The sequence below is a fragment of the Triturus cristatus genome, chromosome 4_2 (genome assembly GCF_964204655.1).
Source record: "Triturus cristatus chromosome 4_2, aTriCri1.1, whole genome shotgun sequence".
Taxonomy (NCBI): Eukaryota; Metazoa; Chordata; class Amphibia; order Caudata; family Salamandridae; genus Triturus; species Triturus cristatus.
In genome coordinates, this window is record NC_140586.1 from 219,203,880 (window position 1) to 219,348,058 (window position 144,179).

Below are 144,179 nucleotides of genomic sequence, written 5' to 3' on the forward strand. Positions count from 1 at the left end.
AATTGATGCCAGTGAACAGGTGCTAAAGCTTGCTACCCCCCCCCCCCCCCCAATTGATTTCCAGGGTTCCTGGAGCCTCCAAGGACTTTTAGAGAAGGCTTTTGTAAACTTCTAACTTGATTTTGTGCCATTTCCCTGTATATTGGAGTCCTGTCTGTTAGGATACCAAAGTACTAGTGTATTATATGTTTTAGGTTTAACAGTTTTTATTGAATATTTTTGGCCAGCACACATACTATCGCTTACATCCAGAGAGCCGGCAAAGAGGAATAGTCAAAGAATAGCCCTATATAAAGACCTGAAAAAGAACAATTATCCCAACATTCCCACTACCCTCCCCCGCCACCCCACCCAGTCAATGTGTAGTGATCCAATGTCTGGGAGTTGTGAAGCAAGTCTGTGCAGTTGCCTGGATTAAGCTGGAGTCTGCGGGCTCTGTGTGGAAAGGAGTCGGGATACATTTTCTGGGATGAGCCGTATCATCACTTTTAGGTACTATGGGATGTGAGTTTCCAAACATCTTGGGACAATATTTGTATAAAGGCGTCCCATATTACCTCATAGGAAGCAAGGTTATGCTTATTCGCCATTGCTTTGCATTCCATTGGTAGGTTCTCCCAGGGGTGGGATGTCCAATCAAGAAATGTGGGACCATTATTCTTTGCCCACAACCTCAGCACACTTTAAAGTGCTGCGACTATGGCAATGGCCACTAGTTTCCCTCTAACAGATTTTGGGGATTGCTGGAAGGCATATGGTCTGCCTACCAGAAATACTGCAGGGTCTCTCAGGATGCTAATTTCAAAGACATTGTATATTTCATGAAGTACCCCCATCTGTGTCAATTTGTAGCCTGGATCCCTTGCCCATCGTTGCTGACCTGGAGTTTTGACGCAGTTAGGGGAGTCCATGAGAAATTGGTGGATATCAGGGCTGTGCTATGAGGGCCGTCATGAAGTCATTTTCTCATCCATGTAAACAGCATTGCCTCTCCCTCTAGCATCGTGGAATAGAGAACCCAGTGTTGGAGTTGGATGTATGCAAATCATTCATTCTCTAGAACGCTAAAGCACTGTTTAATGTCTTCAAAGGGGAATATTTGTTGATTTGAGGATGGAGATCTCACCGTAAGACATTTGTGCTCTCTCCATGTTTTAAACGATTTCTGTGCCATGGTAAAGTCTGAGTTAAAGGAGATGGGCGTATACGGTGATGGGAAGGATGTTGAAGCCCAGTTTCTACGTTTCCTTGTCCCAAACAGACAGTGCGGCTCTAGTCACCGACGGGTAGTACAGTCCCCACTTCTTTGGGATTTCTTCCTCCACGGGACGTGCCAAAGGGGTAGTCCCATGATGAGTTGGTCTATGAAGGACCATTATGTTGTCTGGGCCTTGTTACTTCATTCCACCACAAACAGGAGCTGCGCAGCCTGGTAGCATGATGTAACATGGGAAAGCAGTTTGCGATATGCAGAGACTTATTCCAACATATACAGGAGCTTATGACTAGGTTTTAGAGTCACTTAAGGCTAGTTGGTGGGATTGGTAGGGGTATGGTCTGAATCAGATAGAGAATCTGTTGTAAGATTTTCATTTTGACTACCGCAATTTGCCTTATCCAAGAGAACGTTTTCGATTGCCAGTGTAGAAAATCCTGTTGCATACCCTCAATTAGTTGTTTGTAGTTTAGTGTGGTTACCGGAGTCAGGTACGACCTAAATGACTTTACAGGTATTTTATGTGATCTACCACCCAGGATATGGGCATGAGATGTTCCAGTTTTTTCATCTGTCCCGGGAGAGGGTGAAGCAAGAGGGCTTCTGATTTAGTACTGTTGATTTTAAAATTGAAAACAGTTTGGAACTCTTGAAGTTCCTTCAAGACCAAAGGTACTGACTGCTCAGGGTCTCTTAATGATAGCATTATGTCATCTGTGAACATAGTTAATTTGAAAATGTCATTGCCAATTTTGAATTCCTGATAGTGTTAGCGAAGGGCTCTAATATAAGGACAATGGTGAGCGAGGAAAGCGGGCAGCCTTGCTTGGTGCCCCATTCAATTATAATGGTCAGTGACAGTGTGCCATTCACGCATACTCTGGCAGTGGGTCTCTGATAATTAGCGGTAGCCCAGCGAAGGAATTGAAGGCACATACCCCGTTTTTCTAATACCCGTTTCATATACAACCAGTCAACTCTGTTAACTGCCTTTTCCGTGGTGTGAGACATGTTCAGTCTTTCTCTGGGCATTTTCCAGAATGTAAAAGAGTTTTTTGGTGCTTCTACTAAGAATAAATTCTGATTGGTCTGAGTGAATTATGATAGGCAGCGTAGGGACCCGTCTACCGTCTAATATTTCCATTAATATCTTCACGTCACTATTTAGCATTGAAATGCGTATGTATGATCAGAGGGTTTTTTAGAAGCTCGCAGGGTATTTTTTTTATTTTTTTATTTTGAAAAAACCTTTATTAGTCGCATATGAGGTTATCCACAGCAGAATGCCTACATCCCTGAAAGGGCCGGCATAGCGAATCAATATTCGAAGAATAGTTTCCGGCTGGAGGGGAGGACACAGTAAGCCGCCTACAACCACTACGGAACGACTGCGTTAGTTGGAACAGGGAGTCTTGGAGGATCTCGTATGTCTCTGTCAACTTGTGATTTAGGACAACATCTTATGAACAGTAACATTTCCACTCTCATGTTGTGTGTATTGGAGAACACATTGTGTGCAAGAGAACATAATCTCTGTATGGGGACATGGAGGATTGCGCCCAAGTGACCCAGCGTCTCCTATGTGGGGTGTGTCGCGCGCTGGACGGGGGACCTTTTCCTTGTAAATTGCTTCACCGAAATGGGCCATCGTTGGGGGGAGTAGTGGTGTCGGTATCAGTAGTGTGTTCCAGTAGATACGTTTGCATGGGTGCCCAAATATCCCGTGGACGGGATGAAGGGGGAAGGAGTTCTGCATATGTGTGTAGTTGTTCCTGGCAGTAGACAAGGTCCTGAAGCCAGTCCTTAAATTTTGGCGCTCTCCCTCTTCCCCATCTGCAAGCGACCCTCCCTTTAGCTAGTAGCAGTGCGAGGGATGTGTATCTACAGATTTTAGCATCTAGGGGTTCGGTGTAGCCTAAGAGCGCAGTTAGGGGATCATCGGGAATGTGGAGCCCCGTCATTTGGTCTAATGCGGCAAGTACTTCCCTTCAATAGTGACGGATGGGTGGGCAATCCCAGGCTGTTAGTTGAAAATCGGCACCCTCACTGCCGCATCAAGCACATTTGTCATTGTCCTGGAATGCAGGCGGTGTAAGTGCGCTAGTGTACAGTATAGACGGTGAACAAATTTGTAATGGATAATGCAGAATTTGCTACTGGCCGAGATATCACCCGTCTATCTACAACATCAGGACCATTGTTCCTCAGTCAAGGGATGTCCCAGTTCTATTTCCCATTTGGCCTTTGCTAAGGGGGCTCGTATTCTCTGTTTTTCTGTACTGTGCTATATAGTAGTGAGATTACATGGGTGGGGGAAGATTATTGTAGGAGGGCGTGCAAGGGGGGCATGATGGGGGGCTCATGGGGGAAGCAAGGAGTGAGGACCTTCACATCTTGGCGCAGTCTAATGTAGTAGAAGCGCTCTAGGGGGGAAGGGGCCACAGACCCAAAGAATTTGTCACTTGTGCAAAATGTGTTCTTGTCGTACAATTGCCCCCAGATTTGCATGGACAGCTTACGAAGGAGTTTACGGCATCCTCCCTCCTGCATGACCGGGATGTCCAGTCTGTTGGCCAAGGGCAGGAGGGGGGGGGGGGAGTACAGCAGGGAGCTTTGTGTAAGATTTGCTAAGTCTCGCCAAGCGCTGGTGGTGCATTGGACTGTAGTGGAGGCGAGGCGCCGCGGGACTGCGAGGGTGCTCAGGTAGGCAGTGCTTGGGATAGGGTTCATGTATCCGTCTTCTATTGCTAGGTGTGGGATATAGGGAGGGGGGTTCATCCAATAGGAGACGTAGTGGGCCTGGGCGCACCTAAAATATAATTCTAGGTCTGGTATTTCGAATCCGCCCTCACTGAAAGGCCGCGTCTGGGTGTCTCAGCGTAGCCTAGCCTGCTTTCCTCCCCAAGTAAGTCGAATGAGTTGGCTTTTGACGGCCGAGAAGACATGTCTGCTGGGGGCATAGGCAGGGCCGGACTGGGAACTGAAAGCAGCCCTGGCAAAATTTGCCAGACCAGCCCCCGTCTGGCGCGTAGTGAGCGAGCGCAGCGAGCGCGCACGACTGTTACTAGGGGGGTTTGGGGGGGTTCTACCCCCAAGAAAATTTTGGAAAACAAACGACCAAAATGGTGAATTTTACAGCACATTTTTCATTACATATTCAATTGTATCAACTTTCAAAGCACAGTAAATAGTAGATGATGACCTTCAAGAGCACCAGGTTACCCACCCAGTCATATGTACCCATAGACATTCTTTCAGAGAGCACCAAAAATAGGTACAAGTAGTAAATCAGAGAGAAGTAAAAGTGAGACCAGCCCCTACATGGTGTGTAGCGAGCAAGCACAGTGAGCAACCACTACTAGGGGGAGTTTGGAGGGTTGAACTTGTCCCCCCCCCCCAAGAAATTTGGGAGACAGAAAAAGCCAAAAGATAAAGAATTTTTCAACACATTTTTCATTATATATTAGATTGTATTAACTTTTAAAGCATAGTAAATGATTACCTTAAGGAGCACCAAGATACATAGTCATAAATCACAGACATTCCTACAGAGAACACTAAAAAATGAAATGTCGAGCACGAAACATGAATTTAAATATAACCAATTTATTCTTCATATAAAATAGCATAAAGACATTTAAAAACGCACTTAACTTCAAACAATTGTGCAAAGGTTCAGAGTAAATAGTGTACAAGAAAATGTGCAAACATTAAATGATTTTTCTATCCTGAGTTTTGTAAACAGTGCTCAAATAAAGCATCTTATGTAAAGTGCAACACTGCACAACATTATGATTGTGTGCATATTGACATTGTAAACAGTTAACATGACCTGCCTGTAGTAGCAAATCCTTAATATGAAACACTGTAAAAACATAATAACGTACTTCTTCTCAAACAAGTGATTTATTCAATTGCACTTTGTATTAATTTGTGTCAAGAGGATGTTTCACAGATGAGATGTGGGAGCAAGACCCCAAGCAACCACCCATGGGTTTTGATGTTACCTACTAACAAAGGTAGACCTAGATTTAAGACAAGCATAGGATTTTGTAGTGGATGTATATTGAAACATCTAACCTAATTGAGGAAACCATGCGGACTACACTGCAACAACAACAACCACCCTGATGTAAGGATTGAACGCGGCCCAACCAGGCTGACTGCCACGTGTTGGCAGTATGTTCTGTTAAACTCGGTAATCCACATCGCTCGGACTCCATCCCAAAAATCAGACTTCATGTTCAGGACAAAGCCTTTGTCCTGAACATGAGCTAAAAAAGGCCCCTCACGTTAGGCTAAGCGGGGCAAGTGCCAGAGCCCAGTGGCAACACCAGGCAGTGGCCAGTGGAAAACAAAACAAAAAGGACTCAGTCGTGTTAAAAAAATAAAAATAAAAACACTAGAAAGCCCTGTTGTCTGCTTCAAATATATTTTTCCGCACAAGCCCCAAGTTGGGGCTTGTGCTGAAAAATAAATTTTAAGCAGACTTGCTGACCCCAACCTTCACCCCAGTTACAGCCCCCCAAGAGTCAAGCAGCACAACAGCGCCACCAAAGGGAGCACAGTCACACGTATCCACAGTGCTGCACTAGCATAGCCAGACTCTCGCAGGCACAGGCAGGCAGGGCAGGCAGCCACCCACCCACCACCACCTCGCTCCGGCAGCAGTGGACTCTGCCGGTGGAAGGAGAAACCAAAGGGTTGCCTGCAAAAGGGAGGTGTAGGTAGCAGGCCCGGCTCCAGGAGTTTTTGTTTGGGTGGGCCAAAGGTACATTCGGGTGGGCCACTGCTGGCCTGATTTATCGCTTATATATCTAGCCAGGCCTGCTTCAGGGCCCTCCTTTTATCTCTCCTTAGTCTTACAAGGTACAGTAAAACACACTCTTTTCCAAGTCTCTTTCTAAATGTTATCACTCTCAAAAAGTGCTTTTCTTCCATGTAATGTCCCTTTGATGGGAAGAGGAGGTTTCTAAGGTGGGAGTATCTAGCAAGTGCCTCTACTCGGGCTCCCTCTGTGCGAGCCTTCAGGGAGAAACCCTCTTCATTACTACCTCCACCTGACCCATGACTGTGCAGACTTGATTATCGACTTTTCTACCACCCCTCTGCATTGCACCTTATCTCACAGCTGACCTTGGGACCCAGCCCCATATCAGGCACCATCGGGCTCCACTTTCATTATTCCCAGTAAAAAACAAAAGTAAAATCACCTTCAAACTTGAAACATTGAATATAGCAGTAAATGTAATCAGCATGCATGTTAAAGTATGCTCAACAGTTGTACTAATCACCTGACTGTTAATTAAATGAACACAAACAGAAAGGCCCTGACAGGGCCGGCTTTAGTGCTGGTACAAAAGTCTTTTTAACCTCTTTTTTGACCTCTTTCTCTGTAGATAACTTACCAACCACCCTCCAACAGTGCTCTTCATCTCTCTGTAGCCACTCTCCCTCATGGCCTCTTCCTCACAACCTAACTACCACCCTCCACCAGTACCTCTCATCTCTCTGTAGCTCCCACACCCCATGACCTCCTCCTAAGATTCCCTCACTGCTCCCTCCACCAGCGCCCCTCATCTGTCTGTAGTTCCCCCCCACGCCCCACCGCATGACCTCCTCCTCGGTTTACCTCACTGACACCCTCCACCAGTGCCCCTCATCTCTCTGTAGTTTCCCCCCCACCCCGTGACCTCCTCCTCGGATTCCCTCACTGCTCCCTCCACCAGCGCCCCTCATCTCTCTGTATTTTCCCCCCCACCCCGTGACCACCTCCTCGGATTCCCTCACTGCCACCCTCCACCAGTGCCCCTCATCTCTCTGTAGTTCCCCTCCAGCCTGTGACCCACCTCCTCCTCAGATTCCCTCACTGGCACCCTCCGCTAGTGCCCCTCATCTCTCTGTAGTTCCCCCACCTCATGACCTCCTCCTCTGACTCCCTCACTGCCACCCGCACCCTTCATCACCCCGTAAATCAATTTATCCATTCTGGTGGGTAATATATTTTATGGGGGTTTGGTCGGGAGAAGCACAAACTCAGGATTTAAAGAGTACTCCAGTGGTCAGGGTTGGCTTTACTAATAAAAATGTATAATTGCCCAAACTCTTTTTAGTAACATTAGAATAATGAAAGAAAGGAGAAGTTATAACTTCATCACAACACAAAAAAGCGAAGTTTGCACGCAGTTCTTTGATGACCGTTCATAGGTCACTGTCTTATGTTATGATAGCAACTTCTGAACTGCAAGTAACACAAGGATATCTGTGACAAAGGCGTAACCTACTGAGCTATTCCCATACAATTCAGTTTATCTGCATTTAAAAACTACCAACAACAGACAAATGGTTGCTCTGCAGCAGCCAGCAGGATCGTTAAGACAAAACAAGAACCGTCCTGGTAGGTAGTCAGGGGCCGCCCAGGGCACTAGTGCGCTGCTGCTGCGCAGAACCGGCCGGGCCGGGGGAAAGGCCTATACCCTTTGTTAATCCCGGCGGGATTAACAAAGGGTATAGGCCTTTCCCCCGGCCCGGCCGGTTCTGCGCAGCGATTCCTTCCCGGCCCCTCGGCCCGGCCCACAGAAGTGACAATTTTGCATGTTTGGTGATAATAAATAATTCAATTGCCTAAAGAGTGACACACTGACTCACCTCTGCGTGCGGCGGCCGGCGGGCGACGAGTCGACGACGGATGGACAGTCCCGGACTCTTGGTACTAGAAATAAATTATGGGGTGCCCGTACGTTCCCTGTCTTTTTAGTGGCTCAGCTGGCTGTTGTTCTGGAATGCTCCGTCTCCACGGTCGGAGTCACGAGTCAAGCGCACCTTTTGTTGGAACCCCAATGCGCATGTCACCACAAGGTAGGTGAACTGAGACCGCGCACACGCGGGGCTGGCGCCGACGGAGATTTCTGCGACTGCGCAAAGCGCGCGAGCGCGACCCGACCCAACGACCCACCCCCCAATATTAATGCAGGTGATTAATAAATGATTGAATTTGCAGGCGAATGCGGCGGCGCTGCCCAGGCAGTGTAGAGAGCCTGAGAGTGTGTGTGAACAGTGATGTGTGCGACAAACGCCGTCGTCGCGTCTGTGCGTCGGATCTAAAAATCGGCCCCCTACCAAAAAACCGGCCCCCACCCCTGGCAGCCTACCGGGGGATTGCCCGGTGCCCGACATTGCCAGTCCGGGCCTGGGCATAGGGGATGTTTACGTACAAATATAAAAGTTTGGGCAGTATTACCATTTTGATGAGGGCAGCTCTGCCTGCCATGGACAGCGGTAGCGCAATCCATCACGTGATTTTATCTGTCAGTGAGTTCAGTGCACTTCCATAATTAGCTCTCATGAGGTCCTCTTGGTTGCGCTATATCACTATGCCCAAATAAGGAAGTGTGTCTTCACACCATTTTTGGGGAAAGTCCGGTGCAAATTTGGGAGTAGTCAGTGAGGGGGTCAATTTGTGATTTCCCCCAATTAATATTTACTCCAGATAATCGTCCAAAAAGGATGAATAATCTTAGGATGGGATTCAGGCTCTCCTCTGGGTTTCGTAAATACAGGGTGAGGTCAAGCTCGCAGGGTATTCATTCAGGCCCGGCACCTTCCCAGGTTTTATCTTAGCAATGGCAGTGATTAATTTGTTGACAAATTGGCTTCTTCAGGGTACGTTGCCATACGTGTGGTAGAGACTATTGAAGGTGGGCTGCAAGCTAATGGAGGACTGTCTCCAATTTTGAAGTGTCCTTGGTGTAGAGGATTTAGTAAAAATCTCCAAAGGCATCATCAAAAGCAGAGTATTCTGGGCGGCTTCTTTTGAGGGGAAAACAGTTAATTTATCCCAATCTTTATTGATTTGGGCACGCAACTGTGCAGTCAGAAATCAGTCCGCTTTATTGGCCTGGGTGTAGTACTTCTGTTTGGTGTGAGCTAGGGTATACTCCATCTTGTCCCAGTCAAATGCCCTCAACTGTGTCCCAAGTGTTGTCACTTTGAAACAGTTCCTGCTTGAAGGGGCAGGCTTATTTGTGAGTTCAGCCTGTCTCCGAGCCTTTTCTAGTTTCTGAGGTTTCTCAAGTAGCATTTTTTTGTCTTGCTGCCAAATAGATCAATATAACCCTCAGATAGGCTTTGAGAGCGTCCCCTAATAGGTAGACATATCGGGGGAGCCATTGGGGTATACAAATGTCTCTACTTTTTCTATGATTTCTTTTCTGGTGTCTGTTTCTCAGGAAAAAATCTTTCATTTTGTGAGGTCCCGATGGTGTGAAGATGGTAAGGGAAACGGGGGCATGGTCAGAGAGCATTATGTGCCCAATATCTGCAGACTCTAAAGAGCCCACTAGGCAGTCAACCAGTAAGAAATGGTCTAAGTGGGCAGAGGACTTGTGAGTCATGGAATAGAATGTATAGTCTATATAATTTTTTTTAAAAACCCCTCCACCCATCCCGCAGTCACATCTCCGCAAGCCAACTCCTGAACAAATCTGTGGCGGTGCCTGTGTGTTCTATCGATCGTGTTGTCCATAACTAAGTTTAAATCTCCTCATGTGTATTGTAGTGTCAAGGAGATAGCCTTCTTCAAGAACGCCTCCTGCTGTGTATTAGGTGCATATACGTTCATTATTAGGCCTGGGCTAAATTTCCGTTCCGCTCGCGGAAATTGCGATAATTTGACATTTTCGCGTTCCGCGGAGAGCGCGAAAATGTCAAAATTTCCGCATTCCGCAGCTTAGCGATAATTTGTTTCTTGCTCGCGCTGTAAAATAATACATTCTCGCGCGCGATCGCCTTACCTGAATCCCCGCGTTCGCCGACAAGTTTTCCCGATCCGGTCGCGTTCTCCACGAGATGTTGGATTGTTGGTAGCGAAAGTTCACGCCCACAGTAACGTTATGCGTCGCGCGATCACGTCTTTCTTCTCGCGATCATGCACCGCGAGAAGAGTGAAAACAAGATGGCCGCGCCCGTGAGCAACCGCATGGGTAAGTTGGCGAGCCGCGACCACGCAGAAAATACCGCGAACGGGCGGGAAAAAAACTTCCGCATCTTCGCGATATTTCCGCGTGTTTGCGGAGATTTTTAACATTTTTGCGATAATTTGCGAAAGTCGCTTTCGCAAATTCCGCCCACCCCTATTCATTATCGTAAGAATGTGCGAGCCCAGTGTTATCACCATTCCTAGGGATCTGACAAATGTTTCTGGATGTTCTTCTAAAACCTCCTCCTTGAACGACGTGATGCATTCCAGGGCCACCCCAGCTTTCTTCGTAGTGCTTGATGCAAAGTATTGGTGTGGGGAAATCCTATTGTGCATCAGAGAGGTGTCTTTCTATAGATGTGTCCCCTGCAAGAGAAAGATGTTGGCTTCCATGTGCTTCAGAAAGTAGATGATGGCCAATCTCTTAGCTGCAGAGTTAAGGACCAGAACATGGAGAGTGACTATTTTAATCATATGCTAACTGATTGAAGAAACAGGCCTGGATATGCTGAAGTTGGTTGGCAGCCATCTGTCCTTGATGAGCTACCTTCCAGACCAACCTCTGCTACATTTTGTGTGCATACCCCGGGTGTCCCTCCCAAGTCCTTGCCACCCCCCCCCCCCCCCCAACGAGCAACAAGTGAGAAAAAATAAGGAAAAACATCAATAGCATTACTGTCCGTGGTCATTTTAGATCGGGAGAGTAGGCCAGTGTATCTCTCTCCTAACCCCAATCCAAGATAGTCTGTCTCCCGGGGCTAGTCTTCCGCCCACAGCCCCATCACTATCCTCGGCCCACTGCTACTACTCTGCATCCCTTTTGACTGCGGTGTTCTTGGACCTCATTTTCTCAGCTTCTCCAAGGGCTGCTTTTTTGAAAGCTCACGTTCTCCCTGTTGCGGGGAGATAGTTTTCCTGTGTCTTTTAATGGAGGTCCATTTATGGGAATTTGCTAGGTAGAGGAGTGCAGAGAGCCAGCTTCTGTTGAAGGTTCATTGGCCGGGAGATCCAAGAGTTGGCAGGCCTCCGACACAGAGTAAACCATATGTTTTTGGCCCACCCATATGAAGATACGGTGAAATGGATGATCCCATTTGTATCGGCTATCGTGTAAGCATAGAAAATCAATGATCTGATTCATACCGCGGTGAGGGTCGATCTGTGGCCCCCGAAAGAACCAAGGGTGTAGATTGAACTTTGGTCATGATGTCTTCTTTCTCATAATAAAAGTGCACCCTTGTGAGGATGTCTGATGGGGCTTCTCTGTGTCGGCCCCTGGGGTTGGATTTATGTGTATTATCAAAGCCTTCTCAGGGGTTCTTCAGGGCAATTGCATATGTAGTGGAGCAGGCGCTGTATGTAAGGTTGTATGTCTGTACCTTCCGCCCATGTAGATTCTAATGTTGCGTGTGACTGGTTTTCCAGGTCCTCCTGTTTCAACTCCAGATCAACATAGCATTCCTCCAACGCGGCCAGGTCTTGACCTGTCATGAACCTCATCCGTCTGGTCGTCTACCATCTGCTCAAAGTGCCTCATTTGGTTGCCCAATTCTTTTGCATCTTTATGAATGCCACTTAGGTAATCCTTTTGATCTGCTCGGATTGTTCCAATTTTGTCCTTTATTTCTTTAAGGTATAACTGCAGGAAGCTTTCGGAGATGGCGGTTCTAGATTGAGCTGAAGGGTCATCCACTGTGGGTGGGCTAGGCTCGGTTTGATGTTTATCTGGTCTTTTATTTTTAGCAGCTGGCATGTCTCTGATGGATGTGTCTTGCGAAGCCTGCCTAAAACCTCGTTGCAGTTCAAGGCCTTTCCACAGCCAAGAAGCTAATTGAAGATGGGGACTCGCACAGTGCCAAGTTGTGTGCCAAAGCTCCCAGGGCGGCAGCAGTGGCAGTCATTAATTCCCTAGGTAGGCAGACCCCAGCAGGAGCGCTTCCTCCTAGTTTGCAGTAAGACATTTGGCTGGAGCCTAGGATGCGCCCCAGGCAACGGAAAAGTCCAATGAGCTTACATAGGGGACCAGCTCCCTTTCACCCCCAACTTCGCAGCTGCGCCCCCTCCGCTGAAGCGAACAATATGCGCTTGACCCCCCCCCCCCCCCCCCCCCCCCCATCAAAGTCAATCCAGTGCCCCTGCGCAGTTGTTCATGGGGCCCGGTGTCTCTCAAGGAGGGACCGTGCCCACCACCTCACATCAGTCCCTTATGAAGAGGGGCTCCTGGTTATCTCTCGCCCGTCAGGGACCCTAGGAAAGCCGCAAAGGTGGGGCTGGGTGTTTCTGCAGACCTACTGCTGGCTGCTTCAGCCAGGCGATAGGACGCGCGATGTGGAGGCCTCAATGTGGCTGGCCGTGCGCAGGAGCACCCGTGGGTGACAAGGTCTGTCCCACCTGCCGTTTGTTGTCCTCCTGCTGCACGTAAGGGGGCTACAGACAACACAGTGGTGCTGACACCGCCCATTGAAGCTGGCCCTGCGTCGGATGTAAATTGCAGGCTCCGCTTCCGCTGCATTCACGCCGCCACTGCCGGGGAGCACGTGAGATAGGAGATGGTGTCACGGTGACGCTGTTTCACTGGGGATGGAGCGGCCCAACCCGGACTTGCGTCTACTCCATTCCCCCTGCTGGCCGCACCAATATTATAGCTTTCAAGATAATAGTGGACACTGGGAATCATGCATTAATAATAAAAACACACCAAAGCATTTAGCTTGGATGCAGATTCTATTTTGGGTGCCTGACCTTAGGCTTCTGAATGTGGATGAGCGGCGAGTAGCAGGGATTTAACAGACGCCCGTGAGTATAATTATTGATCTGGATATGATAGGAAATACTTCTGCCAGATTAACTATAAGATTTCAAATAATGGTTCAAGCATACAGAAAATATTTGTGATGTTTTTATAAGGAATTGAATATAATCAAATGAAGGCGATTGTCCAGTTGCATAATTTGGGTATTTTCACATGTTGGGTAATTTCATTTGATTATCTGTGCATTTTTGTGTGCATATGCTGGGAATACACGTGCACAGATTTTAGTCAGGCCATTGTGTGTTATTTGGAAATTTGTATTTGTCTACTTTTCATGTGGCGATGCTTGCCAATTCTGATAAATGCTTCTAACCGCAGATTCCTCACCTTTAGACTATCCATAGGTTCCAGACTAGATCCGGAAGACTTTTCAGCTTATCCCGTGTGCCAATATTTGGCATTGTACAGCTATGCATCGTCTCCGCTCAACCTCGAAAGTGACTGAAGCCACATATAGGTGGTGCCCAAGCTGATATCAGTTGCTTTCTTTTCACTCCTTCATACATGGAACTGGAGTGAGCTCCTACTTTTTTCTTGTCAGCTTTCCTAATGCACCTGAAGGTGATGTGGGACCCCATAGCCAGGCTGTACGTTATCGAGCACCGAAGGAAGTCATGAAAAGGCCACTACCGCTCGAAGTCAAGCATACGGACCCATTTCTGCTCATGGGGCTGGTCACAGAACAGGTTGTCACAGTCCAAGTCTTCAGGTAAGTCAAACTCTAAAAAAGACTCACAAGAAGGTTAAGCAGGCCTTGTCTCAGCCTCGCCATTCTCAACCTGAGAATTTGAGAATGTCAAAGTGTCCCATGGTATCGCTCCTGGTCCCCAATCGTGGAGCCCATTCCACAGATGATTCTGATTCAGCCTGAATATCCAGATCCATCTGTGATGTCCCAATAGATTGAGGTCTTTAAGGAGGCCATGCTCTGCATCTTCAGCGCCCCACTGGCTTCCTTTGGTGTGCGTTTGGGCCCCTTTGAACTGTGGAGGCCTCCAGTCAAGTTACTGCCGGCAAGGCCGTCTGTGCCTCCTAAACCTACTACAGGTCCAGCTCCTACTTCAGAGCCTCCTCCATGTCCAGCACCAGGAACCATGCTGGTTCCTGCCACTTCAGTGCTAGCATTTACATCCCCGATGCCGGAGGAGGATGTGAAGCCCGTAGTTCTCAGACACTGAGCTGAATCCATCTGGACCATGCCCAAAGCTATGCTCGAGTTCAGTCTGAACATGTCAGCCTCCTTACATTCAGAGTTTGATAAGATGGAGTCGTTGTCTAGAATCTGCCCTCCAGTGCTCCAACAACTATTCAGATCGAAGAGCCAACCAGTTTTTGATGATGATGGAGACAAATTCTCCCCATACTATGACAATGACAATTTTTATTTTGACTTGCAAGGGGCCTAAGGACAGCACACTTACCCTGAAATGGGACTAGGTTCTCCACCGGCCCTTTCACAGAGACTCAACTTCCTTTGCCATGGTCATTTTATGGGAGGACTAAGTCTTAGATCTAATGATGCCTTCTGTGAGTGCATTGGTTTTTTACCTGAATGAAAGTGATACAGACCGGACAATTCTCATCTGAACCCCTACTGCTATTCTAGGAGGTTCTAACTGACACTCTTTTAGGCACTTGGACCAAACCCCGCTCTTGTCCATCCATAAAAAGACAGGTGACGTGTCGCAACAGACCCACTCTGGGTGACCCTGCCTTCCTGATGCAGCACCCTATTCCGGATACTGGCCTTCACTGGTAGGATTAACCCCAGTCATTTTCCCACTACCCTTCCGGAGAAAGAGTCAATAAGAAGGGAGGCTTTTGGGAAGAAGATGTTTTCTTTCTCTAGCTTCTCCCTGAGGTCAGTCAATGCCAGCTGTTTGCTGGGCAATTTCTGCCATGCAGTATGGTACTCGGTTGCCGAAATTTTGCCCGCAGTCTCAGGGGAAGTTTGTGCTCATTTGGCACAGACTATTCAAAATGGCCTGGATGTAGCAAAATATGTCATCCAAGTGCATCATCCAGTCAGGCCTGGACACGGCAGACTGGTACTGGTGTGGTGCTCCAGCGCCACGTGTGGATGAGATCCTCTGGCTTCTCGAATGATGTTGAGGCGTCACTCATCAGTATATTTTTTGAAGGCTCTCGCTTCTTTGGTGAGAAGGCGGACTCCTCCCTCAGGCTTTTTAAAAAGAGTAGAGCAACTGCGTTCTCCCTCGGCTGATCTACACCCACACTGCCGTAGCCCAAACAATTTTGCCCCTTTTGAGGCATCGCTTCAGGCTTCATCTTTCAGATGGTGTCTAGGCCACCACCCTAACAACAGGCACCTTAGTCTTTTCGGGATCAGGTTATGGAGCTGGCAAACAATGTTCAGACCAGCAAGGGCAGTGAGCTTTCCAGTCCCCAGACCTTCTTGCAGCAGCCTACAACAGGCCTATGCCCTGATATTCCTTTTTGCCTCCAGCATATTCCACCTACGTAATAACAGCTTTCCAAAGACAATTTTGCAGCAGGGTGTTCAGGCTCTTTTGGAGCAGCCTCAAAGATCGGAACTGGGTTGGAACTAGAATCAAAAACATGTGGCAGCGTACAACATATTTTAGATCTTCAACCCCTCAATTTCTTCCAGCAGAAGGACAAATTCAACATTCTCACACTGGCCCAGGTTCTATCTGCCATGGATCCAGAAGACTAGATGGTGGCATTGGAATTTTCATGATGCCTATTTTCATATCCCTATCCAGCAGGCCCACAGGCACTACCTACGGTTTAAGGTGGGCCACAATCATTTTCAGTTTGTCATGCTCCCTTTTGTTCTCACCTGTGCCTCTCAGGTGTTCACAAAGTTGATGTGGGAGGTAGGAGCATATCTTCGGAGGCCTACCAGTCTTCCCTTGCCTCGATGACTGGCTGTTGAACATTGGCTCACCGCCTTCCTTCAAGGACCACCTTAAGACAGTGGCAAACCTCCTTACGTCATTGAGGTTCACGATTAACGTATCAAAGTCATACCCGACTCCATCGCAGAGTCTCCTTTTCATCAGAGCCATCCTGGATACAGTGCACTTTCAGGACTTCCCTCTGGAATTACAAGTCCAGGATATTTGGGATATGATCTTGATGTTTCAGCATTTCTCCTTGATTTCAGTATGGTTCTGAGGCTTACTGGCTCCCTGTATGCTGCTGGCAACCTCACCAGGTGGCATATGTGGGCTCTGCAGTGGAATCAAAAGTTTCAGTGGGGACAGTACCAAGGCAACCTGTTGGACTCTATCCAGGTTTCAGAGGGGACTGCACAAGATCTGCAGTGATCACTTTTCAACATCAACTGGTCCAGCGGCAGATCCCTCTCCCTACCCCACCCTGAGCGGACAGTGGTGGCAGATGTGTCCTGCTTGGGATGTCGAATGCGACAGGTGATCAGGAGAATGGTTTCTGGTAGAGACTCACCACCACATCAACCTACTAGAGTTGAAGGTCATTCACTTGGTTTTGAATGCCTTCCTGTGTGCATGAGGGGAGACTGGTTCAAGTCCTCACAGACAACACCACTGCCATATGGTATTGTAACAAACAGGGCGGTGTGGAGTATTGTGTTTTGTGGCACGAGGCCCTGCACCTCAGGATCTCCCGGCAAGATGGCCGCTGGGCTGGAGCTCTGTGCAGTAGCTCCTGGGCTAGGGATCACTTTTCTGTGAAAATCCCAGTGAATGCCCGCACGCCCACCCGAATGCTCGACACCGCCATAGAGAGGACTGTCTACGCTTTGCGGCGATCTGGCACTCTGTCCAGTAGCTGACGACGATGACGAAATTCCCCCTATACTGATGCTGACCAGGGAGTGGACAGTCACATCGTCACAACGAGGCTTATGGACGTGTGTGTGCTGCCGCTTTCCCTGCAACGGACCCGGATGCCCGTAAAAGACGCTGATGATCCCCGGGGACTAAGTCGGTCCTGTGAGCAGATTGGATACGACCGAATCCGGGCACCGATACTGGTTAGTCCGGTGGGTGCATTTAAGCAGTCTAGGCTCCCCGAGACTGATTGCACCCGGGTCACTGGAAACCGACCCTCCTCTAACTCCTGAGCTGTGCTGCGTCCTTGGAATCTCAACCCGCAGCAGCTGGGTGAGTCGGATTCCCGCAGCGCACCCGGGCTTTGACTGCTACAGAGGGCTCCCAGGATGTTCTCTTCCCCCCCCGCCACCACCTGCTCCGTGATCGAGATGGGAGACTGGTCATTAATATGCGGGCCGCCTCCGAAGCGCACCACATGGTGGTTTGTAACTGATCACAGAGTCCATGCAGACACCTGAAGAACCCATGACCTCCATCTTGGGTTTGCTTTCTGTCCTCTCAGATCTTGCCCAATTTGTTCATGGACATAAAAAAGAGACTACTGTCCCTGAGGCCCTCTACAACAGAAATAGAAAAAGGACTACCGGATCTCAAGCTCTCCTTCATTTGCATCTACCGAGGCGGGGGCCATCTTGGACAGCGTAACCCTCAGTTTTAGAAGACCCAGTGATACCCAGATGGTACTTTCATTGGATCTGGGCTCGGATGGAAATCCTCTGCCTCTAACCAACCACAGTGAAAGATGGAAGACATACAGGTATACACTGTTCTGCTAAAGCCTTTTTCAGCCCCTTACATTGGTTAGTCAATCACTTAACCTGTGTTGTGACACTGTGCAACTCAAACTGAATTTGGCTTCTGATCTAGCTTTTATATTGAGACTTTTGAAAAGCTCTCCTGTGAACCTGCACGGAAGGCAGTACCACTAAGCATTGAACCGATACAACATTAAAGGATGCTCAAAGAGTAAGGCAAAGATAAACAATTCTCAACCAAGTTACACAAAGCTATACGTGATAAAGCCACCTTCTTGCCCCCTACTCATACATCTGCCAGTAAAACATCTCTCAAAGAAGCTACTTGAAGTCAATTGGGATAGAGAGAATTTATCTTGTTTAACTGAACACCTTTGTTATTGATCAGATCAAGACCAAGTCCATCCCCCGAGTCACATAGAACCGGAACTTTCTACCGCTAACCATGTGCCCGCTAAACCCCCCCTTAACTCGGCACTCAGGCGTTACGGACCCAACTCTTGGTCCATAATCTACCCAGAACATATCTCCATTTATGCTAAAAAGAACTTCAAACACAGAACCATAAAACATCACCCGGAAATACTCATTGTAGACAACTACCACACCACAACTAACGGCAAGACGAAAACGGACTTCGTCTTCTACACCAACAGTCCGACAAAGTGGAAAAACACCCTACATCTGCACTTCCGAGTCACGAAGTCTGTTAATATTCCCTATGGCCAAAAAATCTCCACGTTCATCCCCCCCACCTTTAAAGGGCAACTCACCATTTCCATCTTCAGAACAGGAAACATTCTCATACATGCCACGGACCCACACCTCACTACATTTGATCATCACTTCCCGACACTACTCTCCTCTTTAACACAACAGAACCATCAAACCCATCCTCCCCTACCACCCTCCACCCCGACAAATGTCCCAGAACAATTCCTGCTGCCCTCCCCTGCCAATCCACTCTACAACTCACGGACCTCCACCCTGACAAAAGTCCCAGAACACAGCCAAACACCGACTCACTCTATGACTCATGAACATCCACCATCACTCATTACAACTTCACTACCCCCATTATCACACCACGCCGACAAACACCCACTATCACAACATCCACTAACCCCACCAGGACCAGCAAACACACTGCTAACAAACACCGCAAGGCTGTTCTCAAACCAGACAGATCGGACACAAACTGCATTCTCCCCACTACGGGACTCGATACAGCCACACCCATCCTGACCTCAGTAGATTCGGCTCTACCCTCATGACCTACCCCCAACTCCAACACTGACCCTACTCGATCTGCCATTAACATCCCCAGGTCCAACAGCACCAACAATCCCTCAGACGCTGACCTCCCCCAAAGCATTGCTCACTCTCCACCTGCCATTAACATGCCCAGGTCTAACGGCACCGACAATCCCTCGGACGCGGACCTCCCCCTAATCATTGCTCACTCTACTTCCTCCGACCCAAGACCACATGCCCAACCCACCCCCACCACCAATATCACTGCCAATTCCCTGGACTCTGACCCCCGCCAGACCTTTGCTCACCCGCCTCCCTTTGGCCATAGTCCAACAACACCTCCTCCTTACACCAAGTCTGGAAACATCAATGACCCAACTCAACACGCTCAACCTATCCCTACGCCTACCCCCATTGTTTCCGTTCATTCCCAGACCCAGCACTCTCTCCTTCTACAGACCCTAGTCATACGTTAGCCCTCCGAAGACTAGTAACTCTTTTAACTCCCTTACCCAACAACTGACCAGAAAGGAGCAAAAAAAAATAAAAAATAAATAAAAAAATCGAAGCCCTAGCTGCCGACATCTTCCATCTACACCGGCCCAACTTATTCAAGCCACCTTGCTCATGCTATGCGGGTAGTAACACTGCTCCTCCCCACACAACCGCTTCCATGGCCCCGCCCAACCCCCCATGGCCCACCATTCCTTTGGGGAGGCAGACTCATCAACCTAATCTAGCTCTCCGCACCCTTTCTATAATGGAAACAGAGGAGATCAACAACTTCCACCCCGCAACAAATCAGAATACAGCTCCCGTCCCAATCCCAGTCATTGTTGGCACAAGCAGAACGCCTAGAACAGTCCACTCGCCCAGACCCCCAGCGCAATACACCTCTATCCTTACAGCACACCCCGACATTATAACGTCCTGCCCTTTATCTTGCCTGCTTCTCAACTTCAGATCAGCAGTACAACACATCACAGACATTGCCGAAGTTATACTGAGGGAAGAATTAGATATTGCATTTCTCACAGAAACCTTGCTCAATGATCAATCCAACCCCATTCTTGACCTACTCTCTCCTCCAGGTTACAACATCATTAGACAGGACAGACCGCTTAAATTAGGTGGAGGGCTAGCAATTGTCCACAAAGAAGGTATTCTGATCACCACATTAAAACCTGCGGAATACCTGACTCTGGAGTACCTTGGCATCGAACTTGCAGTCAAAGGCAACTCCCCCATCAAATTTCACACCATCTACCACCCCCCTGGGAAGCGCACCCTCTTCGCCGAAGAACTAAACGACCTATTAACATGCTTCTCCCTAACAGACACGAAAGACATGTTCCTGGGTGACTTCAATATCCACTGGAACAACACTGAAGATACCATTGTCCATAACCTCTCCAACCTGCTTGAAATAACCAACCTTAAACAACTCTGCAATGATCCAACTCACATCAAAGGAGCAACTCTAGACGCGATCATCACCAGTAATGAACTAGTCTCTCTGAGGTCAATCTCACCCATTGACTGGTCTTACCACCACCTCATTTTGTTTAATATCAACTCACCTGTCAGACACCAACCAATACAATCTGACAAACCCAAGCACTGGATCAGGAACATCAATGAAGTCCCTATCTCTGAACTTAAATCCAAGATACATGCCCATCTACAGTCCCAGCCTACCACTATATCGGCCGATGACCTTACAGCTCACTTTAACTCTACAATGATGAGGTATTAGATGAAGTAGAGCCCCTCAAACTTAAACAATTGAGATCTATCAAATCTAAATCATGGTTCAATGTGGATCTCAATACCGAAAGACGACAACTCAGACTGGCCGAAAGGACTTGGGAGACAAGACCCATCAACAAGACACCTAGCACTCCTCAGGTCTGCTCGGTCAGAATATAAAAAGCACATCTTCAGAGAAAAGGGCTCATTCTTTCGCAACCAACTAGACCAGGCTAAGAATAGACCTAGAGAACTGTTCAATACTGTCGAAAGGCAAATGAACCGCGAATCCCTGCCCGAAAATATAGCAACCAACGATCAATGCGAAGAAATTGCCAGCTTCTTCACAGACAAGATCACAAAAATTGAGCAATCCTTCATCCAAACCTCCAATTCATCTTCAATCTCAACCTGCCCCCCACTACTTGCCCTCCACCAAGCAGATCTAATTCATACCAAGGACAACCAGGTATGCTACCAACTGAAAACTTATGCGAATTGGTCGGACTTCGAACTTGTGTCGGAAAAAAAGGTCTTCAATATAATTGCGAGCTTAAAGCCCACCTCCCACACTATGGACCCCCTCCCAGCCACTATTGTACAAAAACTCAACCACATCATTACTCCTTTCTGGACTAAGATCATCAACTCCTCTCTCACATCAGACTGTGTACCAGACTCACTTCAATTAGGACACATTACACCCATACTCAAAAAACCAGGAGCTGACCCTACTGATCTCAACAATCTCAGACCTATCCTAGTCAAAACCTTGGAGAAGTGCGTTCTCCAACAACTTAAACATATTGATGACTTCGACCTCCTCGACACCTTTCAATCAGGATTCAGTTACGGGTGTAGCACGGAAACAGCCATGCCTAATATTTCGGACGATATACACAAAGCCTTAGACGAAGGTGAAGCCTGTCTTCTCATCCTTATTGACCTATCTGCGGCTTTTGACACAATTAATCACCTAGCTTTACTTGAGACTCTGAAGGGCTGCTCTGGCATTGATGGCATGGCACTAAAATGGTTCGCTTCCTACCTCCAGCACCGGTCTCAACAAATTAAAATCAACTCCTGTCTCTCTAAGCCAACACGAGTCACACTCGGGGTCCCTCAAGGCTCAAACCTCTTCAATATCTTCATGGAACCCCTTACAATCATTCTGAAAGAAGCAGGAGTTAAATATCACCTATATGCAGATGACACTCAACTCTACTACAAAATCAAATCACCCAGCGACATTCAACACCTCAATGTCACACTAATCAAAACCCAAACCTGGTTTAACGCAAACCACTTAAAGTTGAACCCAGACAAAACGGAATTAATACTGCTCGCTACAAAAAGTAACCACCTTCCTATCCATGACTGGTTCAATAACCTGGATGCCCTAAACTGCTTCCTCACTATAACCGACTCGGTTAAGTCACTAGGCATTACCTTGGACAAGAACTTATTGATGAAGGACCACGTCAAAAACTCTGCAAAAAGTGCGCTGTACTCTTTAAAACAGCTAAAGAAAATTAAACCTTCATTCCCCAAGACTATTTCAAGATTGTTGTTCAATCCCTAGTTCTATCCAAACTGGACTACAGGAACGCCATCCTTACAGGGACACCAAAAGTCCTTAACATGGCTGCTAGACTCATAACGGGGGTTAGAAGGTTTGATCACATCACACCATCCCTCCACTCCAACTGGCTACCCATTGAAGACAGATGTATCTACAAATTGGCCTGCATCACACACAAAACCCTCCACTCACATTCCCCTAACTACCTTAACAGCAAACTGGTCAAAGCTGGAAGATCCAGATCCCTGAGAAGTTCCAACCCCCTTCTTCTCATCCCTCCGAAATTCAAAAAGACAACCACTCAGTCCCGATCCTTTTCTGGTACCGTACAAAGGATATGGAATTCATTTCCGATCGACCTCAGATGCAACCCCTCCTTCCCGTGCTTCAAAAGGGACCTGAAACTCATTCTCCTCAAGAAATACCTTACCGACCTAGTCAACGAATCAAGACTCCAATAACCTAGTTGACACCCTGCTTATTTGTTCATCATGGATAAGTAGAGATTGGACTGTTCTCAACCTTGTGAGCTCCCCCTCTATCCTTCACTGCATGCCAAATTATAATGTGTTGCTTATATTCTCATACACCGCGATGTCCTGCTAAGCAATGTACGACTACTTATAATGTTTGGCTTTTTATCTGTATGCATCCCTTTGTCATGCTATGTTAGGCACCTATGTATGTAAAGTGCTCTGATACCCCTGGGTCTAGCTAGCGCTATATAAAACTTATAAAATAAAAAAATAAAAAAGGATCTGGTTGAATCGTCAGGCCATCTCCCTGATTGGACACCGTCTTGAATAATCTTTAAACATCAGGATGGACTAACTTCTGGGCATGAGGATTTATCCTCAAATCAGGTTGCTCCTTTGGGAGGATCTGGTGTCTCAGCAGCAGGTCAGGGTCTTGCACCTGGCCTGCACAATCTACAACTCCCTGTGTGGAGTTGCACAGCTGTAGTTTGCTTTTGCGCTCCCTCTCAAAGCAGTGGGCCATCCAGGTGGCAGTGCGTCATCCTATCAAATCTGCTTATGCCGGACACTGGGATTCATTTGTAGCTTAGTGTGGCACCTGTAACTCAGACCCGTTGAGTTCTAAACTGTCTGATGTGTTACTCTTTGTTCCGTCTTTGGCCCAGCAAATACCTGCAGTCGGCACTGAATGGTTATTTTGTCAGCAAAGATAGTATCAAGGAGCACACTAATATCTAAAGCAATTCAAATGTCAAGTACAATATAATCTTCTGAATCATGGCATTAATGAAACATATGTAGACCGGAGTCTTGCTAGTTCTTGAATTCAGTAATGTTTTATTTTCACTATTATAAGAATGAATACATGCATCAGCCCAGCCAACGCGTTTCGTCCGTAAAAGGACTTCTTCAGGATTAAAATATGACGTGGTATCAATACCAATGGAGCAGGCCTTCAGATGGAGAATAGTTAGATTTTGTGTTCTGAATCCCCTGTAGCGTGCCATCAATCACCCAAATTAAAGGCTTGGTTCTTCGGTTGGGATAAGAATTTACAAGAATGGAGTGATTCTTTACTGATAAATAGATGCAGTTGAATCTTACCAGAAAAAAATCCTCAATCTTCTTGCCAGTCGTCTATCTGTGACTCACAGATAGACGACTGGCAAGAAGACTGAAGATATTTGATCAGGAGAACTTACCTTCTTAACGCTACGGGGAATCCCAGCGATTATATATTCATCAAGAAGGATTTTTTCTGATAAGATTCAACTGCATCTATTTATCCATGTATTCATTCTTCTAATTGTGAAAATAAAAGCAACATAACTGAATTCAAGAACTATCAAGACTCCCACCTACATATGATTCATTAATGCCATGATTCAAAAGATTATATTGTACTGGACATTTGAATTGCTTTAGACATTAGTGTGCTCCTTGATACTATCTTTGGTATTAGAAGAGAAATTCGTTTTCTCTGAAATTTGACCGCTCAATAGTGGGGTCAACTCCAGTGTGAGCACCTTTGTGCAACATCAGATTTTGAAGACTTATCTACTGGTGCAGCCCATATAGCCCACACTACTGTTCCATTTACCTTTTGGTTATTTTGTCAGCCCTTTCGGCCTTTTAGCACTCAATGGACCAACCGTTCTTATTCAAATCACCTGTTGTGAGGCGTTTTCTCAAAGGCTGTGTCCTTATGTATCCTCCTAAACTTTTGCAATTCCACAGTGGGAACTTAATTTGCCCCTTATTTGTACTTCGTTTGAGCCATTACACAGCTGTTCCCAGTGTCTACTGACCCTTGAGACAGTCTCTCATTGTAATATCCTCTGCTCATCGTGTGAGTGAGCTTAAAGCTCTGTCAGTCCAGGCTTCAGCCACCCTACACCACCTTCTTTTAGGATAAACTGGTGCCGAGGACTAGAGCGGGCTTTTTTCTGAAAGTTGTGACTTCCTTTCACATTGGGCAATCGATTACTCTTCTGATGTTGTTTGCCCCAATTCACCCCTTGAAAGAGGAGGGGAGAATCCTTTGTTTGGACCCCAAAAGCTTTTACATTGATATTACCAAAGACCACTGGGTGGACGATCAGCTCTTTGTGGGGTTCTCCTGGGCAAAGAAAGGCAAAGTGGTGCAGAAACAGATGCTTTCCAGAGGAATAGTCCTCTGTACTAAGATCTGCTATGCAGTGGGAAAAACAGCAGTATCCAGAAGGGTTGAAGGACCATTCCACCAGGACCAAGGGTGCTACCACTGCATTAGCATGCAGAGTGCTTGTCGTGGATATTTGTGGGTATTAGTGCACACATTCACAAAGCACTACTACCTTGACAGCCGGGTTCAACGGGTAGGACATCATCCTGCAGGACTTTTTGGTCCAAGTCATTCCACAGACCCATCACCAAAGAGGTATGCTTACATATCTATTCTAAAGTAGAGGAATCTGCGGTTAGAAATAGCCATCAGAATAAAAAGTTACTTACCTCTGGTAACACTTTCTGATGGATACTTATCTAACAGTAGATGCTTCACCACTTATACAACTCCCTTTTCTGTGAAATAGACTCTTTTTCATTTAAAAAGGTCCTAAATTGGAGGCCTGTAGATTGGCATGAACAACTCGTTTTTGGGCTCTGCATGCAGAAAGAAGCTGATATCAGCACGCTTGAATGGTTCCAGGAGTCACTTCCTGGGCAGAAAAGAGTCGCTATGAAGCCACATGATGCCACACATTGGCGCACAGGGTCAATTCCGAAATGTATTCTGGATCCAGTCTAGTGCTTGGGGATATTCTAAAGGTAAGGAATCTGTGGTTAAATAGAGCATCCACGAAAAAAGGTGTAAACAATAGTAAGTACCTTGTTCTTTTCTTTCACATTTTGGATAAGTATCTGTTAGAAATTGGGGTATTAGTTGAGAGAGGTAGTTACCCACCTTGGGTAATAACTATAATCCTTGATTGGATGAATCACAAAAGTAACTAAATTAACTTGAGGTCAACCCACTGATAGTTATAGCAGAGAAGCTTAATTTATATGCAATCTGAAAATTATTTATGCAGTACTATAACAGTAAAAAAAATCAACATTCATAACAACAACAATCCCATAACATATTAGAAAACTACAGTAAAACGTATTAAACAAATTACACCAAATTTCCGATAAGGGGAATCGCAGATATAAAGTTTTAAGTAAAACGAACACCAAGAAGCACAAAGTGCCAATGGTCGCAGTAGAACAGGATCTAGATGCAGTTTGACACTGAACGCGATGGAGTGCAAGTCGGAAACACCAACCAGGTTCTTCTGGGGCAAAAGATTTTACCTTCTGGCTTTAGTCATTTAAGTCCCAACCAACCAGAGGAATACACTCCCCAGGACCAAAGGAGAGGCACTTAAAGACTCACAGGGTGTCAGGTAGAGTTCAGTCCAGGTGCCACTGATCAGCTGGACAGTTGCAGAAAAAGCCTCTTTAGCAGGCTGTAACCCTGTAGCTTGAACAGGAGATCACCCTTATGACCCTTGGAGTCCATTTTTTTGTCCTGAGTGCAGGAGAGAACAGGTCCAGTCCTCCAGTGTTCTTTTTGAGTTGCAGGCAGTAGGTTCAGTCTTCTTCTGATTTTCATAAGGTCCAGCAGTGTTCTGAAGAGGGTGCCTAGAGATGCAAAATGTATGCCGGACACAAGATAGTAGGTGGGAATGAGGCCTGGGCATGCCCTAACCAATGGGATAAAGGTTCCTGGGCTAAGCCTACCCACTTTGGGCATTTTCAAAATGGGATGGCAAAAGTCTTTGACCACATTAAACTTAGGCTCTGATGGCCGGGTGTGTGTGTGTGTGGGGGGGGGGGCTGTATTATGGTAATCATTGTATCCTCCTACATCTAACACTAAACTCCAGCTTAAGGCAAACCCTAAACTCATACAGACTTCTTATAGAACAAAAAGCTGAGTTTTCCAGCAACCAGACAGTAGATACAAAAAAATTGTTTTGGCATCCTGTTCTTGCCCGCTAAAGTGTGCCTCACGTGTTATATGTAAAACCACAGCACACCTGCCAATCAGCTTTAGACACTCCAGTTGGATTCAACACAAATGTGAAAAAGAATCCCACTGTGAATGGAGCCTGCATGGTGGCGGGGGGGGAGGGGACAAAAGAAGGGGGCAGGCCTGGGTGTTTGCTACATCTGCTTGTGACAGAGTAGCCCTCGTTGAAGTTAATCAAGTTCTTGGGCCCAGCCCACAGGCCATCCTGCCAAGGGAGCAAAACAATTCCCCACACCCGAGGCCATTTGTCTGTGTTCTAGGAGACACCTCATGCTTCATCAAAGGGGCTACTTAGCTGCCAGGTGACAGTTGGAGATCATGAGTCCTGAGATCAAGAGTCTCCTGAGGCTTTAGGCAGGGAAAAGGTAACTTTCTAAAAGTACTTTTTCCCTATTAGTTAGACAAATTTTGATTTGATTTTACCATTAAATTGGATTCTGGATAACTATTTGAAATATGTTTCTAGCTGCTTTCAAACTAAATTAGCATTAATACATGTAATGTAACCCTGTGTTTTCCTATGGAACAGCCAGCCTTGCTACAGTTAAAATAGCCTGTTGGGGCTTTTTGACTGTAAAGACATATTGAACATTAAATTCCTACATGTTCTACTTTTAAATACCAGGCACCCTGCTTTAAGGGCAATAAGGCCTACTTAGGGGTAATATAAATATTTAAAAGGAAGGTTTTGACCTGTCAAAAGGAGTTATTTTGATGCATCGAAATTGCAGTTTTAAAATTGCAACAACTAGGCCACACAAGCTAAGCCTGCAGTCATGTTTGCATGGTCACTGGAATGGATGGCAAAATGGGTGCTGCCGCCCTCAAGTGACATTTATCTTACAGGGCCCTGGGTACACTTTATGCCAGGGACTTCTAGGTACGTTTGATACATCAATTAGGCACATACTAATTTGATCATATTGAACTGATAGGGGAGTCAAATATGTCAATCAGAGGTATACTAATTTCATCAAATTGAAATGAGGATTACAGGCACTCTACCCCTGGTTAGCAGGGCTAAATTGCACAGAGTTTGAAGTGCCCCAGATGTGTTACTGAGGGGGCAGCTTTTTTTTCATATGGTTTGGTCCTGCTCAGAGATTCACTCCTACTGGGACATGGTGACAATACATTGCTATAGCCACTGGGTGGCACATTCTGAAAAACCTGACCTATTTCTGCCTGGGCCTTTTTCCTCGACCTGAGACTGATAACAACTAAATTCAGAGACCTGGTCACTTATTTCTTTCTTCTCCTTTACCTCGCCCACCCCAGCAGGTTGTTCAGTTTCACTTGGGTTTCTTTTTTTGTTGTTCTTTATTGATTTTGATCATTGCTTTTCTTGCGCTGGTGGGTAAACCCCATATACTGATCCACCTCTGTATGTATATACCTTAGGAGACTCAACTGCTCAACTTGTGTCTCCCTATATTGGACCCTTATCACATGCATCCTGAGACCACTGTACAGCCTATTCGGTTTGATTTATGTGGCACTGGGCAGGAAAACTGAGAGAGCTGTGACTGTATTGTACATTATCCTACGTGCAAGGTAACTAATAAAATATGTTGTCTTTTTTTTAAAAAAAAAGTGCAGGCTAAACTTCCAGCAGTATGCTTTTATTTTTGCATTCCCATGTGCAGACTTTGGTCTAACACGTATAAATATTTTGGCACATTTTATTTTACATTTTCATCTCAAATAAGTCTTAAACAAAGTTATTAGTATGTTTTAGATAACAATGTGGCTTTTTGTGCCAGGATTGTGAGCATGGTTTTGTATTATGATGTGCATATTTTGAGTAATATAGCAACATCTTCGGTATTCTTGTACACTAATTTGAGTATTTTAAGATCAAATGCTGCCCATTTTTCTGAGCGTATTTTAGCTACTTTGATTTACACGTTTGTTATTTTATAGGCATAAATGGAGCATTTCCTGTAAATATGCAGGCACACTTGTGTGCATAAATTATGCATTTTCCCATACATATCCTGATAATTCTCATAAGCATATTATTGGCATTCTGCTTTGCATATTTTTCACGTGTTTTAACATGAACATTTTGTAAACTCTGCTATTACAAAAAGAGGTAGCAGTGGAAAAAAGCACGTATTTATTTATAGCATTGGTATAATGCACTGGTTACTGATAATATAATAGTTGTTGGAGTTTTGACATCAAACAGAAAATATTCACAATCCTGCTATGTTGCTATTCATCCACAAGATGTAATTGATTTAAATGAAACCAGCACAGCCAACACGTGTTTCGTCTGAAAAGACTTTCTCAGGGTTGCTGTCCTGTAGCACCATAGGGCTGCTAACACAATATATACAGGATAATGTATGTATGTAGCACCAAAAAGTAAAGTTGCTGATGTGGCGTTATGTTTCAAAAGTCTGAAGCAATGAATATCGCTGATGTGAACAATTTATGACTTGTATACAGACATCCCCCTTGATGAGGGATGTCCTCATGCCAAGTCCGTTAATCGTCTTTGTGGACCCCTAGGGGACCTGGACCACAGGTCAAGAAACAAATGTTCTAATATACATATGTTTGGCATTTTGGCGTCCATATTGTTGTGTGATGTCATATGCATACTGTATGAACATGACCATCTCAGGAATTTAGACTGTCTTTTCGGATTTCTGTTAATATTTTCTGACAATGTCTTGTGTCCATAGTTTGTAAACTTTTATGTGTCATTTGTGGTCATAATTCATGGGATACTATGAATACGTGTTTATGAGGAGAATGTGGATTTATCTTGTTTAAGAACAATTGTGTATTTATGTATTGCATTTGTACTTTATGTCTTCCAATGATTATTTTTTGCATTCTAATAGAGAAATTGTGAACGTTTTGGGTTGCTTATTTTGTCATTTTCAAGTACAGTCTGCCATACTTTTTGATGTTCATTTTTTAAAAGATGGTCCTTTGGGGCTATTTGACATCCTCTTTTTAGTATTTCGTGTCTATTGTCAGTTTCGATGGAATTATCTGGTGTAATTTATGCAGAATATGCCATTTTAAAAATATTTTTACATTCATATTTTTCAGGTTTGCGGTGTATATGCTGGATATTTCTACATTTATGCTTGTTGAGACCATTTCAAAAGCCAATTTTGATTATGTCCGCATACATTTTGGGGCACTCAGTGTACTCATGTACATATTTTATGTACTGTGATTTGCGTATTTTATTATTATGTTCATGTCTTTAGGATTCTTAAATGCCAGTTCCGAACATTTTTAAATGTATATTATGGGCCTTGTGAGATGTATATTTGTATACATATCTTTTTTTTGATAATCAACTTTATTTTATTTTGAGCACAACAATAAATCGGTAGCAAATCAAACACATCATCAGGATATAGTACGATCACAGTGAGCTGACAGAGACTCCCCCAACACAGATAAAGTAAGTTAGACCTTTGTTTACCAAGATGTAGTCCACCGACAAACCCAGACCCCCTCAAGCGGGCTTGTATACATATCTAGGCATTTGTTTATATATTTTATTTTAAAAGTGGATGCTTTTAGTAGGTCTATGGACATATTTGACAATATTTGCTGCAGTCTGTTGCGCATTATTTTTATATTACAGTGAAACTATATTATGCACCATCATTAGACTATTCATACCAATTTTGTTAATTTTAAAAGTCCATTTTGGGCATTTTCATGTCTATATTTGACATTTTTAATCTCCAGATTTGGATATTTTCTGGAGTCTAGCTCAAGGAAATTGATATACACTTTTTGAGTTTTTTATGTACACATTTAGATTTTTTGAATCTACATATATAAAACATTTTCAAAAGCATAGTTAGGAGATTGCAATATACATGATGTGCATCTTTTCCACATTTTCATGTGTACGTTTATGTACTAGCCAGTCTGGTTTGCATATGTGGGTATTTGTAAATGCATTTTTGTTTTTGAACAGTATATTGTGCCAGTATTCATTCAATTCCACTGCTTCTACATTTTTTTAAATTTAGACCGAATATTGGGCATTTTTAGGACTCGTCTTGTATGTGTATTTTGCTATTTTTAAAATAATTTTTAGTCTCGCTTGTGGAATATGTGGGCTTGTAAGTCAGATTTTGGAATACCACAAGCACCTATCTTGCAACTGTTTTGTGAATTTGTATACACTCGTTTGGGGCTTTCCAAAATACATGCATATTTTGACCAATTGTACGCACATATTTAAAGATTCAATGTTTATTGGAGTATTTTTCAGTGTATAGTGTTCATATTTCGCACATCATCCTTCAAATGGTTTAGAACATTTTCATGTGCCTAATTTGGGCATGTCGCGTGCCTTATTTGGGATTTCCCATATATAACTTTTGTACATTCTCATTTGAGCCTTTCTTATACATGTTTTTTTTGATTTTATATTAATATTTAAAGGTTTACCCATCAAACATTTCAGGGTTTCTTATGTCCATGCTGTGGCCTTTATCGTGGGCTTACTCATGCGCATACCATTGCCATTCACCTGAATGGGCAGGCATTCTTGCTTACACATTACAGGCCTTTTAGTGTGCATGTTCTAGCTTTCTTTTCTCATTAAGATATCCAGGGCTGAAAACCGGTGCCAAGATTCCTTTTCAAGTGCACCACCCCTCGGGAGTGACTGAAAATGCCAAGAGACTGCATCACAGTTGTCAGAGGCACCCCATCATGGGCTAACGTGTGCCACAGGAGACCCGTCTCATGCAATATAATTGATAGTTCGGCTGTCTGAGGTCACAGCCTGTTGTTGCTGTTCAAGCCATGAGGTGACTCAGCTGTCTGAACAACTGAGGTCTGTATCGCCTGGATGCTAGCTGCTTTATGCCGCCTGGTCCTGTCACTTCTCTGTGTAACTGGAAGGGGAGCTCGGCTCTCTCTGCCAGCAAGTTCTGTAATAGGAGGCATAGGTTTGCAGTTTGTTCCTATAATGACTGGGCAATTCAGTGGATAGATCTGCTGTCTCACACTGCAAGACATTTTAACCTGAGGCATAGCTCTGCTATCAGTCTTTGTCCGTGTCACCTGACAGAAGGTTGTATTTGACCTCAGCTAGAAGCGCGCGTGTCAAAACGGGGAAAGCTCTGTTGTGGGACCCTGCACCTTGAGGATCTGTGTCACCTCATGGTAGCCCTGATGTCTGACTTTACAAAATCTGTTAACCAAGAGAGTCTTGAAGGAACCATGAGGCTTTAAGATGTTTTAAGTCATGAGAGATTGTTCTACTATGGGAAGGCTCAGCTTATAGGATCGGTGTAACATGTGTAACACTGCTGTCTGATCCCTTAAGATCTGTGTGGCCTGCCCTGCTATCTGAGGTCTGAGCTTGTAAAATGAGGAATGTGTGGGGCAGCTCTGCCGTCTGGGGTCGCTTTGAAAAAGAATTACACCAAACGTCTAGGTTTTATATATTTATATCTTTTTTATTAATTTATATCCTTCTCCCTGATTTCCCTTTCAGGGTATAAGTAAATGTGCAATCATTTACAATAACAATAATCTGTAACATTTACATCTCGATTATCCGTACAAAAATCTCTCTTTAAATTAATTACATAATGTATTTGGGATACAGTGAGGAAAGGTAGGAGCAGGGGGCTTTGGCTGAAGCCATAAAGCCTAGAATTACCCCCTGGCCCAACATCCTGTGTGCTAACCCACAAACAAGATTAACAAAAAGTATTCCAGTTTTACGTCGAAAAAAAAAGGAAGGACATAATTCCAAGGACCTTTTCCCTCAGCATTTCTTGATGTCTTTCCTTTCCACCCTCGCCCTATGCATTTCCCTCAGTAATGTATGCTCTCCCCAAATTCCTTCATTCAAAAATTCTTGCTTTTCCATCTCGGTCCTCGTCAGTTCATGGCCGCCCTCCTTTCCTCTCTCCCCACAAAAGCTTTTTTTCACGCCTTGCGCACAGTTTGCTCCCTCTCTTGTTTTGTAGTTAATGCTCTCTTCGCAAAGGCTTCTTCTGTCCCTGCTTTTCCCTCCTACCCTCAAAATCCCTGAGTCTACAAGCTTTCCTGCTGGGACTCCTGCAACTGCCCCACCCTCCTTTCGCCAACACGCCTTTAGTATCTGCCTTAGCTTATTTTTTGCTGTCTTTTCTCCCTTTAGCCTTTCATGCTCTTTGTCCGGATGAGTTAGTTCTTGCGTTCGTGTCCACCTTTTCATGTTATTCTATACTTTCCTGCTGTCTCCGATTTGTTTCCAGTTCTCAGGGGTCCCCACTTTCGACGTTTCATCTTCCCTTAGCAGTTCAGGCTTTCGCCTCTCCCTCCTCGGCAGTTCATGCTCGCTCTGCTTTTCCTTTTCTCTCGGTCCCTTCTCTTTCCTTCTTCCTCTTTCCCCCCACAGTAGTTAACACTGTCATTCTTTCCTCTATTCTAGCTCTCGTCCAACCCCCTTCTCTTCCCTGCTCCCATTAGCAGGCCGTTCTTTCACTTCTCCCCTTAGCCTCTCTTCCCAGAATCCCCTGCTTTTCTCCTATCCATTTACCAGTTAATTCACCCCTTTCACTATTTTTTCTCTACCCTCAGCAGTCCCTGCTTTGCAGTTCCCTCTCTGGTTCTTAGGACAGGATTTACTGTGTCGTGCAAGGAGGTCCTTTGAGTTTCTCCAAGCCAATTTCTTACTTCCTTAAAAAAACACACAGAAGAACGAAATTGGAGGATCTACAATTTTGAACGCTCTGAATTCATCCTCTCCACCAATCAGGCACAAGTCAATGCATTCTGGGATTCTGGCTATAAATGGTGCAAAACATTTGTTGGGGGGTTAACGTTACCCATTTCTTCCAGTGACAACCAATCCAGTGGCAACCATTGCACTGCAAAGTATATTACTTTGACCTACCTGGGTCAAGGGAATTACTAAAATTAGTTGTTATCCTGACAATTAGGGATGACTTACGATTTGCCTGTTTTTTGCAGTAGTTGCAGCACTTTATACCTTTACAGTTCAATATAATGTTATTCTTTAAACATGCATATCCCATTGAGACATGAAGTAGGCCCTAGTGAGGCATCTAACTCCCAGAGAAAATCTTTCCATGACAAGATTGCCATTGTATTGTCAACGTGATCGACAGTAGGCCCGAGTCAGCCATCCTAAGGTCATTGCAGTTTCTCTAATCACTAGATGGCCCCGCATGTGAACCATCTAGGTAGCAAAGGGTTGTAAACCTCCATAAAGCTTCTCATTGAAATCAGTCCAAATCCTCCTTTTCAAGATGGACACCACAATTCTAACATGGTAAATATTTTGGATCAGGGATACATTTCTATCCCATCCCAAGATGGTGACTTCATTTTCAACACAACAGATTAGGCCACGTTGAGGTTTTCAATTGAAGGAAGTGCAAATCTCTCATTCCAAAATGACAGCCCTCGTTCCTTCTCCAAATGCCTCCGTTTCCAGAGTGGGTGTCCTACTGTTTCTCTTAAGTGGCAAAATAAAGAGTGACTGACAGATTCAGTCTGCGGACTTGAGATTAAGCTGGCCAAAATATTGAAGTTTACCATTTGATTTTGACGACACACTCAGAGGGGCAATCATCTTAGAGTAAAAATTATTTACAACATGTAACAATAGTCTTTTTAGCATTAAGATATACAACTTTCAGCAAACCAGATTCGAAATAGGAACAGGTTATGACAGTGTTGCATAGCATTGCAGTTTTTCTTGTTACTGCAAACGTCACAGAAAGCTGGCCACCGACATACAGTGAGATGACTAGCAGGGGACTAAAGCCATCCTGATATAGGACTAATTCAAAGTGGCCCCCATTGTCATTGACCAGAGATGGCAGTGTCATTGGTCAACAGAATAAAGTAAGCTTGGTTAGTGCAATCAATCCAAAATGAGTTCCAGCGCCTGGATATTGACTCAAGATTGCCGACGTGGTGCAGTGAGCAATAAAACCCGAATGGAAACTTGATAAAAGAAGCCAATCCATAATGGCTGGCCACATGCAGGTATTGGCTCACGATTACCATTTTAACCCAGTGTCACTGATAACCCAAAAAACGTATTGGGAGCGCTACTCACTCTTAAATGGAGACAACTCAAAAAAATTTAGAACAGAAATGTAATATTTAGATTGCTGGATTTCACAGGTTAGTTTAAATGTTTGCTTTGCTTAGAGTGGATGAAGGGGCAGGAATAGCCCTTCTTTCAGAACTGTTCAACTGAAATTGACCCGCATTGCACACAAATGTTAACTTTGCCCCATGTATGCTTTCTTCATTTAAATGATTCATAACCAAGGCAGATAAGCCCTTGAGAAGTAGGAGACTACATGCATTTATCATTGATGAAGATGCTAAAAATCACAGCTGGGCGACAAGACAAAGTATAACTCAGGCACGTGAATCTAAGATACCAGTGCTGGAGAGCTGGAGTTACTCTTAAAAAAAAAGTCTACACCCATCCACAGAATGCATTGACAACATTAAAATTAAAGTCCTTTCACTCCCCACCAAATAAATTACAATATTGACGCCTTCAATTGTCAGAGCAAAAAATGCCTTGAGCCGCTGCAGCCTGTCCTGTTCTAGGGACGAGGGGGGACAGTGGTTTCCCTTATTAAGGTAATATTTTGTTTTTGCGGTGGTAAGTTTTCCCAACATCTCCAGTGTGCGAGTCACAGCTGCCATCAAAAAGGCCAGAAACTAGCTTTTTTTTTTTTTTTTTTTTTACTGACCAAGGCATTTAGAATACTTCCAACCTTGCTCTGCCCACGCCCAACACAAGGAATTTAAGGCAAAGTTTTTTTCTCTTGTTTCCAGCCCACACGTTATGCGCCCATCTCAAATAAGTCTTTCGACCTAGTTCTGAAACACGTTGGCAGCTTTGCATCTTGTTTTCCCCTCTTCAAGTCCACCCTAGTTTCAAAACTACACATATTCAGTGCAAATCACGCCACTGATGGGAGCGAGGACGCGCTCTCCCCCAGCAAACACGGTGGCGCCCCGATCTCCCCCGCCCCAAATCCACCGACATAAGACAAAGCAACAATTATTTTTCCCATTTTTAGCAGTTCCCTGTTGATGCGACTTCTCCCTCAGTCGATGGTTGTCCGTTTCCACAAACCTCCAACTGGAGCCTTATTAATGGACGTACAGTATACTTTGCACAAATAAAGTAGAAAACTTCAGAAACAAACCATTGAGGCGAATCCATAGTCTCATAAAAAAAAAAAAGGCAAACAAAAGCATTAAGTTAGAAAAGAATGACATGTTGTCCTTTCATGAAAAAGGCGTTGGAGACCGAATAAGGGCGATGTGGGAGAGTAACATGTTTGACATCTCTCTCGAACAGCACCCCCTGTAGCAGCAGCATTCGCACAACGTCCTGTGGCCTTCCGGAAGTGACGATAAATAATGCGCAATGGACCGAAGGAGCAATCTCCAGTGGTTAGAACAGGGAACTGTTGGACAGAGCTGGGAACAGGAACACACTGTGCAAACAGCACCCTACCAGCATTGTGAAAGGGCTAGGCCTGGGTACAATACAGCAGAATAAATTATACATAAATACGTCGTTGATTCCATCTTGGAGAGTGTCGGCCACCCATTACTTTGCAAGATCACCAAATGCCACAGTGAGCAATGTTCCCCTCGGCTTCTTACATATGATTGAGGTGGAAGGGCCTTCTTCAAACTACACGCACACTCTCTGTCCCTTCCCATTTTCTCCCCTATTTCTGACAGGAGTGGGGGTCTCAGATTCAATGCTCATTCACTTCTAGTTTTTCTCTCCCTGTGGACGGTGCATACCAGTACTGTTGTTTCACAAATTTGAGCAGCTTCCTCTGGATTCCACAAAACAGTGCCTCACAAATTCTCTATTGCACAAAATGAAGGGGGATTTTTTTTTTTTTGGGGGGGGGGGGGGGGGGGGAGGAGGCATAAGCGAGGATAATGCCGCCTCTCCACGATCAAAACGAGTACGTATCTGGTGCTTTGTAGAGTGGCTTTTTTGATCTAACTATTCTGTGCAGTAGCTGTTTGAGAGAGCTAGAAATGTGTAGATTTTAGTGGTTCCCTTTTTTATGTGAGCTGTAGCTAGCAGGAACAATATGATAAGCTATTTTGAAGGGGAGTCTTTCAAAGCGGGTGAAAATACACAATTTTCCCCCATGGCGCTCAAACTATTGCCCCGTAGCTCATTACAGAGGGAAGAGAGTGATCTGGATGGTCATGTAAGGAGAGAGAGGGAAGCTACTAAGTTGCAGTTGTACCTACTGTCCCTGCCAGCCTCATGCGTCACATAAGAGGAATAAGGTGCTGATACTCCAAATGTTGCCCCGATTTGGATTTGACCAGTTCTGCTACCAGATGGCAAGTTTAAGCATGGATCCCTTTGATTTTAAATGGTTACATTTTTGGGGACAAATGTTGCCCGTATCCGTGTAATACACAGTTATAAAGCTCCCTGTCGGAGGATCAAATGCGGTGACTCCCTCCGTGGGGGTGAGACCCTCGAGTTCTTTGTGATGGTGAAGTGACCAGGCTTCCTGTGTATACTCAGGGTCCCTATGCGAGGGGGAGGTGCTCAGTCGACCTGTGGGTAAGGAGGACATGTTGAGAGTCCCTTGCATGTGTAGGCTGCTTGCGCTCCCTGTCTTGAGTGTGGCAAGTGTGGTCTTGATTCGTTTGTGCTCTCTGTGGGAGGGTGAGACACTCGGGCTTGTAGGAGGTTAGTCTGATTGTGCTCCCAAGGCAGCCAGCCTGTCCACATTTTTTAGAGCTTCTCCCATGTGGCAGTGCAGGTGGCATAATTGGAACTTTAGCCCTCTAAACAGCAACCAAATCCTCTTGCAGAGCACCTGTCCCTTGATTTTTTTTTACACACTAGAAGAGGACAATCTAGTTGCACTGGTGTCACAAGAAGAGAGCAAAAGGGCGAGAACCCGGGCTACAGGGTTCAACTGCGACAAAGTCACAGCGCCAAATAAATTGGATGAGCTTGCTCAACTTCGAAATTGTACTTTTTAATGTTTTTGTCAGAAGGGCAATCTTTGTGAAGGGGGCGTGGGGTGGGCACATTATGTTGTTTGTGACCTCCTATAATCCTGGGACTCCAGTACCCTCCCTCCCTCCCTTTAGGGGAGGATGGAGTGAGTGTGAGAGCCTCGCCTGTGCAAACATGTGCCCCATTTCTCGATCTTTTTTCCATCCCTCCCCCTAGTCTAGCTCTCCTCTACCGACCTAAATCTAGAGCAGGTCTGATCATGCCTGTGCCAGAACTTCCTCAAAAAGGGACAAGACAGACAGGTCAAGCATCTCTCATTGGGTGCGAGTCCCACACTTTGGAACGCAGTCTCAACCATGGTCCCTTTCAATAGGCCTGTTAATTTCCAGGTGTCTCATACCTGGGGAGCTATCTTAATCAATACAGTTTGGTCTAAAGACCGTGTATTTTGGTCATGTTGGCTCTTGACAATTGAGAAATGGGAGGACTAGAGAAAGTGAGAGGGCGAAGAGAAGAGCTGCTACAGGCCAGGACCGATCACACCACCTTTCAATGGCTTCTGCTTAACCTTGTGCAGCAGTGTCAAGATTAGTGCTGCATAAGTGACAGGGATATCTCCATAGAGTTCCACCTGCACACCTCAGCTTTAACCTGCAGCACCTCCTATTCCAGCTCTGAATGCCCAGACAGATGTGTCAATGCACCTCAATTACAACCTTTAACACCTACCCACTATTCCAAGCCTGGGATCTACACGCAGCTCCGCCAGTGCACCTCATTCCAGACATGCAGTACCAATCTGCTGATGCTCCTTCATCCTCACCCACACTCCTTGCCATCCATCACTGAGACGCGGACAAGGCTCTTCTAGTGCACATTAGTCCTGACCTGCAGAACCCACGCTATTTCAGTACAAGGATCTCCAGATAGCTCTGACAAGGCAGCTACCCCGTGCTGTTCCAGTACTGCGTCCCACTCACAGCTTGGCCAGGGGACCCGAGACCTCGTCAATGGCCTCGCTATTTCAGTACCAGGGGCCACACTCAGCTCTGCCAATTTTATCTCCATCCCGATTCACAACCCCTGCTGCTTTTGAGATCTGCACATGCACCTTAGACCTGACCAGCAGTACGCCTTCAAATCTAGTACTGGGACACACACTGCCATTACACCTCCATCCATCCAGACTTTTCATATTGAATCAGTTGCAAATTTAACTTAACACATGTGATGCAGCTTCCAGGATAATTGGGGTTTCGGTCAGCATCCCCTAACTTAACCCTATGGTGGATTCCACCATGCCTTCTCCAGTTAGACCGGCAACCACTGACAGACCATTCCCTTCTTTCACCGTCGGTGTGCACCACCTGAAGTTTTGTTGCGATGGACGGAATGGACCAAAAAGAACAGCCCAACACCCCTTAATCCATGAACCCACTGGTGGTTCCCTGCAACTCCTCCCACCTTCCTGTGCACCAGGCACTGGTCACCCTCCAGGCTCTGCTTTCTCATAAGGGTTCTCCAGCAGGTAGCGGAAGCGTTCAAAGTTGGCGAGAAGATACTTGGGTGCAAACATGTGCTCTTTGGGGTCAGCTGGGGGATACTCCTGGGCGGTACCATCAAACCAGCCTCCAGTGCGGATGAGCTCACGGATGTAGCCAAGATCCCGCTTGTCAGCATAGTCCCCCCAACGTGGGAAATCACCATTTTGGGCCGAGATCAGCTTGAAGTAGATGCCCTCTGGTGTGAAGCACCAGGAACAGTGCCAGCCAGCAAAGTGCAAAGCGCTACCCAGGGACCACTGAACTAGGATGTGGCCGGTACGGTTTTCGTATTGCCGGAAGCCTGGCATGGTATAATACTCTCGGCGTCGAAGCCTGATTCCATCAGTGGCATAGACCTCTCGCAACATAGCCACCGTGCAGCCAGACACCACCTCCAGGGTACCTGGCTGCTTCCAGAAGAAGCCATAGAGAGATTTGCGCATGTGGAAGGCAAACGGTTCTGTCCAGCCATCGTAGAGCTTCAGAAAGAGCACACCATCTCGTGCTGGAATCTCATCAGCATCGTCAATGATGAAAATGTCGTCATCACGCAGATTGAGCAACCGGCTCATTCCATTGCGTGTCAAGAACGTACGCAAGTAGTCATCGGCAATCCAGCCATCCTGGCGGCCCCCGTCTGGAAAGTGGTCCAAAAAAATATAGACCACCTTGCGACGCACATAGTCAAAGGAACCATTCAGTAGCATCTCACGGAAACGCAAAGGCCTGGGTTCACCATAGGCAGTAAAGTTGGACTCACACACCAGGAAGGCATCCACAACATCAACCAGCTCATGGAAGCGGGCAGCTAGTAGGTCGAACTCGTGGTTTACATTGATGGCATTAATAACGCGGCGTGGGTGAGCCCGTGGCGTCAAACGGTCCTTGGTGGGCAGATTGGAGTATTGCACCACCGTGGGCACACCACAGCTGGGTCCGTGCCACCCTGGCAAGCAGGGGCACTCCACATGAGTCTTCCGCTTGGACCGGGCACCACTAAGCTGCTTGCGGGTAGGTTGGCGGCCAGATGGGCGTTCATTACGATCCTCACCATGCACCCCAGCAGGTAGGCGATCGAGCGTTTGAGTGCCTGGCTTGAAGCAGAGGCCCCCAGCCTTGGTACGCACAAAGTACTCAGTGGTATCCTCTGCAAGGTAAAGATGTGCCTTATGCAGGTCCGAGAAGGCATCAGGATGGAGAGGCTGCAGGAGTGGGGGGTTTGGGTACAGAGGTGTTCGCAAGAACTCTATCCCCACAGGGGGTGGGTCTGGATCTGCTTGAGACGTGACTGGAGCGGTCATCCATAGGAATCCAAGGTTGGGGCTGAAGACCGTGAGGTCACGGGGCAGGCGGACGTAGGAGAGAGCCTTAAGGAAGTGCAGGAAGGAGATGAGGCTGAGACCTGCCATGCAGAGGACGAGGAACCACTTATGCCGACGCATCTTCATCCTGTGGAAGAAGAACACAAAAAGTCACGGTCAGAGAAATAATAGTCTCTCTACACAGACAAGCACGAAGCCCTCTGAGCATTAACGTTTGCAAATTGCACTCACGAATAATACATAAGAATAACATTATGACTAGGGCTCCCGGTTTGTATTTATCCATATTTATTGGCATTTATCCATATTTATTTTGTACTTTGAGAATAAATAGAGTCATAAAATGGTATAGATCCACATTTATTTACCTGATAAACAAGCATTCATACTTTGATGCCAGTCGCGTTTTTGTAAATTAAGCAGCCAAATCGAGCAAAACATGACACCCCGGGCAAATATCAGCATTATACTACAAATATATGCTAACATATACCTATATTTAGGGAACCCACTACCTGTGTTATAAGACCACATTCTGCCTATCTGCTCACCTTTTGTCCAGGAATTCACAAAAGACAACATGGTGAGTCACTCACAAGAAGCATCATTTTCAGTATTTTTCGGCTTTTAAAAATAAATAGACGGGCAAAAAAAAAATTGTGTCTGTATTTATCTGTAGAAATCAGTAAGAACAAAGAACTAGGAGCCTTAATTGTGACTTAAGAGATGTGAAGAAGGGGTGTAGTAAGCCTAGCAGCCATTGATATTGCAAGTTCTATAACCTCTTCTCGAAGCATGACATTTATATGGACCCACCTAGGTTGCACTGACCTCAAAAAAGGCCATAGTAACAGTTAGGAGCCGAGAAAGGGGCAGTATAATACCACTGAGATACAACCCCTAACCCTTCACGGAGGGCTTTTTGTGTCACACCAATTGAGGCCACTCTCTCTCAGATGCATTTAAATAGTGTTATAGCGCCACTCATATCAGTATAGGGTGTCAGAGCACTTTACATCTCACACACACAATACACTGAGACAGTCAATGATAGGTGTGTAAATCAGTATATAGGTAATGTTACATAACACAGGACTACAAGGTGTAAAAGTCATATGTCATCCATACTGGTAGGCAGTATAGTTTAAGAGTGTTTAGTCTGGAGAAGTACAAACTTAGGTTTTAAAATGTAACACCATGGTTGGAGGTTCTCTTTGATAATAAGAATTGATTTCTACCCAAATTAACCATTTTTGTGACATTAGGATGATGAAAGATGGGGAAAAAATCATGCTCTAATCTATATCATGCAGTTTGCATGTAGCTCTTTGATGACAGTTAATAGCTCACTTTATGTTATGATTGTAACTTATTAACTGCAAGTAACAAAAGGATCTCTGTCAAAAGCAGTAACCCACATATCTATATACGTTATATGCTCTTTGTGATCCTCATGGTACACGTTCTTTGCAGCAGGCATATTAACCCTCTGTGCTACCTTACCAGGAGTCCAAACGTCTACTAGACAACACTTCGATCTCTCTCCTGCAAGAACATTAATCACTGTAGTTATCTTGACATTTGTAATGTTGCCTGAAAATTGATAGACGCAAGGAATATACCAGCAGGTGCTTAAAACCATAATAAACTTGCAAACAGGGCGATCCCACTGAAGTCAGCACCCGGTGCGGTGGCCCAGGTCGCACGCACCGACAGAGTCTTGGGTGAGTCAGAATTACTGGGGACAAAAAAATTTAACCAATACAAGCCGGTAATTCCTCCCCTCATCGCCCAATTGGGAGTTATTCTGCCTGGAATGAGGTATAATATCTGCACCCAGTTTTACCGGGTAAAATTCAACATGTGGACTCCCCTTTCTGTGCAGATTAACAGCTCTTTTCCACATGCTTAGAGCATGTTGTAAAAAAGAACGAGGGGACAGCTGCATGTAGGGGGCAGCAGCAGGGAATGACATCTGGGGTAAGGAAAGCTGGTACCAGACAGGGGGGCCTTCAAAGCTCCCTTTGTAACGTGGGAGGGGGTTGGGAGTGGGGATGGGCGGGGCTTGTGCACGGAGCCCCTGCGCATGAAGCCCTTTCGCACGTGCGCTGCACCCCATTTTACCCGCTGTCTTCCCCAGCTAATGAAACTGGACCCGGGGTTTCTGCAGCAGTGGGGATGGCCTAGTTTTCAGCAAGGGGTCTGGCTAGTGGCCTCAACCTGCAAAATATAGTGGGTGGTCGAAAAATTCCTGTTGTACTTAATACAGCAGGGTATGGTAGCATTCGAGCAATACCCTTCTAACCCAATTTCATGTGAGCCTCCCAAAGACATTTTTTCGTAAATATGGCCCCTGGAAGTGCAGTTTGACACACACATTCCAGATTTTATATATGGCCTCATAGGGACCTTATGAATGAACCTAATGCTTTTGAATGTAGAACTCTACCCTGATGTGTCAGCCCTATGTAGCTCAAACAAGCATCTAATACCTACTGTGACCAGGTACAATTATCAATTACCTACCAAAATATTTGTGTGTAAAACATGCAATCTTGCTCAGCCTGAAACATTGGGCTAGAGCGTCAGTAATGTCCATCACAAATGTAATGCCCAGATAAAGCGGCTATCAGAAGTCCTGTGCTGCAAAAACTCCGGAAGTAGAACGGCTAACTCAGCTGCTGTGTTCCAAGACTTCAATGCCACAAAGCAGTTCTTTGCAGAGGAAAATGCCCATCAGAATATTTCGTTTTATGAAATTCTGCGACTTCAGAAGGGGAACAGGGCGGTAAAATCAACAATTAATAGTTAAATCCATGAAAATATAGTGAGAAATCCCTGGAAAGGGAGGGCGTTAACTACAGGTGATCATTGCACTTTATTTAAACTTTTACGTAGCAGAATACCACGCTATAGAAGACTGTTTCTTACGATATCGGACCTAGATCATGTCCACAGGTGTGTTGGTCATAGAATTTGGCACATATGGAATCAGAATAATGCATGGTAATCACAAGCAGATAATTTTGTGATTGTTTTGTATCTTAATTCTCAAGTGATAATCCTGGTTACTTGATGGTATATAATTAAAACTCGCATAGTCTGTGAAATTATTTTTTAAAGTTATTTAGAAGCTGCTTGTTTTTTGATACATAGAGATCAAATTCCCATTTTCGGCTCAGTATATATCGTGCTTTTGTTAGTTTTGCTAAAAAAGAATACTACTTTGGGCCACTAGAATTATAATAGTGTGACAGCGGCTTTTTTCTCATAAATATTGATTTGCCACATAATCCATGATCTCCTGTATAATCTGTAGATATTAACCCAAATAAATTGTTCTAGCTCAAATGGTTCAAAAGTTACTAAAAACGCAGCAATGAGTGCTGCCGCACAGCGGAAGGCCCAATGCAAAGGTTGACTGGTCACATTTCTACTACTTACTGCTATATTTGGGAGTTAAACTGGTACAAATGAGGTGCAGCAATTCCCAGGCAGTATTAACAAGTATAAAAATGTCAAAATAATGAAGTAATGCTATCACAAAATTGTGCCACATTGCGCCATAGAACTTGCCTTTTCTTGCCGCATAATAATTTACTCCGCCCTGCTGCATAATTGAGCCCTCCACTGCTGCATAATTCCAGCGACCCTGATTTTTTGAAAATTCTTTTCATTGGCATTTATAGTAAACAGAGTGCGGATATTTGCACAAACAGATTTACAGTAAACATGTGCCCTTGGAGCACCGTGTGCAGCGGATCTCACAAGCTTAGAGTGTCAGGGTCCCCGCCCTATCCTATGTCTAGGCCCATCCCACTGACGAACGCTGTGGATGCCGCATTACATGAGGGCTGCTATGAATATCCATATCCCCTGAGTGCGTTGTCCCTCCGGTCGGTGAAGCACGGCCAATTAAGTACTATAAACGAACTGGGGACGTGTAAACTGGGGAGTGCACCATATCTGGAATTATAGTCAGTGTGTGGCTAACGTCGGGGAGCAGTTTCCTTGCCTGTTGCAGCGCTAGGTTTTCTCAGACCAGCGGCCCTGATAATGCTATAACTTTAGTCATATTAAAACACCGAGTCACTAATTGCTCTGCTCTTGACAATACCCAGACTCCCTCCAAAAGCCCTAATACTCGCAAACTTATGTCTCATAAAATTCCGAGGGTCATGAAAATTAACTTTTTGATAACGCTTCGAGTACCTCGGAACTCTGTTATTGACAATTCATAGGCTGATTAAGAGCTCCTTCAAAATAAACATACTTTTGGTATTGTATGGTATGAAATTGTCCATTGCTGGAAGATGTAATCTGTCGTGTACGCTGTATGTCGGATAAGGTGCGCGAGGTTAAAATACATGCTTCGAACATTGGGTTGGGTTGGGTTTGCGGTTGTGCATAAACATGAGATGCTGCAGAGAGTGCAAGAACAGGCTTATTTGCGCATGCCTACTTTCCAATCTACATATTGAAATTATATGTGGGAGGAGCAATGGTTTCTTTTAGTGTTCTCTGGAATTCAGAGAGATTGATAATTCCTGTTATATGTGCAGGAATTAGTTTCCAGAGCTTGTTCACGTGGACGAAGAAAGAGAATCCATCTGCTTGCAACTGTGACGGGTGGTGTGAGGTCTCGAACTACCCAGAGATGGCATGACTTAAGGTGGTCACCGTAAAAGCGGAGTAAGGCTGTCTGTAAATGCCAGGTTATATAGTGAGGATCTGGATGTCAGGTTAAATGCGCATGTGTAAGTCGGAAATGGGGACCATTCTAGGGCTGTCTAGTCCTCCATCCATTTGGTGCAAAAGGGCTTTTCTGTGGACAATAGCTAGACCTCCCCCAGTTATTGTATATTAGGTTTTAATTGCTTGATGTATTTTATGCCTTGGAGAGATGGCTTAATGAACACAAGGTTGTGCACCGCCTCACAGTCCTTTATCCTTGCTGGATTAACAGCTGGTCAGGGCTAGGGAGATATATTTGTCTGGCTGTTGACATACTTTCCAATTCGTTTGCTATTGTAAAGTGGTTTTTAGTAGTGGAGCACCAAGAGCTGGTCTATCAGGGATGACTTGCTTTAGTGGGTTGGTGTGGGACATCTGGAATCAGCCCCCAGATTAAACTTGTATTGTTATAAAGTGTTATATATCTGGAAGAGTAGAAACTAGATCAGAGACCCCGTGCGTTGCAGGGTAGTTATATGGCAAATAACTTCAGCTCCCAGATTACACTTGTATGGTTATAAAGTGTTGTTCTATGTTTGGAACATCTTGGGCCATTAGCGTCAGACTTTTAATAAGCAACTGATTGTTAAGTAAGGTATGGTTCAAGATTCTGCCACACAGATCCAGGAAAGCTTTAGAATAAAACAGGAGTACCACAGCTGAAAATATGGTAAAATAACATAGCACTAGAGCCACCAATTGTGTCAAAATCCACTTGTGGGTCTGTGTATGTGTCACTATCAACTGAACGCACAGTTCTGAAAACAGAGTGGTGCCAGCCTTGTTCACATCACATGAAGTGAAATAAATGTCACATGTTTGCTTTTTCACTCCACCCGAAACATTCATTCGGTCACACTCCAGCATTAAGGCGAATGTGGGTCAGCCAAATGCCTATAAAGAGGGACATGCTTCATAAAAGCACAGTGTTTGCAGCAGACAGTCATATCCTGATTTAATTACACAACTTTTGATACACTTTGAGCAGACCAAAGGCTTAAGAAGCAGACCAATGCCTGAGGGCAAAAATAGTTTAAGGAACTTCACTATTGCCCAATATTTTGTGGAAATCTATCAAGTTTATCTGGGGTTCTGCAGCACCTGCCACACCCCTACTTCCAACACCCCTGTCCTAGAGCCCCAATATGTTGGTGCAGAACACCAGACCTCTTGTGATCAAGCAGAGCGATATGTCACCAGGGCATGAATCCTGTTCCTCCAGTCTTAGAATCGAGCCCTAAAAACAAGTTTTCTTCATGAAGAGCGTTTCAACTTCAGAGGACCTGATGCAGGGAATTCTGCCAACCATCCATTGTTATTTTAAAGTCCCTGTCCCCAAGAATTAGGACATACTTGATATTTTTAGTCACAGTCTGGCCCCCGCTTGCCAGTGGCACCAGACCTGATCGAGATGGCGTTTGCTCACAGGAGACCTCTGAACCGGGGACAGCCAGACTGGGCTAGGATACAGAAATCGGAGGAGCTGAACTCCAAACCATCAACTGAGAGGTTCCTCGGATATAGCATTCACTAGAAACCCAAGGTGCCTAGTACTCAAAGAGATGGGGGAGCAACTGCGCCCAACGCCTGCGGACAGTAGGCTATGGGTTTTTGTCTGAGAGGCGGGGTGGCAGGGTGAGTAGAGATGGGAGGATGCAGTTCCTCACTCTAGTGCAGGAAGTGCATGAGCCTCCATGCCTCTAGTATCTGTATTCAGGTCTAGCCCCAACACTATTTCTCTTAAGCGCTCTTGCATGCACAGAGAAAGTACTCTATCTAAATAATGTTGGGCTTATTTAGAGATTGGCCATGGGACTTTTCATATACCAAAGAGATGGTCTACCAAGCTAGCATTAGTAAATCTTCCATGGTTTCCATTATTAGGGTTTGTTACCAGGGTACAAGAGATTTCTCCATCTAAATAGGGGTATTTACAATGGGAGGGACTACTTTGGGGAGAAAACCTCTGGTGGAAATCCTATCAATGACCATCAGTTCTGACGGAATTTCTGTCACCAAATGTTGCACTGGAAACTCACACACTATGGGCCTTATTACGAGTTTGGTGTTCCTCCGGTCAGCCCGCCGCTGCTGCACTGACAGGAGGACCGCCAAGCCAGTAGTGAGCCCGTCCGCCAGACTACGAGTGTAAGCCATGGCAGCTGGGCAGTACTGCAGCAGTGGGCTGTTAGGCTCATAGGAGAGCCTTAACAGCAGAGGGCCAGGGCCTGCAGCACGTTCCTGCATGGTGCGGCATGCATGCCACACCTTGCAGGAACGGGGGTGCAATTCTAGGGGGGGGTACAGCATGTGACCCCCCTGCATGCCAACCAGGCTCAGAAGCAGCAGGGCCCCCCTTACTCCCATGCTTGCCACCCTTTTCATGGCGGGCTCACCGCCATAAAACGAGTGGTGGAAATGAAAGTCGAAATATGCTAGAGCACCGCCAGCATTTTCCTGCCCGTTTCCATACTGCCGGCGCAGCAGGATCCTTGATCCCAGTGTAGGCTGCGGTCTTGTGGCGGTCCGTTCGCCAAACTCATAATATGGCGGGTGGACCGCCACCACAAGTACGGCGGTCCAGTGGAACGCCGTACTTGTAATAAGGCCCTAAATGGGGTGCATCGTCAGTGGCCTTAGACCTTGTCTACCTAACATGCTGCAGGTTTAATTACCTAAAGGCTAGGGGCACTTGCTCATGATTTTTGGGCAGATTCTCTTTAGCACCGCCCTGTCAATTAAGCCTTTTATTTTTATCCACATCACAGTGCACATAGATACCCTCCCCTAGATCCCATGGAAAGGTCTTCCCACCCTACCAGGCCACCACCGGATTACAGCAGCCCGTCTCCCTCAGTCTACTAACCGTCTAAAACGGATTGGAGGAACACCCCTCCATTTACAAGGTTCAAGCTTCCGGATGTCCCCCCTTTCCTTCAGTACAGTTCATGCTCGATGACTGACAGCCGAAAAACGCTTTCTGCACACTGCCTGCGGCTGTGCGATAATCTAAAGTAATCCCAGGCACACCCTCTGCTGCAATGACCTATATATGCCCTTCACACTCCCCCAGCAGTCCTGCAAGTGCCCTGCAGCAGCTGAAAAGCAGTATTGGAGCCTACAAACGACAGTTATGCAACATGACCGAATAATGCAAACTAAGAATACAAAAAGAATTTTAAAAAACAACATAAAACAGTAAAGGTCCAGTTACTGCCAAATTAAGCTTCATTCTCTTCAACTACCACACCCACATAAAACACGAACACAAATTATTATTATTAAAAACTCACCCATTGCTATTAAATATACCCATTTAGAACACTTAATTGCGCCTTAAACCCTTCATAAAAAATTACAGTAAAAAACATGGTCGCCCTGCCCGCCTCTAAAACTTATAGTTTTGTTTATCAACGCTGCTGCAGGAAATACCACGCCATGGTTCCACATTCCTAATTTCCAGCCTACAATTTCCGCATCAAGCATGCAAGGTTTTTCCGGCCACGAATTTACTGGCAGCTGTCGACAGAAAGCGTTGGTTGAACGACACAACGCGGCCATAACAAGAGGCGATAACATTCGTTTCCTGTTCTAGGCTTTTCTGTCACATTTCTATCTGGTGGTTCAGTGTAAGCGAACAAAGACGACAAATGCTGGTTGTAGGAGACTGCGAAATGTTTGTGTCTACACTACAGAAGTCATTATCAGGAAAAAGGTGCGATTTTAGAACAAGAAATAAAACAATTGGAGTGAGTGCATTATGTAGCGTTTTTGGTTTGGATTTTTTGTTTGAAAAAGTCGAGTTTGACGCCACTGTTGCTTGAGGAATATTCTAGGCCTTCATAAATTATGGATTCTACTCCAGTCCTGGAATATTTGTGATGAGATGTTTTTCACAGATACTTGATAAGTTATTAATGTTGTGAGTATTTGTAAAATGTATAATCGTTTTTTTGGACATTTAAACCAAAAAGGTACAGGTTTGAGACAAGGAAAGTCTGTATTCCAGGCAAACACAACAACGTTATACATTTTCTTGTTTACAAAAATAGATATAATGTATTTCTGATTTATTGTCAGATGCATTCTAACGCTTGGATGTCAAAGGTAAAGATAGGAACACTGGAATTGTGCGACAGGGAGCGCCAAATTATGCGGCGGGGTGGACTAAATTATGCTGCATGAAAACGCAAATTAAGCGACATAGTGCAACATTTTTTGACAGTATTCATTATTTTCTATTTTTTTTCCACATGATAATACTGTAAAGAGTAATAGTGCAAAGAGTCCACTTACCAAATACAGAACTAAGGAACTGAAAGAGGACCAATTAACCTTTGCCCAAGAGCCTTCCGCTGCACGCAAATATGGCCCACCTTTGAAAAAAAAAACTTTTGATCCATCTGGGCTGAAATTTTTTTTTGTCAAAATCTGCAGATTGTGCAGCAGATGATGGATTGTGTGACTAATGAGGCGAACCGCAGAATCACACAATTCCAGTGGTCCTGGTTTATGGTATGGTCCATGTACGAAATATCTTTCTAGACTGAGAGTAGAAATGATCTATATTCTGGGATTAAAAAGTAGCATTATTAACTGTAGCATGGTAGCCGGAAAGTTTTAAAATGCTTCACTGCAAGAAGAAAAAGAGAGAACAAGCGAGATAACAGAGCAGTGAAAGGTATGTGCTAGATCAAACAGAGGACAGAACCCAGTTGGTCTGACCTTTGAGACCTACTGTTGTGTAACCATGCTGCACCCCATCCCTCATGCTTCGCAGCATGGCTAAAGTAAAAACAAGCATTGAAAATGCAATAGGTCTCGCCTTTGATTAAGTTAAAGCCATTTGCTTTGATAATGGTATTGTATAGCGAAGCAAATGGCTTTAACTTAATAAAAGGCGAGACCTATTGCATTTTCAATGCTTGTTATCTATAGGTATCTCCCACCAAAAGTATCTATTCAGCCATGAAAGGTGGTAGTTGACCATTATCAACTTGCCTTCGAAAATATTAGCTGTTTAATGCAAGGCAAGTGCTTTTGAGCTCTGTCGTGACCGCTTTAGTTGCAAAACGACATGTAAAAAAGACAGAGTAGAATTTGGGTCAGCCCCCTTTAACAATTTATTGCTTTGGGTCTGCACTTTCAACCAATCCTGTTGTTCAGTGGGTCAGTCACACTCCATAGGAGTATTTCTGTCTCACCATTGGAAGAAAGTGAATTATTAGTTGGGGTGGGTGGTAGTCAAGTACAAGTAATAGTCACAAACCTGTTAGGTCCAGACAAAGGTTTCAGTAATTTAGACCTGAACTCAACCACTGTTAGCTATGGCGCAGAGCATGCATGCTTAATTAACTTAGGAAAAGGTGTAATGCATTTAGGACTACAAAAACTGTTGAAAACCTAATGCAGTAAAAATCTCGTTACAATCTATAAAAATGAAGAAAAATGTAATAAACAAAGTAACACTCAAGCGACAAAAATCCAATAAGGGCAATTGAAGATATGAATATTTGAAGAATTAAGTGAAATACAACGCCAAAAAGCATAAAGAGCCAATGATAGTCTATCTGAACGGTAGACAGAGAGCTTGATGCGATTTGAGGATGACAAAGGTGGAGTCCTGATTGGATACACCAAGTGGCTATGTTTCATTGAAAGCCTGGAATTCAAAAAGTTCAGAAAAGTTTTCTAATACTGAATAGGGCTGTGTCAATTTTAAGAATAATAATCCTCCCCACGCAGGTCGTTGCTGAAACTATAGCTGCCTCTGTGGAACCAAAGGACTTATACCTTAAGCAGGCTGGTCCCACTGGCGCTCTGGAGCTTTGAAGATTTCTCGCTAAATATTTTTAAAGTCCCAGTGCAGAATGGGACTTGGTCGTTTTTCAGAGGTGTGGGAATCTGAGCAGGATGAAGTTGAAATCCAGTCGGATGCTGTGTGATTGTTGGTCAGATATTTTTTCTTGTGTGTCCTGCTGAATCTTTGGCACTCTGGAGAAAACGTTTTCAAATTTTCTTCTGGTACCCAACCAACCTCAGAGTAAACTTATACAGTCCAGAGGACCTCGGGGGAGGAAATTAGAGACTCACAGGGTGTCAGGCAAAGGCCAACAGTAGGGTCTAGTCCATTTTCAGTTGCTGCTGGGCACATTGGGTAAAATGGCCTCTTGCAACTTGTTGTGTCCCTTAGCCATGGAGGTCAGCCAACAGGCCCTTGGAGACACCACTTTGTCATGGATTCCATTAGTCTCCTCACAGGTCTCAAACAGCAGGTGCATCTATTCAACACTGTTCAGAAATTGTTCTGAGGATGGTGCCGCCTTGGGGTGCCACATCTATGCCTTGCACCAACTAGTGGGTTGAAGGAGGTCTCTGGGCCCTTCCCTAACCAATGGGATAAAAATTCCCAGGGTAAACCCTAACCATTTTTCAGCAGTTCCAGATTGCCCTACTGTAAACAATCCCACAGTGTACCTTGTTCCTAAAATCCAAGGTTGGGAAGTCCATCTCCTTCTATGCAGAGTCTGTATGGCCACCCAAAGGTGTCGCCATGTTAATGAGAAGTTCCCTCCTTTGATATTCAAAACACGTTCTTGAGGTAGATGTGTTCCCACTGGGTTTGGTGCCAGCCTGACTATGTGAACAAAGGCTGGACCTTTGCAGGTGTCACCTGACATTTACGGGAGACAGGCAGGCCCATTTGAAGCTAATTAAGTCCTTGATCTCCATGCCAGGGGAAGAAAACCCCTCCCCCTCCTATGCCAATGTCCCTGTACTGGGAGCAGTTTTCACGCGTCATTAAGATCAGGCACGTTGACAGTTGCTGAAGAGCGAATATAATTTGTTTCCTAGGACAGTCCACTCACCCCATGCGTAGACACTACAAGTCAGCAAGCAAAAGTGCGTATTTCCTGAGTCAAAGCTCAGACTTACAGATAAAAATTGGTGTCAAAACATGCAAGCGTGCAGAAACATTCATACCTTGCTTCTTGGGTACTTACATTATTCAGGCATATTCATTTGGCTCACGGTCAAGATAGGGGGCACCACCCCTGTTGTCACACACTGGTTATTCCAAGGCATTGTATTTTCATAATGGTACCAACAAGAGCAAATCGCTTAAGCTCACCAGTAGCAATGTGTAACAATAAGCTGCGGTTTCTTTCGTGTTTCTGTCAAGGGAAACTGGGTTATCTTTGGAGTTCCCAATTGAAAGTGGTCATAACCATTGCCTTCTTGCGGTAGCGCTGATGCGGTTAGGTAAAGGCCAGTAATAGTGATCTCCTCACAGCGCCTGGTATGGATCTACTTTATCACCCAAGCAATGCGTATATCACGAATGGCTGCTGTCATGAAAGAACCCAACTAATGTCTTGTATCAAATGGCACATCAGGCAGAAGAGCGAAGCTGAAAAATAAACTGCATGCAAATGGACAGAGACAACACATGAATTGGTCATTACACCATCAAGATAGTGCTAAATGCAGAAGCCAATTACAGCAACACATTCTACATGATGAACACTAACTTTAAACATAATCAGAATAAGTACGCTTATGTACTGTAATACTTGGCTGGTGTTTGTTTAAAAAAATGTTTGTGTGAAGAAACGTTCAAAATACAGGTTTTTGTTTAAAAAAAAATCCATTGTTGATAACCATTTTAGTAGATCATACAGTACTTCAAGTAAGCATTTGTTTTATGTGAGAGTAGTATTGGTTTCAGCATAGAAAGCCTCGCTTGGAAGATGGATTTCGTGTTTCCTTGGATATCCAGCCAAGATCTTTTATCATACACAGTGAGGGTTTAAGTCAGCCCCCTCCAGGCATTGCTTTACGTGCTTAACCCCCTTTTAGTAGTATACGTTTAAGCAAGTTACTCCTGTGGGAGGGCCAGGAAATAATGTTGAGGCCTTAAAACCTTGATGTCGACTGTTTGCATTTCTTTATGGAAATGGTAGCGTTTTGCAAACCTTTTGTGGGGTGACTTATGTGCCTCAACTAAGTCATATTTTGTTTCTGTGGCTCTGACAATACCCTTCAGCCATGTGCTCAGTACACTCTAAGATTTCACTTGTTCCCTCTTTTAAATCTTATTCTACCAGGTCTGTGCATCCTCCTGTGCTCCCTTTTCTTCTACCTCACCATCTTCTGTTGCTGCGAGGGCATGCTATGTTATGTGAGCAACATTTGTGTAGTTTGCTTTTGTGTAATTAAGCGAAATGATGGGAAAATTACTTGTAATGCCAATCTCTCTTTTTCGCTACATTTTAAAATAAAGCTTGTCCTCTCGTCAATTTTTGGCATGAAGACTCATTTAAGCAAAAGCACCATGAACAGCTTGCATTCTGTTATTCCTGTGCATTTGCGTTAACATTTTTTACATTTTGCCCAGGCCTTTATAGTAATGCTCACTTTTTGTGTGCCCAGTGACTGACATCTAGTTCTCCATTTCACCTTCTCTTGTGCCTGTGACTATTTCCATTCCATACTGCTCTGGGGCGTCCTTTTTCTTGTGCAGGAACTCTTCCACCAGCAAGACTTCGGAGAGAAACACCCTATCTCTAAACGTAACCCCCGAGGAGCAACGTAGAACACCGAATCTTCGCAAGGCTGGTAGGTGGACTTTGGTGAATGGGTCTCGTTGCAACATTTAAAAAAACATGCTCTGATTGATATTCAAAGTTTGGGTTGCTCGTCGAAAATCAGTAAACACTGTTTATTCTTGATACGTGTTATAGAGAGGTTAACGTAAATGTCATTCAGATGAGTCAGGCAGCCTTTTACAACATCTGGAGTTGTTTGCCAACTTTTCACTTTTGGATAGCGCTCATCTTGGATAATAGGCTTTACTCCGACTTTAATCTTTCATCTCAACGTGATATACATTCTGTGTTTTATTTTATATATTTCCCACCACTGTCTATTACTTTAATTCCTATTTAGGCAAGAACAAAATCATTTTTTTTTTGTTGCCTCCATAAAGTATGAAGGATGTTGGTCTAATTGCAGCACTGGAACCCTGCTAAACTTCTATTTTCGCTGGATTTCTTCCTCAAAGTAACATATTAATTCATATTCCAAAACGACATCAGTGTGTATCCCACAGGCCCAATGAAGAACTGGGGTCTTAACATCCGACATCAGGCAGCAGTGGACGCCATATTGCTCAACAAGCGCTCGCCATGACATTTCCGTTTGGCTTTTTCTGCCGTCCCACTTGGACGGCCTCGCCTGCTAAAAGGTTTCTTATCTTTATGGGGCCATGTGTTTGGCCCCATAAAGATAAGAAACCTTTTGCGACGCACGGAAAGCAGATGAGCCCGTCCAAATGGGACGGCTCAAAAAGCCGAACGAAAACTTTACTACCAGCTCTTTTCCAATGGCTGGCCACCGTTTAGCATAAACGGTGACGCCGGCCAATGGAAAAGAGGGACGGGGCTTAAAGCCCGTTACTGAAAATACCCCAAAACGTTAAATCTCGCGAACGAGACTGCGCATGTGCGCAGCCTATGCCAGCGAGACCTAATAAATTTAAAAAGCTGATTGAAGTCATGGAGACAGGAGGAGCAGGGAAGTTACCATGGGTGGTGTATATTAAGAACACATGTGAGGGCCTGGGTAAGGGAAATTTGTGGAGCAAAGTAGAAGAAACCTCCCAAACGACCCCCAGAAAGGCCCTTTTGTAGAGCTATAGAGACCATAAACTCGCTCAGCTTGAGAGGAGGCCTACACTGGGCCGACTGACTGCTGAGTTTCTGGAAGTAAAAATCAGATATAGCCTAGAATTGGTGTTGGACGACATCCAGCCGCTCCTCGCCAAGAAATTTGATTTACAATTTAGACACGGGGTCCTTCCGCTGAGCTCATTTACAAAAAAATGGGAGGGCTCTGCCAATGGGGAGTGCCCAGCGTGCAATAATGCAGACGAGACGGAACTCCATGTGCTATTTTCTGCCAGGGCTATAGGAGGGCAAGGTATCGTTGGTTACTTCCAACTTTGCAGGAACCTGATGTCTAGACATTGCAGCGATGTGTACAGGCTACTAAAATTTGACACTTGCATGCCCTTTGTGTTCTCCATTTCATGCTTTGTATTTACTATGTGGTGCACCTGTCGAGCTATTTTAAATTAGATTGATAATAGGAATGGCAATAACTGATGATCACCTCCTGCTTAAATCCTTTTTAATGTTAAATTCCGCATACATTATTTTTACCTTTGTTATTTAATGATCAACTTTCGTCCACACCAAATGGTGCACATATGTTGGCTCCACACGGTTCTTGCTCTAGATAACTGATGTGCCTTTAAGTGGGGGCTAATACGATGGTTGAGTAAATGTTGCTCTTTTAAAATGTTTTAACTTGTGGCCTGCAGAGCTCTGTACCCATTTTATTTAAAATAGGACTAGTAGTTCAGAAGGATTAAATAAGAGGACTATTATGACTAATTCTTGCTCAGGTATTGCTCATGTGTTTAATCGATATTATTTTACGTATACAGTATTTTTAAATGTATTATACAGTGGAGCAAAGATGACTCTCTGAATGAGCCATTTCTTGCATACTGCACAAGCACTTTAAGCCTCTTTTATTATCATGGTGGACGTCTGGAAAAGCTGCTCTAGAATAGGAACATTGATCTTTTCTGAATTGTACATAATCTATTGTATTTTAATTGTTATTTTAACTGTGTGTTTATGGCCATGTGTGCCGAAATAAAGTTTTATGAATTGGAAATAAAAAAGTGACAGCCTGAGACACACCTACAAAATGACGCAGCCACTTTTTTTGTTTTTAGTTACCGATCGGAGTTGGGTCTTTAACTGAAACTATACAAAACAAGCAAAAACATTGTTTAGGTGTCTGCTAGAGAGTGCATGCGCTGTCTTGCAGAGACATGTGTTCAATCTGTGGGCTTCAGCCTGCCCATAGGCTTACCATTTGCTCGCTCCATCAGTGCCCTCATATCCTTTGTCCCCATTTGTCCATGGCATGCGTGCGTCATGCTTCTTGCTTTTAGCCCTCCCCCAGAGCATAGACCAAGTACTGTTTGAGCACTCCAGGCGAGTGCTTGTGTTTTTACAAGCTACTTGTTCTTCTCCCACTCAGGCTTGATTTCGATATAGATTGTTAAACTGCGCTAACTGCAAAGAGCAAACTTGATCCCTAGGTATCGGAGCACTTTACATGATTACCAGTTGCATTACAGATGGACATATATTAATTTTTAGGCACAAGGAGATTAAAGTGATTTGGCCAGCATCACAGGATGCTGAGCCTCCCGCCGAAACGTGAACCCGGTTACCCAGTTTCAAAGTCAGACGCTCTAGTTTTATTTATTGACTTTACTCTGCTCTGATGGTCATCTGGTCTGTCAGGAGCTCAGCGTTTAATTGTATCCCTAGCCAGTCACCACTGATAAACTTGGGATTGAGCTATTCCATTCTTTCTCCCATGCAGTTTTACGTGCACAGTACAACCTTCTCGCTCTGCTCAAATTCAAAAGGAGAAGGGCGGACAGTGAGCCTGCAATACAAGGTCCTCAGGGTTTCATATGTTTTGCTCTTCTGTCGTCATAATACTGCAAATCACCCATGAAACTCTAGGTTGGGACCCTCATACACATGAAAAGGTTCATGCTTTCCAGGCGACGCTTTTCCCCAAGGTTAATTATTTTGTCTTGCCAGGCTTGGTTCATCACCCACTCGGTAATGTGCCACCACTAATTTTAAAGGGGCACCTTTGCTTGACATGCCAAAGTTAACTAATTTAGTTTAAAGTGTATAACCTTGGGACAGTTTATAAGGTTGGCGTGTAAAATTGCTGATGTAGTACCAAGCTAGTGTGACCAGATTTTAAACCTAAAAAAACGCAACATTTCACAAACAGAAAACTAGGACTATAATTTCACATCCACCGAATTACTTAAAAGACAGGGCTCAGCAGCATAGAAAACTCAGAGAAGGCACTAAGGTAAAAACACACATAAAAGCAACTGTTACACAGAGTGCCATGTGTGCTAATTAAACGGATTTATTAAAAGGCTGTTAACTAATCCTGCAGTGTAACACGCAAAAGATCTGCTCCCTGTGTGCAATTGGGCATGTTCTTTAATATAATTTGCCAGGACAGATGATGACAACACAGGACTTTTCTCTTAAATCTTGGATGCCTTGTCACCCTTTAACAGGAAAAACTTAGGATCTCATTGATGAGGCCCCTTGAGCCACCGGAACGTAACTTTTTGCGACGGTCCCTGGCGCAGAAGCCTGCGTGATATTTATCAGGTAGCACCAAGCCACTTTTTTTGGGCTTATTGCGGTTTGATAAATCTTGTTCTCTTGAACGCAGTTTTCTGCGTTAAAGGAGCGCGCAATGGGTGTTGCTGGGGGAGTTCACAGCAACATCCATGGCTTTTTGACACAGCCCCAGATTTACAAGAAATCGTAAATCTGAGGCAGCGCCAAAAACGTCCGCCTCCCCAGAGGAGGCGTAAGCGAGGCACAACGAGGAGAAACCTCTTTATTTCTTCTTGTTTTTCCTTTTGCAGCACACAGAGGAAAAAGCCTCGTGATTATTTTTGTACAGGAAGGATTCCCTTTCTGTACAAAAAAAATTCATCCCCGCAACGCAGGCACCCTTGGTGCAAAGATGCCTGCGTTGGCGCACAGCAGCCCAATGTGCGCCAGCGCAGGGGAAAAGGACAGGAATGCACCGTATCTGATAGATACCCTTTTCTTCTGCCATAGTGCAGCAGGAAGGCCTGCTGCTGCGCTGCCCTACGGCAAAAACCTCATAAAGGAGGCCCTTCGTAAATATTCTTTTTGAACACGAACTTTTGTTGAACATGGTAAAGAATAATTTTATAAAATGGACACCTTTTTGCAATAATGTAAGCCCCATTTATGGGTTTATTCACACCTCTTGATGCCAATCAGTGAAACTTTACTTTGTTTGAATGTTTTACTACTCCTTACTAAGATATCGGGAGAGAAGGGGTGCAGCTGGGTTTAAAATGGAACCACCTGGCATCCCGGGGAGGCTGCCTCAACAACTGCAATCTTTATTTGCATTTCATTTGATCATGATCTATTGCAGAAATGTTATAGTGACAAATAGCAAGCGTCATGACTCCATAGGGGCACTTGATGTATTAATTATTGTGAAACCTTTTATGCAGTTTCGACTTGCTTGCAGGATAATTAATGCACCGTTTTTTACACACACACACACACACACACACACACACACACACACACACACACACTTTAAACATTATGCACTGAGCGGATCCAGGTGAAAGATTAACGTTACGTATACTACTGATTGTTTATGTACTACCAGTTGCTGGGAAACGTGCCTTCTATTATGAGGAGCAAAACACTGATCTATGTTAAATGTGCGACATGTTGATTTGTTGACTTCTCTTATTATAGAATCTAATTTCTCGGTGTGTAATCACAATCTTTTGGATTTTTCAGTTAGCAAAATGGCTCCCAGAAGATTGAACACTAAGCGCAGGGCAGAAAATGAAAAAAAAAAAATAATAAGCTCTATGACGCGGCTAGGGTTGGTCGAATCATTGCGCTTTTACCCCCACACCTTCCTGTCAGCTTGTCCCCCCACACGCACTTCCATCCCGCCCCCATCAACACAGGAAAAAAAGCACTATGATGCGGCCAGTGCTGGCTTCGCGCAAGAACCACACTCCACGCTGTTACTTGAAGCGTAAAAGACCATTTTATTAGGACATGGTTGCAATCATTTAGACTTTATTCGACAGTACATAAATGCAATAAATATACTTTCCCCATCCCGACTCATTCTCCTTTCATCCATTCTCAAAACCATCTCACCTGTTAGACTCTTGCCCCATTCACTCTGTGACCTCCTTCCTCTCCCCATTCTCACCTTCACTTGCCCTCCAAGCATCCTCTGTGTAATTTCCTTCATTGGTCATTGCTTCCCGCGCCCGCTATCAGTCACCTGTGTACCGTTCTCCCCCCCCCCCCCGTATGTGACTACCCACCCCTCCAAAGTACCGTGACGCCTCTACTCTGCAACCTGCCCTAAACTGGCACGCTCAGCCCAAAATCTATCCCAACCCTTCGCTTAATGTCTGTAGGGTGGGTGGGCGGACAAACTTTTATCTCCCCCCGGTGGTGCTCAGGTGTCAGGAAGAGGCCGGATACTCCTCTCCTGACACCTATATACCCTCCCAACTCCCACCCCCCTCTTTCCTATGATCCCACCCCCACCATGTCCTTCCGGTCATTGCGCGAATACCCCGGGGGAAGACTGGTCTGCGACCTTCACTTCCCCCGGGGCCCGCATTTTTACAGTCATGGCGGACAGCTGCTTTACTTCTGCATAACATGGCTGAAAATATTGACAAAGCCGATAGCTCTCTCGCAGGAGAGACTAATTGGCTTTTGCCACTGCTTGTTTTCTAGTCTCGTTGCCAGTTTCTAAGTTGTCCGTGTGCCCCTTGCCTCCCACTCTCCCTTCCGTTGTCCACTGCGCCACACCCCTTCCGCCCAGATTTAAAACCAAAGCATTAAGTGGGGAGCCGGCGTCATGGCGCCCACCTCCTCCTCCAACATTTAGCCATACAGCACTGCAGCCACGCTGCTGCAATACGTGCCTAGAAGACATTAGCAACGCCAATGGTTCTCGCATAAGCGAGACCTATTGGCTTTGCCAATGCTTGTTTACAGACTTGTCAGAGGTTTTTGACAGGCTTGGAGCAAAGTCTCAAAGCAGGGCCCATGCGGGTCTCCTGGACTCTTTTTCCCTTTTTTGCCAGGTGCAATAAGCACCTGTTTCCAGGTAAACTGGAGTAGTGCAAGGAAAGAGTAAACATGGTATCTGGTGCCATCTAGTGGTATAGCGAGATATGCTGCCTCATTTACAAATCTATAAATGCAGTTTGCCGAGGCCCTGGAAATCGCTAGGCCTTGGGCAGGAGGATGTTCCACCTCTTCCTGGAATGACGGCAGTGGGGAGGGGCAAATAACAGGGGACACGGACGCATACTTTGGGTGTTTGTTAGTGTCTTTGGACCTTCGATAAAAATCCTAGCAATGGCCAGGCAGACTGTATAGCAATTTCAGGAGCAAAACTGCAGTTTAATTCCATTACTGTTTTTTTACCCATAAAGACTTTTTCCACTCTCAAATGTATCTGGTGTGCCACCGGCAGATTGACAATGCCGGTAGGTATCGAAATCTGAGAGTTCTCATATGCATTTTTTAATTAATCCAGGGGATACATGCAGTGCCGTTTAAACACTGGGGCAAGCTGGGCTATACACCACTGCGCACCACTTTATTTTGCACCACTCCAATCTATGCCACTGCACTGTACATCACTCTCCTCTATGCAACTCTACTCTATACCACTCTACGGTGCTGCACTCTATGCCAGTCCACTCTACACTACGCCTTTGTACTCTAGACCACTCTATACCACTCCACTCTATGACATTGTACTGTACTCAACTCTATGCCAATCCTCTCTATGCTACTGCATGCCAAGCCACTCCACACCATGCCACTCCACACTGCTGTACAACATAGCTAGAAAAAATTGGCAAAGCCATTAGCTCTCATGTAGACAAAGCCTATTGACTTTGGCAATGCTTGCTACTGTTGGTTCCCCTATATTACCAAAAGCTTTGCCTGCTTCCAAATGCATGCAGTCTTCCACACCTTGAAAAACACCTGCATAACGTATCCTTACAGGTTCAAAAATGCTCCGATTTGCAAATGTAGGCTACTTTTAAATTGGTGCACAGGCTTGTGTTGTACTCTAGCCCAACCTTGTGTACCGGAGATGTTGGTGTTACCCGATGTCAGCAATCACTCTTTCGAGGTCTAATGTTGGAGCCAACCTTCTTTTTCTTTCACGGCAGCATGCACACCCACTTCCGTCGAGATGGCTGGCATCAGCTTCTGCAAAGGAAACCGAGTAACCCACATCCTCTGGCACGGGAGCTAGATTACAGAGCATTCTGGTGCTGGGTCCTGCAGCGCTGTCCACAGTTTTTGGCAAGCATGACAAAAACTTATTTTTTCGTTTTTTTCTTAATTTGCTCCTTGAATTTCTTTAGATTTTCCAATCAGAATATTTTTCCCTTCAAAAAACAGTAAATTGTTGCCTTATGACTGGGCATGTAAGAGGGTCACGCAGCGTTCCATTTCCTTCAAAGGCCACGTGCATGGCTGGCTAGCATTGCATTTTGTGAAAAGCCCAAGAAAATAGGGCCATTTCTGTGTTTTTTGGTCTTGGCATCAGTGCCAACTCTACGCGGGCGTTGAGTAGTAGGAACGGATCTTCCTTTACGGAAGTAGGCCAGATACCACGTATGTGTGCGCCCTGGTCTCGCACTCCAAAGATGGCACATTAGCCAAGTCCTTTTTGGTGCAAATCTTTCTCTCTGAGCTATGAACCCTGGCGTGACCAGCTTCTGTCCACACTGTTTCCCCTTTAAGGGGCAGTGGGCAAGGAGCTACAACCGACACAAACCGTCCAAGCACTGGCAACGTGTTTAGCCATGCTGCACAGCATCTCTGATGCTGTGCAGCGTGGCTAAAGTTGAGGTTTTTTTTTTAACCCTTTGGCCCAAGCTCTGCGTCATTTTGTAGTCACACACGCAAATTCCTACAAAATAACGCAGTTTTTTTTCTCATTTTAGTTATCGATTCATAATTTAAAGTTGAGGGGGGTGCAATACGGTGAGGGTGGGAAGAAAAACCAACTTGGAGGAGGGCAAGGACTGGAATCCAAAGCAACACAGGAGAAGGCGAGGGGGGAACCAAAGCAACAAGGGAGAGGGTGGGAGGCACGGAAAGTCAATAGAGAAGGTGCAGGTGGGCAGAAGCAACACTGAGGGTGCAGGAGAGTCAACAGGGAGAAACACATGGGTGAGCACAAGGAGGAGGTGGGTGGGGAGAAGCACTTGGGCACAGAGGAACACGTAGTGCAGGGGAAAACGTACACGAAGGCGACTGTTCAAAAACACACACACTCATGGAGAACTCAACATAGAAGAAAAAAGTATCACTTGGGAATCAAGCAGTGGAAGCGGAGATAACAGCCGATCAAAGCAACCAAAGAAGCAATGCTCCATGGGGGGGGGGGGGGGGGCTGGGGAAACCACAAGACTGACTAGCGGAGACAACAATAGGAAGCAGTACCGACCCGTCCCCTGCCAAAGTGGCGGGCAGGCTGGGCGAGGGAGGTGGAAAGGGGAGGGGGGGGGGGGGGAAGAAAAAAAACGTGCCTTCACTCTGCCGCCGCATTGCCTTCTTCCTGGTTCTGAGCACAGGCTCGCAGGAATGACTGCGGCCAATCCGGACGCTGCTGGAGAGCAGCGTCGGGATTGGCCTGAGCGCCGGCAACTTGCGCTCCCAGGCAGACTGGGAGCCTGTGCCTGCTCTCTGAAGCCCCAGCAACGAGGCTGGGGCTGGAGGGAGCTTCACTGCGCATGAGGGGTTTGGCCGGCCTGAGACGGCCGGCCAAACACTTCATGCGCAGTGAAGGGAGTGCCCACCCCTTCCCCACCGGCTGTGTCATCTCCCTGGACCCACCCGCAATACCCATCAGAATCCTGGGGGTGGGTGCAGGGAATTAAAATAAAACGATAATAAAACGGGTTTAATACAGTTTTATTATCGTTTTACTTGTTGTTTGTGTTGGTGGGGTGGGGGGTGGGTGGCGGCACCCCTTCGCTCTAATGGAGAGGCTGCCGCTGATAAGCAGGCACATGAGTGACAGGAAAGCCAACCAGTGGTAAGCAATGGGCGGGCTCCAAGCCCCACTATGTAATTAGTAAGCTACAATATGCAGTTCAACAGACAGTACACGCACTGTCTAGTGGGCTCGACCTAAAAAAAAACACAGCAGTTGAATATTCTTATTTACAAATGTGTCGTTAAGCATGTGAAAGGAAACCAGAGCTGGTGCTTTTTATGCAGGCTGCTCATTCGCTCTAATATGGGTTTGTAGCCCATGACCTGCGTAGAACTCACAGCCATTGTCATGACATTTGAAACCTTTTTGATTTATCACAGATCTGTGTTTTTTTTTCTTTCCACTTTTAATAATTCTTTCCCCACACCTCCTTTCTTTTCCTCACTATTGGATCTATCATAAATTCACGATTGAATATCTCCGGTTTCATGCTGGAAATCCCCAGTTTGACGATGAGGACTATTTCATAAATGTGGATCTATAAAAAGACACCAACGATGGAGAACTGAAGTTACAAGTAAATATTTTTTCTTCTGACAACCCTGCCCTGTTAAAAATTGGCTCACTTGTGGCCTTTACCACTCTCCCCCATCACTTACCCCAAATTCTCATACGCTGAAAAGTGTTGGAAATGCCTGTTTAAATGTTTGTGTAACTTTGCCACATTTTCACATTTCCATAGGTTTGCCCTGATCACCAGTGGAGACCTCTACTAGTAAAAGAAGTTGAAAGCTTCAACCGTGCAAACTACTCAACAGTGAGTAAACGGCTAATTAATACCCCCCCATGGATCTATGCCAGTTTAAAGTTTTATGAGTCATGTGTAAATGTTGCTGTGTGACTTCAGACTCTTTCAAGGCATGCTTCAGAATTGCACTCTTACTCATCGAAAAATCCAGTTCTGATTTTTCGGATGTAGTGCTTTGATGCCCTGATTGAATCGAGTGCTTCAGTGAGCTATGTCTCTACGTTAGCAGGAAGCACTACTGTCCTCACTCTCAAAAGCTTTGCTTCTGCCTCCTTAATGCCGCACCGCCAGTATTCCTAGAAAGGCAGAGGGCATACTGCTATTGGGCACCCCTCTACTTGAGGGGTCACTTCGGTGCATGGGGTGCCAAGACCAGGGCCAACCTAGGAACCCAAAGCAGCTGTGACAATGTTGACGGGCCGGCAGTCCTCCTGCTGCTTTTATTCGTGGGGGCAGATGTAGTAGCACTGCTGCAAAACCAGCCCCCAGTAACAAAAACGGTACCCAGTGGCATAGCAAGAGGAGGGCAGGCACGAATTTTGGGGGCGGCGGCCTCCCCCCTTACCTGCGGCCCAGAGGGGCGGCAAACGCAGGAACTAGGCTTGGACCGCCATGGGCGGCAAAAGGCCTAGCTATGCCACTGACGGCACCACTGCTGCAAAATCGGCACCCACCCTTGCAGCCTCCCAGGGAAACGCCAGATGTTCACTACGGCCAGTCCGGCCCTGGCCAGGACTCCTGAACTAGGGCAGAAGCAGTTGTCTGCCCTACCCTGCCCCCACCCATCTCCCGCTCACATTTCCACCAGGCAAGATAGACATCCCTTGGGCCAGTAGGGACCAGCAACTGTGGTCAAAGGCATTTGCGCAATCAACTCAAACGACACTGCACCATCTTAGTATTGAGTCATTGATTAAATGAACTATGCACAGTGCTTAAGTGAGCGCTCGATTAGGTAATAAATGGATAAAGCGAATAAATAGCTCGGAGTTTAATATGGGGGAAAAAGTGTCCATTTTTTATAATACCAAGACTCATGTTTTGTTATTGCTTTTTCCATGAGTTTGACTATCTTTGGAATTGCCTTTTTTTCTGCTGGTATATTTTTGGCTTTAGGAAAGGCGAGTTGCTGATTCCCCCACAAAATGGAAGTGTTTTTCTTTTTCATGAAGACTGGACAGTTTGTTGTTATCTAATCTATGCTTGCTCGGAATCCAGCAATCGTAGCAAAGCTGTGGATTATTTTGTGCAAGCGCTTTACTCAAAGCGCCGTTTGTTTAGATTCAGTTAAAACCGGCCTTTTACTTGTAAGTTGCATCGCTTCGAGAGTAGAAGCAGTCCGTACATTTAGGCAAACTAGGCGGTTGCCTGTTGGGCGCTAAATTCGAGAAAAAAGTCAAATAAAATGGTAAACTGGAAGGGGCGCAGATTTGGAGTCAGAATATAGGGAGAGTCGTGGGTATACAAATTCTGAAAAATGGGGTAAAACTATGGTTGTCCAAACCACTTGCTCTGTGGTACCCTTGGCACCGACCTTCGTACCATGGTCCAGGGGTAATAAGGCGGCAACCGACCTTGAAGTTAGTTTCTAAATGTTTTTGCAGGAGCTTGAGTGGCGCAGCTCACAAGCTCATGGAATGGAAGTAAATCGGCGCAAAACCTCAGTTGTCTCAACTCTGATCTCTCAGAAAAGAGTACAAGAATGCACAGCCTTGGCTCTGCTGAGGAAACCAGCCTCAGCGTCAGAGGTTGGACTCCACCCATCACTGACTTGAGAGGTTTAAAATATAGAATAATACAATGAACATAAATAGAACTACTTTCCATAGCCAGTGGTTCTGTAAATTTGGCACGTGCCTAGGCCTCTCAGACCTTCATCTGACCCCCTGACCTACATGGTTCTCATTCAGACTAATTTTGTGTAAATTTATGTTATGTGAATATCCTGAAAATCTGGCACGGAACCGGTCCTCCTTGGATTGCTTGGAGCCCTCCGGACGCACCAAAAAATGCTCCTGTCCGTATGCCAATGAATATTCATATCCAGCTATAATCAAATATGGTGGGGGAGATAATAGACATCTCCAGATCAACTCTCCCCCCACTGCATAACCACAGCACAAGGAGAGGAGGCCAGGAATAGGAATCAGACTTCTCACCACTGCCTTTTCTATGGGAGGAACAGAGGATTTACCATGCTTGCCCTGGAGAAAAGTAACCAGGCAGCCATATTTATTCAGAATTTTTGTAACATACTGAAGGTATTGCCTGCCGGAGAGCATGCCGGAGTCTCTGCTCCATAATGTGTAATTCTGATATGTTGTCTGAGCCTTCCTCCGTTGCGCGAGAACCCATGTGGGAACGCATAAGGGGAGCACCACCATTTAGGGGAGTAGCTCTGGGGCCTGGGGCGACAACCACCAAATAAATGGATTGTGGTGTGTGTAGTTTGGTCCAGTCTCCGCCAGTCGGGCTAGCAGTGTTTGTTCGGGTTTCCACTCTGACTAGCAGCCCTCATAACACAGACGCAAGTCTTTATGAAACTCAGGGGCGTAGCTTTGGGGGTTACACCCCCCTAATAAATTTATTTTCAGATGAATAATTGGGTACAGGTGCTTTTAGCCGGGTATGGTGAGGTGTTTGTCGGATTTCACCTGTGATTTGTACATACACATAGACAAAACCGAACACACACCCTCATCTCGGTTTTGAAAGCCCTAAAAATGTTTAGTTTGTGTTTCTCTCATTCAGTAGTCCTATGAATCCATATTCCTCTCCCTTTCCACTGCCTCTTAAGCCCCTCTCACACGCCCTGCTTGTCATCTAATGTATTGTAACAAATGGAAGGGTGACGGTCGGGGAATCTGATGCTCACCCCCCAATCTTACTGACCAAGCTACTCCCCTGATGAAAGTTTGCACAGCATGTACACACCCACCCCTCCTCTTCCCCTTCACACAAAACAGGCCAAGAATATACAAAGGATAGGGTGGCTCTCATGGGGCGCGGAGAAGCCTTTTGAATGCAATACTATTTTCATCCGGTTTGCTAATTCAGTGGCAGTGATGGTTGTGAAATCTGTTGTCACTTCCCCCTCTCCTTCCCCGATCTAACTGATCCCGCTAAGCCCCACCACCACTACTGCTTATTCACTCTTCTTGCTGCCCCGGGAGGAAGGGGGGGGGGGTCAGCGTGCCGAGGCAGGCTCTCCAGGAAGAGATGCGCAGTCACTCCGCACGCCACAAAAGAATGAGACGGGCCTTGAGACTTCCGTCAGGGTAGACGACAGCACGGCACCCACGACACACAGGAGAGATTATGTAGGGCCAGAAGTACACAAAGACACGGCTGAGCCCGCGCCACAGGGCCCTAAACCCGAGGAATAGGATCCCAGCCCGTGGGCTGCCGCGGTGTAGGATGGTCGGGGGACGGGATCCGGTGCAGTGAGACGCAGTCACCTTCAGGGATCCTCTGTTCCGAAAGGGTGGGAGGATTACGGGAAGGGTGGCATTCAATAAGCCCACAACAGCCCTGGGGCAACTACACCTGGAATTAGAGGCGCGAGCCTCGTGTAAATGGGGTCACAGCACAGGCAGAGCGGGCCAACCCCGGAGAGCGAGTAACAGCCTCGTCGCTCATCTCCTCAGGACGCCATGTTTCGTCTCCTGGGTATTTCTATTAGGCCTGGGCAAAAATTTCGTTCCGTTCGCGGAAATTGCGATAATTTGACATTTTTGCGTTCCGCGGAGAGCGCGAAAATGTCAAAAATTCCGGTTTCCGCAGCTTGGCGATAATTTGTTTCTTGCTCGCGCTGTAAAATAATACATTCTCGGGCGCGATCGCCTTACCTGAATCCCTGCGTTCGCCGACAAGTTTTCTTGATCCGGTCGCGTTCTCCATGAGATGTTGTATTGTTTTTAGCCATTTGCGCTGTCTCGCGACAGTTCGCGCCCGCAGTGACGTCATGCGTCGCGCGATCACGTCTATCTTCTCGCGATCATGCACCGCGAGAACAACTCAAAACAAGATGGCCGCGCCCGCAAGCAACCACATGGGTAAGTTGGCGACCCGCAACCATGCAGAAAATCTCGCGAACATGCCGGAAAAAAACTTCCGCATCTTCGCGATATTTCTGCTTGTTTGCGATAATTTTAAACATTCTCGCGATAATTTGCGAAGGTTAATTCCGCAAATTGCGCCCACCCCTAATTTCTATTACAAATCATTGCTACCAGGTGCGTTGCCAACTAGGGAGATTGTAGCACGACAAGACTTAAGCTCAAATTTTTCAGACTGACCTCTTTTAGAACCTTTTTGAGGCCTTTGCTGTTTCTTCATTCTTACTTGTTTTTAGCGGGAAGTCGAATTGGTTTTTTATGGTGCCTTGTGGTAATTATATTAATGTTTTTATTGCTTACTGTTTGTTGTAACATATATTGGTTGTAGCTGCAGTGTGCACTGTTATGGCTCTATTGAGCCGAACAAAGTTTTAAGTCGTAAAACTCAACTCAAAGAACTCGTTAGGTTGTCCAATGGAAGCCTGAGGCTGAAAATATGGGACGTTGCCATGCCTAACTGGGACTTATTGTGTGATGGGAACAAGCGTAAGGGTAAAAATGCCCATTGGCCAGAGTGTGAAGGAACTTAGGGTGAAAGTTCAAAGGAACTAGTGGTGAGCTTGCATGTGTGTGTGAGTACCCGCCTGCACGTGGTCCCCATCAGTGTGCATACAATATGATAGTAGTGTATGAGATGTTATGTATGTGCAAGGAAAGGGAGTGAGAAAGTGATCAGTGTGCTAATTGATGGAGCGAGTGTGCACGCAGATGCGGGTACTCTGGGAGGGCACTGGGTGGACTTAAAGGAACAAGGGAGGTGCATATAACGCAAGTAGTTATGAACGGGTCACATGCCATCAGGAACAGCGGAAAAGCTCCTCACTGTGCTAGAGTTACACTGTACTACTGAGCTGGAGGTGCGACTGCTCACTGGTAGGGCGACCAGTTGACTCCATGTTGCTATGGCACCACTTTTTCATTCCTGGCCTTTGCATTTACATATTATTGTTATCGGGTGCAGTTGGTTCAACTTACATGATCGACTGCTACAACTTTCAGAACACACTGATATGTTAAATCAAACGTCATAACCCGAACAGTTGTGTCCTGGTGAAATGGAGTCACCTGGTCACACTGAACTGACCCGGAGGAGCAGCTACTCACTGCGCTGCCGGCTGCTTTGCTCAGGGCAGCAGGTGATACAGCTTGTATTGCACAAGAGGCAGGCACTCCCAGCCTCCCTTGCACTGGAAGGCACGGACGACAGAGGACAGGGGTGGGAGTTGGAGGAAAGAGCTTCTTGGAAACTTGTATATTTGAATAAGATACACCTTCCTCAAAGCCTGGGTCATGGTTCTTCCATCACTCACTGCATGGCCCGCTACACATGTGGCACTGCTTGTTTGCACATGATAATGTGGGCATCCCGTCTGCCCATCCCTTTCCCAACCCTTGCTTGAATAACTTCTGCCTCAACCCTTCGCCTTAGCAGCGTTGCGGTCAGCTCCCCCTGTGCCTGTTGCAGTCCTCTTGAATTGGGCGCTTCTTTCTTGGGCCCAAGTCACCCTGTGTTAGCGCCACTGTGCTGCAGGCATAGGAAGTGTTAATGCACCCTAATCAAACATACCTCACATTGGCTTGAACTCAACTCCCACATTCCATCTCGCGGACTGTCTTAGTTGTTCATTTCAGTCTGGCGTATCATTCATACTGTACAGATAGGGTTGCACGTCTCGGGGGGGCGTGGCCAAGCCGGCTGCGATGGTGGACGCGTTTTGCTGAGGCTCCGTGATAGACGGGGTCTGTGTCTGCCTCACAGCGTCGATCCCGGCCGCAAAACGGACGAGCAGTGACCGGAGCTCACGGGGCATCTAGCACCGTTCTCCCGACTGCGGCACGGTGGATTTCAAGCCAAGTGGCAGACAGCAGCCTTCCGAGAGCCCGTTACTGAAAACAAGATGGCGGGCGCCCGGAATCTCGCCCGGCATCCACGTCTCCTGGTATTCTAGGAGGTTCCAGCTCGGATAACAGCGTGCCAGATCGGTGGGGCCAGGCCACAACGAGAACCGGTGACCCGCGCACCCTGCTGCAACCATCGGCCCGCCTGCCGCCACGGGCGGCCACTCTGGACGGCGGGCGGCCCGGCGGAATCCCGGCAGAGACCACGGCGATGTGCGGCAGCACTCGGACACCTTGGGAAGCGGTGGAGTGATGGCGGCAAGCGGAGGTGTGCTCACTAACCGGAGGCACACAGGTGCAGGCTGCCTCTTCTCCCCTCCTGCGCAGCGAGACGCCAGTCCGCCATTTCACCCGAGGCCGCCTGCCTCTAACATGGCGCCCAGCGGTGAGGAGCGGGGATGACCGGTGAGCGTCCACAGTGCGAGAGCAGGGCACAGACCAACACTGGACGGATCGGCTGCACCCTACAGGCGGTGAGTGGCGAGGACTGAACACCCCCACGGGACCTACCAATACCGGGGGTGTGTGGGACACCCCCTTCACCTTCACCACCACCACAGCCCATCAGTACCCGCTGCCTGGCCCTAAGATGGTGCAGAGACTGCCCGCTCGACACCAGGACTGATGGCCTGCCCCCCTCCGGGCCAGACACTACCTACTCATTGGTGTCCCCGCAAGGCATTTGGGACTGGAACTGTGGCTGGGAGGGGACCGTGGTTACTCCAGACTGTCGAACGGGCTCATTGCCAAGGACGGTGCAGGGTGAAGGAGGGGGGTGCCAGCACCAGCAACAGTGGTCCCCCACAGTGTGATCTACGCGGTGCCCACCGTAGCAGCACCGGAGTCGGGGTCGCCGCCAACCAGGCCGGCGGTAGCGCTCGCGGGAGAGCACACAGCACGCAGCGCCCAACACTTACCCCAGAAGGAACAATAGCCCCGGGTGACACACTGGGTTCCCCGACCTAGCATCGCGCAGGCCCGAGCGCGACTGGACTGTCCGAGTGCCGCGATGGGGGAAATCGAGAACCACACAGACCAGCGCGGTGCCGGAGACTGCGCCCAAAAACATGCCTCAGTCCAAGACGGGGGCCGCAATGGCGGCGACCCCCTCTGACATGTCCATATCAGCCAAGCTTGACCGAGTGTTAGCAGCCATCGAACTTTCCCGAGTGTCCATGGAGAAGAGGCTTGGCACTTTGGCGACCGACATCTCCCTCATCAAAGATGACCACCGGAAACTGCCGGATAGGGTCAACGAAGGGGGTAAGATCATGGTGGACTTGCAACCTGCAATGAAAGACCAGCAGAAGACGATGCGGGATGTCCTCAACCGCCTGTCTCTAATGGAGGAGCGCGTGGTGGACTTGGAAGGCCGGCCCCAGCGCTGTAAAATACGGTTGCTCGGATTGCCGGAGGGGATTGAAGGACAAGACCCGGTGGGTCACATGGAGACATGGCTGAAGTCCTTCACCCCAGCCGCGGATAGATCGGCCTTTTTCTCCGTTGAACGCGCTCACAGAGTCCTGGCGCGCAGACCCCAACCCGGAGCGCCCCCGCGACCGATGCTCGCAAAGTTTCTGCATTTTAGGGACCGAGATGCTGTGCTTAGGGCCGCTAGACACACCGGCCCCCTCCGAGTCGAGGACAAACACGTGATGGTCTTCCCGGATTACACGAGGGCAGTACAGCAGCAGAGATCGCCGTTTCTGGAGGTGAAACGGCGGCAGCGAGCGAACAATATCCAGTACTCTCTTTTATTTCCCGCAAGACTCAGAATTGTCCACAAAGACTCAATATTATTTTTTACATGTGCGGAGGAGGCAAGCGACTGGGCGGACATACACTGCTCACAGCAGCCCGGATCAGGAATGGAGTGAAGACAGAGGAAAAGGGCGCTGAGGCCCAGAAAACGCAACCCCAATAAGGGACACAAAGGCAGGGACACTCTGGCGGGGAGCCCGGTGTTTGACTCCCCCGATCTAGAGCAGATTATGCAGGAGCGCTGGGACGCTCTCCGGGCCGTATCGGCGCTGCAAGCTTCCCCGCCCTCAGATGACATGGACAGACCCCCGCGCCTGTTCTCCTCCGCGGGCGAGGAGGATAGCGACGGAGCATCGTCCAAGGGAGACTCCGTCACCCTGCCGCAAGTCACCCCCCAGACAGCAGATCTTATGGGGTAGGATTCACGCAGGTTCCTGACACCGAGGCTGCAAGGGAGACGCGGTAATGGGACTCTGGGGCTGAATGGACACAGGGCAGCCCTGCTCACAGCTGATCAAGGGAGAAACCCCCCCACATACACTGGTAGGTCTATCATACCACTTGTGCACCACAGCCCAGTAACAGTCCGGGACCACATGACGCACAGTGATCCTTCCAGAACCCGTCCATGGATCACCCTCGCATACACGAACCACCACCCCCACGATTGTTCATTGTTTGTCGACACTCTCCTTCTTCCAGAGCGTCAGTTTAGACGTATCGCCCCCAGCGATAGGTCCCCAGTATTGGGACTGTTTCCCGACCCCAGTTCTCAGTTTCCCCACCCCATTCGCCATGATCTTTGGTTACTCCCCAGATAGGGGGCAGGGGCATACACATACATTTCTACATAGTTATGCACATACCACTCACTGGCTAGTGAAAGGAGGCTCCCCTCTCTTGGGAATAGAACGCAACTGCGACCCAATGTCGACCCTACCATGGCACACACGGACTTCCAGTTCTTAACCCTCAATGTGCGGGGGATGCATACAGCCCGGAAGCGCTATGCGATATACGCGTACATCAAGCGGCAGCGAGCACAGATCATATCCCTCCAGGAGACCCACCTCACTGGGGAGGAACTACGCAAACTCCAGAAGAAGTGGCGGGGCACCTTCTGCGGCACGCCCTACTCCGCTTTCGCGAGAGGAGCGCTCATCTGGATCTGGCCCGGAGTGCCCTTTCGCGAAACCGGCAGACGAGTGGATCCTGAGGGTCACTATGCACTACTAGGAGGATTGTTGGATGGGCTGCCCCTCCTTGTAGGCAGTGTATATGCCCCAAATGTAGAACAGGCACCTTTTTGGGGAACCATGACGAGCGCGTTAGCGGGATACACACTGTCCCCGTGGATACTGGGAGGGGATTATAACTGCTCCCTGGACCTCACACTGGACAGATCCTACCCCCCGGCCGCGCGCTTCCCAACCCATGCACAATCAGCCGCGTTCCGTGCCTGGGCTGCTCACTGGTCCCTGGTGGACGCATGGAGGCACATACACCCGGACTCCAAAATATACTCATTTCACTCGACACCACATGACCTTCGAGTCAGTTTGGACCGCTTTATGTGTACACAATCTCTCATTCCCAGCATCAGGCACTCGGACTACTTGGGCAGGATAATCTCTGATCACGACGCGCACACGTTAACACTAGTGTGGCGACCCCCAGCGCCGCCGATCCCCACATGGTGCCTCCCCAGGGACTGCCTTCTGGACCCAGTGTTCAAACACGAGCAGTCAGAAACCATCCAACACTTTCGCTGACAACGCAGGCACTACCTCGACAAGGGCCCTAGAATGGGACACATTCAAGGTAGTCCTACGGGGAGCATGCATCAGACAAATCACCGGAGTGAAGCAGACATTAGAAAGAGCAGTCCAGACCACAGAACAACAAGTGGCTAGGCTCTCTAATGCGGCCGACCAACGGGAGCTCCCCCCTACACTATTGGCGGAGGCCAAAACCAAATATGAAGAGGCATGCGCTGATCTACGCCGGTATAATTTCCGCACGTACACCACCAGAATCCACAGCGAAGGTACCCGCGCAGGCGCCTTACTGGCCTGGCTCATCCGTCAAGACACGCACACACAACCGATCACTAGTATTCGAAACACCGCTGGAGAGATAGTCTATGCGCAAACTGATATCTTAGATGCCTTCCAGGACTACTACGCCACGCTCTATAGGGAGCCCATGCCGGACAGGGGGGGGGGGAACACATACGGAACATGTTGACATCACGTACCATAATCCAACTCACGGATGAGGAACGCAAGACGTTAGATAACCCGATCACGATGGCGGAAATCAAATCTGCCATGCACCACCTGGCCAAAAACAAGGCTCCGGGTCATGACGGGTTCCCGATGTAACTGTACTCCACGTTCTCCCAGCAATTAGCCCCGCAGCTGGACAAAGTCTTTAGGGATGCGCTAGAAAGGGGACTCCTCCCTCAAATCGATGCGAGAATCGGTTTTGGTAACATTCCCCAAACCCGATCGGGATCCTTTGCTCCGGCCTTCCTACCGACCTATCTCTCCTGACTACGGGATTGCAAAATCCTGGGAAGGATCCTAGCAGACAGACTGACTGACGCCCCAGACTAGTGCACATAGATCAGTGTGGATTCGTCCCTGGGAGAAATACTTCCCAGAATATACGGAGACTGTTCCAGGTCCAGGACGGGGTACGGGGCAAGTTCCCGAGGGCGGCGTGCCTCGTGCTGGATCTGGAGAAGGCATTCGACACTCTGGCGTGGCAATACCTTTTCGATGTACTACGGAGGGTGGGCATGGGGACCCAATTTACGATGTACACCCGGCTTTTATACACGGACCTCTCCACGAGGGTCAGAATAGACCGCTCCGTGTCTTCTTCCATCCCGATCATGCGTGGTACCCGTCAGGGGTGTCCCCTGTCCCCGGTTATATTTGCTCTTGCTATGGAGCCTCTGGCAGCTCGGCTACGGGAGGTGGGCGAGCAATGGGGCATCCCTCTGGGGGATCACACACACTGCATCTCCCTATATGTGGATGATCTCCTGATATACGTTAGAGACATCGCGGCGGACCTCACCACCCTCTGGGCCGCACTAGCAGACTTCGAGAGAGCTGCGGGACTTCGGGTGAACTGGCAGAAATCCTCTCTCTACCCCCTGCATCCGCACACTCCGCATAGGGAGCTACGTATCGGAAACGCTACGCTGGCATGGGCGGGTGACGCCCCGCGGTACTTGGGCGTCAGACTATCATGAGCCCCGAGACCTCCTGGGGGGCAACCACTATCGGGCCCTGCGGGGACTTAAGAGTCAAGTTGCTTTCTGGCGGACCCTCTCCCTGGCCCCCATTGGGAGGGTAGCCTTATCTAAAATGATCATGGTACCCCGTCTTTTATATTACTTCACCAATATTCCAGTTGTCTCGCCGCGGGCCCTCTTCCAGGAGCTCATCTCATTACTAATTTCCTTGATATGGGGGAGGGGCCGCAGCAGAGTGGCCCTTTCGGCTCTACAGCTGCCCCGCGATCAGGGAGGGATGGGCGCCCCATCTTTTGAAGCCTATTTTCTGGCGGCGCAGCTGCAGTGGTTGTCACGGTGGACGGCGCATCACCACCTTTGGGAAACGATGTCCCAGGACAGACAAGTGACGGTCCCGGAGTTGACCCGAATGCTCCTCCCAGGCACCAGACCTGTCTCAGCATATCCGCTGCTGGTCAAGGCAGCCAGAGCCTGTACCATGCGAGTTGCCCTCATGTCCAAGGGAGTACCATTTTACTCGCCATTACTACCGTTGGCGGGCCTCCCTAGGGGACGTGGGTTCTACATCGCGGGAGAGCTTAGAATCTGGACCGAATTCCAACTCACGGAAACAGAGGCCCTGTTCTCCGATGGCCAATTGATCCCGTTCGCAGACCTAGTCGAAGAGACCGGGCTTCCAGCCGGCCAATTCCTGTTGCATAGGCAGCTGATAGCGGACTGTGAGCGGACCTGGGACCTCGGGAACGGGGAACCCAATACTCATCCGGTGCTGCACACACTATTACGCATGGGGGCTGGCAGGCACCACATCACATGGATCTACAAATCCATTATGGAACTCACACGGGTGCCGCTAACCCGCTTACGGCTCCGCTGGGAGGAGGATTTCGGGCGTGCCCTTCACGATCGTGAATGTCGGCTGGCCCTAGAACACCACAAAAAAGTGTCCCGCAATCAGAGGTTCAAAAACATCCAGTTCAACATATTACACCGAGCCTATCTCACACCGGCGCGGCTTAAACGCTTCTACCCGACATCCCACTTTTAATTGCCCTCGATGTCACACCCCGGAAGCCACATTTGCTCATAAGTTTTGGTCATGCCCAGTGATACAAACCCTCTGGACGGCGGTGCACGCCACCATGCAGACAGTCACAGGTCTCACAGACTTCCATACATGGGAGGCATGTGCCCTAGGCATTTTTAAGCGCAACAAGCAAAAGAAGGTGGAGACCAAATTTGCCCTACTAGCCGTGCTGTTGGCCAAGCGCAGTGTGGCAATGCATTGGCGAGCGGCTGAGGGGCCACCAATAGCTGCGTGGTGGGGAGCGGTGCAGAAGTGGGCCGCGGCTGAAAGCTGAGGAAGATCTTATTCGACAGGAGGAGGCTCGTGGTCTGCGACGGCGACCTCTCTCATTAGAATGGGCAACACTCCTACAAGACTTTTGACTAGCGCATGCGAGCAATGCAGAGCACACGCAAATCCTCCAGGCGACACCAGCTTCACCTGCATCCCAGTCCACGCACACGACCGCTCTTTCATCCCCCACCCCTTTCCTTCCTCCAAGCGACAACCACTCACCTGGGGCGTCCCCCCGGAATCATGGCATTGACCAGGAGCATGTAAAATGCACAACGCTAGCGTTCTGTTCTGGGACCCCTCTACACGGCCCCTTGCCTTCTGCAACCCCTGCCCCTTCCCCCTCCCCCCCGAACCCCATAATTCCAGAGTTACATACCCCCAAGTTTAGTTTGGAAACTGGATTACCCACGCATGATACCCAACACAGGGGTTTAGGATCAGAGATGAGCATGCGGGTCGGAGAACGACGGCAAGTCTTACTACCGGCCGCCCGATGCCTTCTGGCAACTCTGGCAGAGAAGCTGGGAGGGATACCCCTCCTCCACCACCGAATCCACTATGTGATGGCTTCCCCCGCTGCCCGTGTCCTATTGCTGATAATGAAATTTGTACTACTGCAATGATTAAGCTGATTACTGTATGACATGCAACATGCTAAAATCCAATAAAAAGGTTTAAAAAAAAAAAAAAAAAAAAAAAAAAAAAAAAAAAAAAAGGAAGATCCACCTTGTCTCTTCCCAGCTCACCACCTTACATCCGCAACGCCTCACTTTACCCCCTCAGGAATAAGATCCAAGTGAAGCCACCACATATCACCCCACGCGTGGCACAACACAAATGTGGGCACCTCTAAACCTACTTGGGAAACAAAATGTGTTTCAGGTTTAGAGATTTGAAAAGGCTCATTAAAAAAAGTTTCACAGAGAAAAAAGGACCAAAATTCTAAAGAAATAGTTCATGTTTGTCCTGTGCCTCACTGTTGCAGAAAAATAAACACCACTAACCACCCTTTCAGTGATAGCCACACCAATGCACCTGCAGGTATTGTAAATTTCCACTTTCAGTGGCCGTTGAATGGCTTGGAAAAACAAACCCCAGCGAATTTATGGTAACTACCTCGCTCCAGGTCATTGCGGACACTGTCTCCACTCCTAAACTATCATGTAAAAATGATTTTCAAGTGTGTTCATCTAATTTACTCAGAGGAAGGAAAGCAAGACTGCAATATCCAGAATGCATTGTTTTATCACACAAACGTTCATTTCTAGCAACAGTGTCCATAATGGCCTGATGGCGGTGGCCATCCTAAAATGAATCCCTACACTATAGATACCGTGACCGCCCTGGCCCAGGTATACACCCATATCCGCCGAGTCATCCACATTTGGAGGGTGTCGCCAGCTTTTTGACCAGATTTGCCATCCTAAAAAGCAACATGCATCTATAGACCTCAAGGGGCGTTCTCTATGCAAAGCTGCATCAGCTCCCTAAAATAATCTATACTTTAATGGGATCATGCTCGGATTCACCCACGTGCACGAGCCATGGGGGTCACAGGCATGGATATCCCCTTGCCCACTTAACCACACCAAAACCCTTACCTCGTCCACAGGCAGCCCCGAAACCCTCTGCACACTGTCTGCATGCTCACTGGGAAAGATCAAGGTGGTCGGTGAGAGGTGGACCGTGCACACGTCATCCAAGACAAGGGGCAGGACATCGAGGCGATGGCTTCCAGGCGGAAACATGTCGAGAGACGAATGTGGAGTGGCGGTGCAGCGCGAGCCTTGGTCAAACTTCAGATTGGTGTCCGACTCCGGATTGGCTGGTAAAATTATAAACAAGCAATCTTCTTTTATTGCGGCAGCCGGTGGATACAGCAGGCAGCTGGGCTCGAATACCACACCCTTGCAAGCTGTTGCGATAACTGAGCGTTTTCTTGTTTATTAGCTCCCAGGGAAATAAATAGATCACCAGAACCTCTAGGCGCTTTGCAATCTTTGATAGTGATAATTCTCCGAGAGTGGAAACGAGTGGTCTGCTATTCCGATACCAAAATGCAGCCATAATTGGAATATAGTGGGCTCCGGTGCCACTGAACTAACCGCACTATTGACGCTACTCCCCTGCAGGGAGGCGGGGGTGGGCAGAAGAGAGAATGGTAGAAGGAGGGGGGGTTAGTGATGGAGAAAGACACTGTTACCTTGGCCCTCGAGAGGATAGCGCTAAAGGCCAGAGTTCTCACGTTTCCCGAGTCCATATGTAAGTACCTCAGCCAGGAGCTGGGAAGTGTTGCTTTGCATTCTGGGACTTCTATTCATTCCTGTAATATCATTAGAAACTCAGGACTACAAGTCACAGAAACCTGGAGGGCTTAATGACGCGCCAACATGGGAAAGTAGAGAGCTGCATAAACCATTTACTTCCATAGCTAATTCTTTTTAAAAGTAGGTCTAGCCACCGTTTTATATTTCGCTTTAAATTTTGATTTATCCATTCCAAGCATCTACACTTTTCATAGGTGTTAAGTGGGCTGTGTCTAGGAGGTTCACCTCCTTCCATTTCATTACCTACACTATTTCAAGTTCGGAACGTTTGAGTTATCACTGGTGCATTCTGGGTGTTGTAGTCTGCCTTTGCTTCCATTAAACTAATTACATAACACACCTGAAAGTAATCATTTGACGGTCAAAAGTGCGTGAGTGGAGACCGCCGTATCTGTTGAGGCTCGGAGTGAAATGGGAACCCCCTCCATTTCAAGCTCGACACCTTCACACTCGTGGCTTTTCAGTCAATTGCACAAAGCAGGCTAGGCCTAGCAGTCTTACATTTCCTGTCAGGACTATGGACTTAAAAGAGCCACCAAACAGCGCGCGCTTGGCCGAAAGGCCGCATGGGTAGAAGTTGTCACCATGACCTGCGGCCACCTCGCAGCTACAATCTTGGAACTGAAGGAGGTTACGTTCTACAACCAGGATCACACGTGTCGAGCGAGCGGCCATCGACTTTATCTTGGTGCCGAAATGCTTGTGTTAATATTTGTTCGGCGTTTGAAATGAGGATTTAGCACACGCCTGGGATTTGAGCAGGTGTTTGAGGCGCTCCATCACATTCCTCGAAGTCCCTCCTCCCCTGTGTTTACTTTTTTTACATTTTTAATTATTTAAGTAGGATGTTATCCAGGTACTTCCCAACCCCTGCCCGCCCTTGAGAAGAAGGGGCGGGGTATGGAGTTAGACGACGTGCCTTCCTCAGGAGCCTTACATTCACGCATTGAGAGTCGTGTGATGGTTGGAGTAGTCTGAGAATTTACGAGCCACGTGAATACAGATCACACGGAAGAAGCGCAGAGCTCCTGCCCACAGGGACAAGCTGCCCCCTCCTGGTATTAAAGCCGGGATGGGCACAGATCACCAGGTCACTAAAACCGGCTGCCCCCTCCTGGTATTAAAGCCGGGATGGGCACAGATCACCAGGTCACTAAAACCGGCTGCTCCCTCCTGGTATTAAAGCCGGGATGGGCACAGATCACCAGGTCACTAAACCCGGCTGCCCCCTTCTGGTATTAAAGCCGGGATGGGCACAGATCACCAGGTCACTAAAACCGGCTGCTCCCTCCTGGTATTAAAGCCGGGATGGGCACAGATCACCAGGTCACTAAAACCGGCTGCCCCCTCCTGGTATTAAAGCCGGGATGGGCACAGATCACCAGGTCACTAAAACCGGCTGCCCCCTCCTGGTATTAAAGCCTGGATGAGCACAGATCACCAGGTCACTAAAACAGGCTGCCCCCTCCTGGTATTAAAGCCGGGATGAGCACAGATCACCAGGTCACTAAAACAGGCTGCCCCCTCCTGGTATTAAAGCCGGGATGGGCACAGATCACCAGGTCACTAAAACCGGCTGCCCCCTCCTGGTATTAAAGCCGGCATGGGCACAGATCACCAGGTCACTAAAACCGGCTGCCCCCTCCTGGTATTAAAGCCGGGATGGGCACAGATCACCAGGTCACTAAAACCGGCTGCCCCCTCCTGGTATTAAAGCCGGGATGGGCACAGATCACCAGGTCACTAAAACCGGCTGCCCCCTCCTGGTATTAAAGCCGGGATGGGCACAGATCACCAGGTCACTAAAACCGGCTGCCCCCTCCTGGTATTAAAGCCGGGATAGGCACATATCACCAGGTAACTAAAACCGGCTGCCCCCTCCTGGTATTAAAGCCGGGATGGGCACAGATCACCAGGTCACTAAAACCGGCTGCTCCCTCCTGGTATTAAAGCCGGGATGGGCACAGATCACCAGGTCACTAAACCCGGCTGCCCCCTTCTGGTATTAAAGCCGGGATGGGCACAGATCACCAGGTCACTAAAACCGGCTGCTCCCTCCTGGTATTAAAGCCGGGATGGGCACAGATCACCAGGTCACTAAAACCGGCTGCCCCCTCCTGGTATTAAAGCCGGGATGGGCACAGATCACCAGGTCACTAAAACCGGCTGCCCCCTCCTGGTATTAAAGCCTGGATGAGCACAGATCACCAGGTCACTAAAACAGGCTGCCCCCTCCTGGTATTAAAGCCGGGATGAGCACAGATCACCAGGTCACTAAAACAGGCTGCCCCCTCCTGGTATTAAAGCCGGGATGGGCACAGATCACCAGGTCACTAAAACCGGCTGCCCCCTCCTGGTATTAAAGCCGGCATGGGCACAGATCACCAGGTCACTAAAACCGGCTGCGCCCTCCTGGTATTAAAGCCGGGATGGGCACAGATCACCAGGTCACTAAACCCGGCTCCCCCTCCTGGTATTAAAGCCTGGATGAGCACAGATCACCAGGTCACTAAAACCGGCTGCCCCCTCCTGGTATTAAAGCCGGGATGGGCACAGATCACCAGGTCACTAAAACCGGCTGCCCCCTCCTGGTATTAAAGCCGGGATGGGCACAGATCACCAGGTCACTAAAACCGGCTGCCCCCTCCTGGTATTAAAGCCGGGATAGGCACATATCACCAGGTAACTAAAACCGGCTGCCCCCTCCTGGTATTAAAGCCGGGATGGGCACAGATCACCAGGTCACTAAAACCGGCTGCTCCCTCCTGGTATTAAAGCCGGGATGGGCACAGATCACCAGGTCACTAAACCCGGCTGCTCCCTTCTGGTATTAAAGCCGGGATGGGCACAGATCACCAGGTCACTAAAACCGGTTGCCCCCTCCTGGTATTAAAGCCGGGATGGGCATAGATCACCAGGTCACTAAAACCGTCTGTCACTAAAACCGGCTGCCCCCTCCTGGTATTAAAGCCGGGATGGGCACAGATCACCAGGTCACTAAAACCGGCTGCCCCCTCCTGGTATTAAAGCCGGGATGGGCACAGATCACCAGGTCACTAAAACCGGCTGCTCCCTCCTGGTATTAAAGCCTGGATGAGCACAGATCACCAGGTCACTAAAACCGGCTGCCCCCTCCTGGTATTAAAGCCGGCATGGGCACAGATCACCAGGTCACTAAAACCGGCTTCCCCCTCCTGGTATTAAAGCCGGGATGGGCACAGATCACCAGGTCACTAAAACCGGCTGCTCCCTCCTGGTATTAAAGCCGGGATGGGCACAGATCACCAGGTCACTAAACCCGGCTGCCCCCTTCTGGTATTAAAGCCAGGATGGGCACAGATCACCAGGTCACTAAAACCGGCTGCCCCCTCCTGGTATTAAAGCCGGGATGGGCACAGATCACCAGGTCACTAAAACCGGCTGCTCCCTCCTGGTATTAAAGCCTGGATGAGCACAGATCACCAGGTCACTAAAACCGGCTGCCCCCTCCTGGTATTAAAGCCGGCATGGGCACAGATCACCAGGTCACTAAAACCGGCTTCCCCCTCCTGGTATTAAAGCCGGGATGGGCACAGATCACCAGGTCACTAAAACCGGCTGCTCCCTCCTGGTATTAAAGCCGGGATGGGCACAGATCACCAGGTCACTAAACCCGGCTGCCCCCTCCTGGTATTAAAGCCGGGATGGGCACAGATCACCAGGTCACTAAACCCGGCTGCCCCCTTCTGGTATTAAAGCCAGGATGGGCACAGATCACCAGGTCACTAAAACCGGCTGCTCCCTCCTGGTATTAAAGCTGGGATGGGCACAGATCACCAGGTCACTAAAACCGGCTGCTCCCTCCTGGTATTAAAGCCGGGATGGGCACAGATCACCAGGTCACTAAAACCGGCTGCTCCCTCCTGGTATTAAAGCCGGGATGGGCACAGATCACCAGGTCACTAAACCCGGCTGCTCCCTTCTGGTATTAAAGCCGGGATGGGCACAGATCACCAGGTCACTAAAACCGGTTGCCCCCTCCTGGTATTAAAGCCGGGATGGGCATAGATCACCAGGTCACTAAAACCGGCTGTCACTAAAACCGGCTGCCCCCTCCTGGTATTAAAGCCGGGATGGGCACATATCACCAGATCACTAAAACTGGCTGCCCCCTCCTGGTATTAAAGCCGGGATGGGCACAGATCACCAGGTCACTAAAACCGGCTGCTCCCTCCTGGTATTAAAGCCTGGATGAGCACAGATCACCAGGTCACTAAAACCGGCTGCCCCCTCCTGGTATTAAAGCCGGCATGGGCACAGATCACCAGGTCACTAAAACCGGCTGCCCCCTCCTGGTATTAAAGCCGGGATGGGCACAGATCACCAGGTCACTAAAACCGGCTGCTCCCTCCTGGTATTAAAGCCGGGATGGGCACAGATCACCAGGTCACTAAACCCGGCTGCCCCCTCCTGGTATTAAAGCCAGGATGGGCACAGATCACCAGGTCACTAAAACCGGCTGCTCCCTCCTGGTATTAAAGCCGGGATGGGCACAGATCACCAGGTCACTAAACCCGGCTGCCCCCTTCTGGTATTAAAGCCAGGATGGGCACAGATCGCCAGGTCACTAAAACCGGCTGCTCCCTCCTGGTATTAAAGCCGGGATGGGCACAGATCACCAGGTCACTAAAACCGGCTGCTCCCTCCTGGATTAAAGTTAGGGCGAGCAGGGTCGGATTGGGATTGCAATTAGGCCCGGGGAGTCCCAAAAGAGCGGCCCACCTGCGTGGATCGTGCCCTTTCAAAAACATCATTTGGTTAGTCTCATTGGACTCATTTTTGGGGAAAGGTTTGGTAACCTAAGCATTTTAAAGCCTATAGAATTAGCAAGATGGGTGAAAACAAGAAGCACAGTATTTTGGCCAGGTGGGTAAGGTGCAATATAACGGCCCAAGGGCCACAATACCTGATCTGGCTTGGGTGGCGACCTGGCTGTTTTTTACCCACATGACCTGTATTTTAATATCCTGGCCGGTGCACAAATGAAGAATAATACAAAAGTCTCAATTTTTTTCCTCTGATCAGTATCTAAAAAGTCAACTTAAGTTGAAAGCACTTTATATATGTTCTAAAGGCTTTACTCAACCGTGACTAACAGTTAAACAAAAAAGACAGAAAACAAAGCCACGTTCATGTTAAAAATGAATATGGATATTTTTATATAAAAAAGGGCTCTAATTATCATGCCACCGCCCTTCAAGAATCTTGTAGCAAATAAATTGCTGTGTTACTTTCTAATTGCTTTTTTATAGTTTTCCATAAGGTGAACTCGGCGCTAGGGCATTGGAGCGATTTACATGAGCAGTACTTACACTACACAAGATCAAATTTATTTTGACTTTAGGCATTGGGAAGTTCAGTGACTCGCTCAGAATCACAGGGTGTGTTGAGCAGACTCTGGGACAGGAACCTGGCCTCTAACTGCCAAAGCGTCTTTGGACACAACCCCGCATCCTCTCTCGTTTAAGAAAAGCCTAATAGAGGTTACCCCCAAAGCTTCAGGGTGATGGCCTTGCAGGGAGGGGTGAAGGAAAAGGACACAGCTACTGCTGCTCCAGTGGGGGCTGAGGTGTAGATGAACCACATTAAAAAGTCCTGCTCCCCCTGTGAGGCCCCCTGCATGCTCCCACCCGCCCCAACCACCATTGCCTGAATATGATGGCCTGGCAAGGGGGGGGGAATGGGGGGAGGGGGGGTCAGGGACCCCATGGGGGCCGGAGGTAAGAATGACCCAACAAATAGAGCAACACCTGGCCACCATAAAGGCAGATTGTAACATTTAACACCTTTGCCCGCACACCATAGCCTGAAGTGCAATGGCCTAGGAGGGCAGAAATTAAGCTGAGGCCCTTTAAAAACTGGCCCACATGTCAGCTTTAGGCACCGGCCCATCGGCCAATGCCCGACTGCCCGCCTTCCCAATCCGACCCCGAGGGAGGGGGGACACAGATCCCCCAGGACACTAAAACCGGCTGCTCCCTCCTGGATTAAAGTTCGGGCTAGGGAGGGGGGCACGGATCCCCAGGACACTAAAACCGGCTGCTCCCTCCTGGATTAAAGTTCGGGCTAGGGAGGGGGGCACGGATCCCCAGGACACTAAAACCGGCTGCTCCCTCCTGGATTAAAGTTAAGGAGAGGGAGGGGGGGCACGGATCCCCAGGACACTAAAACCGGCTGCTCCCTCCTGGATTAAAGTTTAGGAGAGGGAGGGGGCACTGATCTCCAGGTCCGGCTGGTCCAGTTTGTATTACTGGCAAAAATAGCACAACGTTTCAAGACACTAGGACACGCCTGTCCAGGTCTATGAAAGTTCGACGCGCACAGAGCTCCGGTTCACTATAGGACAGGCCGATACATTCTTACAGAGTTCCCAAGTTTCCTAAATCCATGAGCGTGTAGCTCACCTAGGGTTTCGCTTTGCATCCGGGAACTTGTATTCCTACTTTATTACATTTCAAAGCTATGACTACAAGATCCAGAGTGCATATCCAAAACCTAGAAAGGAGGAGACATTTGAAAACGGGAGAGAGGAACTCCGTTCCTTATATTAAAGGTAGGGGGGAGCACACAGCTCCAGGTCACTAGACCAGCGTTCACTAGCCCTGGTCTGGAAGCTCGGGGTTCCTAGAAACAGCTGGTCTGGTCAGTCTCGAGGACAGAGTTCACGCCTGGCATTAGTACAGAGAGCTGCAGGGCATTATGACTGGTTGGACCACTCCCAGTGGTCCAACCGCACAGAGCTCCAGGTCGTAAGGGAGAGGCTAGGGCGTTTTTGTTATTAATGCTAGGTTACTTATTGTGCGAAGGCAGCTGCAGCACATGCCCTTTGGACTCTGTAGTAACTAACACACTGGTTGGCGGAGTGACTTACCAGGCATCACCAACAGAAACCACTTGAACTTCGGATACAAGAATAACAATACTACAAAAAAACGGAGATACAACCCTCTACAAGTCAATCACAACAACTTGATCCCGAATGCAACAAACACACGGTCCACCACAGTAACTCCTAAAACCGTGACAAACCTGAAATGCATGCTGAACAATTGCAGATCAGCTGCAAAACACGAAACCGCCACAGCAGGTGTGATCCTTACGCATGATCTGGACATTCTCTTTCTAACCAAAACCTGGCTCAAACAAACAGCTGCCCCAATACTGGACCTTCTCATTCCCCCAGATTAGGCCATTTTACGTCGAGACTGCACATTGAAGAAATGGGGTTGGGGGGGAAGACTCGCTACAATCTAAAGTAACTCCCTAACCGTAAACCCACTCACTAGAAGAGAGGTCATCGTGGGAACTCCTGGGAGCTGAAATCAAGCTTGAAAATAAACTGCTAGCGCAAACTCTTCCTTGGGCACCTTATGTAAGCCATTACAATCAATGCTACTTCACTCTCCAAGACAATAAGACTAGGAGATTTCAACCTGCCCTGGAACAATGACAAAGACCCCATTGTGGCAGCACTCAATAACCTGCTTCAGGACCTCAACATGATTCAAGCATGCAAGGGACCAACTCACAACAAAGGGCCTACACTTGACCTCATCATCGCTAAAAATGGATCAGTAAATATGCTAGACATCACTCGACAGACTGGTCAGATCACAATCAAATTATTTTTCAAATACCCACACGAGAAGCGAAAATCTTAGGTCAAACAAGAAGGGATAAAACTTGGGAGAGGGATTACAGCCACATAAACAGAACTGAAGGATCTGTGCCAAACCTCCTTGGCACTCCTGACCAACCTAACATCAATTCAGGAACTGATGTATATCTACAACAGCAGCATGAATGACAAAGCCCAGAACGTGGCTCAACTAAGTCTAAACAGTCAAAAGAAAAAAAACACAGTAAAGTGGTTCAACCAAAATATAAACAATGAAAGAAGACAACTTAGACATCTGGAACGATTATGGAGGAAGGGCCCAAACACTGCCCTTCTCCAACAATTGATAATGCACAGATTCTCATACAAGTGACTATTTGGAAAGCCAAAACATCAGCAATCAGATCACAACTAGACAGACCGAAAAACAGGCCTAGAAAACTCTTTGACAATATAAAACAACAATCAGGAAAATGTGCATAACCCAAAATTGAAGACAACTCGAACAACCTTTGCAACGGCTTCTCAACTAAATCGCAAGCATAAGCACTCAATTCCCTGCGAAGCTAGTGCCCAACACAGGGAAATCCATCTTCCCCACTCTCCCAGAAAAGTCACAAATTCTAAATCCCTATTGTCCCAAGCAAAAATCGAGCCTTCTTGAACAGTTTCAGATCTCAATCGGAGGGGGAAATCCACAATACCATTCAGTTAATAAATCCCACCACACACATTGACGATCCCATTCCCTCCAACCTACTCAAAGAGATCCACCAAGCCATCACTCCCCTATGGACAAGAATTGTGGCTGCATAATTCCAACAAGATCCCTCCCAGAATGCCTGAAGATGGGCCAAGTATCTGCCCTACTAAAAAAAACAGGCACGGACGATAAAGGCTTAAGCAACATCCGACCTGTATCCAATCTGCCTTTTGGGGGCTAAATTGGTTGAGAAATGCACCCACGATTAGCTATGTGAAAACATTAGGAATTTTAACCTATTAGATAATCACTAATCAGGTTTTAGGCCTAGTCACAACACGAGGTCACCATTCTAAACATCCTTGATGATATCCAAACATCATTAGACCAAAACAAATCCTGTCTCCCAATACTTTTGGATTTATCAACGCATTCAACGTGGTCAACCACAAACGCCTCAGAGAAACTCGAATTCAGAATGGGCCTTTTAAGAGCCGTCCTTAACTGGTCCACCTCCTCCTTGCAGAACTGACAACAAAGAGTTAAAATCAGCAACACCCAATCTGATGTAGAGGATATCGACAGGGACGTGCTGTCCACCCTACCAAGAAGATGGGCCCCACTGGAAAATATGCTGAATTCGTCCAGGTGTAAATTTCAAACACCGGGACACACTCAGCAGAACCTGCACGTTGTTGTCTGCTTTCGATCCACAACAATGTGCAGGCGGGGAGGGGGGGTTTTCTTAGTTCAGACTCCTGCTGGGCACATAAAGGCAGAATCTGAGGAGTCATCCGGCCTCCTTTTGTTCGAGTCTCCTGGCTGGGAGCAGTCAGAAGCCTCACACCTGATGCAAATGAAGCAGAGGGGAAACAAAGGCTCACACCTTGTTAGCACTTCACACATACTTAAGAGAGGCAGCTTTTCACTTTGTTCAGGCTCTGTTTAGGAGATTTGCATGCACTGTAAGAATGTAAGATGTGTTGGCCTCTCCCAGTATTTGGAAAAATAAATAGCATATATATAGATCTTACTACCCGAGGAGGCGTTGTAATAATTTAAATCACAATTTTTTCTTGTTAAGCACTATGGGTGGAGGAAGTTTACGCTGACAAAAGGCATCATTGTTTTATGTGTAGCTTATAAAAATGTGAATCTTCTCCCTAAATCAGGAGGGTTTGCATGTATACTCGAAATGTGCTCCGATGTACTCATGATCGACATGTTAAACATATATGCGAGGGCTTAAGATCTGATGTCACGTCTTGGGATGCCACTTCCTGTGATGTCACGCGTCGTGATGTCACGCGCCGGGATGCCACATGCATACTGATTAACTAGGTTAGTCCCCCCACATTTTTTTTTTAGGACTTGTGCTCTGCCTACAAGATCGTATATGTCAAGTGTTGAAGTGTGAGCGTTAAAACATTTCTGTGCGTCAGTCAGATCTGGACAAACACACAAACTATGTGCTATCGATTCTCCTTTATATCTACGTAGGCGAAAGGATTGTGTTGTCCAAGGACAATTCCAGAGTGGAGTCACATCTTTTGAGGGAAGATCACCCATTCTCAGCGGTGTGTATTTTGAGTTATAGTGATAGGAAACGGGTCGCTAAGATATAGCTGTGGTTTTAAACTAACAAGAGTTTACGAGCATCCGGGCATGGGCTTTCTTGGCAAATTGATTTTTATCCTGTAGATAGGAGACAAGTGTAACTGGCTTGTTTACAACGGGCTTAAAGGATGGGCCTATTGACAGCAGAGTCCCTATGATACTCAGTGCAGAAGGAATTCTCTCCCCAAGAGGTAGATTTAGATTTCTTACCGAATCCAACTTCCGCCCAGATAAGTGAGGTCAAAGAGGCTTGTTCCAACTTTGTGCAAAATATAATAAACTCACTCTGGCGCGGCTCACTAAGCCAAATTCCAAGCGAACTAGTGACATATCAAATATGATGCAGGATTCTTTTACTTTGGTAAATTTGATAACTACTAAAAAAAGGTTTAAAAAATAGAAAGAAGCCAAGTCAATATAGTGAATGACCTACCCTTACCGGTTATGATAGGAATACCATGAAAGAAACGCTCTTCAGCAACGGGTCTTCAGAACTCTACCTGAATTTCAGCTTCCTACTCTGTAAGTAGAGTTATCAGGCCCCTTAGGTATTGGAGAAGTAAAGTAAATGCGCAGTGTGCTGTTTGGCCGCTTTTGATTGCAGGAGTAAAGTAACCATGCAGTGTGTGGTTTGCCTCCTGCTCAGTCAGTGCTGTGCAACCTACCCTGTCACTGTAGATCCCCCTAGTACACCAAGAATGTGCACCATTATTCCAGGAGTGGGTGCCATTTTGAGACATGGCCTGAATGACCATGATATGCAAAGAATTAGCACTATTATGCCACAACCATCATTAAGTAAGAGTTGGGCACCAAAGTATGACGCATCCTCACAACACGACATAAATGACAAACATTATGCCTGGGGCAGCATTATGTCAATTTGTGCTATATCATGTTGTGGGAATGCCCACAATAAGCAAATAAATGGCACAGTTATGGCAGGGTTATATACCCATGTGGCAGGATTGAGTGAATTATGCGGCAAAAAATGGCAAATTATGAGGCGTAAGGAGATAGTTTGTGACAGTATTACTTCATTATTTTGTCATGTTTACATTTGTGAACACTGCCAGGGCATTGGTTTGACCTCGTTAGTACCAGTTTAATACCCAAATATAGAAATAAGAGGCAGAAAGGTTACCAGTCAACTTTTGCAATAGGCCTTCTACTGCGCAGCAACACGTGCCCCTGCTTTGTTAGTTACTTTTGAACAGTTTGAGCTAGAGACAATTATTTTGTTAAAATCTGCAGATGATGGATTATGTAACAAATGCGGTAAAGCCAGCATTATGTGAAAACGGCTGCAGCCGCACAATCGCATAATTCTTGTGCGCCTGGGTATACCTCATCAAATCGGAAATTATCCTAGACCACCAGTTTCTTAACTCGATACTTTTTTGTGGAGGACAAAGAAAGACATCGTCAAAGTGCAGAGCACGCGAAGCCACAAATATTTGAGATTCCCCACTAAAGACAATTTTGAAAAAGCTTGTCAAGAAACAATTTCCAGTTACTTTTCCGCAGATAGCACGAACGTAGAAAAATAATGAAACATTGTTTATGTTTCTTATTGAAAATTATGTACGATAACAGAGACTGCATAAACCAATTTCACCCACCCCCAACGTGTGCAATTCTTCATGAAAACACATGCCAATACCACCAGGTTTGATAGGCCAGCCCAAGGAAATCTCAGACTGTAATAGTCAGAAAGTGAACTTGTATGTGTATACGACAACCCTCACACATCATTTGCAACCACACACACACACTTTTAAAACCAACATTCCAGTATAGGGGAGCGCACAGGTTTAGGATTGCTTCTGGACAAATGTACATGGACTGGCCTACGCCTAGAAGAGGCATACTGCATACAGCGTAGGCCCCAGGCCTGGAAGCGGCAGCGCGGCTATGTCATGGTCAGAGTTCTGAGCCAAGGAAAACTGAGATGTGCGTATCTAGGATCTCCTCTGGACTGTCGTACGCGGGAGTCCGAGACTACATGTAGGTGAGGTGGACCAGAACTGGCCCAGAGGCGACACCCCTTTACATCTGCAAAGATAGCCAGACACCCGAGTGTTGAGTCCATTATGGAGGAAAGCTTCGTTTCAGGTTTCCTTTAGGACCGGAATGGAAGGCCCATTGCCATGGACGGAGGACGAGCATGCACGCATGCGTGGACTGGCCCACCTCCCTCGTCATGCAGGAGTCCTCTGAACGGTCAGATTCAGAGGTTGGCGCACGCACTCACGTGAGGGCGAAGGGACGTCACACAATCCCACGCGCGTCCATATTATGCCGCTGCTGGCAGTCCATTATACAATGACCGTACAGTGAATGCAGCATGTGGGTGCGCTCGAATTTGATTAGTAATGCAATATAAATCCTGGACCAGCATTACATTAAAGAGACAATCTGCCTTCCGTCCGGACCATGTAATGAGGGCGACGGATGGAGAAACCGCAACCAGCCCAGAAAAGATCTGCTCCAGGGAAGGAAAGATCTGGAAATTAAGAGCTGCGTTGTCAGAAAGGATGGAATGGCCCACTAGAAACGGACTCTCTTTTTTGTTTTCTAGAATCGCAGCTGGCCTAGACTGGGAGTGACCAGGATGGGTGGCAGCTGTATTGGGAGTGTGACAGGGACAGAGTGTGAGGGCACGAGGAAGGTTCTGGAAGCAGAGTGTGACTGGTCAGGGAGGGCGACAAAGGCTAGGAGTGTGTGGCATGGTGCAGACGTATGACCGGCATGGACAGGGTAACGGCGACTCTAAGCGTGACAGCGACAGGGAGGGCAAGAAGGGCAGGCGAGCGATGGGGAGGGCGAGAGGGGCGGTCGAGAAGGGCTGGTGAGTGACGGGTAGGGAGGGCGAGAGGGGCTGGCGAGTGATGGGGAGGGCGAGAGGGGCTGGTGAGTGGCGGGGAGGGCGAGAGGGGCTGGTGAGTGCCAGTGATGGGGAAGGCTGAGAACAGCTGGTGAGTGGCAGCGATAGGGTGGGCGAGAGGAGATGGTGAGTGACAGCCATGGGGAGGGCGAGGGATGGGGAGGAGAGGGGAGCTGGCGAACGATGGTGAGGGCGAGAAGAGCTGGTGAGTGTCAGGGATGGGGAGGGCGAGAGCGAGGGACTGGTGAGTGGCAGGGATGGGGAGGGCAAAAGGGGCTGGTGGGTGACAGCGATGGGGAGGGCGAGAGGGGCTGGTGAGTGACAGCGATGGGGAGGGCAAGAGGGGCTGGTGAGTGACAGCGATGGGGAGGGCAAGATGGGCTGGTGAGTGACAGCGATGGGGAGGGCAAGATGGGCTGGTGAGTGACAGCGATGGGGACGGCGAGTGGCAGAGATGGGGAGGGCGAGAGGGGCTGGTGAGTGACAGCGATGGGGAGGGCGAGGGATGGGGAGGCAAAGGGAGCTGGCGAATGATGGGGAGGGCGAGAAGAGCTGGTGAGTGACAGCGATGGGGAGGACGAGAGGGGCTGGTGAGTGCGAAAGGGGCTGGTGAGTGATACTGAGGCCGAGAGGAGCTGGTGAGTGGCAGTGATCGGGAGGCTGAGAAGAGCTGGCGAGTGACAGCGATGGAGAGGGCGAGAGGGACGGGCGAGTGACACGGATGGGGATGGTGAGAGGGGAGGGCGAGTGACAGCGATGGGGAGGGCGAGTGACAGCGATGGGGAGGGCGAGTGACAGCGATGGGGAGGGCGAGTGACAGCGATGGGGAGGGCGAGTGACAGCGATGGGGAGGGGCTGGCGAATGATAGGGATGGGAAGGGCAAGAGGGGCTGGCGAGTGATAGGGATGGGAAGGGCAAGAGGGGCTGGCGAGTGACAGGGATGGGAAGGGCAAGAGGGGCTGGCGAGTGACAGCGATGGGAAGGGCAAGAGGGGCTGGCGAGTGACAGCGATGGGAAGGGCAAGAGGGGCTGGCGAGTGACAGCGATGGGAAGGGCAAGAGGGGCTGGCGAGTGACAGCGATGGGAAGGGCAAGAGGGGCTGGCGAGTGACAGCGATGGGAAGGGCAAGAGGGGCTGGCGAGTGACAGCGATGGGGAGGGCAAGAAGGGCTGGTGAGTGACAGCGATGGGGAGGGCAAGAGGGGCTGGGAGTGGGCAGTTTCAGGTTAGAAGGGTGGGAGGTATTAGGGGGTAGTGGGGTTTATGATGGTGCCAAGGTTAGCATTGTGACAGTAAAATGGAGGGGGGGCATATTATAACATCACTGTCACCAGCCCCACACCACATCCCTTCGGTTGCAGACTGTCTGAACAAAACACCACAAGCGCTGCCTCTGGAGAGAGACAGTAGCTGGGCCGCTCTGCCTTCTGTCCCCCCCCCCCCTTCGCTGTCCACCCGCCCACAAAGAACTGCCCATACCTCACTCACTGCCCATTCCCCTGTACTTCTGCCACTTCCTCATTCAATGCCCTCTTATCCCCGACCCCCCTGCCCTCAACTAAGACACAAAACCCACCTGTCACTACACCCTGCCCCTATGTACCCATTGCATGGCGAACTACCTGCTTGACAAAGACCCCCTGCCCACACACCAATGCCTGAACCCATCCCTTTGCCTTCATCATGCAGAGTGGACAACACATTAGCCACTGCTCACCAACTCACATCACTAGCCACCACTGTGCCGCAGCCCTACCCCACTGCAGTGGCAACCTACCTACTAGTCACTACGTCTATGAAACTTCCACTACACACACACCTGTTTCACTAGTCATTCGTCTGACTGCCACACAGAATTCCCATAGTGATCGCTGCCCACCTACCCCACTTGTCACCGCCTACCTTACTAGAGCTCTGTGTCTCTAGAAATGGACTCTAGGTGAGCCCCCCACCACCTTACTAGAGATCTGTGCCTCTAGAATTCTAGAAATGGACTGTGATCCCCCCCTTTCATCCCACCTGACTAGAGCTCTGTGCCTCTAGAAATGGACTCTAGGTGATCCCCCCCCCCCACCACCTTACTAGAGATCTGTGCCTCTAGAAATTGACTATGTCAGCCCCCCCACAACCTTACTAGAGATCTGTGCCTGTAGAATTCTAGAAATTGACTCTGTGAGCTCCCCCTTTTACCCCACCTGACTAGAGCTCCGTGCCTCTAGAAATAGTTTCTAGGCGAGCCCCCTCCCCCCTGACTAGAGCTCTGTGCCTCTAGAATGGACTCTAGGCGAGTCCCCTCCCACCTTACTAGAGCTCTCTCTGTGCCTCTAGAAATGGACTGTGAGCCCCCCACCTGACTAGAGCTCTGTGCCTCTTGAAATGGACTCTAGGTGAGCCCCCCCCTCCCACCTTATTAGAGCTCTGTGCCTCTTGAAATGGACTGTGAGCCCCCCACCTGACTACAGCTCTGTGCCTCTAGAAATGGACTCTAGGTGTGCCCCCTCCCACCAGACTAGAGCTCTGTGCCTCTAGAAATGGACTCTGAGCCCCCTCCTTTCACCCCACCTGACTAGAGCTCCGTGCCTCTAGAAATCGTTTCTAGGTGAGCCCCATCCCACCTGACTAGAGCTCTGTGCCTCTAGAAATGGAATTTGTGAGCCCCCCCCCCCACCTGACTAGAGTTCTGTGCCTCTAGAAATGGACTCTCTGTAAGCCCCTCTTTCCCCACTAGACTAGAGCTCTGTGCCTCTAGAAATGGACTCTTGGTGAGCCCCCCCCCCCCCACCTTACTAGAGCTCTGTGCCTCTAGAAAAGGACTCTCTGTAAGCCCCCTTTCCCCACCAGACTAGAGCTCTGTGCATCTAGAAAAGGACTATGTGAGCCCCCCCACCTGCCTAGAGCTCCTCTGCCTCTAGAATTGGACTCTGTGAACCCCACCCCGCCCCCCCCCCCACCTGCCTAGAGCGCTGTGCCTCTAGAAATGGACTCTAGGTGAGCCCCCCTTCCCCCAGCTGACTAGAGCTCTGTGCCTCTAGAAATGGACTCTGTATGCCCCCCTTCCCCCAGCTGACTAGAGTCCTGTGCATCTAGAAATTGACTATGAGACCCCCCCTCCCCGGCTAGAGCGCTGTGCCTCTAGAAATAGACTCCATGTGAGCCCCCTCCCCCCCCCGAGAAGAACCGAAACAAAATCCAGCGCCTCTGCATGGACTCTGGAGTGCCTGACACAGCGAGCCCTGTTGCACAGCCCGTAGGGGCAGTAGTCCGTAAAGACAAGGGGGGTACCCTGAACGTCATAGACTGCCCTGCCTCACAGTGACGCAACTGCCTGCTCTGCCTTGAGGACCTCGTACAGGTTGTCAGCGTGTGCACCATCACACATCGAAATATTCTCACTGCCTTACTTGCATGCCGTGCACCCACGGCTGTCAACCCATGCCGCTGCCCAAATCCCTTTTTAGGTGTGGCTGGATAACGCAACTGCCAGCAATGGCTATTGCTAACCAATTTTTTCAAACGGACATTGAGTGGGCTTTGGCTCCCTTCAAATGTATTCCTGTTTGAAAGGGTATTTGCTATTGGCAGTGTGGAAAATCGTTCCACCTCCTACGGAGTACTTGGGTTGCAATAAATGAAGAACCATTTTATACCTCAGAAATACACTGAATTCACACACATTACATTTTTTTAAATCTCCCCACATACGGAAAGCTATTTTTGTGTGCTTAGCTTGCCCTGAAACAGTGTTTTTAATGTTGTAGTTAAAACTCAAATCAATAGCCCGTTCTATTAGCTTTGACAATGCTTATTTTATTTCGGATGGATAGCACAGCTGTCCACCACAGCTACTAGTTTTAATTAAGTGACTCACATAACAACATGTTGGCCTTTAGGCAAGTAAATTGCCCTGGCAACACCTAACTAAACAGGTTGGCAAGATCCCTGGCCACACCCGCTAATCTCTAGGAACCGTCAACCTATCAATTATTAAAGCACCCTTATCGTAAACAACAAAAGCACCACGCACACGCTGGTGGCTTAATAGCTCATACGTAAACAAGCTCCGGCCTATGGCAGAATCGAAGAAATTAGTGCGAAAAGCTATTGTCAGGCCGCACGCCATGTAAATACGTCCAAGGTTTGTGTCCCTTTTACCACTTGGGCGCCAGCTCTGGCTAAGCAAATGTGCTGGCTGAAAAGTTCCAAGAAAACACATTCCTTTGCATTGGATTCATTGCACTTCAACACCAGGCCGCGTCCTTCTGCCAGGTAACAATGCGACATTGAAAGGGATCAAAAAATCGATCAATAATTCTCTTTGTTTTAATTGACCTCTGGGCGCCCTTGTTCCCTGGCTTAGAAAACTGCAGCGAGCAGCTTCCTTTCAGACATTTGATATATCCTGACTCCAGCACAAAAATACTGTGCATCTTGCAACTCTGCACGTGATCCTACTGGGCTATGCATTACAAAACAAAAAAAACAATTGAAGGTGAAGGCGACTGGGGTGTCAGTAGTTGCTAAAAAAAAATACGCAAAATCTAAAAAAAACTACCTTAACCTAGGCTCCCAACCATACCGTACTAAGTTAACCTTAACGTTCCCCACACCATCCGCTGCTTATAACGGATTGATTCTATGTATACATATTTTTATTTATTTATGGTTAACTTTAACAGGGTGCTAGTCTTTTGTTTGGGTGCAGGGAAGGGTTTCTGGTCTTTGTGGGCTTTTGCCATGACTTCCATGCAACACCAAGGGTCTCATTAAGATGCCGGTTGAACAAGTATCTGACTGACATCGTAGCAGAATTGGAACCGACCGACAAGTACTCGCAGGTCCCACCTGTCAAATTATGATGCGACCGCCGTGTAGGCGGTCAGAATCATAACTTTATATTGCAGATTGTGCTTCGGCACAAAAGACATCCGAATGACATCGTAATGAGGCCTTCAATCAAGAGTTTGTCTATAAATAAGCAGCTTGATCTCGTCTGTAAAGTATGTACAAACGGGACGTAAATGAAGCTATATCGATAATACTGACCTACAGTACCTCATCACCTACCAGAACATCATCAAAGGAAGGATGTAATTACTAGACATGGCTTGGCAGTTTGGACTGGACTGTTCTCATGAGGCACAAGTTCAAGACTGATTTGCATTGAGCTGTGTCTGAACTGGGGTTGCGAAGTGAGCTAAAGAATGATGATGGATTCAACCCCCAGATCTGTGACTGGGGACGAGTGTCTGAAAAGTTTCAGTGCTCCGTCCATCACCTCCTTGTGTTTGCATTACTAGTCTTATGCCTATATCTACATACCTAGATTTACCTTGCTAAGAAGTGGTTAGACCAATGTAGTGCATGTAATATTTTTGGAATGCGATATAATGCATGCAATATGTTGGTGGTAGACTGCACAAATGTGTCCATGCAAACTTTTAAACTGATAAGAGTGAAAGTACTAAATAGTCGCACCGTGCTTTTTTTGTATTATGGGGGAAAATGCACAGATATGAAAAAACGAGAACGACAGCAGGGAGCAGGTCAGGGAATAGGGAAAAAAGAGAATCAGAAAAGAAAAAAAAATAAGGACAGGAAGGGCAAGTGCAGCGAGAGACCAGAGAGGAGCGCAAGAATAAAAAAGGGAGAACAGTAAAATTAGGAAGAAAAGATGCACAGCTGTCGAAGGGCCTGCTGCAGAGATCTGTGGGCATGCGGAAGGTCTGAGGTAGGGATCTGCTCAAGGCCTGTTTAGTCGGTCATCCTTCTGAGGATGATAACAGGAGGGCGATTGTGTTTAATTATTCAATCAAATATTTGCGCGCCAAGCATCAATGCCATGGTCAATGCAATGCATGAAAAAAGGTATGACTAATTTACTGAGCAGGAGCAATATCCCATAGATACATGCAGTTAAGCAGTATTATGGCGCTGAATTGCTCAACGGTTGTTTGGCACAGACCCCAAACGTTTCTTACGTTGCTGTGATTACGCCTACATCTCAAACTGGACAATTCAAGCATTAGTTACTTTAAAATGGAGCTCGTCTTTTCTGGTAGGGCTCACACAAATCAGCAAACGGAAGTCACAAGAAACATGAGAAACAAGCATGGCCAAGCCTCTGAATGAGCAAAACTATCACAAGTCCTCTCTATGGCATAAAAAGTGCTGCATTCTAACATGCAATTGGTCAGGATAAGAGTGACAATGGCATGTGTCAAGAAGAGCCCAGTGGTACTGCGAGTGTCCGCTAGATGACATATCTGCAGGTTAAACCGAAGACCAAGAAAAGAGCATTTAACGCAATAAAATTCAACTAGTTGGCATCCCTAAAGGCAGAGAGTCAAGACTCTAATCTGCACCCATAAGGTTCTCGCACTGCTTGGAGCACGACAATGAATGGCAAACATAAAATAGGTTGAAAATTACATATGAAATACCTTGGGTATGAAAAACCTTATATTGAGAAACTCAAGATAAAAGAATTGCCGGACTAGCTGAATAAAATTCTGCAAAGCAACAGCAGTCTCACTTTTGAGGGCACAGAGGGAGTTATTTTTTCCAGATCGTTAATGCATTTTCTGGACCATATACTCTATGCAGAGCATGTGATGGTCAGGTATATAATTTGTAACCACATTGGCACCTTGGAAAGAGTTATTTCCCCCTAATGTTTTCAAGGTAGTCTGCCAGCTATTTACCTATGTTTTGCCAGTTGGGTTCATTCAAGAAGCGATAAAAATAAAATTTGCGCCCTGTTTTTTTTAACATTCAGCCAATTTGAATTTCAGGGTTTGGTGCCAGACGGAGTTCTGTAACAATAATGAAGAGAATTTAGAATCCTAGTTACGTACTGGCAGTAAAGATGTGCACAACCTACGCTACCTTCTGTGTTTTTTGTGCACTATATCATAGTTATTTGCTTTGCCCAGTCAGGTTAGTAATATGCAGTGCTGAATTTGAGCCGGTGGTTCCCAGTGCATGGCACTGGCACTTAATTTTCAACACTGACAATATGGCAGTCTGCCACATGGTGGCACAGTTTATCTAATTTAGAGAGGAGCACATCTACAGTTGTTTATTAATTCAATATACATTCAAACTGACTAATACCGGCCTTCCAAGCCATTCTTATAATTTAGGGGTCCTGGAATGGTCTGAATTGTCACACTTGTAGGAGTGTGAGGTTAGTAATTGGGATGGTATAGTCAATGGTACCGCTGGCAGGGACAACGGGTGGTCCAAGCTGCAGTGGCCTCTTGAGGGAGGCCCTGGCACTTATTTATTTACAAATTTCAATACGTACTCTGTCCTTGTTCAGAATCCACCTCTGGTAATCACTTGTATGGTGCTGCCCTACTTGTACGTTGACTTTGCTGCGCCCTTCTGTATTATGCATCCTTAGGTAGAACATTCCGAAACACCCTCCAGTGTAGGAGAGGAGTAGCTCACCCGACTGCACCACAGCGCCAAGGGACCATTTTGGCAAACGTTGCGCTTAACAAGCCTAAAATTAACTAAACTTAAATTGCCATTTTCGGGGTGTGGGGATAGAAGGATTTATACTTATTGCTATATTCTGGTGTTAACACTTGTACTAATGAGGTGAAATGTTTTCCCAGAAAGTAATAATGTGTGTTAATATCACAAAACAGTGAGGTAGTACTGCCAAAGTATGTGCTGCTTTATGCCGCACAATTTTCCTTTTCTTGCAGAATAATTTAGCCACGCTTCCTCATAAACTAGTCCTTCATTGCCACGTAATTCCAGGGGCCCTGCTCACAGCTCTAGGTTAGAGAGCATGCATAGTGAGGAAATACCTCACAACTTTAAACACAAGTGCTGTAATGAGCATATAAGACCATATGTCGTATCCATCCAAATTAGATGGGCTGCTCTTGAGTTTACAGCTCTTTAAAAAAAAGGATCCATGGCCACGGGAAGGTATCGAAGTGCCCTGGCGGCCATCTTAGCAGTGGTGTGTCTTGAGGCAAAGGGTTTGCAAAAATGTTACAGTGAAGTGTGTTGTCGACAGTGTAAGGTTCGACAGGGAACAGATAAGAGGGGCGAGTGCAACATTCTACTGACCAGCACTACTAGGAGGTATGGTACCAGAATATTGTCCAACAGAAATATTGTGTCCTAAATATTTCCCTATATTAGTTTAAAATAGAAAATGCACCCAAAGGATCATATTTATATATATATATATATCTATATATCTATATATCTATATATCTATATATAGATATATATAGATACACACACACGTGTGTGTGTGTGTGTGTGTGTGTGTGTGTAATTTCTGTCAAGTGTAACTTTGATAATGATATTCTGACATATTACCCTACCAGGATCTCATACACCCCAACCTCCACGGAGCCCAAACAACCCCTTTGTGGCTGGCAACTGGCCCATGTTCTAATAAGCACTATCAATTAGTCATGGTGTTTACCTCACCAGCGCTTTACACCTGAACTTGCAGTTTTGAGCTTTTAAATTAGAAGTAGGTGTCTTTAGGTCTCACATGCAAAGTGCACTTTAGCTGAAGGTCACAAGGCGTGGGACTACCAGGAAGCTATGTCAACCACATCCGACAGACCTGCCACCTACCGTCTTTTGCCCCCCATCACAAAGTTTATTTGTAATTATTTAGATATTACCAGTTTGATGAGTTCAGGAACACATAGGAACTCTGAACCTTCTTTCATTAATGAATAACACACACAAGGATTGGACTAAGAGAAGGGACATGTATTTTAAAATGTTTATTTTAAAATCCTAACCTAGAGCATAAAGTATGCATGCTAACCACACAGAATATAAAAAGTAACGCAGCAAGAAATTATGGAAAAAAACAAGAAAGACCAACATGGTTATTGTTTTAATATTGTCTTAACACCCTGGAGTTATTTGTGAAGCGCAGCTGTTACTCCAGTGAGTGTCCTGGCACTACTGCAGAAAGAGCAAACAACAAGAAACTAGGAGGGAAGAGCCTAAGGGACTGGAAAAAAAGAGCCAGGTAATTAGTTTTTTTCGAAACACAGGTGATGCCTTGATGCATCTGAATGTCAATGAAGTTTGTTCCGGAGAGAAGGGTCCAGGAGAGAGAGAGATCTACCCCCCGATCTTGCCTTCCGAACTTTGTAGCCTAAGCCATAAATAATAAGCCTGGTCATACGTTTCAGAGACGGTTTGCACAGCATACCTGTGTTTTCGTTCTGGAGTAGCGAATATTGCAGCTTGTGCGAGGCTGGAGCCTAAAAAGCATCAAGGTAAAAGCGCCTTCTATCCATTGTCGCCTACAGCGAAAGATGATGCTGCTAAATGGCGGGCCCTCTACGTCAATAGCCCAGGTGCGAAATCCGCCTCTATAATATAGTCCAACGCCTGTTTTTTTTTAGGATCCGATTATCGATCCCGTCTTAGGTTTTGAAAAGAATCATGGGACTAGCAGAGACTAAACTAGCAATAAGTAAAACAAATCATGGCAACAAATAGGTCAGCACGATCATCATATTGATAACGCTCGTGCATACATTTCTACGCATGTTAAAAACTTCACACTTTCTATGAAAGATATACCAAAGTCTGAAGAAGAACACCACGAAAGCACAACAAGTGGTCTGCTGTTTTGAAGGGAGGTATATGAGGAAATTGTCCGGCCTAGACCAGTGACCACCGCCCGCCCCTGTGCTACCGGTAGCCTCACTTTCTACCAGCATTCTCTCTTATCCTTTAATGAAGCCCCTCACTTATCCTTTCACCTGCTAATTCATTCCCATAGCGGTCAGCTAGACCATGTCATGAAGGGGACTTTCAGCTGATCAAGGTTTTAGACCAAACCGAACTACACAAGCTGTATCTTGTAGGTCATGCTTATCAGAATAGTGAAGAATGCTGCAGACAGGAAAAAAACAGGCCGAGCCGAAAGACGCCTGCAGACAAGATATGCAACCCAGGTCCACGTTCACCACCTGCCTGCCCGTCCACCATACAAGTCCCTCCTATGATAAAGGCCTCGATCTATTCCAGCTTCAGTACAGAGAGATCGATGGAGAAAAGTGCCCTTGGGGCTCATGGAGGGACTAGTAAGCACACCATTATGTGCCTCAGCACTCTCAACACAACACTCCCCAGCACTTTCAACACAGCGTACCACAGCCCCACAGCAGCATTTTCACCCGTAAAAGCACCCCCTTCAGCCCTACCAAGTTTCCCACCTCCATGTGTGATGTGCTGCTCATGTCCAGGTTTTTCTTTGAATTTGGGGGCTTGTAGTCTTCATGTATTCCTTTATAGAATAGGACTACAAATCCATACACGACAACAGGCCTGATTCAGGCGGAACACTCCCTATTTCTTAAGCCAAAATTGACTTATTTTAGTTGGCGCTCCCCCAAATTTGCCTCTGCAACAACATAAGAGAATGGGGATACTACCGTCTCCGGATTTTCATTGTAAAACCTTCCACTTGCCAGTTGTAAAATGTTGGCATGTACGCGAGGCCTAAAATTCAAGGTAGAAAACATGGACTAGACCAGCACATCACACCTGAGAAACTATGTAGCTGTGCCCCTTAAGGGTTGGAGAAAATGTTCGGGCTGATGAGCGAGTTTGTAGCAGCCCCGTCATCGTATGGATCACCATTCCTCCCCTAATTGGGCCTTCATGGATTGGTGAAACGTGGATGTGCCCTTTATGGGGTGCATACTGCATTTTAGATACCCCGGAAATATATGTACCTTCTCCCCAAAATATCTGCATCTACTGTCTGTTCCTACACCCTCATTGTGAAAAGGTGGATGGCTGTATTCCAATATTAAATATGGATTGCCTTGTTTAGCCCTCAAACCCCTCCAATACATCACTGGGTGCGTTTCAGCCATGGGGACCTCACCCCTTCTACTGGAGGGGGATGTTCGCACTGCAGTTAGGGCCGAACTGGCGGTAGCGGGCTTCGGGTGTTTCCCCGGGAGACTGGAAGGCTGGGGGACAGTTTTGTTACCGGGGCAAGTTTTGCAATGGTGCTGCAATATCTGCCCCCAGCAAGAAAAGCAGCAGTGCTTCACACTTGACATCTCCCCCATTTTCCGCTGGGGGCTGGTCCGACAAAACTTCCAGGGCTGCTTTGGGTTCCCAGTCCGACCCTGTGTGCAGTCACCTCCCAACAAGGACTGTGAAAAACATACAAGGGGGTAACTCACTATTATGGTCCATAGAGACAAAATATGAAAATATAAATTTGAAGGCTACCTATACCAAAATGCACTGGGGGGGGGGGGGCAAAATGAAAAAACAATACCCAATATACTTTATAGAAATGTCATGTGAAAATTACACACCACTAAAAAAAAAAAAAAAAAAATGTACTTGCTGTCCCAGAAGGCATTGGAACCCAATTTAAGTACGCAGAGCTTGACAATACGCTTTACCTAAGTTTATTTCAGCTCCTCCAACAATCGGCAAAGACAGCAAACTCCACAAAGTCCATGATGAACAATGACAAGGAGAATTTGAATGCTTCATGTTCTACAACACTCTGTGGTCACGTTCAAGATGCATCACTTGTGGCACTTTCGAGCAGTGTCCTAAGTCAGTGTGCTACTGACCAACTCTGCAAACTGCATACTGCAAACACCAACAAAGAAATACAAACAAGCAGTGGCAAAGCCAGTAGGTCTTAATTTCTTACCAGCTGGCTTTGCAAAGGGGGGGGGGGGGGGGGGAGCTGTAGAAGAAAATACTTTAACTTGTATGCATCATGATGTGTGTGTATACATGTGCAGGGTGGCAGTCTGGATAGGGTCCAAGCCACGATGTCCATACATGCCAACATTTTGAAGATGCAAACAGATTAAAAATAAATAAAAACGGGGTGGGGGCTGGTTATTTTCCCCACTGACTAACGTGGAAGCAGAGGCAATTTTAGGTGGGAACCAGCTGAAACAGAGCTGTTTTAGGCTTAAAAAAAAAAATGGGAGTCCCCTGTCTGAATCGGGTCAGTTGGCATGTATGGATGCCAATCGTGCGCACGTGCTGTGGGATCCTCTGCGAGCTGGAAGAGTTTGAGGCGCACACCCCTTCTCAAAATGTCAGCTTTCTTTGACCTAGCAGTAGAATGTGGATCCTGGACTTTGTATAGGTTCTGTAGCTTCTGCTCAAGTGGCCATGCTAGATTATCCTTCCGGTTCCTTTCTTCTTCACAGGGGGTGCTTGTTCAGCAGCAGGCAGTATTGCCGCCATTAAAAATAATCAGTGCCGGATTATACCCTGTGGAGGACCCTAGGCAGTCGAAATTTTGGGGCCAACCTTGCAAATTATCTCCCAATACCCAATGCTCCAGATTTTTTTTCCCCAGACTGATAGATGAGCTTTAAAGAGACACACTTATGTGAATCTGATGTCTCTGATTTATGTACTTTAAGTTGTTCATGGGTACATTACATTAATACAGTATTTTCTCTATAAAGTCTTTAATGTAAATTTTGTTTCTTTGAGTGGATTCATTTTTTTCCTATCTTTTGGAAACGATATTTAAGAAAGCTTGATTGTGATTTTCTTTAAAGAGCAAATCAATATTATTTTGATCTGTTGTCGCGGGCCCCTAAATTGAGTGTGGCCCATCGGCCAGTGCCTACTTGGTAATACGGAACTGAAAATAATAATAGAATAAAATGGTACATGACTACTGCTTATGTCGCCAATTCCCATTCTTGCCCTTCTGGCATTCATTTGACACCATCTCTGCCTGGCACATGTTGCCATATGGATTACCGGGCCTTGTTTTTTGGCATCCGTACACACCGCATCCTGCACCCCTATGACTGGGCTGGCGCTTCAGTCCTTATTACAATTATAATTTGCACATCTGGTTCTCACATACCCTCACCCCTCCTCCCCCCAGGCTCAGCTTCACATAACACGATACCCTTCCAACCACAAACTCTACACAACGTAGCTCCCTACCCAAGAAAGGAGGTGCTCGGGTGCCCCAGATCGGTGTAGTAAACACTGTACAAATGCTACAATACAATTAACCGCGCCGCGCTGAAGGTTCGTTACGCGGGCGGGGCCGTGACGGAGCGGTTCCGTCATCCGCACAGCGGAACCGCTCCGTCATGCGCATCGAAAGGGTTAAATCTGCTTGTGCTGCTTTATTTGGGAAAGTGAAGTTAGACACCCCATCATCAGCGAATGTATGAAAATAAGTGCCGATATGGCACACCCATAAGCACCGATTACAATAATTGCCACATATGCAGCAGCTCCTCTTACCCTACACATTGCAATCATGGGTAGAGTGATAAGAACCACCACCGCGCCCCCCACACCCACAGTCCCAGAAGTTCCTGATACGTTTCATTAGTTCATCCCTGCTGAAATTTACCAGGAGCAGATTTACCTCGTAAATAATGGGACATGCATTTTTTTGGTGAGGTAGGTACCAAAATTGGCATGTGATTGCCCATTTTGAGGACATTAAGTGTAATCTAGTTCAAATTTACCACAACTAATACATTTTGATCCATGCTGAGATGGAATATATATCAGGTGTAATAAATATTGCACCCTTTTCCAGGCCAAATGAAATCGGGCCATGGGGTAATATTTTTATGCCACGCACCTGTATTCGGCTTCAGCATCGATCAGTTGTGGTGCATATCATTGGGAGCCAGTGACTGGCTAGAGTACCCCCCCCCAGTATTTTGGTAACGCCAACTCACAGCATAACCCGCTGGGATACCTTTGCTAACTAATGGTCTGCTATGCTCATCTTTGCAGGGCTTGCACTAAACCTCCCCATGTAAGGCTTCTGCAGTGCCGCCTCACTCAGTAGTGACAGTAGGTTGCCCTAAAAACAGGGTGAAAACATCATAACATAGCGTGTATTTATAAAGCGCACGTTCACCCAGGGATATCATGGCACTGAATAACAGATGTTCATTGTTACACAACTCTATGGTACTCATTTTAATCGACCTCAGAAGGATGAAAGGCTGAGAGGAGCCACCGGGATTTGAAACACTGACCATGAGGTCGAACACGGGCCCCTACAGTGGACGCATTAGTTTACTAAGCCACCAGACTCTCGCGGGGACAGTACCGTACAGATACAGTCCAGAAAGGCACTGATGTCAGACTATGCACCTGTACAGTATCAGTGCTTGAAATGGAAATACAGAAGTGCAGACACTCACTAACCCTAGAGAACCTGTTTAGTACTAAGTAGTGCTGGTAGCCTCCCATTAAAAGAATTGCTGCTGAGAAGTGTTGATACTCTCCCTTTGAAGAGTAAGTAGTGCAGGTACTCGGTCCCTGTCAGTACTGGCCCATTTAAACCTGTATTCAGTTTCTGAAGAAAAGATGCACCAGCTTCCTGTAGAGTGGGACGTGAGGTGCAGAAGCCCCAGCTGATGGTCCACAGCCAGCTCCACGGAGTGGGAGTCGAGATTTCAGAGTAAGAGGCTCGTGACTGCTTCACGCCAACTCCAGGGATTTCGTAACGATTCGCTTGGCAAAAGTGCAAGGATGCGTTGCATATCTGTTAGTGTGCGCATGCGAACACACACATAGGCGAGTAATGAAAAGACACATTTCCTTCAACACACCCCCTCCTCAGAATAGGAACTAAAAACAGGAAATGGAAGAGGGTGCGGTAACATGCTCTATACTTCTTGTTTTCTAGAAGTCAGAACTGCTGGGGAAAATGTAGGGTGAGAGAGATACAAACACATATAAAGAATACTCTGGGTGGCGGTCGAGCTTGGTCTTATGTCAACTACAAGGGGTGGCTTCCATTGGTGCAGCAGGTGCATTGGAACCGAGGCCCAGAGGCCCGAGGAGCTCACAGAACACTGATTGCTCTGTGCGGCCGCTGTGTTTTTCACATAACTATGGATTTGCCGCATTATACATCATCTGCCACATTTTAACAGAAAAAATGATTCTAGCTCAAACAGTTCACAAATGACTACAAACGCAGGGACACGTATTGCTGTGCAGTGGAAGGCCCTTTGCTAAGGTGGACTGGTCACCTTTGTGTTGCTTTTTGCTATGTTTGGGTGTCAAACTGGTACTAACGAGGTTCAACCAATACCCAAGCAGTGTTAAAAAATGCAAAAATGACAAAATAATGAACATTATCAGAAAAAGTGTTGTGCCACGTTGAATAATTTGCCTTTCGTTCCTGCATAATTAAATCAACCCGTCACATAATTTGGCCCTGCCGTATAATTTTAGTGACCCTGCCATGACACACTAGCCCCGCTTCTGTTTGACTAAGAGTATCCACGGTATGCTGCCTGTTCTCCGAGTCCCATGCCCAGATGTGGGTCCTGTGCTCTCTGTGCCACCAGAGTCAAGCTAACCGATCCCAGGATGCTTGTTTCCGGTCCAGGAATTACATGACCTGGCAGTTTGGGCTGGACTGTTCCCATGAGGAGCAGGGCCAAGAATGATTGCATATGACTGGGTTTAAACTGGAATGGCATGGGGAGCAAAAAAAACGTATTTAGGCCCAGATCTCTGTACTGGGGTGAATGTTTGACATTGTTCAGCATTCTGTCCATCAACTGTTCTTTTTGCATTTGTCACCCTGAGTGGGAGGGGTATGCCCAGACGTGGGTACCGTACTCTCCAAGCCACTGGCTGATGAGGGGCGAAACCCTAAAACCGTTTCCGGTCCAGGGATGTCCTGGCAGTTGGGCTAGACTGTTCTTATGAGAAGCAGGGTCAAGACTGATTTGCATATGGCTGGGCTTAAACTGTAATGGAATGGGGAGCCAAAAAAACGATGGCTTTAGGCCCAGGTCTCTGTACTGGGGTGAATGTTTGACATTGTTCAGTATTCTGTCCATCAACTGTTCTTTTTGCAACTTTTCTGCTAGTGCAGGCACACCCACAGCTGCCCTTTCTCCAGGGGATTGTGAGACATATTGTGTTATAGTGAAGGTAAACTCCTCCTAGTTGATTGGTGAGTGGCCCCATTACAGTGACTTGCAACAGACTGAGCAGCTCACTGAGCTACCTTACCTGACTTGTGTTGCATTGTTATTGCTGTGATGCCTCGAACTGGACCTAGCACACATTGCACATGAGATACAGCCTCAGGTGTATTTGGGCAAACTCCCTGGTATCTGAGCCTGTGATGCGCAAGTTACACAGTAGGCACATCAACCCACAGTGCTATCGTATTCGGATCCTACCTTTGGCCCACCGATTACACATACATCTGTGTAGCAAGTTTAATAAACCCTGAAGCTTTTTTGTTTTTTATCTGGGCTTTTAATGTTATTTTAAGCTCAGACAAAATTGACTGCAAAGAGCACACGAACTCTGCAAAATATAATTTGGGACTGCAACGTTTCACCTGCCATACATGCAATTCACTGCAGCAGGTACCTTTGGCCACTGGGCCACTTTACAGGGGTAGGGAAAGTGCCCCGAACAGCTCTACAGCAAGCAGGCATACCAATTACCAATTCCGCCATTTTTCCAGGATTGAAACTAGTGACCTGCAGATGTCACATACCCACACACATGCCCACTTGTACACTTCAATTCAGCCAGTGCATGAATTCACTAAGCCAGCTGGTTTTAGCCCCCCCCCCCCAAAGAGGCTTCAAATTTCGCTCACCCCCTGCCAGCCCTGCAGAGTTTCCAGTCGCCACTCCAAAAAATGCAGGCACCCCTTTGCCACACGCACCTACTAACACAAGTGCTGCGTCATGCAGGCCTGTTGGGTAGGGTGGTGCAATCCCCTCTCCTCCCATGCGAATATTGGGGTGGGTTCCCAGCAGCCCCTAAACCCCGTATATACTCCTGTCAAAACTACGAAAGCACAGCCTGGTAGGCACCAGGCTTCTCAAATTTTTCAAATTTATTTATTATGTTTTGGCTCTCAAAGAGGGCCACATAAACATGTACAGACAAAACAACACAGTCATCACAAGTACAAGAATTATAAAAACATAGTATTCGAACCGTAATAGGTACACTGCAAGCCATCAGTCCCACAAGGCCGGGCCGGCACAATCTTCCAGAGAATTTAATAAATAGCTAAAAATCCTTTAAAAAAGTTAAAAACATAAGCACAGAACATTTCATTTGGTGGGCAATAAAGTGCATGAAGAAAATCTTGTAAAGTGACAATGCTGAGGCGAAGACAAATTACTTTAAGCCATCGCTTGCGCAAGCTACGTAACATAGGACAAATCAAAAGTACATGCATACAGTCCTGATTATTTAATTTACATAGATTGCACAACGGTGAAGTGCCATGCCATTTAGACAGCAACACGTTAAGAGGGATTAAGTCATAACGTAATAGAAACCAAAACCTACGTATCCCATGTGGCAGGTTCCACAGGGCATACGGTTGGGGCTGTTTCAACCTATAGGAGGAGATCAGCAGCTCCACATTCCTTTTATCTCCAACTGTTTCTTTGTCGGATAGAAAACAATACTCCCACGAAGCCTCCCTGAGAACCTGCTTTAACTGCGTGGGAGAATAGGAGAAAAGAGCGCTTTCATCCAGTCTAAGGATTTTCACAGCCCTTCTAAAATTATTAACAAGTTTAGAGAACTCCTTAAAATTGCCCAAAAGTTCATTTTTGAGTAAAACTCGCAGGGTTCCTTCTCTCGCTCTGGCTAAGCTGGCTACCCACCTTATTAAGGCACACAGCCCCTGAACCCAGGCACTCCTGAGTCCAAAATCCAGCCTGCAAGCAGCCAGTGGACAGGCATTGTTAAGATTCGAGAGGGATCTTAGGAGTTTTCCCTCAGTCTTGTGGCAAAAGTCCCAATATTTTATCTCAATTATTTCTATACCATACAAGATGGTTGCGGGGATTTTAGCTCTAAATACTTCTAGAAGGCTAGAAAAATGTCTTTTCCCCGTTGCCAGGTATAGGGACTTTAACCCATTGCCTTGGGCAAGAGCTTTGCGGGAGCAATGCTCTATATGAGAATTCTCGCTCATATTGACCGAGAATATTTTCCCTAAAAAGGTATAACAAGTTACGACCTCCAATCTAAGCCCTCCGATAGCCCAACCAAAATTTGTCGAGCGGCATTTCTTCCTACCAGCGATACACATCACTTTACTTTTATTAATATTGATCTTCATATGATGCTCCCCAGCAAAGTCCTGAAGAGCCTGAAGTCGATTAGCCAGACCCATGGGAGTTAAGTCAAGCAATAACACATCATCGGCATACATCAGACAGGCTATTGGCACCCCTCCTATCAACGGTGCGATCCCCTCACTATGGGACACAGCTGCAGGGAGGTCAGTTGTGTATAGGGAAAACAACAGGGGCGCCAATAAGCAGCCCTGTTTAAGGCCATTCTGAGATGGTATTTTGGCCGACAGCCCCCTTTCGCCCCCCATTAAGACCCTGCACCAGGTCTCAGTGTGCAGAGCCCGCACCAATTCCAGCAGGGGAGTAGGGACACCCATCCTCGCCAATTTTCTCCACAGCGTTCCCCGATCTACTTTATCGAATGCTGTGGAGAAATCAATGAAGGCGGCGTATACAACACCCCCTCTCACCTGGACATATTTATCAGTAATAACCTGAAGGGCAGTCAGGTTGTCCAGAGTGCCATGTTCCCTTCGGAAGCCAGTCTGTTCCAACGGCAAGATGTTGCGCTCCTCGACCCAATCAGAAAGAGATCTCAGGAGGCATTTCGCAAAGACCTTTCCGATGGAGTCGAGGAGCGCAATCATGCGATAGTTACTGGGACTGTCCCTTGTTCCCTTTTTGAAGATAGGGACCAGAATGCTTCCTCTCCACGATGCAGGGACACGTTTAGAAAGATGGCATGCCCTAAACAGGGGGTACAAGATTTTACTCCAGGTTGAAGGGTCTTGTTTTAGGACCGTCATCGGAAGCTCATCCGGTCCCATAGCCCCAGAGGATCGCATATTTTTTATAGCCAACTCGATTTCCTTCTCAGAGGGAAAGAAGACCGAGTCATCAGGGGCAGCGTACATGAAGTTATCCACACCTGTGGTCCCATTCCCTGCATATAATTCTCGGATATGAGAGGACCATAGATCTTCCGGTATAGCTATGGGAGTAGGGGAGTGGCGAGTAACACATCCTTTCCCGATTATTGCCCAAAAATCTTTAATGTTGCCATAAGCAGCAGATTCCCTTAATTTAATCCATACTTCATCCTCCCTGTCCCTTTTAATTTTTAGCTTAAGTCTGCTTCTCTTTCTTCTTAACCTAGCGATATCTTTCCCACGTTCCAGTACCCTTTCGACATACTGTGCACGGATTAGTTTGTTTAATTCCCTATTCAGATTACGGAGAGTTAGAGAAACTACCTCTCCTTTTTTCCTAGGGGGGACAGTTTTTTTAGCATTCAATAAAATCTTTATCATGAATTCCTCAAAACAAACTATTTCATTTCCGTTCCACTCTTCTATTTCCCTAAGGGTATCGGTCAGTAGCTCCTGCACCCCATTAATGGCAGCGTTATTCCAGAAGCATCTTCCAGATGTCGAGTGGAAGGTAGCCTCCCTGCCATTTAGCGACCAGGAGGCCGTATTCATAGAATTTAACGAAATTGATAGTGACAATATACTGTGGTCGCTCAGAGTCGTGGGTGTGATCTTTAAGTCAAGAATCTGGGGAAACAGACTGTAGCTGGCGATAGCATAGTCCAAAATTGATGACCCAAAGGGGGATTTGTGGGTATAATTTGCTGGGGCGTCGGATGGAAATCTTCCATTTAAGATAATACCATCCCCGATCGCTAATTCTTTTAACAAGATCTTCCCCCTTTTATTTGTCTTTAAGTTTTCAGGGAAGAGCGTCTGGGGGATGCAATGTGCTTCCTCCTTAGCTTTATCCCTGAAGAGTTTTAGACTAGCGTTTGAAACTTTACAATTCAAATCACCAATAAGCAAAATTACAGGAAAAGGAGGTGAGTTTTTTATCTTATCCATATACTGGAGAACCCGCTGCAATGTATCATTAAAACATTCCTCAGGCGGAATATACACATTGAAAATTACCATGGGGTATTTTACATTGTGATGGAACATATTTTCTAATGTTATTGTGTGGAAAAGTCTACTGGAGTCAATATAATGGGAAAATCTCCATTGAAACTTATTTGACAGTAAACAGGCGAGCCCCCCCCTAGCATGCCCTTTCTTAGAGGGCGCAGCCGGAACTTCCAAAACATAAAAATCTTTTAAGGGCGTTAACCTATCTATGCACCATGTTTCCTGGATGCACAATATATCAGCCTCCAGAGTGGATAAAAAGGTCATTTTCTCCGGGCTGCTATGGAATCCGGCCGCATTCCAAGAAATTATGTTTAAGGCTGGGTTAAAGATGGTGGAACAATTTGGGGTTATCCTTATTTTTTGTTGATAATGCACTATGGAGCCAATTCCACCGGTTATTGTCATCATTGAGTGTGGAATTCTCAACTAGTGGGAGAGGCTTCACGTGCGATACTGTGCGTTTTCCCCTGGAAACCCAAATTTTCAGGTCTCTCAGAGGAGAGGTTACCCCGTTTTGTTCACCACCCCTCAACCCCTGCTTATCGAAAGAGTTTGGCTTGCCTGGGGTAGAGATAGGTAGGATATCAATACCTAAGCGTTGAAAATTTTCAGCCTGTTCTAGTATCAAATTTGTTATGATAGGGGAATAAAATTTCACCCGAATACTCAAAACCCGACTACCACCCAACAAAGTTACCAGTTCAATGTCTCTAGACTGAATGTGATAGAGACATTCAACCTCACTGAAACGCTTGAGAAGCCAGGCTCTATTTAATAAGAGGTCAGTATCAAATAATGGAACAAAATCTAGTACACGCACATCCACAGGGGCCTTTAACATACTTACAGACCGGGCCGGAGGGCGAGAATTTTCAGAGTCAATTGTTACCACAAAGGGGGGGGCCAAAGGGTTTAAAAACCCAGATGGATTAGAAATTGGACCTCCAAGAGCACTCCGAGAAGGAGAGCCTAGGAGAGAGCCCCCAATTTGTGGTAAATCTTCCTGGGAAGGCAGGCTGCCTTGTTCAATTTCCACCTCCACCGAGGTTGAAGAGGATAAATTCACACCCATGTCCACTTTTAAAGCAGTAGATAAGGATTCCCCATTCCTTATTTCATTCTCCCTTGTCTCTGTGCATTTTTGGAAAATGATCCTCCGTTGCTTCTTCTTTCTATACTTTCGAATAGGTTTCCTCTTACTGGCTTTGGTACTTTTTTGTTTACCATATTTTCTCTTTTCTTCATTGACCTCAGATTTGTCGGCCAGGAGGTCTTTTCCACCATCCGGGACAAAGATAGGAAATAATTCCTGAACCGTTTTGGGGCCTGGCAAGACTTTATCCTCCTCCTCTATCTCCAGGACTATATTCTTGATACAGTTAGAGGCTGCAGTATGAGGCAACTCCTTATGAGGGACCATAGAAGACTCTTCATTTTTCCTAACTAGTTCGCTTCTAATGGCTTTGAATTTCCCCTCAGATACAGATTGTTCAGACTTAGGGGGAGAGGCCTTACTCGCATCCGGCACTTTCTGCAGCAATAACTTTAGGATCTGGGTAACTGATTCAAGGATACAGTCCGAGCTGCCTACAAATTTCCCCAGAAGCAGCAAGATTGAAGCAAGGAGTTGTTCCAGCGCGATCATGGACTCAGAGATCGGCTTTTCTCGTGCTTCTGCAGTGCAGATATTATCCAGGAGATTGAGGTCGGGGCTCTTGGAAGAGTTTAGCAAGTCAGATATTTCATGCCTATTTAGCGACGGGGTGCTACTATACAGCATTAATCCTGATGGGGTGGCTCCCCCCTGAACTTTAAATTGCTCCAGAGATTCCACTTTAGCAGGGCTTACGTAGCGTCCCCATAGTTCCAAATCAATGGATAGTGCAGACAGGTCATCCCCCGGCCTGTCATTCATGGGTGACTGAGGGATCGATGGTATGTGCGCTGACTCACTTATAATCATCAACTTCCCATCTGTAGGGTCCCGAAAGGGAGACCCTCCTGCCATAGTTTGGGGGGCCCCCTGCTGGACCTGGGGAAATCGGGGCACAGAGGTAGTTGGTACGTGTACTTCCAAGACTTTAGTATCTGGATTATGTAGAGTCGCACATTTAGTTTTTTTTATACCAGATAGATCCCAAAGTTCAGATAACAGACATTGTCTTTTTAAAGGTGGGTTGGTTACTGACTTGTTTCTTGTGCGGAAGGTAGTTAATTTCCGGGCAGGTTTTTCTCCCACTACCCTTCCTGATCGTAAAGTTTTAGACATTTTCCACAGTAATTAAAAGGAAATGTAGCAATATAAAATGAATAAAAGTCTGGAGTTGAGTCAGTCCCTGGCACAGCAGGTAGGACCAGGGTGCAGTATAGCTATCACAGTACTTGCATCACATTACCCTTCTACTCAAATGGGCACGAATGCAGACAAATAATTACAATGTAAAAAATGAGAAATAAGGGACCGGGCCCAGCCCGGCCTACCTCGGTCACTGAGGGCCACAGAGGGCCCGCCCTTTGCCCGGGCTTAGCCCCGGCGCCGACCCGCGCGCGATCCCGCGACGCGGCCTTCAGCTGATCTTATGTGCGCCTCCAGGCGCTGGCGCTGCGTTCAATGAGCGCGCCGCCGCTAGTGCTGCCGGGAGATGGAGTCCCGGGGCGGCGACGCTGACTCTGGCACGTTGTGACTCTTGGCGGTGGCGGTGACAGCAATGGCGTGTTCCGGCGTTTTGCAGGCTAACCAGGTAGGTTTTTCAGCTCCCCTAGAAGAGTACTTAGCTGAAAGAGTTCCTGGAGGGTTTCTACAGGTAAGTCCTCAGCCGTGCAGTCCCATGGGAGTTCTTCTCCAAGACGTGGCTCAGGTGGAACTAATGCGGTTCCAGCACGTGAAAAGAAACAAAGAAAATATGATGGTAAATCCTGCACAGGCACCGAGCCTCTTGACGGCTCCCGAAGGTGCACAGGCGCGTGATCCTTAGGTATGCCCACAAACACGGAGGTAGAAAGGAATGCAATCCGAGCCTTTCAAGCAGCTCTTGCTGTGGTCCAGTGCGTGTGTCTTGGGAATGCCAGGGAAACTGGGTTTGTCAGAAAAAGGAAATCCGAGGCTTTCAGACGGCTCTGAACGCGTGTTGCGCGTATGTTTTAAAGAATGCAGTTGTCCTGAGCAGGGCGGCACTCTAAACTTCAGCGGAGGGTCACTCACTTAAATCAGGTCGTTGTCCAGGTGAACTGTACCAATCACCAGGCTTCTCATCACCATAGCCACGCCAGCATCCGGCCCTTTGCATAGCACCTTGTGGGAACCGAAAGGCCTCTCCGTGCATTAGGTACAAACATAAATAAAAAATGTGAACCCTAGGATAAAAATCCATATGAAAAAGATGGTGTGCTTTAATATGATGATTTAAATAGTGCTGACACGTTGAGAAAGGAAATAAGTAAACTACAGTTTACCTATTAGGCGCTATGTAAAAAAAACTACAACAACAAAACAGAGCGCTTTCCGTTTCCAGTAGGGACGGTTGCCGTTACGGTTTGTGAAAAGCGCGAAGACTGGGACACGCCTGACAGCCATCGCCATAACGATAAGACCTAGAGGTGGTAGCCACGAGGGCAACTACAACAGACCTGTTTTAAAACGAGCACAAACATCGCTTCTCGAGCCAGTAAATGGGTGGTCCTCTTATTGGTTGAAGCAGGTGGAAGAATGACGTCATTTTATAACCGTGAATAGAGTGTCAAAAGAAACCCGTTTCTGCAAGTCCCGCTATAAAAAACCTTCGAAGATCAGACTAATGTTACGACATTAAATGTATGTTGCCCTTACGGTTGGGGTGAGGCAACATAAACCTTTTACATTAATTGACATACAAAGATGCAAGGGAACGTGTCTTGTTGCGGTGCAGTAAAAAACAAACATACACGGAGTCTACGGTCCGGGCAGCTATGGCGACTGGTGGCCCTGTTCACCGGGAGCCCTCTCGTTGTGTGCTGAAATCCCTCGGCCTGGTACAGCGTGGGCTCTATGACAAGCGGTTACATCGCGTCAATGTCCGTTTCATGCAGATGCGCTTTACAAACGATATCACACACATTAAGGTCATTTTCGATCCAGTATTGGTGCGGGCTTCGAGGGGACTCAGCACGGCGGCGAGAAGAGGGTCTCTGTCCCCACAAACCCCGGGGCAGCTACAAGTCTCCCCCTTTGACGCTTTTGAAGACTCAGCAATATTAAAGGTCATTTTGGAAAGGAAAGGATTCGGGTGGGGGTGTGAGCCGTGCAGTATCAGGGACTATCAGCAAGCGTGTGATGCAGGCTCAGGTGATGCGTGCTCTACCCACCGATGTAAGAAGCAGACACACGGAGGTCATTTTGGCCCGCATTTCGCTCGCCGCATTGCTTCGGGTCGCGGCGCCTCCTAGAACGCGATTAGTAAGGCGCGCTTCTATCCGCGAGGTACTCACCCATCGTTCGCTCACAGCCGGGACGTCACGGCGGTAAAGAGAGGGGGTGCGGGGCGCTGTGGAAGTCCCGGGGCGCCGGGCCTCGCCCCGCCAGGCTGCGGCGTCCAGACCAGCGCCATCCTCGCCAGTTCTGGGGGTCCGGGCTCGCGGTGGGGGCGGCGGAAGTGCTCCGTGCGCTCCCGGTTACGCAGGCGCGGAGACCTCCCCCCCCCCAGATAGTGCTAAGAGGGGCGCTGGAGGGCGGATGGATGCAGAGGTCGATGGAACCAGCGCCGCCGGCGGGGGCTCTCTCGGGCTGCGAGCTCTCTCTTCCTCCCAATGGTTCTTAATTGAGCGGTCTCTTGTCGCTCTCGCTGGTGGTCCTGTCTTTCTCGCTCTCTTATTGATATGTCTTATCAGCTCCTTAATTCTGCTGCCGGATTTCTCGTTCTCTGTAGCGGTCTCTTCGTTCGCTCGACACACTCTTCCTTACCGTGTTGTCTCGTTACTGTGTCTTATTATACCCCTCATTTTCGCGGCCCATTACTGTGTTTATTCGGGATGTATATATGTATTGTCTCCTCTGCAGCGCCGTGGTCACCTCTCCCATGGTGGAAATCCCGCTCCTCGGTCTCTTTCCTCCAGTGCTTGTCTCTTGAAGCCGTCCCTTCCCTGCAGTGCTTATCAGCTCCTGCAGTGAGTGCTCTTGACACCTTGTCTTGCGGCACTCACTCTTCTGTGCAGTGCTTCCGCCTCACCATTCAGAATCTCTATTGCCAGCAGTCTCTTCCCTGCAGTGTTTCTGTCTACTCTTAGATCTTTTTTCTGCAGCGTCGTCTCTTTCCGTTCCCGAAGTCCACCCTGGGCACCCAGCGGCTCTCGTATCTCAGGATGAAGCTCTTCCAACAGTCCCTTCCTTGCAATGCCGTCTCTTCTCTGCTGTGAAGCCGGCTTCTCTCTCCAGCCCCTCTGCGGGCCAGTCTTTTCCTCCAAAGGTCTCTTATTTTGCCCCTCCGCCTGCGAATTTCTCTGCAGTGGTCTCTCCCTCCCCTCCGAGCTCACCATTATGCTGCTGGGCCGGCAGGCTCCGCCTCCACGCCCCCCTTCCTCCCCCCATCTCCTATCAAGTAGGCTGCAAAAAATATCCCAGTGCAATGTGACTACCGCGCAGAGGAGAGTAGGGAAGTCGGACTGTTGGGGGTCAGAGGATCTGTGAGGGGGGTCACCTACGCTCCACCATGACCCGTCTCCACCCCCACACGAAAAGAAAGGATTTAATAAAAGCAGTAACTCCTCGACCACCACCAGAAGACAGGTTAAGCATTTTTTTTAGAGCCGCTGTGTCTCACCTCTACCACCCCTTCGGATTGAACAGGAGGGTGGGGGGTGGTCTCCGTTCCACGGGGTATCCAGTTCTACTTGGGGACCGTATACTACAGCCGTCCTCCCCAGCCAGGACAATCGAGGGAAGCCACACAAAGCTGGCTATTGTAGCAGCCAGCCTGGGTAGGAGGAGGAGGCGGGGGTGCCGGGAGGCGAGAGGGCAGGGTTGGAGTCTGGAGACGGACAGTGCGAAGAGTTATGAGTTGTCCCGGTCAGGTGTGTTGTCTATCTGCTGGTCCTGCCCCGTTTCTTGCCTTCTGGCGCTTGTAGTCCTGTTTTCATGGTGACGAGTTCTCTGGAGGTGTGAGGAGCAGAGGAAGTACTAGGGGTCGGGGGGGGGGAGCGAGTGTGTGTGAGACGACGGTGGTCCCCCGTGTGAGCACACGCTGGCTCCTGCAAACACGCGCTATACACGCAAATATGTGTCTTTATCGACTCTAGACACGCATTGTAAAGGTAAATACACTGGGAGGGCAGCTTGAGGCTTGCTGGATCCCTGGGATGGTGCAGAGCTCTCGAGTCCCCCAAATTCTTGAGGGAGCAGCGCCTTCAGTCCAGTGTTTTCTTTGAATCCTGGGACTTGTAGTCGCGATTTGGGATCAAGTGAACTACTGTCGGCTTGCTTCGCCCTCTCTCATTTGCTACAGCTCACCTAATGCGCGTCAACTGCTTGGACTGGGAGCGGTGTAGACCCCCCCCCCCCCCCCCCCGCCTTGGTGCTCCCTGAGTAGACCCATCTCTAGTTTATTACGTTTTAAACCTTAGAGTAAAGAAGGCGTCCCGGACACGAGCTAAAGTTTCAAAGTTACCTTAAAGAATAAATGGCAGAAATACATAACCTAGACCACCAAACAAGTTAGCAAATACATAATAAGTACAAAGAACTCAGTTAAGTTCAATAGAAAATCCAACAAAGATTCACCTTCTAAAGTGGAGAAAATGAACTCCTCACAGCAGGGATTTTTTTCAATAGGGCTTTAGACAAAGGATTCATACATTCACTCTGCAAGAACATGGTTCCCAGGATATGCACCAACGGGGAACACGCACAAAACGTTTTACTACAGAATACTTTCACAAAGAGTCTCTCATAATACTAATAGATTTTATTTCAGAGGTTCCCAGAGCCTACTCAGGTTAACATGAGTTGATACTTTGTGTCATCAAGTTGGCCTTGATTAGGTACTTCATGTACAATGTGGCTGGGAAAGTCGCAGTCTTGGAAAGTCGCAGTCTTGGAAAGTCGCAGTCTTTCAGTGCAAAGCTCACAATTCTTTATTACAGCAAGGAAGACAGCAGAAGCGGTGATCACATGGTGTATTAGGGCCTCACTTCAAGTTGGAAGATGGAAGACAGCATGAAACTGGCTTATGTTAGCATAAGCTTTATTTCAAATACATGAAGCACTACAAACCAAAAAGCTTCCACAATACAGAGACCAGAATGTAAAGTAAGAAACAACTTGACTGACAGCTGGACCCACACTGAACTCGGATATACGAGAGCTCTCGGGATGAGAGACCTGTGTTTGCCTGTTTGATGGCAAAATACTTTGGTTCTGTCTGTGAGGCCACCTCCTTGTGCAAGAGTGAGACATTCATGTTCTGTATAAAGATAAGTTGCTGTGAATTCATGTACAGACAGGGCACAAGTTCCCAAAAAAAAGAAGTGAGGGGACTAACCAAATTAGGCAGCATGCAAATGCGTGACATAGCTTGCGACATCACAGGAAGTGGCATCAAAGCCTATGACCTCACAAGAAGTGACATCACACAAAGTGACATAAGATCTTAAGACTTCCATCATATGCTTAGCACATCTAGCATGAGTACCTTTGAGTGAATTATGAGATTTAACAAATGAAAGCTGATCAGTATTTAATAAGCCTGTGACTTGAGTGCCCCGCCTGAAGGAATTAACAGCTCAAATGTGGATGTGTGTTTGGTGACTACTAGAGTAGATAAGCCACTAAGTGCTACGGGGCGGAGCTTGCCTGACTCAAAGATGGCAGCTAGCCAGGGAAGCTCCTGCGGCCGCCATCACCACCCGACATAATCCTGGTGCATCTTACACACATATCACATAGTTAATGTGCGGGAGGCGAGAAGCAGCGTAGCAGTAGATAGAATGGGTGGACAATTGGGGCAAATCAGTGCCCGCACGAAGCAGGGAACTGCTGCAGCCTATGGACTGCAACAGGTGGGCCGCCTCGGAATAACTTGCAAGCGTGGTCTGGAATTGGACTGCAGACGGCGTCCGGGGGCCTCCCAGGGACTCATGGACGACCTGGAAGCATGGCGAGAACCCACGGGGGCCATGGACAACTTGGAAGCATGGCGAGAACCCACGGGGGCCAGAGCTAGGGTGAACGGGCGGCCCACAAGCCGTAGCAGGACAACAACCAAACGTGGCAGGAGGCTCCCGGGGCCTATCGGCGGGTCCGCCCCGGTGTATCCATGGGTAGCGGTCCCAGAATCAAACTCACAGCAGCAACAGAGAGGGGACCCACAGGAGGCTAAGCAACACAGCAGACACGCTGAGAACCAAAAGTCAGGTGAGCGGGGTGTGCTCCAGAGTTTGGCAGGTGAATGGTCGATGTCCCCCGGGGACCCCGCGAAACAGAGGCGAATCTTGAAACGCACTTTGTAGTGTGAGAAGCCCAGGGTCAACTGCACCTGACATTACGGCAACCGGGTGAGGAGGTGCACTCCAAGACGCGCTAGGAGCTCAACACAGCCAGCAGTACGAGCAAGGCCTCTGGGGCAGCCTTGTGGCAGCGGAGGTGCGCAGCGAGGGGTTCCCCGGCAAAAACACCTGCAGACTACATCGCTTGACAAGCAAGAACAGGCCGGCATAGCCCAACCCGACAGTGAGTGACCGGAAGTCAAGAAGCCGCAGATGAACTGGGCCACCTGAGCAACACGGTCACATAGGGGGCACAAGCGTGTCTCAACAGACTGCTCCGAGATCGGATCTATCTGCTCAAGCGAGGCAGGCAAGTGAGAAGGTACGTGTATGCTAGTAACTTTAACAGCCAGCCCGCGATCTGGCACGCCAGCTGAAGCACAGATCGCCCACCCCCAAAATACATAGGGGACAGTCAGAAAGGGGACCCTTGTCTTGTGCCAGCACTAAGAAGCAAATCTGTTACACCACTGCAGGACTATAAGATGGGCAAACCACACAACACCCAATCAAAGCTGCAATTCGACCTATGCAAGACTCCTGGGTCTCGCGAACCGAGCACAGCGGAATCAGAGGTGTCATCAGAAGATGCTGATCTGAAGTATACTGTGGACAATGCAACAGAGCCTAACAAAAATGGATAGTAAGATCGATGCCCTGACGTTCCGAATGGACAGGACGTCAGAATGTCTTGATAAACATAACAAGAGATTGGACACGGTCGAACAGGGGGTCTCAAATGCGGAGGACATATTGCAGTCAGAAACAGTGGTGCCCAAAACAATGGCCAAACTCCTGAAGTCCCTCCAGTCCAAAACGGAAGATTTAGAAGCCAGATCAAGGCAAAACAATATCCAAATACTGGGCATAGTGGAATCAACAAAGATAAGCAACATGGAGCAATATGTGGAACGAATACTGGCCGAGCTAGTGGCAGATACACCTTTTCAGAGAGATTCGTCATTGAGCGGGCCAATTGCACGCTGGTGCCTTGTCCGGTGCTGAGGGCTGCGGGAGGCCAATTATCGACAGTCTGCTGAATTATGGAGTCTGAGATGCTGCCTTATGGAAGTCCCGGGAGCTAGGGACACTGAGACTGGAAGGTTCGGAAATATCTCTATTCCCACATTTCACACTACAGGTGCAAGAAACATCCCAGCGGAAAAACGACTGCACAAACTGAACCTGGATTACAGCATGCAATATCCTGCTAAACTAAGAATAAAGCTGCAAGGCAAAGTGCACTGTTTCACAGATCCTAAATTGGTAATGCAGTTCATAAAGCATAAGGAACAAGCTGATAGTTGTCGGAGCTCCCCGAGAAGGTCCTAAACCGGAGACGGGGAGGCACAGTACACAGAGGAACAATAAAACAAATAAAGGAAACAGCAAAAATAACGGCGCCAAGGGATTCACCGGAATTAAGCAAGGAGTTTAGACCCCACACTTCATGATACGATTAGAAACAATTCAAAAGTAGAAAAAGACCTTGACCCTCATGCAACAACGTGAAGGACATTGGGACACAGCTGCATCAGGGCAGACAAGGGTCGATAAATAGTAAGACTGTTTTAATTGTATCTAAGAATCGCAGCAACTGTCAAGGCTGAAGCCTAAAATGACTCTGCGTCTACAATAGGGTGAGCAGAGCAAGGAAATGACTGCGGGGGCCCAATGGCACTAAAGTGTGGGAATTGGAATTCTACGTCTTTTACAGCTCAAGAAAGCACCAAGGCACCATCACAGTTGTATGTGATAATGGAGGGTGGGGAAGTCCGGGGAGTGGGAGAGTCAGTAACAACTGCCCTTAAGTGTACCACACCTAAAGTAATGTTTAGTACAATGTTATTGCAGTTGGGTATAATTAAGGGAGGGGGGATACTGCAGCTATGGAAGTTGGGGTAGCAAATAGCGTGGGAGGGACTCGAAGTATTAAGTCAGTCACTATATTTATTTCGGGTGGGGGGTAATCTGAATTCAACACCAGGTGCTACACAAGTGACCTAATTGCAGATGTAGATTCAGTGGTGATGGACGGCACGAAGATCCAGGCCTTGAGGCTACTTAACTGGAATGTCAGGGGCAACAATGACAACCGGAAGGTTAGGAAATTAGTGGCACATCTAAAGAGACAGAAAATAGACATTACAGTCCTGCAGAAAACGCACCTCAAACCAGATAACAGTGCATTGATGCAGCGCAAGATGCAGGGTCTGTGTTACGCAGTGGTCTACACATCGCATGCTAGGGGGGTACTCAGATTTGCAGGCCGACAGTCCGAGGTAACTCTAACGGGGCCACTCAAAGATCATATAGGCAGATATATAGCAGCAAAGTGCAGCAAAGGTGACCTGAACTTCTTAATGATAGGTGTGTACGGGCCAAATTACATTGACCCACACTTCTATCAATCAGTAGAGGCAAGACTACAAGCAATGTGCAAAGTTGCCACAGATATGGGGAGAAGACTTCAACTGCATCTTAAATCCAGACATAGACTGCTCTAAAAGACCAGTCAGGTACCCCACAGCAGCGGCGCTAGCCATCCTAGACACAATGCAGAGGGTGGGACTTGTATACATATGGAGGTATAGATCCCCCACCTTAGCGGGATACATGCACTACTCCTCAGCTCACAGCACGCACACCTGCATATACTTCTGGCTACTCTTGAATGGATTGAGACCTCAGGTTGTAGACTGTAATCACCTCCCCAGAACCTAATCTGACCATTCACCAGACCAGCTAACATTAGAATATTGAGCACCCAGAATTCCTGCATTCACCTGGCGATTCCCACCATACTCCCTATTTGACACCGTCTTCAAAGCAGAACTGACACAAGCAATAGAGGAATACGTTGCACGCAACACAGAAACGGTCAGTGCATTTGCGGCAGTATGGGAGGCATTTAAGGCCTATGTCAAGGGAGTAGTCATTTGAACACACACAGGAGTCCTCCGTTCCATATGAGGCAGGCTGGAAACCCTTAGAGAGAGAAATCGGCACAAAAGAGGGTACACTACAGAGACGAGGGGCTTCACACTAATACGGAGCATAAACCAAAGCTAGCAGAGTTCCAGGAGGCAGCCAAGGACGAAATAAAGCACATGGGAAAATATGCAGCCGCCTGCTCATTTGGGGAGCGAGACAGACCCGGTGTAACACTGGCCGGGATACTTAGGCCTCAGAGGAACATAGACACAATAACTGACATTGTGGATGATGAAGGGGGGACTTTACATACTTTATTCCATGGGTGGTTCACAGTTCCTATATAGAGAGAAAGATAGTAGTAGCCAAAGTACAGGCTATAGAGAGTAAGAGAAGTCTCCAAGGTCAAAGTGAGTGTGTAGAGTGAGGAGAGAATACTCCTTGTTGTGATACTGAGTGCCCTCACACACCCTTGCGGATGTTTAGCATCATCATTGGGCACAATTGCTCCTCGTGGGGGTGGCGCTGCAGTCCCTCACGGGCCCTTGGTTAGGGGCTCTCTGTTGGAGTTCTTTTAGGAGTTGCCGCATTTGTGAGTGTGGGTGTGTGGGTAGGGGTGTGTTAGTGAGTGCAGATATTAAAATTGAGGCAGGGTCCAAAAAGAAGTTTAATTGGGAGGTCCCTGGTTCAAATTAAAAACTTGGCGGGGATGGAGATGCACGGTAGTGCTGATAATGAGAGGGGAAACTAAACCAAATAATGTCCCACTTCGCTCAACCCGTATAGTGTAATAACAAAAAGTGCTGTAGGAATGATTAGGTCAACATGTTTCGCGCCTTTAGGTGGTCCCTATTGGATCCAGGAGCGCTTCGTCAGGACCAAAAGAAAGAAATATAAAGGATGGGTTCGGGAAGAGACAACCCGTAATCCCACCTGTTACCTAGGTCTGGTACGCTTGACAATTCGTATTTCAGAATCCGTTATTGTACGAAATTCATGTTCACAGCCTAAGAGGAGACATAACAAAGGAGCGGGGGGGGAAAGGAAAGGAAGGAAAGAAAACAACAGAGTGATACATCAAGACTGTTGATAGAACTCAGACACTAGTGCACGGTCAGTGCTGTGGTGCCCAGTGCATGAAACCCACCGAAAATTAAATACAGTGGTCATGCTAATTGTGTGGCCGGGGTACTACCCAGTGTTAACGGACATAATGTCCAGGGATGAAGGTGCTATCAAAAAAATTTTTGGAGTACGACACACGCAGTAATAAAAACACATTAAAAAAACCACACTGAAATGGTGAAGACAGGTATGCAGCTATCTCATCAAGGTAACTGGTACGATGCTGCGATGCCTAAGCATTACCTAGTGAAGAGGGATCAGTCCGGTAACGAGAACTCAGTTACCGCAGGGGGTGGAGGGGAATGGCTCCGATCTCACGACGTGGTGCACATGCCGATCGTGTGCAGTGACTATGGAGGAAACTCCAGTGAGATATCTGGCACGGTGTGGCCTGGCTGTGGAGTGCACGAATAGTGAGTCGGGCAGGGAAGAATACATAAGGATATGCACTCATGCAAAAAAACACAACAACACAATAACATAGAGCGCGGGCGCAAGCCTACCCCCTCCTATTCGGTGGTGGGCTCCGTCAGCGTGAGCCGCGTCGTAAGGCTGCAAATAGTAAAAAAGGTTTTTGTGCTCGGTAAGAATGCAGAACTCGTACCTGGATCGAGGTAACTGCTGGGGCGTCCCGAGTAGAAGGTTCTAATACTCACATAGTCTTGTGGCCTTACGTGGCGGGGAGACCTACCCGTGCGGTGGTTCAGCCGGTAACATCGGTGTATCCTGACCAATGGTTAAAGTAGTGTTGCCGGGTCGGAACGTGTCCACGGGTGATGACGTCCCTGCGGACGCGACCACGGTACGGGGTACACGTTGAAGGCTCGCCAGGGGTTTGGCTAGTAACTACGGCGGCCATGATAGAAAGGTTGTAAACAAATGGGAGAAAGGGTCCCGTTGCTCAGTATTCATACCTATGCGCCAAAAAGAAGAATGACGTGGGGAATCCCCGCGTGTAGAAAAAACGGACTGGAAAGGTACTGAGACCTCAAACGGACTCAGATGTACTAAGCCCATAAGTGGGAAAAGAAAGAAAGGGGGAGACCATAACGTACTATACCACGAAACACAGGTCAAGTGATGTTATCGTGATGATCCTGTGTGTGTGGAAAAGAGGATACCGCCCTATTGTCTTGGTGTGTGAAGCTAGAATATATGAAAGAGCTGCTCCTCTGGTGATGTGAGGGACTATACCATCATCATGTCATGAGTATCCCAATCATGGACCGATGGCTCTGTAAATAAAAATACACATGTAAATAGTAACATCGTGTCCATATAGACAAGCCAGATCGCCTGTCATAGAGCCAATATCTAGGTTAGTAAGGTTGATGGTGTTGTCGATGCTCAGATTATTATGATCGTGTTGATGGTGATCATGCTAAATCATTGTGTAGTGGTGCTCAATATAACATACTGGCTAGGATCATCTTGTGATTACCACTAATGAGATAGTTCAACCCAGGGGATGTCATCATTCAGTCCCCCTTTATTACTTTTCAATTTGAACACCCATCGTTGTTCCTGCCTAAACAGTGTGGATGCTGACCAACTGGGATTAGATTCAATGATAGTCCATCGTAAACTCTCAGGGGAGTGATTCTTTTCCAAGAAGTGGCTTTGTAGTTTGGTTGCTGTGCGTTTGCACCGAATCGTGCTCTTATGCTCACCGATTCGTGTTTTGATTGGTCTCGTAGTCATGCCAATGTATCTTGAGCTACAGGGGCAGGTAATCATATACACACAGTTCTTCGTATTGCAGTTAGTATGGTGTAGTTGCTTCCATGGTTTTTCAAGTCCCAGATCAATTTCCTTGGTGGCGCTAGTCAGTGGGCATACTGTACATGACCCACATGGATAATGGCCAGTTACCGGGGGAAGGTTCCACAGAGTTGGTTGGATCTTGATAGTGTTCTTAGGGCGTGTATGGACTAGCATATCTCTCAGATTTTGTGTTCTCTTAAATGCAAAGAGAGGTTTAGGGCCTGGTTGAAACTCCCCCGTCTCCAATATCTTCCAATGTTTCTTTATTATTCTCTGAATTTTATTGGAATTCGGGGTGAAGGATGTTACACATGTTAGTGTCTCTGAGATGGTTTTCTCTTTGATTACCAGCAGGGCTTCTCTATGATTATTTCTGGCTCTTTTACGCGCTTGTTTTACGATTTTCTTGGGATACTTTCTTTGCGTCAAGTTCTCTGTAAGAGTATCTGCCTCTTTCTCAAATTCCAGGATGGTGTTACAGTTGCGGCGTAGGCGGAGGAATTGCCCAACCGGTAAGTTATTTCTTAGAGCCTTAGGGTGGTGACTTTGGAACAGGAGTAAACTATTCCTATCTGTGGGTTTTTTATAGTTAGTGGTCATCAGACATCCTTCTTTCAGGGATATCAGTAGGTCAAGAAATGGTATAGATTCTGGAGACTGTGTGCCTACAAACTTAAGGTAAGGATTTAATGTATTCACCCATGTAAAAAATGTCAGACATGTTTTTTCGTCCCCTTTCCAGAAGATGATTATGTCATCGATATATCTGCGCCATAGCATGATGTTGTTCTTATATGGATTGGTATCTGTCAGGATGTATTCCTCTTCAAAATTTGCCATATATAGGCAGGCCAGACTCGGCGCGAAGGTGCTCCCCATACTGGTGCCCTGTGTTTGGTGATAGAGGTTGTTCTCAAAAGCGAAAAAGTTCTCCTTGAGTGCTATGGTCGCACAGTCACAGATGAAGGTAATCGGGGTTGGGGATGTCCATGGATCGATGTTACGCAAGGCCTGATCGAGAACCGCCAGTGTGGCATCTTGGGGAATGTTAGTATATAACGCTTCCACGTCTAAGGTTACCAACAAGTTGATAGACTCTGGTGCGGCGAAACCCTCTATGAGGTTGAGCACCTCAGTGGTGTCTCTCAAGTACGTCGGGGTCTTAATCACCAGGGGACGTAGAAACACATCACAGAACTTGCTCAGGGGTTCCAGCAGGGAGTTAATCCCGGACACAATGGGTCTGCCTGGTGGAGGGGAGACTCCCTTGTGAATTTTCGGGAGGCAATAAAAATACGGTATACGTGGCTTGTTGTTCAAAAGGAATAAAGCCTCTTCCTTGGTAATCCATCCCTCTGCCTCTGCTTCAGATGTCAAATGTTGTATCATGATAGAAAGGCGTGTGGTAGGGTCTTCATTGATGGATTCGTAGTACCTCGTGTTGGATAACTGTCGTAAGCATTCCTCATCATAGGTATGTTTGTCCTGGATGACGATTGCCCCTCCCTTGTCTGCGGGTTTCAATATGATGGTATCATCCTGTCACGATCTTCCGGTTCTCCTCAGGATCGGGGCGATGCTCAATGGGGTCCCCCTCCCGACCTCCCCACACTCTGATTCTAATATCACAGAGCGTTGCGGTGATCAGGCGAGGGAAGGATAGGGTAGGGTCAGCGTGGGAAGGGACACCTGGAAAACAAAAACAGGTAATTAATAACCTCTCAGACCCTGACTACTCTCAGGTGGTCTCACTAGTTCCGCCTCCTACCTGCCAATCGTTCCTCTAGGATACCCAGTCGTATCTCGCAGACTGCGGCACCCGGACCTGTGCCAAAAACCAACAAATAACAGAAGGTTAATTCGGTCCAATCACACCCTCCAGGCGCCCTCCACTCTCCCGTGTCCTCATACGTACCCACTCCTATCCCCCACTCGCACGTAATCCACAACTGAAGAAAGAAGGAAAGAAAACGAGAGAACCCTTTAGTCAAGGTTCTCCTAATAGTCCATGGAGGACCCGTATCACCAGAAAAGCAGGAAAGTCAACACGGTACTCCTCCCTCTAGGGGAATGTCTCGAACTCCTATAACAGGGGGCCCGGCTCCACCTTATTGGCTGCCAGAGGGCCGCTGCCTCAAGGAAAACAAACTAACAAAACAGAACGTTTTTGGCCGGCTCCACCCACATGGCTGCCAGATGGCCGTGAACAGTCTTAATAGAAAAACCCAAGCTCCTGCTACTGTTCGGGCGGCCGTGTTAACACACACGGCTTACCTGCTGCCAGTAACGGATGTCTGCTTCGGGCAAGGCTCGCGACGATAAGGTGCGCAATCCCGCAGCACCCGGAGCCCCTCTCCTGATGTCCGCTAAGGGTAACGCGAGCGGCGGGGTTGAAGGTGCTCAGAAGGACGCACCCGGAATCACCTCTCCAGCTCTACCCTCCTACGACTCCGGCCGTCTCAGACCGGTTTCCAGTTCTCGGAACACTCTCCCAGTCCCAGAAGAGCTGCTCACCAACACTGCCGTCGGACGCTGACGGCGTCTCTCCAGAATCCAGAATCACGAACAACGTCCTAACGCGTTGTTCGTGTTAATAAAGTCTTTCGCCCCGCCCCCCCTGGGTCCGGGGCAGCTGGGGCGTGTAGTTCCGCTGGGTTCCTCCGCGCAACTACGTAGGCGCCCTGGCTCTCAAATCCTGACAGTACGCCCCCCTCCCCAGCGCCTCCTTGGCCCTGGCTTCCCCGGGTGGCGGGCATGGAACAGACGAGTAGCCCGTGGGGCGTGGACATTGGTGCAGGGTTCCCACGAGTCGTCCTCGGTCGGGTACCCCTTCCAGGAAATCAGGTACCATAGCTTTCCGTGTCTCCATTTGGAGTCCACGATTCGTCTCACTTCGTATTCCAACTGGCCGTCTCGCTCTACGGGCGGCGTGGCTCGGCTTCTGACGTTCCTGGCTGGTTTCAGAAGGCTGCAGTGGAACATGGGATGTATTCTCAAGGATGCCGGTAGTTTCAACTGATAGACCACTGGGTTGATCTTCCGCACCACTGTATAGGGCCCGATGTATCTGGGATGGAATATGCTCCGCCATCGGAAGCGGATGTTCTTGGTGGAGAGCCATACACGATCTCCTACCTGGTAACTCGGTCCTTCTTGCCTGTGGCGATCGGCCCATTTCTTGTACTGCTGCTTGGCCCGCTGCAGATTGACCTGTAGTTTCGAATGGAGTTGCAAGAGACGGGTGACTTGTTCCATCACGGTGGGTTGGTTTTGAATTTCTCTAGGAACGACCACTGGCAAGGTAGAAGCATGAAAGCCGTGGTTGGCTCGGAATGGCGTTTCGTTAATGGAGCTATGCCAGGTGTTGTTGTACGACAGTTCTGCTAACCATAACAACGAAACCCAAGAGTCCTTGGCCTCCTCCGAAAAGCAGCGCAGATATTTTTTCAGTGTCTGATTTACACGCTCGGTCTGCCCATCGGTCTGAGGGTGGAAGCTGGTGGACAGAGCGGCAGTCACCTGAAGAGCCTTGCACCACATGCGCCAGAAGCGGGCCACGAATTGCGGGCCTCTGTCGGAAACAATAACCCTGGGGAGACCATGTAAACGCACCACTTGCGTCAAGAGCAACTGTGCTGTCTGTCCTGCCGTGGGGAGGTTTTTGCAGGGTACAAAATGCCCCATCTTCGTCAGGCTATCCACCACTACTAAAATGGCGTTGAACCCTTGGTCCAGGGGCAGGCCGAGAACGAAGTCCAAGCTTATCGTGTGCCAAGGTTGAGGCGGTGTTGGCAATGGCAGTAGTTGTCCTCTGGCCTTGCCGTGTTCTCCCTTTGCCCGAGCACAGGTCTCACAGTGCGATACCCATCTCTTTACATCTGCGACCATGCCTTCCCACCAGAAATGTCGTTGCACGAGATGGAGGGTCTTCTGGTTTCCTGGGTGCCCTGCTAGTACGGTGTTGTGACACCAGTTGAACGCCTGTACTCTGAGTTCTTGCGTGGGCAGAAACAGCTTGTTATTGTGAAGAGGTATGCCGTGTTTCAAGACCCGACAGGGGTCTTGCTTCGCCCACTGCTGCCACCGCATCATCGAGCGGCTGTTCTTGACCTGGTCCACGAACTTGTCCGCGGTGATCACGCACAGGACCTTCTCAGGATGGACGATAGCTTCCAGATGAGGATGTTGGGTGCCTTCGCTTTCTCCCAGTCTTGACAACGAGTCGGCCTTCTGGTTCTCCGAACCTGGGCGAAACATGACAACAAACTCGTATTCCGCGAAGAATAACATCCATCTCATCTGTCTCTGCGAGAGGAGTCTTGCGGTCTTCATGTATTGAAGGTTTTTATGATCGGTGAACACGGTGACCGGATGAAGGGCCCCCCATAAATAGTGTCTCCACTCCTGGAAGGCTTTCTTGATTGCCAACAGCTCTTTTTCGGGGACTGAGTAGTTCAGCTCCGCCGGGCTCAGTTTTTTCGACAGAAAAGCCACCGGGTGTAGTTGACCGGTCTGCCTATCGCGTTGAGACAACACCGCCCCCACCGCGATATTGGAAGCATCAGCCTCGACGATGAAAGGGATATCAGGCTGCGGGTGGCGTAGGATGGGGGCGGAACAGAATGCCTTCTTTAGATGGAGGAAAGCGTCCATGGCTTCTGGGGTCCACAGGAAGACGGCCCCCTTTCTCAACAACCTGGTAATGGGAGAAGCTAGTTGAGAAAAGTGTGAGATGAACCTCCGATAATAGTTGGAGAAGCCCAGAAAACACTGTACATCTCTCACACAGCGTGGCACCGGCCATTCCTGTACCGCTTTCACCTTTCTCTCAGCCATCCGAAACCCCCAGGGACTCAGGATCACTCCCAGGAACTCCACCTCTGTGACCCCAAACTCACACTTGCTAAGCTTGCAGTATAAGTGCTGTTCTTGCAGTCTTTTCAGAATCAGAAGGACGTGGCTCACATGTTGTTCCGGGGAGACAGAGAAGACCAGGATGTCATCGATGTAGACGATGACAAACCTGTCGATGTAATCCTTCAGCACGTCGTTCAAAAAATATTGAAACGCCGCCGGGGCGTTACAAAGCCCGAACGGCATCACAAGATATTCGAAAAGGCCGAATCGGGTTTTGAACGCCGTTTTCCATTCATCCCCCTCGCGTACGCGGACCAGATGATAGGCCCCTCGTAAGTCGAGTCGAGTGTAAATGGTGGCCTCCTTCACCTGGTCCAGCAACACGGGGATGAGCGGCAGAGGGTATCTATTCCTGATGGTGTTTTTATTTAACATGCGATAGTCTATGCATGTTCGAAGATCGCCGTTCGCCTTTGCGATAAAGAAAAGAGGAGAAGCTGCCGGTGAGCGAGAGGGGCGGATGAACCCTAGAGCGCAGAAAGTATCTAAATAGTTCCGCAGGTGTCTGGTCTCCGGCTCGGATAAAGCATACACCCGGCAGGTGGGCATAGCCGCCCCATCCACTAAGTCGATTCGACAATCATACTCGCGATGGGGCGGCAGAGTTTCCGCTTCTTTTTCGCAAAATACACCTTGATACCTAACATATTCAGGTGGCAGCTCTACTTCTTTTTCGGCCGCCGTGGCCACCTGCCACATCGGAACTTGGGCGAGCGTGAGGGAGACGGATCTCCTGTCAGTCATACATTGCTCCGTACATTCTTTGGAAGTGAAACATATGGTTTTCTGCCTCCCATCTATGGCAGGGTTATGCCAACGCAACCATGGCATCCCCAGGATTATCTCGTACTGGGGGGCTTCGATTATTTTCAGGGAGATTTTTTCCACGTGATCCTGGTTCTCGCCTCGGAGCCCCAATACCACCACCTCTGTCTGCTCCGTGATCGGACCGGAGGTCAGTGGTTTCCCATCCACAGCCAACACGGATTCCGGCCTTGTCACCGGGACCCTAACCAACCGCAACCTGTGCACCAGCCCCTCATCCATAAAGTTGCCTGTGGCTCCCGAATCAACCATTACGAGCACCTGATGAGTGTCTGAACCGGTCTTAAGGAACATGGGAAGCACTATATGGGATTCTGTCGCGGACGTATCGCCTCCCGCCAGTGACGGTAATCTCCATTCCGTCTCGCGTACCTCGTTTCCTACCGCGTCTGGCTGCGATGCGCCTCTCACAGGGGCGGTTTCCGCGGCGGTAACGGCCACCCTCTTCCCCATGAATCCCGTCGCTCGTTTCTTGGGCTTTAGGGGACACTCCCTCACGTAGTGCCCCTTTTTCCCGCAATACATGCAGAGCCCCTGGACTCTGCGGGTTTCTCTCTCGGTTTTTGACAACGGAGGTCTTACTGCCCCTACTTCCATTGGTTCCGGGCCTGTCTCCCGGGCTACCTGCGGGGGACGGCTGTCCGGCTCCCCTCCTACTCCGGATCTCTCGCCTTTTCTCCGATCACTCCCCCTTACCGACAACCGGTGATCCAGGCGTAGCGTGAGATTAATTAAATCTGTGCAGGTCGTGGGCTGGGGGTCTATCCTCGCCAGCACATCCTTAAGATCCTCTTTCAGCCCTTGATAATACAGAGCCATTCTTTTTTCTTCGGGCCAGGCTGTTTCGACCACCAGCCGGTTGAACGTAGTCATATACGTGACAAGGTCGTTCTTGCCCTGTCGCAACTCCAGTAGTTCACGATCTGCACTTAGCGTGGTAGCCCGGCGGTCGAACACCCTCTCGAATTCCGTTCGGAAGGCGTTCCAATCCGACAGTAGCGGATCATCGTTCCTGACCAGTGGAACCGCCCAGTCGGCGGCATCTCCGGTCAGGTAGGAGATGGCAAAAGCCACCCTCGATAGATTATTGGGAAATGATGCCGGACGACACGAGAAGTGAAGCGTAATCTGGGTTAGGAACGTCTGGATCTTAAAGGGGTCACCCGCATACCGTTCAGGGCTAGCCAAGGGAATGGGCGGAGGGACAGTGACCTGAATTTGGGATGAGCCCGCCATAGCGTCGAAAGGATTCCTAGTTTGTCTATCCACCCTATCCCGCAATGCTGCTGTCTCAGCTCGAGATGCCACCAACTCTTGCTGTATCGCGGCTAAGGCCTGCAGCACTTCCTCGAGGGTCGCCATCTAGGTGAATCGCCCCGACCGGGAGGAGAAATATAACGTGGGTTCGTGATTCTGTCACGATCTTCCGGTTCTCCTCAGGATCGGGGCGATGCTCAATGGGGTCCCCCTCCCGACCTCCCCACACTCTGATTCTAATATCACAGAGCGTTGCGGTGATCAGGCGAGGGAAGGATAGGGTAGGGTCAGCGTGGGAAGGGACACCTGGAAAACAAAAACAGGTAATTAATAACCTCTCAGACCCTGACTACTCTCAGGTGGTCTCACTAGTTCCGCCTCCTACCTGCCAATCGTTCCTCTAGGATACCCAGTCGTATCTCGCAGACTGCGGCACCCGGACCTGTGCCAAAAACCAACAAATAACAGAAGGTTAATTCGGTCCAATCACACCCTCCAGGCGCCCTCCACTCTCCCGTGTCCTCATACGTACCCACTCCTATCCCCCACTCGCACGTAATCCACAACTGAAGAAAGAAGGAAAGAAAACGAGAGAACCCTTTAGTCAAGGTTCTCCTAATAGTCCATGGAGGACCCGTATCACCAGAAAAGCAGGAAAGTCAACACGGTACTCCTCCCTCTAGGGGAATGTCTCGAACTCCTATAACAGGGGGCCCGGCTCCACCTTATTGGCTGCCAGAGGGCCGCTGCCTCAAGGAAAACAAACTAACAAAACAGAACGTTTTTGGCCGGCTCCACCCACATGGCTGCCAGATGGCCGTGAACAGTCTTAATAGAAAAACCCAAGCTCCTGCTACTGTTCGGGCGGCCGTGTTAACACACACGGCTTACCTGCTGCCAGTAACGGATGTCTGCTTCGGGCAAGGCTCGCGACGATAAGGTGCGCAATCCCGCAGCACCCGGAGCCCCTCTCCTGATGTCCGCTAAGGGTAACGCGAGCGGCGGGGTTGAAGGTGCTCAGAAGGACGCACCCGGAATCACCTCTCCAGCTCTACCCTCCTACGACTCCGGCCGTCTCAGACCGGTTTCCAGTTCTCGGAACACTCTCCCAGTCCCAGAAGAGCTGCTCACCAACACTGCCGTCGGACGCTGACGGCGTCTCTCCAGAATCCAGAATCACGAACAACGTCCTAACGCGTTGTTCGTGTTAATAAAGTCTTTCGCCCCGCCCCCCCTGGGTCCGGGGCAGCTGGGGCGTGTAGTTCCGCTGGGTTCCTCCGCGCAACTACGTAGGCGCCCTGGCTCTCAAATCCTGACACATCCTCTGTTAGATGTCTGAGGAGTAATCTTTCTTTCTTAGAGAGATTGTCAAACGGGTGAGTAGGGACAGTGTTGTGGACCTCCTTCAAGACAGCCTGTTCAAATGTTAGTACTTCGTTTGAGGTCATGGCTGATGTGGGGGTGAATTTGGATTTATTCCTCAAGCCCGACCCGCTGGGCGGGGTCTCAGGTTTGTCTTGGAAGAATGCTCTTAGGCGGATTTTTCGAAAGAACTGATGTAGTTCCTGGTGAAGGGTGAATTCATCTTCCTTTGGTGTAGGGACAAATCCTAGACCCTTTTCCAGTAGTTTGTTCTCATCTTCAGTGAGGAGCCTTGAGGATAAGTTAACCACTAAGGTCTTGTGGTCTTGCTTCGTAGGACCATCGGTTCTGGGTCCTGCCAATGGACGGTCTTGGTTGCTCCTCTTCTTTTTCCTCTGCCTCTGCCCCTCCCTCTGTTGAGAAAAGGTGGGATCTGATATTGATGGTAATTGGGTATTGGATTCTGTCCCATGGGGCCATTCCATATAGGTTGGGGACCCATCCATGGTCCTTGGTACAGTGGTGTCTGGAATGGGTGCGGGGGGAACCCCTGGAATAATGGTGGTGGGGGTGGTTGGTGTCTATACCCACCTCTTGGTCTTGACTGTCTGGTTTCGTAATTGGATTCACTGCCAGTAGAATCTGACCTCCCGGAACTGCGGCTGCTGACATCGTCTGAGGAGGTGTCTATGTTGGAGAACACATAATCATCTTTGGTGTAAGGATAGATTTTCTCCTTATCGAACCGTTTTACGTCTTTTTGCAGTTGACTGATCTTCTGTTTAGTTAAGTATTCTTTGTGTTCGTTCATTTCAAGATTAATCTCTGAAAGCTTTGATTTAAATGCTGTAATAGAGATCCCTGTCTTGAGTCTGTTCTCAGACAGGTTGATTTGGATGAGTAGATCATCTGATAGACGTTTCGCTGTGTTTATAATTAGTATCAGCCAATCACGTGTGCATTTCCAGGATATTCTCGACCATTCACGACGGAATGTCAGATCTTCCAAGAATATCCTGGGTGCCAGATTTATCAACAGGCCATTGGGAGCGATGTTGGCTCTCAAATATTCTGTCATAATAGTCCCATGTAGGGCAGTTTTTATCTGCAGTTTTCGTAGAGTCTGGAGCGACCTCCAGTCATCATTTCCGCTCCCTGACGGTGCGCTACCATCTTCTGCTAGTAGTGATGGAGCTCTTAAGATCTCTGCTACCATATCGTCATCGAAGCTGAGACCTGGGTTGTCCATCGTGTCAATTAGGTGTTTGATCTTGCCAGTTATGATCTATCAATGGTTCTAAACCACATGTGTCACAAGGGAAGTGAGGAGAAAGAGGAAAGGAAAGAAAAGAGGATACAGACGTCCCACGGCCAGTGGCCGTACTTAAATGCAACCAATCAATGAGAGAAGGGACTAGGAGCGAATTGAAAAGGTCCTGTACCAGTGCTCCTGAAAGTCGTATATTTATTCCATGGGTGGTTCACAGTTCCTATATAGAGAGAAAGATAGTAGTAGCCAAAGTACAGGCTATAGAGAGTAAGAGAAGTCTCCAAGGTCAAAGTGAGTGTGTAGAGTGAGGAGAGAATACTCCTTGTTGTGATACTGAGTGCCCTCACACACCCTTGCGGATGTTTAGCATCATCATTGGGCACAATTGCTCCTCGTGGGGGTGGCGCTGCAGTCCCTCACGGGCCCTTGGTTAGGGGCTCTCTGTTGGAGTTCTTTTAGGAGTTGCCGCATTTGTGAGTGTGGGTGTGTGGGTAGGGGTGTGTTAGTGAGTGCAGATATTAAAATTGAGGCAGGGTCCAAAAAGAAGTTTAATTGGGAGGTCCCTGGTTCAAATTAAAAACTTGGCGGGGATGGAGATGCACGGTAGTGCTGATAATGAGAGGGGAAACTAAACCAAATAATGTCCCACTTCTCTCAACCCGTATAGTGTAATAACAAAAAGTGCTGTAGGAATGATTAGGTCAACATGTTTCGCGCCTTTAGGTGGTCCCTATTGGATCCAGGAGCGCTTCGTCAGGACCAAAAGAAAGAAATATAAAGGATGGGTTCGGGAAGAGACAACCCGTAATCCCACCTGTTACCTAGGTCTGGTACGCTTGACAATTCGTATTTCAGAATCCGTTATTGTACGAAATTCATGTTCACAGCCTAAGAGGAGACATAACAAAGGAGCGGGGGGGGAAAAGGAAAGGAAGGAAAGAAAACAACAGAGTGATACATCAAGACTGTTGATAGAACTCAGACACTAGTGCACGGTCAGTGCTGTGGTGCCCAGTGCATGAAACCCACCGAAAATTAAATACAGTGGTCATGCTAATTGTGTGGCCGGGGTACTACCCAGTGTTAACGGACATAATGTCCAGGGATGAAGGTGCTATCAAAAAAATTTTTGGAGTACGACACACGCAGTAATAAAAACACATTAAAAAAACCACACTGAAATGGTGAAGACAGGTATGCAGCTATCTCATCAAGGTAACTGGTACGATGCTGCGATGCCTAAGCATTACCTAGTGAAGAGGGATCAGTCCGGTAACGAGAACTCAGTTACCGCAGGGGGTGGAGGGGAATGGCTCCGATCTCACGACGTGGTGCACATGCCGATCGTGTGCAGTGACTATGGAGGAAACTCCAGTGAGATATCTGGCACGGTGTGGCCTGGCTGTGGAGTGCACGAATAGTGAGTCGGGCAGGGAAGAATACATAAGGATATGCACTCATGCAAAAAAACACAACAACACAATAACATAGAGCGCGGGCGCAAGCCTACCCCCTCCTATTCGGTGGTGGGCTCCGTCAGCGTGAGCCGCGTCGTAAGGCTGCAAATAGTAAAAAAGGTTTTTGTGCTCGGTAAGAATGCAGAACTCGTACCTGGATCGAGGTAACTGCTGGGGCGTCCCGAGTAGAAGGTTCTAATACTCACATAGTCTTGTGGCCTTACGTGGCGGGGAGACCTACCCGTGCGGTGGTTCAGCCGGTAACATCGGTGTATCCTGACCAATGGTTAAAGTAGTGTTGCCGGGTCGGAACGTGTCCACGGGTGATGACGTCCCTGCGGACGCGACCACGGTACGGGGTACACGTTGAAGGCTCGCCAGGGGTTTGGCTAGTAACTACGGCGGCCATGATAGAAAGGTTGTAAACAAATGGGAGAAAGGGTCCCGTTGCTCAGTATTCATACCTATGCGCCAAAAAGAAGAATGACGTGGGGAATCCCCGCGTGTAGAAAAAACGGACTGGAAAGGTACTGAGACCTCAAACGGACTCAGATGTACTAAGCCCATAAGTGGGAAAAGAAAGAAAGGGGGAGACCATAACGTACTATACCACGAAACACAGGTCAAGTGATGTTATCGTGATGATCCTGTGTGTGTGGAAAAGAGGATACCGCCCTATTGTCTTGGTGTGTGAAGCTAGAATATATGAAAGAGCTGCTCCTCTGGTGATGTGAGGGACTATACCATCATCATGTCATGAGTATCCCAATCATGGACCGATGGCTCTGTAAATAAAAATACACATGTAAATAGTAACATCGTGTCCATATAGACAAGCCAGATCGCCTGTCATAGAGCCAATATCTAGGTTAGTAAGGTTGATGGTGTTGTCGATGCTCAGATTATTATGATCGTGTTGATGGTGATCATGCTAAATCATTGTGTAGTGGTGCTCAATATAACATACTGGCTAGGATCATCTTGTGATTACCACTAATGAGATAGTTCAACCCAGGGGATGTCATCATTCAGTCCCCCTTTATTACTTTTCAATTTGAACACCCATCGTTGTTCCTGCCTAAACAGTGTGGATGCTGACCAACTGGGATTAGATTCAATGATAGTCCATCGTAAACTCTCAGGGGAGTGATTCTTTTCCAAGAAGTGGCTTTGTAGTTTGGTTGCTGTGCGTTTGCACCGAATCGTGCTCTTATGCTCACCGATTCGTGTTTTGATTGGTCTCGTAGTCATGCCAATGTATCTTGAGCTACAGGGGCAGGTAATCATATACACACAGTTCTTCGTATTGCAGTTAGTATGGTGTAGTTGCTTCCATGGTTTTTCAAGTCCCAGATCAATTTCCTTGGTGGCGCTAGTCAGTGGGCATACTGTACATGACCCACATGGATAATGGCCAGTTACCGGGGGAAGGTTCCACAGAGTTGGTTGGATCTTGATAGTGTTCTTAGGGCGTGTATGGACTAGCATATCTCTCAGATTTTGTGTTCTCTTAAATGCAAAGAGAGGTTTAGGGCCTGGTTGAAACTCCCCCGTCTCCAATATCTTCCAATGTTTCTTTATTATTCTCTGAATTTTATTGGAATTCGGGGTGAAGGATGTTACACTATGTGTAACATCCTTCACCCCGAATTCCAATAAAATTCAGAGAATAATAAAGAAACATTGGAAGATATTGGAGACGGGGGAGTTTCAACCAGGCCCTAAACCTCTCTTTGCATTTAAGAGAACACAAAATCTGAGAGATATGCTAGTCCATACACGCCCTAAGAACACTATCAAGATCCAACCAACTCTGTGGAACCTTCCCCCGGTAACTGGCCATTATCCATGTGGGTCATGTACAGTATGCCCACTGACTAGCGCCACCAAGGAAATTGATCTGGGACTTGAAAAACCATGGAAGCAACTACACCATACTAACTGCAATACGAAGAACTGTGTGTATATGATTACCTGCCCCTGTAGCTCAAGATACATTGGCATGACTACGAGACCAATCAAAACACGAATCGGTGAGCATAAGAGCACGATTCGGTGCAAACGCACAGCAACCAAACTACAAAGCCACTTCTTGGAAAAGAATCACTCCCCTGAGAGTTTACGATGGACTATCATTGAATCTAATCCCAGTTGGTCAGCATCCACACTGTTTAGGCAGGAACAACGATGGGTGTTCAAATTGAAAAGTAATAAAGGGGGACTGAATGATGACATCCCCTGGGTTGAACTATCTCATTAGTGGTAATCACAAGATGATCCTAGCCAGTATGTTATATTGAGCACCACTACACAATGATTTAGCATGATCACCATCAACACGATCATAATAATCTGAGCATCGACAACACCATCAACCTTACTAACCTAGATATTGGCTCTATGACAGGCGATCTGGCTTGTCTATATGGACACGATGTTACTATTTACATGTGTATTTTTATTTACAGAGCCATCGGTCCATGATTGGGATACTCATGACATGATGATGGTATAGTCCCTCACATCACCAGAGGAGCAGCTCTTTCATATATTCTAGCTTCACACACCAAGACAATAGGGCGGTATCCTCTTTTCCACACACACAGGATCATCACGATAACATCACTTGACCTGTGTTTCGTGGTATAGTACGTTATGGTCTCCCCCTTTCTTTCTTTTCCCACTTATGGGCTTAGTACATCTGAGTCCGTTTGAGGTCTCAGTACCTTTCCAGTCCGTTTTTTCTACACGCGGGGATTCCCCACGTCATTCTTCTTTTTGGCGCATAGGTATGAATACTGAGCAACGGGACCCTTTCTCCCATTTGTTTACAACCTTTCTATCATGGCCGCCGTAGTTACTAGCCAAACCCCTGGCGAGCCTTCAACGTGTACCCCGTACCGTGGTCGCGTCCGCAGGGACGTCATCACCCGTGGACACGTTCCGACCCGGCAACACTACTTTAACCATTGGTCAGGATACACCGATGTTACCGGCTGAACCACCGCACGGGTAGGTCTCCCCGCCACGTAAGGCCACAAGACTATGTGAGTATTAGAACCTTCTACTCGGGACGCCCCAGCAGTTACCTCGATCCAGGTACGAGTTCTGCATTCTTACCGAGCACAAAAACCTTTTTTACTATTTGCAGCCTTACGACGCGGCTCACGCTGACGGAGCCCACCACCGAATAGGAGGGGGTAGGCTTGCGCCCGCGCTCTATGTTATTGTGTTGTTGTGTTTTTTTGCATGAGTGCATATCCTTATGTATTCTTCCCTGCCCGACTCACTATTCGTGCACTCCACAGCCAGGCCACACCGTGCCAGATATCTCACTGGAGTTTCCTCCATAGTCACTGCACACGATCGGCATGTGCACCACGTCGTGAGATCGGAGCCATTCCCCTCCACCCCCTGCGGTAACTGAGTTCTCGTTACCGGACTGATCCCTCTTCACTAGGTAATGCTTAGGCATCGCAGCATCGTACCAGTTACCTTGATGAGATAGCTGCATACCTGTCTTCACCATTTCAGTGTGGTTTTTTTAATGTGTTTTTATTACTGCGTGTGTCGTACTCCAAAAATTTTTTTGATAGCACCTTCATCCCTGGACATTATGTCCGTTAACACTGGGTAGTACCCCGGCCACACAATTAGCATGACCACTGTATTTAATTTTCGGTGGGTTTCATGCACTGGGCACCACAGCACTGACCGTGCACTAGTGTCTGAGTTCTATCAACAGTCTTGATGTATCACTCTGTTGTTTTCTTTCCTTCCTTTCCTTTTCCCCCCCCGCTCCTTTGTTATGTCTCCTCTTAGGCTGTGAACATGAATTTCGTACAATAACGGATTCTGAAATACGAATTGTCAAGCGTACCAGACCTAGGTAACAGGTGGGATTACGGGTTGTCTCTTCCCGAACCCATCCTTTATATTTCTTTCTTTTGGTCCTGACGAAGCGCTCCTGGATCCAATAGGGACCACCTAAAGGCGCGAAACATGTTGACCTAATCATTCCTACAGCACTTTTTGTTATTACACTATACGGGTTGAGAGAAGTGGGACATTATTTGGTTTAGTTTCCCCTCTCATTATCAGCACTACCGTGCATCTCCATCCCCGCCAAGTTTTTAATTTGAACCAGGGACCTCCCAATTAAACTTCTTTTTGGACCCTGCCTCAATTTTAATATCTGCACTCACTAACACACCCCTACCCACACACCCACACTCACAAATGCGGCAACTCCTAAAAGAACTCCAACAGAGAGCCCCTAACCAAGGGCCCGTGAGGGACTGCAGCGCCACCCCCACGAGGAGCAATTGTGCCCAATGATGATGCTAAACATCCGCAAGGGTGTGTGAGGGCACTCAGTATCACAACAAGGAGTATTCTCTCCTCACTCTACACACTCACTTTGACCTTGGAGACTTCTCTTACTCTCTATAGCCTGTACTTTGGCTACTACTATCTTTCTCTCTATATAGGAACTGTGAACCACCCATGGAATAAATATACGACTTTCAGGAGCACTGGTACAGGACCTTTTCAATTCGCTCCTAGTCCCTTCTCTCATTGATTGGGACTTTACATACCCCAGAAGACATTGTAAGGCAGTTCAGTATCTACTACACAACATTATATAGTTCGCAAATCCCGACTGACAACGAAGCATTGACTGAATACCTGACACACATTAAGATGCCTTGGTTGGCTCTGGAGCACAGAGAACACTTGTGATGGCCCCCTTGCATCTAGCTGAAATCAGGGCTGCTCTACTGAGCATGCCAGCAGGAAAGGCACCAGGTTCAGATAGACTGACAGTGATCATCTATAAGGAATTCCAAGAGCTATTAATGCCACATCTCAAAACGCTATATGACGAAATGGCGGAAGCAGGATTAATGCCCCCCACATTGAGGGAAGCAATGATAGTTACATTGCTAAAGCCAGGCAAACAACTCACTCTATGCTCCTCGTACAGGCCACTATCTTTACTAAACGTGGATAAAAAAATATACACAAAAATATTGGCTAATAGATTGGTGCCTATATTACCAGGAATCATCTGCCCAGGGCAGGCACGGTTTGTTCCAGGCCGTAACTTAACGCACAAGCTGAGAACGCTCTTTGGGGTCCTGCAGAGGTTGGACCAGGAGGTCAAAGCCTCCGCAGTATTCCTCGATGCCGAGAAGTCATTTGATTCAGTGGAATGGGGATTCATGTTCGCAGTACTGCGCAGAATAGGTGTGGGTCAACTCTTCCACCTACTAGTCTTGGTTTTGCACGCCGCACCAACAGCACATGTACGAGTAGGGAATGTAGTTTCAGACTTCTTTAGTATCTCAAGAGGCACTAGGCAGTGGTGCCCATTATCACTGTGAATATACGCAATTATAGCTGAGACACTGGCTTGCGCTATTCGTGAATACCACAGCGGTTTGCGATTCCCTGGGTACAATCTCACCATTTCCTCATACGCGGATAACACCTTGCTATACATCTGTAACCCGGACACCAATCTCTTCCCATACGCTGGGAGGTGGTTCAATTTGGAGATCACTCAGGTCTACGAATTAATTGGAATAAGTCAATCACATTTATCCTTACACCCGTCACGGCTCCTCCGGCGATGGAGTACTCTTTACACTGGACCACTGACTCAGTAAGGTACTCGAGTCCATTCAGATCTCTCAGTGGTGCGCCTTGAAAATTATGAGGTGGCTGTGCAGAAACTAGCTGTAGACGTGGACAGATGGATCATACTCCCACTGTCACTGATGGGACGGGTGGCATTGATGAAGATGGTCGTCCTACCGGGATTTATATTCTTATTTCAGAACATATATATATTATTGCCACATGCAATATTTCAGCAATTGTGTACACTATTGATCAGACTAGCATGGGCGGGGCGACAGTCAAATGTGAGGCGGGACTCGCTCACACTACCTTATGACCAAGGTGGACTAGGTGCCCCAGATCTGGAAATCTACTACAGAGCGGCACAGAGCACATTTGCACACTATTGGATCCATCACCCACCAGCTACACCACATTTATACTTAGAGACATGGCTGACACAATGACCTTGCCACAGACACTCTTTTGCGCCCCATCAAGCATCACAGGGTTTTCGACTCGCTAGCGGTCACCACACAGGCATGGTACGCACTTCTTACCAAACAAGCAGGAGCTCTGTTGTATGCACTGGATGTCCCGCTACGCTGGTGCTTGTGGTTCCTGATGGGGCAGGAGGGAGGGGCCAGGCAAGCGTTGCGGACACTGGGGATCAACGGATGTATGACGTGTTCACGAATGCTTTTTCAACGCATGCCTTTTTAAAGCAGGCAATACAGCAAACGCGTTGTTACAACACGTTCCATTACAACGCAAGTCATTACAACGACTTGCCTTAGGGAAACGCGGTACTTTGGAATAGAATATTTTTCTATTTCAATTCCAGTCTGTGCAACAGTAGGGAAGGTGTTGGATTTAAAATCCAACAATGCGTTCCCTAAAGCAAGTTGTTGAATTGACTTGCGTTGTAATGGAACGCGCGGTAATGGCGCGTTTGTTATAGTGCCTGTGTTGTAATAGCACTGCACAGTTCTGTCTGCGTTGTAAGCACTGTTTCCCAGATCAAGACTATAAGTGACATTTTTACAGATGGAGTGGTGAGCAGCTGGGAAACAATCAATATGTCAGGAATGGCTAAATACCACTCCCACCGAGCCAGGCATACTCTGCAAGAGCTACTAGGGGAAGACATGATAGACCCACAAAGCATGGACACACACACAACTTTCATTAAGTCAGGAACCCCATTCAAATTAATAACAAAATTCTACATGAGCACACAGGAAGCCCGTAGGCTGGGAGTGCTAAAAGTCAGACTAGACTGGCAGAGTGATCTGGGTTGTCCACTAAGTGATAAGGAGTGGCAATATTGCTGCACCAGAACAAAAACGATCTCCCTGTACGGGTGCCACAGACTCATACACTAAATTTTTTTACACAGGGCATACTACATGCCCGTAAGGCAGAAAAGGGACGGACTTAATGAGGTTTCGAGATGCCTGAGATGTGGGGGGGAGCAAGCAGGCTTGATGCATCTTGCCTGGCACTGCCCAGGGGTTCAGGAATTCTGACATGAAATATTCTACAAACTAGGGACCATGGTAAATGACTTAGGCATAGGAAAAACCACCCGCCCGCAGATAGCCATCGGTCTCTTGCTGTCCAAACGGAGCGTGGCCATG

The 144,179-nt window shown here is 47.5% G+C and overlaps 1 protein-coding gene across 4 annotated transcripts; it reads right to left on the reverse strand.

The window, feature by feature from the left end:
• Window positions 1-32,179: 32,179 nt before the first annotated feature.
• On the reverse strand, window positions 32,180-117,572 carry MGAT3 (beta-1,4-mannosyl-glycoprotein 4-beta-N-acetylglucosaminyltransferase). 4 transcript variants are annotated; one of them, XM_085601266.1, is made up of 2 exons: window positions 117,285-117,572; window positions 32,180-40,745 (listed from the first exon to the last, which is right to left on the reverse strand). In XM_085601266.1, the coding sequence occupies exon 2, from the start codon at window positions 40,742-40,744 to the stop codon at window positions 39,239-39,241; it is 1,506 nt and encodes a 501-aa protein (XP_085457392.1). In that variant the 5' UTR covers window position 40,745; window positions 117,285-117,572; the 3' UTR covers window positions 32,180-39,238. The 4 variants fall into 4 exon arrangements, with proteins under 4 accessions (XP_085457392.1, XP_085457391.1, XP_085457393.1 ...); XM_085601265.1 differs by lacking the exon at window positions 117,285-117,572 and adding an exon at window positions 115,957-117,030; XM_085601267.1 differs by lacking the exon at window positions 117,285-117,572 and adding an exon at window positions 112,340-112,422.
• Between the last annotated feature and the right edge of the window lie 26,607 nt (window positions 117,573-144,179).

What these genes read in the sequence shown, in the direction of transcription:
- MGAT3 (XM_085601264.1), bottom strand. Translation starts at nt 77,917, where the DNA reads ATGCAGACAGTGTGCAGAGGGTTTCGGGGCTGCCTGTGGACGAG. An exon ending in CGGGGCTGCCTGTGGACGAG is followed by an intron (nt 40,746 to 77,873) that starts GTAAGGGTTTTG and finishes CTTCTTCCACAG; the next exon opens with GATGAAGATGCGTCGGCATA.